Raw genomic sequence first — 144179 nt, 5'->3', positions numbered from 1 at the left:
GCAGCAGCAACACAAAATCATGAGGCAGACAAAATGAAGAGAATAGGAGATTGCAAAAGAATGATTTGAAAGGTGATTTCAGAAGACATTCTTTTGTTAAAATTAGAGATGTTCCTGTAACCAAATAGAAGAGTCCTCTAAATGAGAATAAAATATACTGCTGGTTGCTCATCCCTGGCATTTTATTAGCATGTAGATACCTGGTACAAATTAGTACTACTATCAGACTATTATCAGATTTTACCAAGTCAGCAAAAGTCATCTTTGCTATCTGTAAAAAATTTTTCCCAAAGAAAAAAGGTTTAAACTTTGCATGGAAAAGAGAAGCTTAAACAAAAAATTATACTAAACCTTCACCCAAATTTTCTTTCGAAACAGCTTGGGTGACCCCGCCTCAGTTCTTTTTACATACTCAGCTGTAAACACAAAAACATAGCTTACATGTTGTAAATGTTATTGCAACTTTTGTGGTCCAAGAATAAAAGTGAGGCAGGATTGTGGTCAGAAATTAAAATTAAAACAGTATTCCATAATTGGAAACCTTGGAAAACCTTGGAATAATTTTCAGACTTAATCTTCTTCAGTAATTTTATGTAAAATTCTCTAAGTAAAAGGAGAAGTTTCTGGTATTTTAGGATGAGCAGATGGTTTGTTGGTTTTTTTTCCAGGAGATTTTATAAACATGTCAAGTAATGACTGCAAGTGATTTTATACAGTAAAAAGCATTAAGATGACTTTTTAAAAGAAATTAAGTTCTCCCTGGCTTCTGGACTTTTTGAGAAGAATGAGATAAACTTTTGACTCTGAATGCCATAAGGTACTTATGGTACGAGTGCTTGAAGCCACAAAAATCTTATCTGCTACCATGGTGGAAACCAGCCTGTGAACATCAGACCTTCAGTGACATACTTAATGATCTATTTTTGACCAGATCTAATGAGAGCACTGTGATAAAAGGGCAGCTCCTGCCAACAAGTCGGCACACGAAGTGGGGCGCAAGTGCTGCCAGCCAGGGGTGTCCCAGAGCAGCCCTGCAGCTCTCCCTCCTGCCTCTGGGCACAGCCACACTGCAGGACCAGGCCTGTCTGCAAGCACGTGGAATTGCTTTGCTGGTTGCCTTGGTGCCTGCCTGAATAACTTCTCAATAAACTTAGAGCAGCAAGTGCCTTCCTTTTATTCTATTAAAAAGCAGACGTAGCTTTAGTTCTATCGATGGAGACCTTCCTCAAAAAGTCAATGTCTGTCCTAGGAGTGAATTAAAACTAGTCACACAGCTATTGTGTTACAGTACATAGAATGCAATGTTTCTTTGTCTAGGAACACCACACTGACAACTGATTTGGAGCAATAGTCCCATATCTGCCTTTTCATGCATCTTGAATTTGGTGGTATTACATTTTGTGTCCATGTAATCAAAGGAAAAATCTCTCTCATTGGCAACAAGAACAATGTATATGAACCTGACTTTAAGGGCTTCCAGCACTAAATTTTGTGTGTAAAAACACCAATAAAAATCTGACTAAACTTTGAGGTTTTAGAAGAAATCTAAAAAGACCGGGTTTTTTCTCCTTGTTTTTCCTCTTTTTTCTTCAATTAACAGACAAGGCAAATCTTCCAACAGACTCTGCAGTGTACATCTCTACAGGTAAACACTACTGGTCATTTCTTTCAAATATGTAATATTCCTGAGATTAAGCCTGGATTAATTTCTTCTTTAGACAGGTGACTTTCTAGTCCGTGACAGAAATCCAAATAGCCTAAAAAATGGTTTTGGTCAAAATTACAGATCAGATGGAAATTCACAAGCAGTCACACAGGATTTCCTTTGGAGAACTGACTGACTGACTGACTGACTGAGAGCCATTTTATTTGTCAGTTATGTTGTTTTCCTCCAGAGGATAATAGACAAGCAAATTAATTAGTGAAAATAAGCTACAAAACCATCAAAACATTCAGGCAAAGCTTCACTCAAACTAACGTGTTCAGTGAAACAGAAACTTGGACTGGCAGCTCTCTGTTTTTACACTATTTGTTGATTCTACTGACAGCTTTAATCATTGCTGAGCTGACATTCTGGTGGTACAAATGAGTAAATAAAATGTCAGTTTTGCTTACGATGACATTGAACATAACTGTTCAACCTTGACAGGTCTATATTTGTAGACAAGATAATAATTTCTTTAGACTTTCCTGCAAGAATAACATGTCTAAAATCTGCGCTGCTACCACATACATGGCCTGTAAACACTAAAAGTCAGCTATTTTTATTTGTGATCTTTTGACAAAAAACTAATGGTGTCTTTTTTTTTTTTTTTTTACCTAGTCAGAAGGGCAGAACAGCCAGCATGCACCCAGCTCCAAATCACAGAGCAAAAGCCCCACCTCACCCCAGCTGATGGGAGTTCCTCTGTCAGCTCCTGTGGGCTCAGTGTTGACTCTTCCAAGGGTTGCACAAAACTCCAAGTTTTTCCGTGAAAAATCTTGTGTCAAAGAGGTTCTTTGTTTAAGGCATAACCTGAGTTGTCTGTCAAATGTGGGCCCCGGTCCAGCAAAGCACTTAAGCACATGTGTAGTGTTGTTGAAACCAACGGGACTACCGCTCACATGCTTAAAGTCACGCGTGTGTTTAAGTGCTTTGCCGGCCTGAAGCCTTGCAGAAGTCCTTTATATCATGTTGATTTCAAAGCACATTTCGTTATTACATCACCGTGCTGTTCTTGGCAAGGAATGAATTAATAAATGAGACAAGGAGAGGTCCGGCAGGAGCTGCTGGGGGAGTGGGACACTGCATTCCTTTCAAAACCAGGTTGTGGCAATAAGTTTACAGGAGACATGAATCAGCCACGTAGGCAGATATAAATAACGTGAAGCAGCCGGGCCGGGTGACATACTGCTGCACTTTGTATATTGCAAGAACATACCAATACTGGGTACATTGTGTTTTTAATCTACCCACAGACTTGGCATCCACCCACCCTCCAAGGCCAGCCTTATTCTGGTCAGTGTGAGAATGCACTCAGCCCCTCTCTCTGCACAGGATTTTAACGCTATTTCACAACCTGGGATTGCATGGCTGGAGAACAGCCCTGTTGTAAAGCCACAGTATTGGCATGCAAGTGCTTTATAGATATATTAAAGCCAAATATTCTCCCTTGAGGACAGTGGTAACCGTAGGGTTGGGTGAGACACATGCTCTTAAATCACAAGATGAGCTCCTCCAGAGGGATGCTTGGTTGCATCCTGGACCATGTGGCCATAATTGTGTTGCTGCAGTCAAAGCTGATCTGCTTTCACATGCACAGTCCTGTTCAGATCATACATTTTGGAAAGTCCAGGAACCTCTGCTGTCACCGTGATATTTTCTGAAAAATCCCTAAGCCAGGATTTCTTCTCCTGGCAAGATGAGAAGCCTCAGATTCTTCATGTTTTGCTGCTCTGGAGTGTAGTCTGGAAATTGTTTATCCAAACATGTGAATTGTTTTTAATTAATAACCAATCACCATCAGCTGTGTCAGACTCTGAGGAGTCGGTCATGAGCCTTCATTATCATTCCTGTTATGCCTTCTGATTTATCCTTTCACCTTCTCTTTCTTTAGTATAGTTTTACTATATAATTTATTTTAATATAAGATAATATCATAAAATAATAAATCAGCCTTCTGAGAACATGGAGTCAAATTCTCATCCCTCACCTCGTCCTGGGGACCTCACACCACCACATGCTGCCATAATGTGGCCATGGTACTTCCAGCAGCCACCCTTGTACCCTGTTGCTGGTGGGTTGTCCTGGCAGCCAGAGCCCTGCCTGGGGGTGAGGTGTCAGAGCCCATGCTGCAGAGAGCCCTGTGCCACTGTGTCAGGGCTTTGCCCTCACACTGGCACCTCTCCCAGGCTAGCAAGATGCCATGGAATCTGCAGGCACCATCTGCTCAGATAGGGATGGTGGCAAAAGCCACACTGGGGTCTCCCCTTGTCCTGGTCCTACTTAGGAAGGGAGCAGCTAAGTGGAAAAGAAAGAGTGCTTTGGGGAATAGAGCAGGAAAAAGTGGGCAGGTGTAGAAGGGATGAGGAAGGAGGAAGAAGAGGAGCAAGAGGGTAGTAAGCAACAACTGTATGAAATAAATGTCCTAGAAACAGCTGAAGTTCCCTTTAGGGACCTCTCACTGAGGAACTGCCTATGTGGTGATGAGGATGGGAGCGCAGCTATGCCCAAGTGTGATGGTGAAAGGATGTTTTCCTTGCTGTGAGAAGAGGGTGCTGGGGTGGAAATCTGGGAGTGGAAATTTGGTACCACAAATCGTCTGGCCTTTTGTTATCTAGGAAAGGCATCAATGCCCCTTTCATTTTGCTGGGATTGGGTTAGGTATTGACTTTAATTGACCACATGAATGGGAGGGAACAATGGAAGATATGGAGCTTTCTAAATATTCTTCACACACAATAAAATATCGATAAATAACACAAATCTAGTTCCTCTTCTCTTTGAAAGTTTCTTTTAAGGAAGCCACTGTGCTACAGATACTGACAAGCAGCTGGAAGAAATAACTTCCAGTACTGGGAAGGCCACTGGGAAGAGGGACAAGCTCCCTATCAGAGCCTCAGCTTCATACGCCTTTTGTGTTGAAATCTGCAAAATCTTGTAAGGCAGGACAAGGAATTTATTTATCATTTCATCTGGGAATTCTAGAAGTTTGGAACCATTTTTCTTTTTTTTTTTGCACTCTTTTGATTTATTTGTGTATTGTTACTGGTAGATTATTTAAATGCCACTCATGACCAGAATACAAGCGATCATGTAATTAACTATAAACAAAGTTAAACAAACTACAGTTTTCTAATCTGAAGAGGGGCTTGATTTAGATTTTTTCCTTGAACTAGGACTCAGCATCCCCTTTGATGAAAGTTGGAGGAAAGCTCTCAGCAGCAGCTTAAACATACATTGCCAAAGTCACAACAGAGAAGGAGCAATCACACACTTTCCAGAGGATGTTTTGTATCCAGTTGTTTGAGCAGGATGCAGCACCGCTGTTATCGTGGAGGCTGAATTGATGTTTTTCCTGGGAAACATGATTTGGAGAAGAGCTATAATCATCTTTTCTGATAGATACATTGCACAGGGCTGATACAAAATGAGTACCTAATCCAAAACCCTGTCACCAATGGTAAAGTTTCTGTGCTTTCTCTGGGGTTTGGATCAATTTCTCTGTCTGTAGTTGCTGATATAGGAGGAATGTTATTTTTGCTGTGGTACTTGCATTAAAACGGAGCTATCATTTAATCAAGGTTGTTGCAATATGTTTGCTAACAGACTCAACTTCTCTGAAGGGTTTAAATCTGCTAAACCATCTGGGTAAGTGAAGATAATGCAAAATGTAATTTTAATGTATGTAAATGTAAGGTAATGTGCATGTAAATGCACAAGGTAATTTTAATCAATGTCAGAAGTGAGACACTTTTTACAATCTGCTTCTTATCTGCAATTCTTAAGAATAATGTACCACAGCTTTTACATTTCTTCTTTTAGGACAGTTACTTTCAAATTATTCTCCTTTTAAAAAGGCTTCAGGAGAGAGGCAAGAAGAAGAGCTTGTGATAACACACTGCAGGACATGGGTTATGTTCCCACAGCCTGCCACATTCAGCTTACCTCTGTGTGCCATTCTAGTGTGGCTGTAGCTAGGCTGGAGAAGGAATTACCTCTCCAGCCTGACCCCTGCAGCTCCTTGCTGCCCTCCTGCAGAGGGAAGCTTCAACAGACCGGGGTACACAGCTTTTTCTTAGCTCAGCATATCTCATTTTGAGAAATTTTGAGTTGCAGGTGCCAGTTTTTGTCTGGAGCAGTTTTGGGAACACTGCCCAAGTAGGAGCTTCCTCCTGCAAGCGATGAGGACCTTAGTGGTGTCACTGTGCCTTGCCACCCCCCTGAGGCCCTTGGCCACAGGGGCTGCACAGAGCACTGTCCCTTCTGGAGCTCACTGGCGAGCCACTGCAGCTGTACACAGGGCAAGGACTGCTGCTCAAGCTGAGCCCGTGGTGGTGTCACCAGGCAAAGGCCAAAGATGCTGGCAAAGTGCACCTTTTAAAAATCACTGAGGCATCTAGCCTCTGCCACCAGAGAAAAGTTAGGTGTGAAAAATTCTCTTGAGATCCTTGCAGGGGTTCTAAAGCTCTGCATGAGCTGAGCCAAGTGGCTCTGTTCAAGAAAGGCACCTGGATAGTAAGGTTAGAGGAAGGAAGTGTTAATTCAGGTAGGGGGTGCCAGTGCATGGACAGGCTATGGGTAAAACCCACAGCACCTCCCAGAAAGAATAGGTTGCTGTACAGCAGTAGAAATCAGGGAGGGCAGAGGTCTTTTGTGAGGGGCAGGGAGGGAAAACCCTTCAGCCTGTGAAATGCAGCAGGGAAGGAAGCAAGGGAGCACCTGGTCGCTATTTACCATTTTCCTGCGCTCTTCTGCCCTCTGCTCCACTTGGCTGTGAGCGGTGATGGTGTTAATCAGTTTTCAAAGATGGCATTTCTTCTGCATGACACTGTTTACTCTGGGTGTGGGAGGAGGTGACCCACTGATTATCCTGATGGACCAAAGGAGCAGAAAGTCAAGTTTCAAGCTATTGCTGTGACTTAAGAAGCATGCAACTCTTTTGCCTCTGGACATAATCAAGTCAACATGTTCAGTATTGGTTTATGCTTTAAAAGCAAAGTAAAAGCAGATGAAGTGTATTTATAAGTTCATCAGCCAATGAATGATGAAATGGAAAAATAAATTAATAGGAAAATGTCAGCCAGGATAGAGGAGGGAATCAGTGTGAAGTTCACATTCAGACCAACAACTTGGAGTTAATTCCAAAGACAAGGATATCTTGATTTACAGTAGAAAAAAACTGACACCTTATCAACTGAATTTAAATGTAAACCATAAAAAAACAGTGTGAAGAAGATCCTCTTGCCAGATCACTTCAGGCTAGGAAGGTTAAGGGGCACTTAGGTTTGGCCACTTGAAAATGTGTGGCTTTGATTTAAAGCTCAAAATCTTAAATAAAAAGGGGAACATAGAGAGCAATGTTAAAACAATGAAGCCTAGTCTCCCTTACACTTCCCAGATCCAGATAAACTTGGGTCGAAGAGCAGTGAAGAGAAAAGTAGAGGAAGAAAAATGCCTCTTTGCTCTGTGCTTTTCTGCTCTGCTAAAATTGCTGGGTTTTGTGCAAGAAAAGATCTGATATTTAAAAGCTATTTTTGGCAACACGAAATACAGGGACAAGCAGAAAGAAACAGCCGCCTTGTTAACTGAAATGTGAGGGCAGGCTAGTAACAGAGGATACCAGCACTGGACCAACCATCTTTTAAAAATTATTTAGGGAGTTGAGAAAAAGACTTTATATTTCATAAAATCTCCTTGCCTGATCAAGTCCAGTATTTAAGAGAAAGAGATATGAGGAAAGCAGCATAATGAAACCCAGCCCAAATAGCCCAGACTAGAACAAAGGAGTTGCTGTTGATTTTGTGTCAAGCTTTGCCACAGTTTGACTGTGTGAGCTGGAGCAAGTCTTTATGTCCATGCTGCCATCAAAGGTGTGATTGCAGCTCATATATTCATGCCCTCGAGCACTCTTTGCATCAGTTTAGCCATCTGTACCAGAGCCATCATACACTTTTACCTCTTTTAAAGGCTGCAGCAAAGACTGACGTAATCCAAGTTTGCAAAAGCTTTTGTGGTCTACTGATGAAAAGCATAGAAATGAAAGATGCTGTAATATTTCTGCTTATTGAACCTATTGGTACAGCCATGTGTCTTGCTGCTGGAAGAATCCTTTAATAAAACAAAATCCATTGCTCATCCACTTTTTTCTGGCTGCAGAACTATTGCTGTGAATTGACGCAGGCTTAAAAATCTAAGCCAGAGCACAGAACTGAGCAATCCTACACATATATATGTTCTTGGCAGTGTCTTGATGCAGATCATGACCACGATCTGTTTAATGAATGTATGTTATTTAATGATCCATCCGGTGTTGATTTAGAAAAGAGCAAATTGGAATATTTGTGCTCAAATGGCAACTAGGAGAAGATGGCTCAAAACGAGCTGTTCCCTTGGTTCTGGTAGATCTCAGAGCTAAGAAGCAGCCCCTTGAAATGGCTTTAAATGAGCCTGAGTGGAGTTTACACATTGATGTTCATAATGCAATTCATGTCTCAGAAAAGTAGTAAGTGAGAACACACGCATAATAGAGGCTCAGTGAACAAAGCTTGTAATGTATAATTTGCAAGGAATATTTCTTTAAAAATGTAAAGCAGGAGTATCACTTATCATTCCCACATGGAATGAGTGGTGAAAAGGTTGTGGAAATAATTTTTATTGTTATCGTATGTTTTTCCTAAATGTTGCTATAGGAGTAAACCCTTTTTGGTATTGCTTAAAGTATTGCTATTGTTTGACATCCAGCATTACACTTGTGTTGGAATAGCTTGCCCTTGTAGCATCCTTCTTTGCCTTTGTTGATTAACTCAGAGATAAATATACCATTGTTTTCATGGTGTATAAAAAATATCCAGTCTCCTGCTGGGTGACTGAATATTCAAAGAATGGCAGGAGTGATCTTAGTGGAATAACACACTTGGACAGTTTCTCCTTGGACCAAGTTTTAATGCTCTCATCTAGTTTCCTTCCATCCCCTTGCCCTAGGATGGTGCACACAGCTCCTGGAGACACTGGCTGACTGTATGAATCTCACTGCTACCCCACTCCTCCTCTGAGGAAGAATTTGCAGCCTGGAGCAGGTCTGTAGGACTTCGAGATGAATAAAACTTCCCACAGTTGGTTTCATTTGACTTGTGTGGTCAAAATGAATCATTTTTGGTCTCCTGTGAAAGGTGATCAAGGAGGTTCTGCTAAAAAATGTGTGAGCCTCTCTCCAAATGTATTTCAAGTTTTAGAAAAACATGGATATGTAGGGGATGAGGTAGTTTTCAATGTTCCATTTTTATGGTTTTCAGGGGAATACTGGAAGTTTAGAATAAGGAATACGTACACTGGTTCTTGCTTGCATTTTTTTGTCAGTACATCTGATTTTCTGACCATATATTGCCACTTCCATGTGAAAGGCACAGCAGGTCAGAGTTTTATTCCATGGAAAACAGCTGCAGTAAGTTAGCAGACATCCTTCACTATGTTGCAGCTGCTGAGAAACAGTTGAGTTCTGATGTCAATGGACACTGGTGCCCCATCCCTGGAGGTGTTGAAGGTCAATGTGGTGGTTTTAAATAGCTTGATTTTTGGTGAGGGGGAGAAACTATGAGTGGGAAAAACCCACTGCAGTCAGGTTGGATGGGGCTCTGAGCAACATGGTTTAGTGAAAGTTGTCCCTATGCCTATGGCAGTGGTGTTGGAACTCGGTGATTTTTAAAGTGCCTTCCAACTCAAACCATTCTATGATTCTATGATATATCACACCTAACCATATTTTTAAGTATATTCACTTCTGTCAAAAGTAATGGAGTCTGGGATCACCTGAGACAGCTCCAATTCACTCTTCTCAAAGTGAAAATTAAAAGGGAAAACAACAGTGCTTTTCATATGCTTAAAGAGATACAATGCACAAATATAAAGAGAAACAGATGTTAAGATATGTAGGTATGTAAAGGACTCAGTGTTTTAGAAGCTCAGTGAGTCCCCAAGGGCTTTCAAGAGACTGGGAATCTCAAGATGCTGACAGGGTCACTGAATGAGGTACACTCTTAGGGCTTGTCCCTGAATCACAGAATGGTTGTGGTTGGAAAGGACTCTGAATGACACCTTGTCCAAGCAGGGCCACATAGAGGAGTGGCCAAAAACTGTGTCCAGGTGTCTTTTGAATATCTTCAAGGATGGGAGACTCCATAATCTCTCTGAATAACCTGTACCAGTGTTCAGTCAACCTCAAAGTGAAAAAGTGTTTCCTAATTTTTGGGAGAAATCTCCTGTGTTTCAATTTGGTCCCATAAGTGGGCACTACTCAAAAGAGCTTGGTTCTGTCTTCCTTATCATCCTCTCTTCAGGTGTTTATACACATTGATAACATTCCTCCTTGGAGCCTTCTCTTCCCTCGGCTGAACAGTCCCATCTCAGAGCCTTTCCCCAGAGAAGAGAAGTTCCCAGCACTTTGTGGCCCTTGGTTGAACTTCTCTTCAGTATGTCCACGTCTGTCTTTTACTGGGAGCCCAGATCTTGACCCAGTGCTTCAGGTGTGACCTCCCTGGTGCTATGGGAACTGCCCCAACCTGCTGGCATCATGCTGGGTGCATTTATTACAACCATGTTCCTTTTGACATAGTTTATCATCTACAGGGTTTGCAGTGTTCTAGTGTTCTCAAAGGCATCCACTTTTCTACTTTGAACTCACGATCATACCTAGAAAAAGAGCATATCCCAGATCCAGTGATAGCTGGACAAACTAGTGCATCACTGCAAGACATCCCTCTTAATCTAGCAAACTTAATCAGGGAAGCGAAAAGGAAGCAGAATTCCTAGAATTTTCTGAGCAAAGCTCAGCCCATGCAAGCAAGATGGGCAATGTCCATTACCTGCAAAATCAAGGCCTTTGATTGTTCAGCATGAGGCCAGAACTTCCACTGGTGGAGCACAGCCAGGACCGCTCCAGCCTGGCAGCTGCCATGGTCTCCTGGACACTGCGGGTTGATGCAATGCCCAGAAAACTTCAATAAATTAGCCCTGCTGAAAAGAGGTGAGGTGATAAATATTTTTGCTGGTTATCTCATAGAAAAGCTGTGCAAGCCAAAGAAGAGAGGGACCTTCTGCATGACCTTGCTAAGGCCTCCTTCCCCCTCTAGTCCTCCTTCTGCCTTCACACTCCTCCATTGCTGAGTACCAGTACAAAATCCTACTTGCCTTGTGTGCCAGTGCCATGCAGAGAGTTACCCTGGAGATTGTCTGTATTTTCTACTCCACAGTATTTCTTCGTAGATCAGGTCTGGTAATACAAAACCCGCAGAATATCAGGAAAGAATTCCCTGGAAACTACCCTGAGAGTGCTGCTGTTCCTCTTTTAGGGGCACGAAGTTGCTTAATTTCAGGGGCAGCACAGAGAAATCCATGTCTCTGCAGGAGTTCACCACTAGCTGGGAATGACATGGTACTCTGGACTATGTGGCTAACATCCCCAGAAAAGGGGTGAAAACCTGCCTGAGCCTGCAATCACATCACACACACTTCACTTAGTACCCTGCGAGGTGCACCACAGACACTTTATCAGATAAGCAACGCCTTGCATTGAAGTGTAGCGATTCAATAAACTTATATCTTCCTTTAAAAGCAACTTGCTTTCAAACAATGGTGCAACATGTCAAAAATACATGTTGTGTAGCTTACATCGAGTTTTAATCTCATTTTCAGTAATTGTTTAAACAGAAATGTTTCATTTTATGTAAACGTTAACATTACGCTACTCTGTATTCTACTTCTGTGTACTAACAAAGGTCACGAATAGAGTAATAAGTGTTTGAGGTTTGCAGGACTGCTTTGATGTAAATTCTATTTGCCACTGGTATTCTTCATTTACCACATATATCCCCAGAGAACAGCTTGCCTGCATAGCTCATAAATTTGTTATAAATCATAATGCTTCTATTACATCATTTCCAACCTATCCGAGCTAAATACAGAATGTGATTTTTTTTTTCTCCCTATGTGAAATTTCCAGTTTGGTGGCATATCTGCTGCATAATAAATTCCAGACAGTCATTCTTTCATGGTATATCTAATGTCTGCATTTTGGACTCAATCTAGTTGATTATTGAAATCTGTGGGAGTTTGCCAGAAGTTACAACAGGACTAGAATTGTGTCCTCTTTGTATCTAACTTGCCTTTGTTGGAGCAGCATGCTGGTTTGGAACCAGTTTCTAATGAGAATATATCTGGAGCTGCAAACACCAAATGTCCTAATTGTCTGCTGAAATGCTGGGTTTGGTGCCAGCAGTAAGTGCTGGGTTTCTAATTCAATGCTGTTTGTTTTCTCTTATGATTTAGTGCCACAAAATTCATCTGTTACCCTTTGCAACAAAAGCAAAAGAGGAAAATGTTGGCTTACAATGAACATTTCTGCAATCTGGCAAAAGAAGGGCAGTGATGCACCATATTTCTGTTTGGTTTCTACTATGCATATTTTCATTCCAAAATAGGGAAGGGGGGAAAAAATGTGATTTTATGTGATAGTATTAGCAATGATATTTATTAAATCTTGTTGAAAGATAAGTCTGTTAGTGTAAGCTCCCATTTGCAAGCATTTTTAATACACATTATTCTCCAGAAGTCTGTACTGTATCGAATTCAGTGGAATTATCCATGTGCATTCAGTTATACAGTTCAATGTCTGCAGTGTTGTGACTTTCTTTGGTAGGAAGCAGAAAGGTGAGATCAAACTCCTGGTTTATAATATTCAGAAATACTCAGACTAAAAATGGCAAATGGTTCAAAGTCATACTAAAAGTGCTCTGCTTTTTATCAGGGACATTGTTAGGTGCTTACATGTGAGTCTACCTGTTTTCTGCTTATCTCTGGTAGCAATATGATGATAAATAAAACTAAAACTGCTGGAATAATGAAACAGTATGCCCTCAGTCTTTTTAGTGCTTAGCACGGTGAGCCAAGCATTTCCCATGGTTTGTTGTTTCCCTGCTCTGGGTCTGGTGGAAAACCCTTGGAGGTAGGCAGCCTTCTGCTGGTGACTGTACTGAAAGCTGTCATCTCCAAGAGCTTCCTTCTCCACCCCAGTCAAGCCACCCTGCAGGGGAGCAGTGTACCTGCAGAGCTGAAGCAAGAGTCAGGAAGACAGACACAGCAATAGCTCAGTTAGGTACATTTTTTGCCATCAATTTCCCACATAGCCCAAGTCCATTTAAAACACAAACCACCGATCAAGAAATGCCTTGAAATTATTTACTGTTTTATGATTGCAGTGTATGGCAACATAATACTTTTAATGGAAACCCAAATAAATGGCATATGCTGCAAAGTGTCTATGAATGGGGTTTATGAGCTTGAATTCTCACGTCACGCACTGGTAGCAATCATGACTTCAGCAAATGCCTTGGGGACATAGAAGAGCATATATAGAGTTTTAATAAAGGTATAAACTGATAATATTTATTTTAAAAGTGTATTATCACACTGGGAGAGCAGGTGGGGGAAATGTCACAAATAATGAAAAGATTTATTGTTGCAAAGTGCTTTACAAGTGTTACAATATGTTAAAATACAGTGGTCTCCAGTAAAGGCGCTGGTTGCAGGGGGCAGTCCCATTAGCTCAGCTCATAGGCCAGACCACAAAGACTCTGTGGGCTGCAGCTCAGGGGCAACATGATGATCATGCTGATGGTTCATGGCAATGCACATCCACCCTTGGGCTGTCTGGTCCAAAGGGCTGACGCAGGAGTTCAGTGGTTTCTGGAGACCAGGATATATGGGGCATGTTTGGGTGCCTCCCTGAGCCCTGCTGGAATAAACTCCTATTAACTGTGACTATCCAGACCTTGACATCCTTTCAAGCATCCTTTGGTGCCAGACTGTAACCAGCCTTTAGTCCTTGGTGGGAGCCTTTTTCTGCACATATGGCCAAGTTAAGACAATGGTATGTGGCTACTTCAGCTAGAAATGTTTTTAAACCAGCTCTGTTGTGACTCAGTGTTCTCATCCTCTTCCCATCCCATAATAGACTCATCTCCATTTTTGTTTCAAAATTTTAATTATATAGTACCAGAAACATGATTTATTTTTCTGATTACTAGTTGAAATGAAATTCCTTTACAGCTGATTAAATATCTTGTGTATAACCTTCCTCTCCTCAAAACTTTAAGATCCCAGATAGCCATGAAACTATTCCCCAACTGATGCCTTTATGATCAAACATTTCTGGTCCATATTTGGTGTGTGTTTAGCAGTTTCAATATGTGTTCAGTCCAGATATACTCAGCAAACAGTTGTTGTATGTGAAATCGCTTTACGAATCACATTAGTGGCGCCATTCCAACTCATAAGAGAGTCAAACCACCACTGTTTCAGTGTCCATCCCTGGTTCCTCCCAGAAGACGATGTCAGGAAGGTGTGTGAGTGCTTAGGCATATCGAGATTAGGATTTGCAAAGTGTCCAGAGCAGATGCCAAGTAGTGAGTCATGAGAGAAAAACCAGAAATCATCTAGGGACCTGAATGCAAACCTACCCCAAGCAGGAGAGTCCCATAACTTTGGTACCACAGCCATCTTTAGACATATCTGTCTAGACCTGTACTTGTCACTAGAGCTGTGCTGAAGTCACAGAACCCACAATCCTGCTGATGTGGATTCAAGTCTCTCCAACGTGATCCATTGCTTCAGATCCCCAGGAGCACACCGGAACAGGCCCAGGGAGAGACAGATATGCTGCAGAGAGTGAGGAGAAAAGGGCAGATTTTTCCCTGCCCTGAAAGATGAAGTGTCACTGAGCTCACCACTCACCCTCAGCAGAGGGCTCATGACAGGGCGTGGGAGCAGTGTTAGAGACTGGCAGTGACTGGAAATTGCAAAATTTAGCCCCTTTGCCTGCAGTGAGGGCTCCTCAGTCACCTGGGGGAGGCATCCAACAGCTTTATCCTAACCCACCACATGTGAGATGCTGCACATTTCCTGAACCAGTGTTTTATGGGAAATGCAAATCAGAGAACATCGACCCTGCTCTGTGCTTCCATCAGTGCCCCATTTCACCTTGCTGCTGCCATGAGCATTCCTGCTGCCCTCGTGCTTTGCTCCAGCAGCGTGGATCCCCCACCAGCTGCTCCTTCCGTGTGCATGAAGAACCAGGTGACCCCACCAACATGTCTCAGCTCCCATCACCTGGATGGCTGCAACAATACACAGCAAGGGTGGAGGGGCTGTGTTTTGGGGAGGGGCAGCAGACAATCCTCTCCTGGGTTTCTTAGCATAGAAGCAGGAAGGAGCCTAGAAAAAATCCTGTATCCAGCACCCTTTCTTACAGCGCTTCCCAATGTCTCTTGCTCCCACCCATGAACAAAGGCTCCCCCACTCACCCTGTGTCTGGTCAGTACTCAGAACCAACTGGTGCAATATGTACCCTGTTCTCTGCAGGGAAGGAAGGAGAAAATCCTGGGTCCAGGGAATTTACAGGCAGGTTAAACTCAGAGACTCACTCTTTATTCTAAAAGCACTTGATTGATGGGTTTCACCCCCAGTATGAAGTCCAACCCCTCCTTTCAAACTGTTCTGTGATGTGACTACTAAGGTACTACAAGACCAGCATTTATAATGAAACTGAATTTTTTATATTTATGCACACTGTCTATTGGGATAAATTAATGAATTTTTTATTGAAGCATTTTTCTAGAACGCTCTCAAAAGGTTTCCCACCTAAAACATGCTGTTCTTATTTCCCCACTAACTTATTTTCAGTGTGTTGCTTTGGTCTTTGCTTTGTGACTTTTGCTTCTCTGAAAAAAAGCTCATAAACCTTGACAAAAAGGCACTTTTGGCTTATAGCTTTATTCAATAAATCTGGTGTATCTGTAGCAAAACTGTTTTAGGAGCACTTGGGAAGATGAGTCCACATGCTGAGTACCAGAACAAAAAAATTCGCTTCCCCAAAGTTCTAGAAAGATGCTTTCTGACACAGAGGAGTCTATTCTGATTTTGGTTACGTTTGTACCACACTTTGTAAACTGTGGCTTTTTGAAGTATGAATGTGATTTCATGTAGTTCAATACTTACAAAGCTTTCAGGAGCGCTTCAGCAAGTCTGTGCAAGCATTTCTGGGAGCTCCCCCAGCTCAGACAAGCACAAACCCTGTGGCTACAAACAAACAAGTCCCCAGCTGCCGTAGCTCCAGGGTAGGAACCAGCCACGGAACAGGAGGGTGAGAGTTAGCAATTAGCTGTAATCCAAGATTAATACAGTTTTATTGCATGTCTCCACAAATCACAGATTGATGTGGAACTAATGGTTTTCTTCAGTGCTGATTTGTGCTGTGCTCAGGGGTACAAAATTAAGAGCAAAAAGATTGTTTCTCAATAATTAGCACTTCAATTGATGTTACTGTAATTTACTAATAAAATTCATGAAGAAGAACTCACTGTATCTATATTTTTTCTCTCTCTCCCATGCTGTTTTAATCCTTTTCCTTAAAATTTCTAAATTTCTTAAAATGTCTCTTTTTTATCTGCTAGAAGCAAATAGAATAACAGCAATAATGAAAACAGTGCATTACAGCACACATCCGAAGTGCTGATGCTGTTTGTATTCTAACCCTTTAGCTTCATGAGGGATAATTCTCTTTGGAGATGCAGGAGAAAGGGAGACTGGGCAGTGTGGAAGGCCACAGGAGAACTCAGGCAAGGAGGCTGGCTTTTTTTCTTCAGTTTTATCCTATACTAAAGCCTCTGAATGAAGGTTTGAGCCAGGTCTCTCAAAGCTGAGGCACAGCATGTCCAGGGAGGATCTCACCAGGTGCTATGCAAGCTGGCTCTCAGCCTTCCCCACTTGCCCACCTGTGGCTTTGGCTGCTCCTGCTGACTAGAGAAACTGATGTGAGGTTTTCATTTGATTGCAATACCTAGTGTAGGTTAGGGCATGTAGGTGCTAAACAGGTGCTCTTGGCCCAGAAACAAGCACCTATTCTGGGAAATGCACCATCAAAAGAGGGATGAAGAAAGACAGGAAACAACCCTTTAAATAAATATTTCTCTTTCCCATGCAATGGCTCTACAGGATGAAACAGAGAAGAGCTCTGTTTTTGGAGTTCCCTGCAGTTAAGTAATCTTTGTCTGGAAATTAATAGAAACATTTGTGTCTCCTGCTGAGGGCTGTAGTGTTATTCACAAGCACTGGAGAAAGCATCTTTCTTCATGGCACTCAGCAGGTTTGCATGACACCAGGCTCAGGGTGGTCTGAAAATGTGGCTGTGAAATTTTTCAGGGTGCCAGTGCTGATGACTGGGGTATATGCTCAGTTTTGTGTGCCCAAGGAGGCTGTCCAGTGGAAACTACCTGAATGTCCAAAGGGATAATCTTTGGAAGTAATTGTAGAACCCAAGATCTTCACTGGGAAAATCCAGGCAAGTGCCTTACTGCATTCAAACACAAGCTTGGATTTTTTCAGTAGGGTTGGTGCCAGCTAAGATAGGCTTCTCTGGACCTGTAGTAAGCTATGGAAAGGCAGCACTTGCAGGTTCAGGATGTCATGTGGAGCCACACAGGAGTCACCCAACAGCCCTGACTGCTCCCAGGAGCTCAGACCTGGCACAGACCCTATGCTCTCCTCCTGGCTCCCTCCTCCTGCTGCTGGTCCCCTTGGATCCTGCCTGATCACACAGGCTCCTGCCTGTCCACACAAGTTTTCCTGTGACTCCTCCTGAACTTTGTCACAGGCCACCATCTCAGCTCCTGTTGGTTTAGCCATTTCCAGCCAGCTTAGATTGAGAGGGTGGAAATGGTTGGGGGAGAGGGGAGAGCAGAGGCTGTCCCTAGCAGCAGCACAGATTTATGCCTGGCTAAAGAGGCTGTTCAACTCCAGTCTCATCTTCCTTCACACATGTTTTCTGCTTTGTATTTGTCCCCTTTGAGTCCTAAAATTTCAGGCATGATTTGCTGCCTTCTTCCTCTGTCTCACACTCTTCCCTTCTTCTCCATCTCCTCGATCTGGCACCACTTACTGGGTGCAGGCAGGGTGACCTGTTTGCTGCACACATCTCAGCCAAGGCCAGCATTGCATATGAATCCATGGCTCTGGACGAGGTATGTGTGAAAACAGACGTGACAGCACCAAACACGGTGGCCAGCATCACTCTGATGTTTCCATTCTGCCACTGGCATAAGGAGCTGAAGGAGAGAGGCAACAATCATTGGCAAAACACTGTAATTCATGCAGGGTGTAATAAAAGATGCCTGGAGTTTAGTGCAAACCTCCATACGCACTCATGCTTTGTCCTGGGAATTTTTGCAGGTGAGGCTTGGGCAGGAGGGCTCCCACTTTGCCTTTGAGCTATTTCCACTGTGAGGAAAGGGTGTAGGGACCAGGCTATGAGGAATACTGAAGGACACAGGGCAGGCTGTTCCATCTGTCCTATGCTACATGGTATGAACATCTTCCATCTGTCCTATGCTACATGGTATGAAGAAGGAGAAAGGAAGTGTCTGGAGATCTAAAACGGATTAAAGGACATCCCTCCTTTTCACCCTCTGCAAAGATTGCTTAGCAGGACAAAGATTTTAAACTTATGGATAATAAATCAATATTTAATAAATATATAGTATAATCATAGGTAGTATATATAAATATATATTTATATCAGTTGAATTGCTGATTGTCTCAGTAAAGTTACAAAATCTCCAGATTAATTGTTTTCAGTACCTTGCAGCAAAAATGCTGATCCTTCTGCCTCCTCCCCAGATAACTCCAATCCTATAAAATTAAGAAAATGCATTTTAGATTTTCCCTGGAAAAATACTGTTGCACTATCCCAAGGTGCAACGCTTTCTCTCTCAAAGAGAAGTAGTGCTTTTTCAACACGCAAACATTAAGAGCCAGGCAGGACATAATGATCCATGGAGATCTGCACTTTTAAACTCAGGAAGCACAAATCAACCCATTTCTTATTAATCTTATCTCAAAAATCTAGCTGATGGGACATAGTCTTAAGTTTATTCTTTTTTTTTTAAAGCTTTTCCCTCCTCCAGGACTGCTGGTGTTCGCTGCTTAGATCAAACTGCCAAAGTCAGCCACCAGGTTATCTGTTAACTACTTCTGGGATTAAGACATTCTTCTCAAATTAGGTTTATAGGCTGCTCCCCTCCCTTTCTGCTCAAGTCCAGACCTCTGGTGTTTAAATTACATACTGTGCTAGGTATCTTATCCCATCAATGCATGAGATCTCTCCTTGCCCTCCTGTTTTCTTTTTATTCTAAAATAGATGGGTGCCATATGAGTAATCTCTAAACACAACTTCTTGCAAAACTGTATCCTTTTAGTGGGGTCTCTAATGCACCTTTCTAATCTTAGCAATAGCATGCCATTAGAAAAGGGCTCTCATCAGTGTACTTGACACTGCTGGAGTAGCTTCAGTGGATTTAAACATCAGGCTTATATACCCAAAGAGCTTGCTTGGCTTTCTGACAGCTGCCTAGCAGGGTGCAGATGGTTTTAGTTTATTCCACATTTACCACCAAATGATTTTGCCATTAAAATTAATAGAAGAAAAATATTTGGAAAGTGATAGCTGGTTGTTAGATATTACTTTTAGTGTTCCTGTTCATATTTTTCTTTTCTTTCCCATATGCGCTTTTTCTTGTGATGTTGTGGGACTGTGAAGTTATGATTCAGCAAAGTGCTGAAGGTGAGAGCGTGGCTGTGCTGGCTCTGGCTGCCCTGACAGCCAGGACCACCTCCTGGGTGCGCCTCTGGGTGGGGGGCTTAGCTTGGTCAGCCCCAGGGCAGCACCCCAGCTCTGGGGTCACCATCACCTTCAGGACAGGAAGGAATGGGTGGTATGGATGGCTTTGGGAGCAGCACAGGCATGGGCTCCAGCAGGGGGGTCAGTGCCATTCCTGTGTTTGCCCCAGACAGCGTTTTGGGATACAGTGCATGAGTGAGGAAACTTTTCAAATGGGTTGTCAAGGCAGGGGGTTACCCTGTGTCTGTGGTTTATTGCTTTTGTGGCCATCCAGCCTGTTGACCCAGACCATCCCAAGGCTGGAGAGAAGGCAAGGCTTTTGATTCGTACAGCATTGATAGCGTCTATTGAAATTAATTCCATGTGGGGAAGTAAGCTCTGTCTCCACATAGGAAGACTCAGTGTGGAGCACACGGTCGAGTTTGAGCCTTGACTCCAAAAAAATGCTCGATGGCAGAACAAATGTTTCATGGGGTTTTGAAGACACCACAACCCATGAGAAAGCTAAGGCTGCATGCATGTGTTTTGTGAACAAAAAAAAAAATCTCAGAAGGCCTTAGACTTTTCACACCCATATCACTGTCACTGTGCAAGTCTGGTTTTTGCAGTCATTCCTCCTTTATCCAGGTGTAATGAGAATATACCTTTGCCTTCTAGCTGGATGTCATTGAAGTCTAATCTCCCTGTTCAGATGGGCCTTTAGAGCACCAGCACCAAGCTCCAGAGAAGTGCTGACAGACATTACTTCTGCCACTCCTGTGCATTTTCCCTCGCCTTCTTTCAGACAAGGAGGTTCTGAAAGTGTTTTGGCCAGAGTTTGATTGGCTGACTTCTTCAGTGGCATCAGGAAGAGTGATTTCCTTGATTTCCCAGAGCTAAACAGATTCACACCACCTGGGAAGCTGACACAAAAGATTTACAGTGAAAAAGGTGCATCATAGTTTTACTATTTTCTGAAGCTGTTTTATTCTTATGAGATCAGGGTCTGGACAACGATAATTCAAAAGGCTTCTTTTATAGTCTTTTTACAGGGCTGCACAGATGGAAGTTTAGACTCCATCCAAAGGCTCAGCTGTGTAATTTTTACTCAAACTCGAACGAGCAGGAGCAGCCAGTTCAGCAGGACCGAGCCTGATGGCACTGTAGGTTGAAATTGACCATTGGCTTTAATGAACTCCTCCCTTTCAGGAAGTGGCTTGTTTTGATAAATTTAATTGTAATATAATCTATAGGTGAGGGAATCTGATCAGGTCTGATGGTGATATCTGCTCCAAATCAAAAAGAGCAGCACTAATGATTTTCCCAAGAAGCTGCTGACTAATCTGATGTGTCCTTGCTGTCTGTGACATAAGTGCACTCACTAATCAGCAAGTCTCACCTGAGATGGCTGTTTTCCACCAAGAATTTAAAATACTCCACGTAGCTCCTTCAAGCACTTTACCCCAGAATTTACTGTGGTCATGCTGCTGCTGCTGCATACCCCACCCACTCTGCTCACTGACTGCTCAGCTGGGGCAGCTCACCTGGCTCAGTCATCCTTTGGGTGAGGCTGCAAACTTTGCATCTCCTCCAATATCTGTTGTGACCATTGACACTGTCCCCCTCACTTTTTAAATGCTATACCACAGGCTGGACAAACCATAAGCAAATACAAAATGATAAGAAAGCATAGTGACAACATGACTCTGTATTTTTGCCTTTTATTTCCATGTTTTAGATGTGTACTTACAATTGTTTGAGGTTTGAACTGACCATATAATATCTCTTTGCAAGTATGTGACAGCATTGTGACAGACAGAGGGACTTCAAAGCACGGGATCACAGAATGGTTTGGGTTGGGAGGACTTTTAAAAGTCATCTCAAGCAACCCCCAAACACATGTAACCTTAGTGCTCTAGGGACATCAAAGAAATGATGGTGGATGGGAATACCTCTAAATCTTAGTTTGAAATTACCTGTGCTGGTTTTGATGGGGATGTAGTTAATTTTCTCTGTAGTAGCTGTATGGGAATAAGTGGTGACTTTGTGCTGAAAACTGCAGAGAATACAAATCTTTTGTTGCTGAGCAGGGCTTGCCCAGCATCAGCACCTTTTCTGCTTCTTGTACTGCTGCATCACAATGTGGGCTAGGGATATACAGGAAGATGGGAGGGGACACAGCTGGGACAGCTGACCACAGCTGACCAAAGTGATATACCTTACCGTATGACATGATGTTCAGTCCATAAAATCTGGAGGAAGAGGGCAAAAGGGAGACACGCATTTGAAGTGATGTAATTTGTCTTTCCAAGTCGCCACTATGCACAAGGGACCCCTGGAGATGCCTGAACACCTGCCCACAGGAAGTGGTGAATGAATTCCTTGTTTTGCTTTGCTTCCAGAGGCAGCTTTTGCTTTACCTATTAAACTCTCTTTATTTCAATCCACAAATTTCTTCACTTTTACTCCTCTGATTGTCCCTCATTTCACTGGGGAAGAGTGAGTTGTGTAGGGCTCAGTTGCCAGCTGGGGTTAAGCTACAACCCTACCCTAGCCTTTGATGAGCCACGTTCAAGGGACAGGGGTAGGAATGCCTGCCTGCTTCAGGCAATGGGCTGTGCTGGCTCAGAGGGGACATGACTGTCTATACTGACCTTGTCCCGCTCCCAGTCTGCCCTTCATTGCTCCTGTGAATCTGGGACACAAAGCCTGAATCTCATTCTGGATTTTATGCACCTACATTGAACATGGGATCAGGACAACTGACTTATCTGCCTTTGGAGACACATCTGGAAGAGGAGTGCAGGGGTTAGAGCAATTGCTCATGAGTAGGAGTGCTCAGCTCAGCAATGTAATTGGAAACTACCCATATTCACTTTTTTTGAGCTAAGTTAACATCACTGTCTCAGCTTCCTGAACAGTCAGTAGGGAGGGATGAGTGATTCATCCCACCCAGCTTAGACCCATATTTTAGGAAGGAAGGAATTGCCCTCTGGCTGATGAAAACCTTAGATGAGACATCTAAGTTTTAAATGACTAAAGCTTGGTGACACAGATCTCTGCCTAAATGCAGAAAACCTGTTAATTTGTCTACTCTTTTGACTTTTAACTGAAGAAAAACATGCTAACTTTTCATCAATATCAAACACTTTATTTTCTTATTTCCTTCTATCCCACTGCTTCCCGGGGTCGGCCCTCCTTAGTTTGTGGGAGTTTGTCTTGATTGCAAACATGGTGTGGCTGCTCTGGTTCAGTCCTTTTCACCTCCACAGACTGTGAGGACACCCACTCGTTCTACTGATGCTCTCAAAGTGTCTTGAACTGCCCTTGTGCACATGGTGGAGCAGGACAGGCTATCCTAAAGGCTTGCATGCTGACATTATTGCAGGGTGCTGCTGCTGAGGGATTCTGTCCCCTTGGGGCAGGGAAGCCTTTGGACTTTGTCAATAGGAAACAGAGAGAGGCACTCAGCTAAAGTGACTGCAGCCATACCTCTCTATGCATCATCTCCCCAGCAGGGTAAAATCACGTCTGTACACTCAAATACCCATGGCAAAACAGAGGGTCTGGTGCAGGTGCTTTGAATTATAGAAATGAGAAGTTCTCAGGTGAAGGTTGGCTTTTCTCTGCTTAGTTTCTACTGGATTGCTTTACTGAAACCCACAACAAGGTGGGTGAAAGGGAAACCTCGTGTAAACCAATTTAACACTTTATGTGCTGCACAGCAGCCTTAGGGAAGGAACAAAAGTGAGGCCAAATTCAAGACCACACCCTGCTAAGACCCTCAGGTGCTTGGAACAGGAAGATCAGCCTCATCTAAAGTGAGGTTCCTACACTACACTCTGTTTCCTGCTATGCCTGTGAGCTTCCAAAGGCACTTCAGAAGAAGCCCTGATCTTACCAGTAAGGGTATTTCAAAGAAACTGTTGAAGAGTGTAATGGAGCTGCTGTGCCACCTGTGGTAGTGTGAGGCAGACAGGGCGTGGTTATTTCTGAATAGTTTATTGATCTGTTGCCTCATTTTTAATTTTCTAGAGTAACTCACGCCTATACTTAAGCAAACAACAGAATGTTAAGTTTACTAAGAGCTGTGTGTTAGCCTCTGAATTTCCATAAAGAGAGCAAGCAGGGTATGTAAATAGCACAGTATCAGCAGCTTTCCATCTCAAACAGCTGATGCAAGCAGGGGCAGTGGTTCCAACCTGCTGAGACTCTTTGGGATGCCCTCTGTTCTGCTCTGCATATGTGCATGTGGCAGTTTTTGAACACTTTTCATATCCAAGCAATTAACCAAACTTCAGAGTCCTGGATGTAGTTTCCATTTAGAAAGACAAATTGAGTTGGGCATTTCTTGTCTTAAGCCTGCTCTGCATGAAGAGTGCCTTGAGTGTCATCTCCTGAGGAGAGCAGGAGCAGAGCCATACACACCCTCTTTGCTGATAAACTCAGCATTCTTTCTTGCCAAGCTTTCTTCTGGCCATGCTCACAGTGCTATTTGCCCCACTCTGTCTCTTTTTTCTCCATTTCTGGTTTTGGCTTGCTGCTTTTCTTTTGCATCTAATTTACTAGATTCACTAGGTTTTGTGTAGGGAGCAGAGGTTGCAATTTTAACTAGTCTTCACTCCCATGAAATAGATCAATTATCCCTAAAACTCATTTCCATAAGCCACTCCAATTTCACCCACCTCCCCATCGCTGCTTTCTTCCTTGCATCTGTCATTTGTCTGCACCCTGAACTGTGCCTAGTTAGCTTCATGATTTGCAGGTTTTTGTGTCACCAGAAAAGCCATTACTGATCCACAACCGGTTACTTTCAGGACTGCACACCCAAAGAGTTTATTTAAGGCCTTGGGATTCCCCATAATGTAGAGTTCAGAGAAGTGCAAAGGTAAATCTGTGCACTACAAGCTGATTTTAGTCAAGCCCTCATGAGCAAAAGGCAATAGTAGAGGGCATCCTTTACAGGTCAAGGCTAATTGCCAAAAAGAATTGAAATAGCCTTGAAGTTGTTAAGGGAAAGGGGATAGACAGAAGATTATAAATGCTTCCCGTGTTCCACAAGAAATGAAATCTTCCTTTCTTAAGCCTGTTTCCTATTGAAATCAAGTGCTATACTATTCAATTGTGTGTATTGGTTAATAAAGATGGGGACTCTATTCATGTAATACACACCCACATATAACCAAAGCAAAGTGTTTGGTGTCAAATTCTGATAGAAGGAAGACAGCTTTCATTCCTAGCACAGACAATTAAGTGCTGATGAAACCATTTCATTCTAAAGATTTTAGCGTAAAACAAGTCTTCCCCCCTCTGCACAATGATGCACGGAAACTTAATGAAAAAAAATGTCCTTATTGGTCTGGAAAACACAAGGTTTCTGACTTTCATTCTGTGTTGTGCAATTGCTGTGTTGTTGTAAATAACACTTTGTTGAGTGTGCCAGGGACAAAAATGATGGAGAATCACCAGTAGCCTTTGAAAAATGTCCTTTTTTTTTAAAGCATTACAAATATATAGATGCAGTTATGGTCCTGCTGTATAGTTACACATACCCAAAACCAAAGAGAGATGCACCTCATGATTGTAAACTGCTTGCAAGAGTGAGAGTGGGGTTTGTGTAATGGCCACCTCCAACACAAATTCTGTATCATTAGTTTTTGGCACACAGAGCTTTGTTTAGGGCAAGATCCCTTGGTCTCTGCAAAGATGTAGGGCAGCTTACTGACCAGTCAGTGGTACCTCTAAGAGCTGTGGGGAGTACAACTGGACAGTGAGGTGGATCTCAAGGGTGTTGCTTGTAACACAGCAGCCATATGTGGGGTCACCAAAAGTCTGGATCACATGGGGAACTCCAGTGGATGATATTCCCCAGGGCTTGAATCTCATTGACCTTACTGTCTGTTGGGACGAAAATAGCAAACCTAAACCATCCCAAAGTGTGCACATTATGAACCTTTGGCAAAAATAATTTTATTAACTGTGCCTTTGATTGACATTAATTTGTCTTGAACCCAAATGTGGCTGCAGTCTAGGAGCAGTAATTTCTTGTGAACACCTCCTGAGCGCATCAGGCCTCATAAAACCCCTATCTTATATTATGATGTAGCTTCAAAGACAATACTCTGCTGTTATGCAGGACCAAAGCAACTCCTTCAGTGCATCTGCTGAGCTGATTTGTTTTCAAATGTTGATTTAAATTTTACTTTTTATTATGTGATATTGCTAAAAGTATGGTTTTATGGCAAATGTGTTCCAGTTCAATAAAAATGTGCTTATTTTTTTTCCTCCTCCCTGAACTAAGAACAAAATGCCTTGAGGGACTATATATGTTTAATAGATTTTCTGAATTAAAACCCCCCCCTTCAATTAAAATAATAATCTTTGGTGGTCCCACATAATATTTTGTAGCTGACATTAAGGTATAATGTAATGTAATCTTGTTTTTTGATGGGACTTCTGTCTTTGTTAAGTTTCCTCTCTGGCTAATTAGTGTTTCTGCCTGCTATTGATTTTTCAGATCCACCCAAATTTCATTTGTTATTTTCTTTCACTGATTATTTTAATAGCATGCCTTAATGTAGCATATGCTTGGATTCCAGCTCCAGTTTTACCCTAGCCATTATTAACAGTGTAGAGCTCCTCCTTTATGTGACAATGCTAACGTTTTTAGCTGTGTTTAATTAGCCCTATCTCAGTAGGGAAGCACTGTTAAAGCTTGTGTCTTATCTGTTAATGTTTCAATTTCCCCTTTTTCTAGTAGATAAAAGGTGATTGTAATCCTGTGTGGCAGGTTTGGGGCACAATCATCTGCAGTCTCATTTTAGAGTCTAAACAGGCAGATTGCTTCCCACTTAAACTGCTACCACAGTAGACTGCTATCTTCAGGGTAATAATAATTACATTCATGTGTCTTCAGAGGATGCTAATTACAGGAGGATGCTTTCTTTCTCTTGAATACAGGAACAAGTGCAGTGCAAGTTTAGTGCAATTAAGGAGGGGAAAAGCATTAAATCATAGGTGGGAAGGAAAGAAGTGAGAAGCACATCCAATAGGCCAAAAGGTTGTTTGAATGGCAAAGGGAACTGGAAGGTGTGAAGAAAAAAGACATGTTAAACCCCATTGTCACGTGGAGGTGGATCAGTCCAGAGCAGCCATGCTCGTCATTCTACCTGGAGGACATGAGGGTGGTTGGAAGAGCAACTCGGCTGGAGCAGGACCTGCATGCCAGGGACATCTGGAGTGTATGCTCAGGATGGCTTCCCTCCTTTTGCACTTGAGAGCGAGGTGGGATGGCAGGAGGGAGGACCAAGGCTTCCCCATCACTAGCATGTCCTAGCATGGCACAAAGCCTGTGGATCCTGGAGCCAGGCAAGAAGAGCACTGACCTCTATTGACTCTGCTTGTTGCAAGGAGTCCAGGCAGCAAGGATCATAGGATCATAGGATCATAGAACAGTTTGGGTTGGAAAGTACCTTTAAAAGTCCAACTTCTTGCAATGAGCAGGAATATCTTCGACTAGATCCAGTTGTTCAGAGCTCAGTCCCATCTGACTTCACTGTTTCCATGTCTATATTGTTCAGACAATGTATTTAACACACAATGGCACACACTCATTTGGCTGAGCAAGTAGATGCAATAAATCAGAATCACAGAATGGTTTAGGTTGAAGAGGACCTGAAAGATTATCTGATTGTAAGCCCCATGCCATGGGCAGGCACACTTTGCACTACACCAAGTTGCTCAAAGCCCCTTCCAACCTGGCCTTGAACACTTCCAGAGATTGAGTATCTGCAGCTTTATTGACCAGAGGACAACTGGTTCAAGAGAGTTTCAACTGGTAGTACTTCTGAAAAGAGGAGGCATAAAGCAACTGGACCTTTATTTGTGCAAAAAACGACATGCTTGTCCTGGATTTGTCCAAGGACAGGGTTAATTTTCCTCAGAAGCCGAGTTCCATACCACACACATCATCACTTTCGGGTGGAGTTAAGAGACTCTCACTTCTGAGGAGGAGGGCATTGCAGGCAGAGTGAAAGCAGGGGCACAGAGGGTCTCGCTGCCACCTTGTTAGTTGTCTCAGGGTGGTGCTGCATCAGGTCAGTGGGGGAGCAATTTGCATGTAAAACACCCTCTCTCTTGCATACTGTTTTCATTAATATTGCTGCTGTTACTGTTTATTTTCTTATCTCACTGCTGTTTCCAGTAAGTTGTTTGTAGGTCATAATCTCTGCCTTTTGTCTCTCTCACTGGAGGGCCCTGAGGGAGGGAGCAGGAGTGTCGTTCCTAAACCATGACAATGCTTAAGTACTTCTGTATATTTAAAAATTAATGTAATCACAAAGATGGAGGGACATCAAGAAAAGAAAAACTGAGAGGCAAAATTCTATGTATGCAGAAGTGCTGGGGTGAAAAGCATCATTCAGGCTTTAGGTGAAGTGTGAGGCATGACAAATCTGACTCCTCTCGTGTCATCGGGAGAACACGTTGTTGCCATTGCTCTGGGCCGTGTTTCTAATAATGACCAGACCAGATGGTTTGGTTTTGAAAAGAGCTATGGACAATTAAATACCTGTGCAAGGCATTGGCAGCACCAGCTTTCAGTACCTCCTCCCCATATTTGCGTGGATGAGATGTGAGTGCAGAGGAAAGCAAAACCAGGAACTTAATACGACACCTGCCACAGGCATCTTGGATAAAGCACTCTTGGCTGCGAGACAGATGCTGGCCTTGATCCTGCAGAAGCCAATGAGTTTTGTTCATACAAACAGTCTCACCGTGGAATAAAGCATGCAGAAGTTTATTGGGAAGTTTATTCCCTGGGAAGGGAAGTGGAAGTGAAGCAAGCTGGAGGAATGACTAAGAAGTAAGGGGGAGTTGAGCACAGAGTAGCAGAAGCTGAGCCACTTGGCTGACCCATCAGGTGAGTGGGTTGCAGCTGGAGCACCACACCAGATAAAATAACAGGAAGAGCCGAGTGATGGCACGCACAGGGAAGATGACCACCAGGGTAACTGAACACTGGAATGATCTTTTAGTACCACTAAGCAGGGTGACAAAGCAGAAGAGGACACATAATGTGATGAATGCAATTACTCACCTCTGACTCAGGACGGAATGGGTGTTGTTTGTGCTTTTTTTGTGATCTTATTTTGGTTATTTTACAAGTAACTGAGGCCAAAGGAAACACGTCATGAAGCCCTTGGGAAGACAGAGGTTGAGAGTGGAGAGTCTGCAAATGAGTGAACACAAAGAACGTGGAAACCTGCACATCTCAGGAAATAATAACTGCACAGCCCCCTTAGGTGAGAGAGGAATGGGTGCCAATAAGAATCAATGGTCATGCACCACAGACAACTTAATCAGATGACGGAGGGCACTGTCCCACTCTGCTCTGCACTTGACACCCTGCGTCCTCTGTGTAGTTTTGGGCACCATTATATAACAAAGACATAAATCTGTTAGAGAGTGTCCAAAGGAGAGCCAGGAGGATGGTGAAGGGCCTTGAGGGGAAGCTGTATGAGGAGCAGCTGAGGCCACTTGGCTTGTTTGGCCTGGAAAAAGGAGACTGAGGGAACACCTCATAGTGGTCTTCAACTTCCTCACGAGGGGAAGCAGAGGGGCAGGTAGTGATTTCTTCACTCTCGTGACCAGGTACAAGACTCCAGAAAAGGTCATGAAGCTGAGTTGGGGAGGTTTAGGTCAGAGATCAGAAAAAGACTTCACCCAGAGAGTGGTCAGGCCAGGAACAGGCTCCCCATGGAAGTGGCCACAACACCAGCCCCACAGAGCTCAACAAGTGTTTGTTTGGGCAACACTCTCAGGCACATGATGCGATTCTTGTGGCTGTTCTGTGCAGGCCCAGGAGCTGGACTTTGATAGTCCTCGTGGGTCCCTCCAACTCCAGATATTCCATGATTCTATGACTTTAAGTCTCACTGTAACAGGCCAAGAGACCATGGAAGAACAAATGAAGCGAAGACAGAAGAATCCTGCCAACTTACCTGTGGGAATCTTGGGGATAGCTTAGTTCCAATATAGTTTCCTGAGCCCTTCATTTGTGTTCCAGACAGGACTAAGACATATCCTTGTGTCTGCTGCTCTGAGTACCTGCTCTTTCTAACCTAATGCCTGCATAATGGAAACTCCATGAACTGTGATGCAACATGCAATCTTCTTAAGGGAAGGCTCATCATCTTGGGGGACCCCCAAGAGGCAGATCTGTGACCAGGCAAAAAAACCCTATCAGCCTGGCCCGTGCTATGGTGTTCCCTGTTTGGTGGTACTTGCTGGTCCCAAGTGTACAGTTTAGCCCTTAGCTCAGCACAGCCAGTGCAGGGCCAGGAAGGGGGGTGTCACCTTTTGGGGAGCCTTGTAAGATGTGCAGTTCTCTCTGTGCCCACCCTCGGGGCCCCTAACAGCAAATTAACTTCTCAGGCACATGCCTGTGGTCCTGGGACAAAAAAAAGACTACTTGCATGCAAAGATTTTACAAATTTGGTCATCGTGACCAAACTTTATTACCCATTTTATGGAACTGTGACAAAGTCTAGGAATCAAGCAACATGGGGATCACAGAGGCTATTATGTTTATTGTGCTGAACAGACTGTGATAAACGATTAAAGAAACATTTTCAACAAGCAAGCGACTTGAAGTACAATCATAGACAGCAACTCTACATGAAGAACGAAGCAAAAAGTTAGAAGACACTCAAAAGGAAAAGTAAACTGTAGTTCAACATCTCGAAGCAATTTTTTTTCCTGCAAACACACCTCTCTTGCAGAAATGGTAGAAGAGTTACATGTCCAGTCATAGTTAGCAGTGACCAATGACAGCAAAGAACAGTCGTATAAAATTTATCTCCCACAAAAATAAACTATATATATAAAAAAATTTTATGATGTTCTCACTGACTCAATGGCCACATGCAATTTTTCCGTCTGAAAAAATGAGGTATAGTAGGCCCTAAGAGGTAGTAATGTGTTTTGATTGTACTACAATATATAGAAATGTAAGATTCAGTTCATCAGAGTGGTAAGTCTCTCAGAGGTTGAAGAGTGACACACAGAGAGCAATTATTTCTGTGTCATCCACTGAATACCGTGGCTTTAAAAAAATGCAACAAGACCCCTCAGACCCCAAAAGGGACTTGCTAAGGCTTGATTTGACGCCCTTTGAAGTCAGCAAAATTCCTATTACTGCCTTCAAGTGACACTGGATTTGGCCTGTTAGAGCTACTTATAGCTAGGATTATTTCTCTTTCCCTTGATATCATCCTGTCTAGTTCTAATATTCCAACCAGCTCTTTCCCAGCGATTCCCCCACCGAACCCCGCGCAGTCTTTCGGGCGGTCCGTGTTCCCGGACACTGCCTCTTGGAGGAAGCCAGTAAGTCATCATCCTTAACTGCACCTGGCTCCACGCTAAAGCCACACCAACAGACGCCTTCCTGAGAAACTACCCCTGGCCCAGTTATTAATACATGGTACAAAGTACTGACTAGGAAAGAGAGGAAGAAGGGAAATAAAACAGAAAGAGAGAAAATGAAATCGGAGGTGGGGGAGAGAGAGAGAAAGAACAACAAAAGTGAGAGAGGGGAGAATAAAAAACCTCTACATAAGAAGCATTTAAAATAAATCTGGCTGAAACATATTACAAAATCACATTTGTGTAAAATACACGAAAATACTTGTCAAGTATTTTCTTACAATCTACTAATTTTTTTTTTAAAAACACATATTTGTGATTGCATTATGCAAAAGCTGAGCTTGTTGCTTCCCACCTACAAAGCTTCAAGTTTCTTTGAAGGTTTTTTTTGTTCATTTTTTTTTATTTTTAATACGAAAGTAATTTAAAATGTGTTCATTTTCCACAAGTTATTTTACAAAAATAATTTTGAATTAGGGATTAGTTGCAGTCCTAACTGTTTCAAACGTCTCAAAACTGATGCTGAAAGTAACAAGTTCATTCCATTTAAAGTCTGGAGGTAGGTCTTTGTCAATCAATTAGTCCATTTCTTTAAACAATTCATTTGAGGTACAAACTTGGACAGTAATATTTAAACTTTACAGCTAAATTTTTTCTGTCATGTAGTGTCCTTGAAGAAAATTATCCTCACAAACCTATCAGCAATTCAATACAAAAATATATTCAAGTTAACAGTACATTACACAGAAGTCTAGCAGAGAATAGAGTAAGTACATAAAATAAAACGAAACAAAACCAAAACCAAAAACCCACACAAAAAAAAAAGAAAAAATCAAACAAACCAAGTGAAAGAAAAACACATAGTCATGCTGAAACACAAAAAAGACATTGCTTCCTTAACTGCAAAAAAGGTTGAAATAGAAATAAGGGGAAAATGCAGATACTCATGATTATCTACCCAGTAAAAATTTCCTGCATTGAATGTGTATAGCAGCATGTATCTATCAGTCTGTTGAGTTATTTGTAAAAATCAGAGGTAGTATTGAATAGTGGGGTAGTATTGCATCTGGTGCTAAAAGTGCTGCTTTGAATGAAAAAATGGAGAAATGCCACTGGCACAGAGGTGCTCAGTGAACCATCCTATGTCAAAATACATTGCTTAACATAATGCACGAGCTTAGCTGAGGTACATGGTGTTCATTCTTACATTGTGACTGATGAGTAATGAGGAAAGATTCAATTCTTTCAAAATACTGGTACAGGGCAAGTGGAATTAGTAGAAACTAAGCAAAGATCTGGATTATTTTTGTTCAGATAAATTTATGATTAATTTCTAGGTACCTTTCTGTATGTTTTAAAATACTTTTATCAAAAAAGACTCATTAATGGCATAAGAGTGGTGTCAGTCATTTTTGTTTCCATAGAAAACTCCTGGCTCTAAGAAAGCCAACTCCTTGGCTCCCTCTTATCCAGATGATAAGGACCGTTCATTTGGTTTACTACTCCTTGTGCTGATATGTTTGTATCTAAAATTATACAACGTATCTTTGTCTTCCCTTTTGCAAAATGAAAGTACCTTTTTCATGTTTTCTTTCTTCTGATTACCAGCTGAATGAAATGAAAGATCAGCTTTCATTTTTTTCCCCAAAATAATAGTAAGTCTTAAAAAAAAAATCAAGTACGAGTCTACAAGAAGGTTACAAAAGAAAAAGAATAGTATCTATCCCCTATCTTTGGTGTTCTAAAACAGGGAGTTCACTAAGTAGGGAGTGGGTTGCTGGAAGTGTCGCAAGGCATAAGTGTTACACACCCAGCCTTTCCTATTTCAATGCCCATTATAATGACTATGTTACAAGTTTCTTGTTTATACGCAGTGCAGTGAATGACATAAACCTGATTTGGAGCTCTTCTTGACCCAGTCACCCTTACTTAGCAGCTCAAACAAACTATTAGTAGGTTAGGAAATTAGAAAACAGTAATTAAAAGTTGCATCGTTAATCTGTGTCCCCTTTGTGTTACAGCAGTTTTTCACTAGACCTGGGACTGTGAAGGGATTACAAAGAAGATGATTAGTCAAATCCTTTTTAAGGTTACGTGATTTTTTTTCCCCCCAGGCAAAAGTGGAAAGACCATGGCAATAGAAAGTAAGTGGTCAAGGCAGTGTCTTCTCCCTTCAAAAGACCCAACTGCTGATGAGGTAGAAATTGCATGGTGTGATCTCCTAGTCTTCTTCTGCAGATTCTTGTGAGGACGTTTCTTCAGTCTCTTCCTAGAAAACACAAATAGGAACGATAAATACCGCGGTGACCACACGTCTTAGGCTGCCAGTTCAGCTGTCCCTCACGCAGCTGACAACTGCCTCTTGAGCTAATAAAATGCCCTTTACAGTTCCTGGGATGTCTCAAGAAGCCACCCTGGGGTGGAAGGGAAGGTAGCCTGCTATCTGATCCCCCCACCTTGCCTTGCCAGGTATTTCTTCTGCTCCAGGAGATGTCAAGAAAAAGCATTCTGTGCCATGCTTTGTCACAGGCCTCTCATGGCCACCAGAAAAGGGAAAGCATTTTGAGCACATATCCAATCCTAAGCAGCTGCTCTGGGAAGCCTTCCCCTCCTCATTGGCCCGAGTGCTGCTTCATGTTTGCCTTCAGCAAGCCTGACCAAATGTGATGTTCTTATTCTGCTTTTTAAACAAACGTTCAGTACCTTTCAGGACATGGGTGGTGAACTGGGGGCAACTAACATTTCTAATAAAAGGGGCTGTCAATGAAAACCTGTTTTTTATTGAACACTGAACATCATTACCTAAGACAGCATGTGAAAAAGATCTAGGAAGAAGAGGAATTCACCCCCTCAGCCAACTGAGACCTTTGAAGAATGACCAGCTTAAAACAGCTTATAACAGTCTTCATACTTTAATAGATTTGATTTTCCACATGGCTTCATTTTGTCTGGGTGGCTAACTGACACAATTTATAACTCTCTTCCTTTCCCAGGCCACTACAGTACACCATTCAGCAAAGCCTGCCTTAAAGCTTGCCTGCCTTATACGACCAAACTTCCATTCATTAGTGTTTGAAACACCTCAGCTGTGAAGGGCTCCTAAATGCTACCATGTGTGACACTGCTGCAGAGGAGCAGCATCAAGGAAAAGCACAGTGCTTTAATCATAGGCCACTGCTTACTGCAATCCCCTTTCAAAAGGTTTCGACCTCCCCCTGCACCTCCCTGCAAGGAAAGGCCAAAAGAAAGCTGTAAATCCAGGGAATAAACATAACTATAAATGAATGGATGACAGCTTAAAAAATATAACCAGAGCAGCATCAAGCCATGAGATTTCACACTGGTTTTGTTTAGTCTGCTTTGGGTTATGTGGGAAAAGTGAAAAGCATGAAGGAAATGCTCCCCCCCTCTTCCTTCATGCCCCCACCCCTGCCAAAGCTTGGGCCTCAGATATTCAGGCCAGTAGGTTTATACCTCTTGACAAGGAAACAGGCCATGACCTTGGGGTACTCTCTTGAGCACCAGGCACTGAGAAAGATGTAGCATGATCAAAGCCATGGACAGAGCACAGAGAGCAAAATCAAGTGTCAGCTGCCCTCTGACCTCCAATTTTCAATTCCTTAATTCCAGATGACACTGATCTATCATACACAAGAACAATTTTTTCCTCACAACAACTACTGTCCACTTGTAGTTCGGTTATATTCAGAGCGCTGCAACAAAAATTATTCTCAACTCATGAAATGATAAAGCAAATTTTACTTTGTCTCTGGCGGCACTGGGGAAACCGAGCTCACACTCCATCGAAACCCATTAATGCACAATGCATTTTTCCTGCTTATCTTCTGTGCAGAACAGGACTGTTACAACATTTCAGTCAAGAAGAAAAATGGTATTTTCGGGCACCTACCGGAGGGCTAATTTAGGCTGCATGTGGAGAAACACAGCAAAATATGTCGGTTTGAGCCTCGGTAATTCAGAACTCAGAATGACTGCGGCAAACCCCAGCTTTGCCTCCAAGCCAAGTATTTCAGTTAAAAAATTACTACTGCGGGCTCTGTGCTCTAAACATAATACAGGTAGACGTGTTTGGTATTTGATGATGATCGCATGTGTAATTCCTCACAGCGCTGTGGTCAGCCTCTGACTATCATTTCCTGGAAGACAGCAGTACACGTGTGGGTGCGGAGCGGCAGCTCTCTTTGTTTTATGCTTGGCTTGTCAGGAGAGTACTGAAACCTGATGAAATCATTTTTCCATGAAGGTAGACTTCCGATCACAAAGTAAGAAGGATGGAGGAGAGGCAAAGTATGTGAAAGGACATACTTCAAAGCTCAGCCAGGGTGGCCACAAGAGAGCTCTTTTTAGTTAAAAAGTTGTCCACTCTAGTGATTTTTACTATGAATCTCACAGTATTTTTTTTTCCTAGTAACCCTTGCTGCAGTGACCAAGAAAATAAATGAGAATCTCTTCCTTCATACACTTATATGTGTTTATGTAATGAAGGAAGGTTCTCTCACCTGCACATGTACGTGCAAATATGTGTACCTGTAGTACTGGGAAGGATGAGAAACTAAAAATCAAGCTAACCGCCCCAAATATGTAAATAATAAGTTAATTATTAAAAAAAAAATTGAGACTGGCAGACTTCAAAATCATATCACTGTTGAGAAGTACTTTTTTCATGAAGAAAAGCTTTTCAAAGGAATCAGATTGTTCATTCCTTGTAAAAGCCTACGATACCTCAGTTGCAGATGAGTGGTTTTAAGCCAACCAATCACGTAAACTTCTTGTCAAGACACTGATGGAGACATGACTGCTGATCTGAAGCGCTTACAGTTCAAACAAAGGGATACTACAAATCAGACATATATGCAGGGAGGGACCCAAAGGAAGAAGTGAGTAGAGGTTCTGAAAGACAGAATAGAGAGGTATAATGCAGGAACAGAGAGGGATTTTTTGCGCTTGTGAAAAACTGGTTGCAAATATCAGAAGGTTGTGCAGCCGGGATCCTCAATTCAACCTCTGCCTCTACAGCACCCACCCCCCCTGCACACACGCCTTCCAAAAAATGGAGGGTTGGGCAGGCAGTTTGAAAACTGTGTAACCTTTGGAAGTTGAAAACTGGCTCTGTGCTGAGTCACTTCAGCCAGAGATTCACTGAAGCGCAGGCACTGTCAGGGCACTGGACACCTCAGGGGAAGGATGCTTACCAGTAGTAAGCACCAGGCACTTGCAAGTCCTCACAGACCTGCCAAGGTCGATGGCACAGCCAGGTGTCATAGTCCCTGAGTCAAAAGTTGAAGGAGGAACTGGGGCTGGATTTAAATACTTTGCAAGTCCAGATGTGCTTCCAATAAATTAGAAGAGAAGGGAACAAATTAAGAAGGAAAGCATGGTCATTAGAGGAGACATTAGAAATCCAAGTCAAACACTCAAAGTGTGATAGCAATGCAGAGCATAAATTCAGCAACACCATCATAGGGTGCACTCGGCAAAGAAGCAAAAGTTTCAGGTTACACAGCAGCTTTAATTGAGGGTGTTCCCACTTCTTAGGTGCATGCACTTTAGTTGTGGAGGCAGAATGGTGACCTGTGTTAACTGACCATAAATGTGCATCAACCCAGTTGTGCCTTGAACAGCTACTTCCCAGGTTGTTTTCTGCTGCAGCAAACTGGTGAGAGGTTGGGCCAGCAGACTGCAAAGAGAAACCTGAGAAAGCTTCAGACTAGGCTGGATTTGGCTAACAGGGAAGCCACAGCCATGAAGAGCTCAGGGAGCATAGGACAAATACTTGAAGAACAGGGTGAGTACTCATACCCATAGCTCAGGCTTTACTCCTGCTGCTACGACAATATCCCAGGTGACTTCCCATGCCTCCATGTACACATCCCCATCCCAGTATCCTCAGGTGCTGACTGGCACAGGGACCAGCTGCAGAGGCAGTTTCACTTGGCACACATAGTCATCCATGGATCCCACATATGGGTGTGTTTGCCCTGAGATGCTACAGGACAAAGCATGATGCTGTATGACAAAGGGAGCACACCGAGCCATTTCCACCCTTAGCTGCTGTAACTGCCCTGTCAGCCAGGGAGTGATAGGAGCTGGTGTCTCTCCCAAAACAGAGCTGCAAGGTGGCTTTCTCCAAAGCTCATAAAGGAGCCTTTTCCTGAGGGGCATCACTGGCAAGGGGCTGGCAGATGTGGACTCTAGCCTGGACCCCCATTTCTCACTGAGGCTGGCCTCCCACAGGAGAGAAAGGACAAATACTTTGCAATGACTCACAGCAGGTATCTGCCCTCTGAAGGGCTATTCTGCAGGGGACTGGGATCACTGTTAGCCCTGATTTAACACTGGTGAAGGTAACAAAAAGCAACAGGAGGCAGGACAGCAGATTTCAGTGAGAAGTGCTGTCTGCAACCAGTACGTTTATTTGGGCTAAGCCAACACAGAATTTTGAGGTATGACAGAACCTTAGTGGGATCTGGTTGCCTGAAGACAGCACCTGAGGCTGTTTTAGATGCCCTGGATATCTCATCTGGTAAGATAAGCCAGAAAGGTGTTGGTCTCCTGTGTCATGCCCTACTTCTCTGTGCGGATCCCTGTGATCCCCTGGGACACCCAATGGGCACAGAACAACTGTGTCAAGGTGTGTGGACCAGTGAACCCCCTCCAGAACTATGAAGTTGAATCTCTGCTTTGGAAGTCTCAGCACTGTGAAAAAACAAACTGATGCCAGACTCTTTTCAGTGCTGCCCAGCAACAAGATGAAGAGAAATGACCATAAACTAAACCACAGTAAGTTCCACCACAACATGAGAAAGAACTTCATCACACTGAGGGTGGCAGAGCACTGGAACAGGCTGCCCACGGAGGTGATGGGGTCTCCCTCTCTGGAGACTTTCACACCCCACCTGCAGAGGTTCCTGTGTCGCCTGCTCTAGGTTACCCTCCCTTGGAAGTGGGGTTGGACTGGATGATCTCCAGAGCTCCCTTCCAACGCAAATGATTCTATAATTCTGTGATTCATTGCTAAACCTCTGAGGTAGTACCAGCCAGAATGGAGCCATGCCACAAACAACTGTATTTAAATGTCATCATCTTTTCAGATCCAAGTCACCACGTGATCCCAAGAGACTTCTTTCCCATGACATCCTGTGCAGGTGAAATGTAACTCTACCTGCTGCCCAAGACCTCCATTTGGTGATCCACCTTTGGCTGCTGCAGACCATTTTTGTGAAATTACAAGCAGCCAGTAGCATCCTAGTGGCCTGAAGAACAGACATACTTAGTTTGGTCATTGTATGTCCTCTGTGTTCTTTTTTTGGTGGACCCCCACAAACTGATCAAAACAAAACCTGATGATGAAACAATTGTTGGGGGGAGCATTCCCCCACCTGTAGCAAGGTAACTGCGGCATTTTTGTAAAAATGTTTGTTCTGTTCTAATACCCTGGAGAAAACTTCAAGGTTCAATGTCTTGGCCCCATGAAACTCACTGGCAATTCCTTCTGCTCATGAATTTCTGACCTGCAGATTAAAAAAACTAAAATTCATTTTGAAATGAGCTGCAGGATCACAGTAATGCTACATATGGAGCCTCTGAATTTGCTACAGCTTTTATTTTATAATGAAGTATTAGCTATTGGCACAGATTTTGCTGGCTGCTTTCTAAGCCCAAGAGGGTATGCTTGAATAGATACATCAAAAAGAACTGCTGACAAGAGCAACTTGCAAACTGTGGACCATTGTCTGCTGTTAGCATGTCCGAAATCCCCTGGCATGCAAGCTAGTATTTTCAGAGGAGTCCCTGAAATACAGGGATAGGAATAGATGGATTCTAGAGTAGAGGCCAGGGTCCTGACTCTGCCCAGCTGAGACAGTGCCATCCTGACCGCTCCACAGGCAAAGCACCAAACTGCTTCAGAAATTCTTACAGCACTAACAGACACTCAGAGCAGGTTTTCTCTGTGTGAAGCCTAGGGTGGAATCTACTGCTTCAAGCTCTGCACTCTCTGCAAAGCGCACTAGCGAGCTCAGTGACAGGTGTCGCTCAGCAGAAAGGCAAAGTTTAACTCCAGAAGCTGGATTCAGAATTCAAATTGTTGCAGGTATACTTCACATGTCACAGTGAAAGGCTTTATTAGTGCAGAAGAGATCACCATGACCATATACAGAATAGGCCATACAACCCTTCCAACTGCTGGATTAAAAAATGATTTTAAGGAATTATTTCAGTGCAGGATCTCTGTCTCTAAACACATAAAAGTCAACCAGACCACAAGCAAGCAATCGCTGTGCACTGCAGCTACTAGAATGCTAGAAGGAGCACAAATTCTTTAGCTTGGCACCTAACAGGACAGTCAAAAACTCTGGCTACAGAGCAGTTCTGAGACCCCCTGCCTTCTCCTACCACTGTTTCTGCAATCATTGACTCATGGGACAGCCCTGGGAGCAGTGAGCAGACAGGTTCCCCCCGCCAAGGAAGTACAACTTCCAGTACTTTAATGACATTAAATACAAACAAAGAGACAAACAGAGAGATGGAGCTGATGGGGCAGATTGGGATTGAGATGTAGAGACTGGAAACCAACATTCTTGCTTTAAATGTTTAAGTTTCTATTGACCTAGCCTCTAACAGTCCACTTCGTTATGTAAAGATGTTGGCCTTCAAAAGAGCACAGATTTGGCCATAGCATGATGGCATATTATTTAGATACCAGCAATATTTAGATACCAGCAAGCAGCCTTGCTTAGCTGCTGGTGAGCTTTCCCAATGCCCAAGTGCTTGCTGGTGGGCCTGTGAAGAGCTGCCTAATACTCTTGGGAGCAGTCTAAGGGCTACAAGGTAGCCTCAAGATCAATTTGACTTAGTGATGTCCTCAAAGTTTTCACACTCGGGAAGGCAATGTATAACAGATAGCAAAAGTAAGACTTTTTAATTTTAATAAAATTGCGTACATGTACGCAATAGCACTGGATTGGAAATTCACACATGGACTTGTTTTGAAATCTCCATGCTCTCTGATTTGAAGTAGGTATTCAAGATGGGTTTTCTACCTTCGAGGGAGAAGGCTCTCCCCTAAACTTTTGTGTATGGAAGATGCATCTTTCTTCTGTTGAAATCAGTCCACTTTTATATAAATAACCAATTATTCTGTGAAAGACAGAAAGGGAGTAGAGAAAATAAGCCAAAACCTGACTCCCTCCTGCAGGTCACCAGCCTGCGGTTTTTTAGCTGCATAGTCAGTAAGCAAATTAAGTCTGTCCTCTTCTTTTATGGTTGGAATAGCACTGCTTGACTAGCAAAAAGGCTGCTCATGGGGATTACTGGGTAATACACATCCCCAGCTGTTGGAGGAAGTGAACTAGCTGAGGCAGCTGAGTGAAGTTGCTGGGGCTGTGCTGGGACTCAGCTGGTAGAGGTCAGAGAGAGTTGACCATCCTTACACACACAGAAACCACTGCTACAGATCCCCTTCCACTGCTGGAGGAAGTATCTTAGCAGGCTTGGCCAAGTTTTGGTCCTTAAGCAACAGGTTCAGACAACTGGAGGGGACTAAGACATTGCTTAGGAGGATTCCCACAGGACAAGACAGGAAAGGACATTCCTCTTTAAGTTAGAACAGCTTACTTAAAATATAGATTCAAGTCTCTTCTTCCTGTTAGATAAAGGGGGAATAAAAAACATTTCTCCATCTCCTAGCTTATCTCTCACTAGGACAACAGTTTGATATAATGGAGTGATAATGAATCTCTCTGGTTACTTTGAGAGAAAGGGCTTATCTGACACAGAAGTTTTAAATCCAGGAGGGCTCACACTGAGAACTTCCAGAAACAGGAAATAGTCTGACTGACATTTAGTTAAAACCTAAATGTACCTGCCTTAGGTTCTGCCTCTCAATTTCTCTTACAGATGATCTTGAATGAACCTCAGCTTTAGGTGCCCAACTTTGCCATGGATTTTAAAGCAGCCCTGAAATTAATTCAGCAATGAGGTTCCTGCAAGGCATCAAGTCACTCAGTGCCAAAGCCTGTGTGGCTGAAGCCTTCTGAAACTGAGACTCAGCTGTCTTAAGTTACGTCAGGCCAGATTTCTTAAACGCGTTTTGGCATCTGACTACAGCAAGTGCCTTTTTGACCTAAGCAGGTCAAAACACTTTGAAAAAATCTGTTCCCCATGTGATTAAAAGGAGACTGAAAATCTTCAGCAAAATCTCAGTACTGGTCAGAAGAATTTTACAGGAAACACCATTTAAAATCTGCAAAGCACAGACCTAAAGTGAAAATGGTGCTTGAAGCAATTGTGGGTGCTATGCAACACTGACAGAGATGTATTTTGTCTTGGAGAGCTTCAACCCTACAATATATAAACATTTCTGGTGGGAAGGAAATAAAATATTAAGAAAAAGAAGGCAGCGGTGCTGTTAGAAACATATACAACAGAGCTGGACTGACCCCAACTTTGAGAAGCTGCTCTTACAAACCTCTTGTGAATGCTGTAAATTGGAGGAATTGTAAACTGCTCTGCATTCAGAGCCAAAATCCAGAATGGAGCATAAGGCAAGCAGAGGCTCTAATAATAGTCTCTAATCACTAATATTTGTGTCCATAATTAGATGAAAGAAGATGGATGCCAACCTTAGAAATCCTTAGACTTGCCTAGTTCACTGAAATGCTGTGGGTGACTGTGTTAGCTCTGCTTTCTTGTGGCACTGGAGATGGAAAAGCCCAAAGTATACTGGAGCCCATAGAGGTAAACCTGAGCGAATCTGCCTTCCCCTTGAGCCCTTGAGATACTTGAAATAGCACCAGTTTCTCTGCATATTTTATGCTGAATTGCAGAGGAAGGATTACAGCAACGGTCTCCCAGAATGGAGTAGGGAAACACTACAGAGGCTTTGAAATGGAGGTCAAACCCACATCATTTACCTTTTGGTCCTCCCTCTCCTCCCACCAAATATAAAGCATGAAGAGGAAAATAAAGTAGGGCCTGTTATACTTCTATTCTCTTTTTTTTCTCCCCCTGAAAACGACCACTTGTTACAGACAGGAAGCAACTGCCAAAAGTTGTTCACCTTCAATCCTTTATCACTTAAGAAAACATTGTGGCTCTGACCACGAAGCCACTGGCAAGAGTAGTTTGGGAAGAGCTATCTATCTACTGCGATAAATAATAAAATAAAGCATCTTCCCTTTTGAATCCCAGCTGAGAGATTTTGCCAAGTGATCAAACTTGTCTGAACCTCGGCGCAGCAGCTTTGAAGTAGTAAGAAAGAGATTGAAAACTTGCGGCCAAGAGCCGCACACACCTCATTAGGGTCCAGCCATGCGGGCAGGCCAAGCAGCAGCCGCCGGGCGCAGCCCCACGGACCCTCTGGAAAGGGGCTGTGGGAAGGGGAGATAAAAGAGCCTTTCACAGTGGAAGTGCACTGGTGACATTTTTACGAGCGCCGGCCCCGGGGCTGAGCAGCCCTTGCCATGCAGCGCGGGGCGCGTGGGCTCGGCCACCGCCATCCTTGCTCTCGGCTGTCTCCCCTGGATTTTCTCATCCCTTGTTTTTTTGTTTCTTGTTTCACTGAAGGAGTGAGTTTAACATACAGGGCTCTACTTTGCCCTGGCCGTTCTCAGAAAAGCCCTCCAAAATGAGAAACATGTTTCGTAAAGATAGTGAGCCAGGCTCCCTGAGCTGGTTCAGCACAGTTCACATGAGACTTTCTAGTATAATTCAAAAAATTATTTTTAACAACAAGAACAACTACAACAACACACCAAAACAAACAAAAAAAACCCAACAAAAACCCAAAAACCCCCCAACCAAATCAAAACAAAAACAATAAAGCTTAACAGACTTGTAAAATGCTTTAAAAAATGTCTGAGGATTTTGATCATGGATTTTGCCACACAGACACTGGCAAGGCTGCGTGCTTCCAGCAATGCAGAGTATTTAACTTAGAGAGCTGAGGTTCTGGGTTTAATTTTCAGTTTCAGACTAAACAGCAGGTCTGCAGTGAAAGGCAGGCGACAGCTCCTGAGCACAATGGGGCAATGGAAATGCTTCCCTTGCAAACTTTACTGATTGTGTAACCATGGAGCACCTCTTTGTGCAGACAAAAAAGCAAAATCAGAGAGATTCATGTTGGTTTTAATAAACTTCCCCCATCCCTTCCCTTTTTTACTGCAAGAATTCAGCTGCTCTTTTATTATGTAATGCTGCAGGCTAAAAATATATCCCTAATTTAAGCCACCTTGCCAATAAATCTACAAATACCAGGTAATCCAAAAAGGGTAGTTATAGTTTAATGACAAACTCTTCTTGTCATCTTAATATGTTCAACTCCTAAAGGATTTAGAGTGATGCATTTAAAGGTTTTTTCAACTTCTTGAATATCTCACACTCTGAATCTGGTGGAAAGTGTGAGAAAGTTTGGCCTCCTCAGCACAGAGCAACGACTCAACTTTTCTAGATCCATCTATGCAGCGATCCATAGGACAAAGCTCTGTATTTCCCAAACCAAGATAACCTGATTCAAAGTGACTGAGGGTCTCAAATTTAGTAGATACTGATGATTTCCTTTTGATTATAGAATCTTTCGTGGGAATTTCTTTTCCAATTGAACACACATACATTCTATAATCAAATCAGAGAGGGTATCCTCATTGAAATGTATGTTCAAAACATGTTTATTTTACAGCTGAGACAGATTTACTGCGATTTATACCTCAATGTTAATCTATTCTCCTTTCTAAACATAAAAAAAATACTAACATAAATTATAGTTAATGCCCCACTATATAACACAGTTCTCAGGAGACAACTGAAGCGATGTGTGAGCCCCTTAACTTACTGTAACTGTGTCTTTGCTGTTCTGAATTCCGTTTCCAGAATTTGCTTCAAAATAAGCCTGAGAATCAGGGAAGGGGAGGGGGTGGAAGCCATTCACTACCCTGAATCTGATATCTCCGGGGTCCTAGAGCTCACATGTTCTTTCCTTCCAGACTCAAGTCTGGTTTCAATGGAGCTCTCATTTTTCTTCCCACTAATCCTGCCGTGAGATCAACCATTGGTAACTCTGTGAGAAATTAAATACCAGGATGTGGGAAATCTGAGATCTGAATTCAAGCAGAATGTGGGTGATTCATTTATTTCTCTCCTTCTCTTTTCCCATGGTTGTTGTGTGGCAAATAACTCTTCAAACCTGAGATCAGAGATCGGCCCTGAATAATGTGACTACATTGACAGAGCAGAGGCAAAGCAAGAACTACACCGGCAATATTATATCCCTCTCTAATATAATCATTAGTCATTTCTAAAGAGAGCTTTCAGCCAACATTTTCTGAAAACATTCTGGAATTTCCAGAAATGCTTTGCAGTGGGATCAACAGCAGAACTTCATCACACTGATGCTCACCATCTGCGAGAGCAGACTTCATAAAAAATTTAAAATTTCTTGTATTGGGATCCCAATGAAAAGTGAGACAGTTTGCTATGGTAATGTGACTGCTACAATGCCCAACAGTCAGGCAGTGGTTTTTAAGGGATTTTACTTCCTCAGTGTGAGAAAAGAAAATTAATTTGTTTAGGTCCCGTAAGGATGAACTCAAGATGCTCACAAACACTAGGCTGTGCAAAGATTTAGATCCTTCATGCACTGTTTGACAAAGTGTGGATGTCCAAAAACCACCTACATACTTCTGTAGCCCTCAACATGAAGTGCCTAGGACCATAATTCTCACTGCATGGTCTAACATGAGGCTGTGATACTCCTACACTTCTTATTGTCTGCTGTCACAGCAGTCACATGCCTACAGTACCCAATGAGCAGTCAATGACCATGAGCTCTGAATGGGCCCCCAAACTGCACCCAGCCTGCCACGGACCGTGTTTGTCATCTGGGCTGCTTCCCTCCATCTCAGCATTAAGGAACAGTACAGTGGGAGCATCAATAGAAATGATATAGAATAGAAGCTCTGCTAGGAAAAATGGTTTTAAAGTGTCTATCACAATTGTTTGATTATGAATCCTTTGCCTGAGTTGTCCTCTCTGAACTGCAAGGGAGGAGGCAAGCTCACAGGCTCAGCCTGTCCTCCCAAGCCTTAATGTCTGGCACAGGTGTCACAAGCTGAGGCACTGCCCAGGGAGGCCAGATGTCACCCTGGGGTAGCATGGCAGCACTGATTTCAAGGAACTAAATTCACAAAATACCAGGTTTCCCTGGCATTTATTCAGAAAAAAAAAATACAGTCTTATTGCTTCTTTCCATAACATGTTTGAATATGTTAATAAGGGCTGAGTATACTGCTCGTTTTCCTAGCCAAACTTTATTAGTGCTGATAGGTAAAGACTGTAACTATCTATCTGAGCAAATAATTTAACAGACAAAAACTTATTTTCATTGACCTTTAACTTTGATTCTATTTGTGCTTACCTTATTACACATCCATCACAGCATACTTAATCTTTAAAATAAAATTTGCAGCAGAATTTATATGCTGAATTGGAACAGCAAAGATAGAGCAATTTCCAAGAGCGGTTACATAGGTTTGTTTCCCGTTTTTTTTTTTTGGTGCAACAAATGAGCAAGGATACAACCCTGAAGTATCTGTAGTAATATTTAAGTCAGGGAATAGAGCATCTTTCAGTGGCTTCATCTGGACGTGGATGAGCAACAACAATGCAGACCACTAAAAATGCAGAGCTCTTTATGAGAAGCTCAGGAACCAAGCTCTCACCAAAGAGCACCTTCCTCCTGTGCAGCCCTCTGCTGCTCATCTTTGCTAATTAGCATTTTGATTATTTTCATTACTCTAAGTCCACAGAGTGATCAAGCCGGTAGTTTCAGCTTTCTGAGTATCAGACAGGATATATCTTAAAACAATCCTTATTTTCAGAGAGTAGCCATGTGCTGCTGAGAATCTTGTACGTCTCGCATGTCTTGTATGAAGTAAGATACCCAAGTGTTAGCAGCACTGACTCTTGCTACTCTTGAAAATCTCAGCCAAAATATGTAGCATGTGTACGCAAAAGTAGCACTGTTTAATTTACTCCTGACTGGCACTTTTTTAAACACTGCCTAGCTATGCTCCTCAATGGTGTTTCCCAAGCACACACCACAACTCCTTCTCTTCTGGCTATTATTAGTGAGACTCCAGTCTGTGTCAAATCAGAGCCAGGTTCTGAACCAGATGGAGTACCTTCCTAAACAGCATTTGTGGCCACAGCAGTGGGGTCAAACACACTGCCCACAGATGTTGCCTGACCACCTCAGGCTTCTTCCACAAGCAAGGAGTGGGGAGGGAAGAGGTAGGCAGAGGTTGAAGAGGAGTGTTGCTGGCTTAGGGAAATCTTTTAGCTCACCCCTGCATCCTCTAGCCTTCTACCACCAACTGCAACACCCACTCCCTGGGCTGTGCAAGGAGTGGCTCAACAGCTGTAGTCCCTGAAGTTTTACATCCCTGCTTTTAGGGTCAGGTCTTGCCCAGCACACTGGGAAAAAAGCAGGGACCTGAAAGTATATCTGTGTTGAATAAGCAGATGTGTGACCAGTGCTTCATCCAGAAAGCTGCCTCCTGTCCTAGAGTTTGCCTCAGGGAAATAAATGTTGTGTGTTTGAGCTGCCAGGAATCCATTATTGTTCTTGTTCAGAGATGAAGGCTCCTCTTATGTTGAACTAAGTCACAGCACTCCTGCTCTTTGATTGACTCATAAACTGGCTGACAAGGACATGACATGCTGAAGTGGCACATTGCAGCAGGCAAGACTGAATCCTCGAGATTGTCCTTCACAAGGCAGGAAGAAAAAACTACCTCTAAATCTGATTCCTTTTTTGTCGTATCAGATTATAAATGCGTGCACGTTGACCACTCCCTTATGCAAGAAGGGAGCACCAGCAACTCAGTTTTAGTGGAAGGGGAACCAAGGCACTGTGAGACTTGTCCAAAATGGAACTTACACAGCACAGTTCTCAGCAATAATGGTTTCAAAGGGAGCTGTGCTGTCCTGGCACAGTGGTGACTGGGGCACCTCTGTTCCTTAGGCACTGCATGGGGCACAGTGACAGGCACCCTAGCCTGCCTTGTGGACCACAGGTGCATTAAGCATGGGGATGTAAAACTCAGTCAGCATCTACTGTCAGAATTGCACAGCTGAATTTAACAGATCTGTGGCCTCGATCAAATCAAATCATGCTTCTCCTGCTTGATCACTCAGGCTCTTTGACCTTCAAATCCTGAGCTGCACTGTGTCTCAGGTTTAGGGAGCAGCACTGGGAACACTTCTCTCCTGGTAGCCTGGAGAGCTTGCTAGGATAGGAAATGGGGCTGCTGCTGAGGTATTCCCAATTTTTGAGTCTTTAAAAGTGACTGAATGCCTGAATATATACTCCTGTCTTGAAGACGTTTTAATCCATTGATTTAATCCAATCAATTTGTTTAATTTATTTACAGCCAGATTTCTGGAAGTAGCCATCTCAAAAATGTTCCTCTATCATAGCTATGCAGTAAATGACAATCATAAATATTTAAAACCTTAGCTACCTCAGTCTTATACTGATTCAGGTATTCAGGCATAGCATCACTGACATTATTCAGAGTCTATTCAGAAGTTATGTCATGTAAGTAAGAAAATATTTTCTTTCAAATGTACCTGATCTCCCTTTCTAGCCATGATTCTTAGCTCAAGTTAGTACTTCATCTGTTCATTGAAGCAGTAATTGCAACTCCTATATTTTATCTATTTTCTTCCAGATTCCTTTTCTTATTTTATTTCAAAAAACAGCCTTTTTTTTTAAAGTCATCAGACAAATTATTCAGTGTCTCCCTGTCACAATAAACCCCTTATAAAAGAAAAAGGAAGACTGAATATGTCTTCTTTTTGAAACCACACCAGTTTCCACCATTTTGCCTTGAAAAGAGAAAGAAGATAAGGATATAATGCCCAGTACCCTCCATGAAATTCCATCTACTGCATCCATGAGGAAAGCTAGAGACTCTCCCTATTTCCCATAAGCCACAATACATGCTTGCCCAGCATGTGTTCACATGGTGCCAAGAGCCTACAGTACATCAGAGGATGTTCCAGAGTGGCCTGTGTAACATATAAGATTTATCCCGTGCTAAAGTACAAAATTCCACATGTTATTGGAAATGAAAGTTTTGTCTCTCCAGGATATGACTTTTTGGGAGTTCCCCTGGGAACTTTCTGACAAGAAAAGTTCATGAGACACAAGGTAGCTTGCTGAATGCAGTGGAAAGAGCAATGAAACCCCAGGGTACTAGGTCAACTTCCAGGGCAGAGATTATTCAGTATTTCTACAGCCAAGGCAGAGCTGAATAAGACTGCAGCATTCCTGGGTTCACAGGACACAGGGTGGCCTTGGACAATGGCACTCACTCTCTTGGATGTGCAGGTGCACCTGCTTGGTACCATCCTCTCTGTGACACTGGAAGCTCCTTTTCAACCTGTGCAAGTGGATTTCTGGAGTATTCCTACCACACTTCTGTCTGCCATTTCCCAGAAGGGAAAAGGATGCATTCACATATGGTGGCTGGCGGATATACAGAAGTCCTGAGGCTTGTGTAAGTGCAGTTTTATTGCATGGCACAGAGAACTGATGAGATATGTGCTCCCAGGGCCTACTGGCCAGGGTCTGCCAGCATGTTGGCCACACAACCACCATGGGCCCCAGGCTCACAGTCTGCAACTTTGTGGCTGCACACCAATGTGTGACCCACAGGTGTAGCTCCTGGGCTGCAGAGCCTGTGTGACGGCTCTAGCATTTACTGGGTCCTACACAATAGATGCAACCTGAGCTGTGTACATACATACATACATACATACACACATACACACACACACACACACACATATATATATATATATATATAATTATTCATATGCATAACTTTATTGATACCAACACTGAGAAATGAGTGGGTCAGGAAAAAATGTAGGAAATCCAGACCTTCTTTCCTGTACAAAATAAGACTTCACTTTTTAGTGTTTATTCTTGTTGGATTTGATTTTTTGGGACATTGTTTTAAATACATCTTCTACATTTGGCATTAGGTAGGGAAGTATGCTTCATTTGTTCTTTTGGTGTACATTTTCTGCACACTTTCTTGTATACACTGTTCTATGTATACTTAAGTGTACTCTTCTGACTGATACACTTTTATTCTGATCTACACACTGTCTTTCTGAGTGGTATGCTGTCTTTCAGACTCAGATACAAAGGATTTCCAAGGATTTGAGATTTTGAGACTGATAATAAAATTTTCAAAGGGCTGTTTTATGTTCATTATATGTCTTCTCTGCAGAAATGATAAGAAGTAAACATGTCCTGTTTGCAGAAAATTTTGATCGCTTTCATTGTGTTTTGCTAAAAACATCTACGTCCTTCATATTACTTTAGAGTGTAACTCCCCCATATGGCTGAGTCAACAGCTGCTACAAATTGCTTAAAAATGAGGAAATGAAGAAATTTCTGTGTGGACTGTGTATTTGCACACCTTGGTAAAAATATCACTATGTCATGACTGTAAGATCCGGCTGTACATTCTTTAGAGACAGAGCAGATTTCAAAGAGTCTTGTTTTGAGGTTTAGGCAATATCTACATGAAAGTGCTAAACTGACCAATGTCACGCAGTTATGCTGGCTCTTTTCTTTATTTCCCCAAGGAAGTGTGAGAGTATGCATCACTGATCATCACAAAGATGTGAAGAGACCACTGTATTCAAAGCTTTCTATTAATGACATGGGTGTGTAGATTTCCAGTGGGTTTTACTGCTGCTACTTTCTCTCTGTGTGATGGTAAACCCTCAGAGCTTTGGCAAAGTTTAAAGATATTGCAGAAGTTTACATAAACATCTGTATGGCCCTAAACTGGACAGCTGATACCCATGAAGAGATTTAGAGCATGGCAGTGCCCTGCATGATGCTTAGAATCTGGGAAATGGTGATAGAAACAGAGCTGTTATTTGCAAAATGAAAATTTTATCTGGTCCTACTGCTTCTGTACTTTTAAAAGTGAAGCAAACCCAAGAGACATACTTGCTATGTCTCTTGTCAGAACAAGAGTAAGAGTTATGTAAACTAACACTCATAGAAATCTTTCAGAATACATGTGAAATTCAAAGCACAGGAGACCACTCAGGGACCAAGTGTGAGCAAGAGTTTCTGCCACTTTTACCAAGGAAGGCTTACCATCAACCAGCAGTTCTTGACTGTAACCTCTCACAGTCCCCACCAATGAAGAAAGTATACATTTCTAACTTAATCCAGACTGCCACATGGTAAAGCCATCTGGGAGGATATTTTGAAGGAAACAGATGGAAAAGGAAGAGATTCCTCTGAATGTAGTATAAGATTTACATTATCCTCCATGAACTTCCATGTAGTCCCTATGTTTATATAATTTATCACTATTTCCTTAGACAGCTCAGATTAGAAAGCCTGCATGAGCTCATGTTCTTGTTGTTAATTCTGAGTCTGAACCTCCCTACTTTAAAGGGAAATTAGGTACTATAAAAAGAAATCAGAGAAAGGCAACCAGACTTGAGTGAAACCCAGCAACATGAAGTTCTAGATCATCCCAGGAATTAGTACAATGTTTTACCTCTCCTTCTTTCAGCCTCGGGAAGACACTGTCCTGGGCATTTGCTCGCAATGATAAATTTTTGTTCTTTGCCATGCACCTATAACAGCAAAACTGCAATGGTGTGGTACTGCAAGCATCAGAGTGGGGCCTGTTAAAACCAGGAAGGGTTGAAGGCAAGTTCAGTGATTTCACTGAACATCCTTTCGTCTACAGATTAAAAGCAGAAATGTTGTCTGTGTAAAGACATGGCATATAAATAATTTAAGGTGTTCTTTCACTAGTCAGTTGTGGTAACTGGAGATATCGAAACAGCCTTCTCTCTCCTTTCATGTATTCTTCTGTGGCTCCTCACTTTCTGCACAAACACTTCCATTACTAATGGGAATATCAAAAGGCTTTCTTTTCTCTGTCTCACTCTCTGTCTCTGCCTACAGAGACGCTGCTGAGGCACCACTGCAGCAGCAGTGGCATCCAGCTGGTTAACACACGCTTCGGCATCCCTACCAGAATCACTGCTTCAGCAAACGGTCAGGAAAATCCATATGGGGAATGCTAGTGCTTCAGTTCAAATGCCTGCATCATTTGGCCATCAATCAAATCTGTCATTACTTTGTTCTGCTACAAAACAACAGAGTCCAGGTCCCCTCTTTGTCCTCCTACACCCCAGCCCAGCTTCAGTCCCAGATCTTTCTTCTTCTCTTGCAGCCAGGCTTGCACATGGTTATTGTGCAAAAAAACCACTCGCAGGAGCCAGTGCCTGGGCAGCTTGGAAACCTGGCAGCGTCACAAGGCCACTGGCAGCAATGGTGTCTGCTAGGCTAGGCTACAGCCATCAGCTCTAGACCCCTTCTTCCTGCTGACCTCAGTGGGATTGAGCTCTGATGCTTACCAGAGGAAAAGGCAACACTAGCAGCTGCCCGGGAGTCTCTGCCTCCTGGATTTGTCTCCTCTCTGCAGCAGGGCTTAGCCTCCCTGTCACTCAGATGCCACCAAAGAGAGAGCTGGCTTTGTGCCCACCAGCAGGTTTACTACCCTGTCATAGTAGGAAGAGCCTGACTGTAGCAATAACATTTGAAGGATATAAGCAAGACATGGAGAGGAAATATCTTCTATTAGAAGAGCTTGGTGTGTTCTGAATTGTGTGGTGTAGTCAGATCATGCATAGTAAAGTTGCTGGGGATTTAGGCTGTTTTTTGCATAAGCTGGCCTAAGAAAAGGCGTTACCTCTCCTTGCAAAACTTAACCTTACTTGAAAGTACTGCTACATTCATCCTGTGTGTCACCTCCACCATTCAGAAACACTATTAGCTGTACTGTGGATTCATCTTTGCTGCAACTGTATTGATTTCTTTTGTAGAAATCTGATTCCTGCACATGCTTTGGAGAGTTACATCATTTTACCCCTTCAACTCATAGCTAGGATGTTTTCTGTTTCATATGCAACAGTTCCTAATTCAGATTGCAGTTGATATTATGACCATGTACACTGTATAATAATGTATTAGAACCATAAGGTGGAAAAATTGAAATATTATTCCTTTCTAAAAGCAGACCTCTTTCCAGAAGAGCAATGGACTCTTTATGCTCCTGACTCAGCCATCATTCATGTACATGGAGGTACAGCAGCACAGCCCATGGACTCTGCTGAGCAGTTATGGACTTGCTCCCACGCCCAGAGATTTTTCTCTGTTGGTGCACATTTAACAAAGTGTTAGAGTTAGATTCTTGGGGTGTTTAACACAGGGCAGGCTGGGAGAAGAAAATGAAGTGGATTTTCCCTGCAGTGTTTGACTGGTTCCATGACACCTTGTGGCTTGCATTTTTTTCAAAGTGTTAAAAAAGAATAATACTACCCAACACAAAAAGTTCCAACATATTAGTCTTTATGACGGATCCAATCTGGTTACCAAGTTCAGCCTATTATATTTTGTGGATTTACAGAATCCTTTACTGTGACAATGTGGAACGATGCAGAGTTGCTAAAAGTGCAAAGGAGAGCATCTTTATTGCAAAACCCAGGCCTTTTAAAGCAGTTAGCTGGTTACCACTTTACACGGTTTTAAGGCACAACAAGCCCAAGCCCACCAACCACCATCCACCACGATGTGGACACGTGGCCATCACACAGCACGTCTCTCACATCTCTCTACCCTTTTTCCAGCTGAGTCACTCTCCCATAGTTCCCTTCCACTTAGCCTAAGTAGCAGGCTTGAGCCATGATTTCACAAAGGCCCTTATTTTGTAAGGCTTTACCTATATGCAACACTAAGAAAAGCAGAGAGATGAGTCTGATGCATATGCCCTTCCTTGCTGTAATGCAGTTCCCACCTATCCACATTCAGGACACACAGAGATATTCATTACGTGCTGGACTTACACCACAGAACTGTGCATGTGTGTCTGCGTTATCACTACAAGGTGATCCATGCAGAAGGAGGACAATTCTGAGCAGGCACTGTCCCCTGCTTCCTCCTCACTTTCCAGGGCCACCACATGACTTGTTCTGGTGGTTGTGCCCAGCAAGCCAACAGCTGTCCCCCAGCTCACAGAATCGATGCATTTCCCTTCTTTCTTTACAGTAAAAGAGGCCAGTTGAAAAATTATTCCATTTTAAGTAGTCTAAATAATTTAAATTAATTTTTCTTACCTGAGCAGGCTTCTTTTGAACCACTTGTTGAGGCTGAAAAGTAAAACAAAGGCACAGTGAGAAACAAAATTAAGTGAAAACACTTAACTGATTTTATGAGTGCTAGGAAAAATATTTTCAGCAATAGAAATAAAACAGGAAAAGCCCACAGTCAGAGATGGAGAGATGAACATACCCAGCTCTCACACCCAGCCTCTCCTATACCTATCAACTTTGCTCTGAAGTAGCTCATGTTACTGTGGATGGAGAGGAGTATGTTAAGTTTGTACAATTAAAACCAAGGTGAAATCTAATTTAGCCTTAACATCTTTCAGCTCTTCCATGGTACTGCTGCCTTAACTTATCAGACCATGAGAGTGACCTGATTTTATAACTAGATTTTGTTGTCTCCACTGCTGCTGCTCTCTTACAACACTCTCAGCTGTGAGTGGAGTGTCCTGCTGTGGGGAAGCCCTCCCTACCCATCACAAGCAGGGTCAAAGCTCAGGCAGAGAGGTGAAGGACACATAACCCCATTCCCGACCCATGGCTTCCCACCTGACCAAAGCCACCCTTGCCAAAACCAAGGAGACTGAGATGGACAGGGGTTCCAGGCCTTGTGAGTTCTGGTTTGAGACTTTCAGCTGCATGAAGCTGATGCTGTGCTGACCCTTGCAAGCCTATTCATGTGATTACAGAGATGCCCATCATCGGCCAGGCTGGGTGTGTCCACCTGCCTATGCAGGACCTTGCGGCACCACCGTAGATTCTCAGCAAGTCTCTCTCCTGGCTGGTCCCTCCCAGGACTGGGAAACAGTCCTCACATGAGACAGGAGACCCAGCAAGGTGCCGGTGTGCTTCATCCCCACCCGGGAGAAGAGGAGTGCCAATTAAGGAACAAATACAGACATGCTTAAAATACACCAGCATTGCCCAGATGACAGGATGACCCTTGCGGGTGCTGGAAGCAGCATGGAACAATAAGACCACAGATAAAGGATGAAATCCTGACACAGAAACAACAAAAAGGCTTTTCTTACTTCAGTGGGACAAAGTTGCTGCCTGCCTCCCTCCCTCCCCCGGACATTCTGTTTTTAAAGTCTATGAATTGCACCCAATGATTTTCTTCTTGCCCTTCCTTCCTGCATTTTCCTAATATCCCAGCCGTGATTTTTGTGCCTTGCTTGGGCAGAAGCCAACATGCCATCCCTCTGCATAACCAAAAGCCTTATTTTCATGACAGTGTAGTAGGAAATAACTGGAATATTTCTGAATAAGCAGTTTAGTGTAACTGGCCTTTCAGAGCAATACTTCAGTGGGCAGGATCAATGAAAATGTAAATTGAATGTAACTGATTAAATTCGGCCGCCCACTACAAGTGTCCCATTTTAACAAGAGATGCTTCGTTTATTTTCAGTCTTTTTCTAACTCAGTGGAATCCTACTGCTGTTATATTTTTGTATATAACACTCTCCAAGTTCTGCTCTCAAATTAAATATGAGAGGGAAAAAAACTATCTGATGACTGGGTCTGTCTTTAAACTTCAGGGTGGACCCTTTCCTTTTCCATTAAATTCCCTTGCAATGGAGAAACTATTATCAAGAAGGCACACATGTTATTGATGCCTTCTCCAGGTGGACTGCAGGCCCTGAACTCATTAATGGACATTTGCTGCTCTTGGACAAAGGAATGATTTGTTTTAAAGGAATCTCTCATAATTACAGAACTCATCGAGTTCTTCTGTAATCGGTCAAATTTTTTTTTCTCTTTATTTTCTTTTTTTTTTGCCTGTTGATTACACCTGTACATGTGTCTACTCCCAAACCACATGAAATCCACAGACATTTTTAGAGGCTGACTGTTTTCTCCAGCTCAGAAATCCCCATATATTTTTGGCTGTGCACTCTATGTTCATGTGACTCTCACTCACTGTAACTCAATGAAATCTTCTGAAAGAGCTGCCAACTCACCATATTTTCCATGAATTAGGTCCTGACACTTCAATGAGAGGAAAGACAATGTCTGAAACAAGGCCAGCTCTGGCTTTCTGCCTAGTATGTGTCACAGTAATTCTACCAGCTGCCCTTCTACACAGCAGTTCATACTTTTCAGACCACCAAAAAGCCCCTTGAATACTTTCAGTGATAGCTGGGGCTTGAGCTGCCAGCATGTTTTCCCAGCCTCTGGCACCCACTGGCTTTGGACTGGACCTTTAAAGTTTTTTTTACATGTGTTTGTTTTGTTTTGCTATTTTTATGAATGGCTTCCACAGGGAACTCTGACTCCAGCACAACCCTATCCAGCCATTCATAAAAAGCAGAGGGAAAATATTGTACTTTGCCCAGTTGGAAACTGTCTCTGATACTGACCAAGGCTTTCAAGAATTTTAGTCATTCAAGACCTTTGCTATCGTAGTGCTTCATGTCGAGAGCTCCTTGGCAGGGCTTGCTCACTGCCGGCTAGGTTTCCCTGGATTTGGGATCTGGAGCTCAGCATGTGTTATGGTTGCTGCCTTAAATGGAAGAAGCTTAGCTATGCAAGGCCAGGAGCAGGGCTCAGTCCCTGAGCCAGTGTCAGTGGCACACACACTGACACGCTGGGAGCCGTGCCCACTCCTGTCACTTTGAGGGCTCCGGCTTGCGGCAGCTCCATCACTGCAAGTGCCAATTCTCAAAGGCATTGCTTTGCATGCTTCAGCCTGGCTGAGCAGCAATGTGGCTGGACATATACATCCTGTCAGGTCCAGTCCTGTGAGGACTAGTGCCTGCTGATTCAGAGCACCCTGACCAGAAGAACTGAGGTGCTCAGGAATAACAGGAAATTTCCCAAGCACCCCTTTATTTAACTGCTGTGGATGTGATGCCTTCGGAACCATTTTGACACACTGTAGATACCAATGCTTCAACTTGCTAAACTTTGTGTTTGCTGCATTAAAAGATCTTTTCAGGGCTTTGAAAGTGACACCTTTGATTTACAAGTGTTGCATCTGCATGTTCAATTATCTGGAAAGAAAGACAATCTGCCTTGGTTATGGAAAAGACTGGAACTATAAGATAGCCATGGACAAGAGGCTTTAAATAGGTGCTCTGGGGCAAAATAAAGTTGTAAGCAAGAAAGGAGAGCTCGGAAATATTATGTACTGTCCCTGCTAGGAGTCTGCAGAGTAAGATGGTAGAACTTCTACCCGGTTAGAGGCTCTCTCACTTATGTTAGCCACCTTAAGAGGAGATTTGTGCAACACAGTGCTTTCACATTTCATTTTTATCCTAAGTTTGAAAAACAGCTACTGCACACTGCATGTACATCAGCTGATGTTCCATACCTCAAAAGCAAACTTCAGGGTTTTTTACATGATATGCAAGTACAAGTCAACTGAGTATCTTTTTAAAATATGTATGAGACAGAAAAATGAAACTACAGTGCTGGAAAAAATCCTATGACAAGGTCATTTAAATGTCTATCAAACAAGAACAAACCTAAAATGCAGCAGCATATTTCTTTTGCCATGCTTAAAATATTGAGTATGTGAGCTAAGGCAGAAGATAATAATTTAAAACTTGCGGATAATATTCCTAACTTTGAAAAGGAAAAATCCCACAAGATGCCTGAAAAGGAGAATGCACAAAATTTTGATGGTTTTATCTTTGCTGTAAGTTTTGAACGTTAAAAGTCCAACCGTTTATCTTCTACACTTCCTCCACTCCTCCTCAGTCACACATCCCTCATTTTGTTTCCTTATTTTCAAATTCTGTTGGTTTGCTTTATGTCAATATCATACATGTATCCTTACAGCTCATACTGGTCAAACAATTTCTTTGCTTTCTACGTGAGAACAAAAGAGCAGCCTCATGTGATAGAGTTCATAGTCATCTTGTACCAGCAGTCTAAAGCTGTAACAAATTCAATTTGTCACACTTATCATTCACAGAAGTACTTCTTACCCTGTGACTTTTCCTAGTGTTAGAAAGCTAAGGAAGGAAAATGGAAAGTTAAGGGTAAATCTTTATCAGCTAGTATGAGCAATGCTGGAACACATTTTTAATGATCAGAAATAAAAGCATTGGTTTGAATGCAAATCATCCCCTGAGTGCTATGCCTGAAGCTCCAAGGGCAAGCTGCACACACACAGCGCTCTGAGATTTTCTGTTCGTGTCTTCCTCTTCAAACCGAGTGTTATGAAGATGTCTCATTGATGCTTCTTGGCAACAGTGACTCTTTGTTTTTTCCAACAGCTTGACACAGATAAGAGATTTGCATGGAGGTAGCTCTGCTGGGGAGACTAAATGGCCATGATGGAAACCAATACCCAGTTAGGATGACATTTATAGTGCTGACAGCTCTCTGTTGTGCAGAGACCATTAAAATAATTTCATAGGTCATCCAAACACTTGTAGTTCTAAATTAAAAGATGAGTAAAACCATATTTGGTCTTTTTGTCTACATACCCTCGAAAAATCAGGAAGTTCATATTATACCAGTTGAAACCAATATAATCCAAAATAAATCATGTCTTACAAACAGTTCCATATGACAGCAGAGTAACTACCATTCTGCCCTACAGCTTTAATTGGTGTGAGTCCAGCCTTTCTCTCCCTCTTCCAGCACAGAATGGTTCAGTGCTGGGACCAGTGGCCCACACAGCCTGCCAGGAAACCCTCACCTTCCAGCAAAAGCCACTTGCAGCTTCCTGATCATCATCAGAAATATCCTGAAATTGCATGGGACGATGTGCCTGCCATTCACTCCTCAGGTCCAGGTATGTTCATGGCTTGCTTCAGGAATTATCTCCCTTTTGAGGCAGTAGCAGAACTGCTTTAGCAGTGAGGGGACTTGGGTTTTGGAAGTACAGGTCATGAATTCTCCTGCCTCCATCACATGTTTGCAGTCAACTGGCAACCGTAGTGTCTGTGAATGCACACTGCTGTGGGCCATTAGAATCTAACAGCAAAACCATCTGGCCCTTAGAGTTCAAAGGAGATTTCACAGTTCTCTGTGCAGTCTCATAAATGAGGCTAATAGTAATCTGTGGAGAATTCTGGCAAAATCTGTGAAACTATTCTTTATTTTCTATCTTACTTGGCACTCCTCTGAGTTTTTAATACAAAGTCAAATAATTGCAAAAATATTTATTAGCTTTAAACTGACCTTCCCTGACTGATGCTGGAAAAGTCTGCAACATGTCAGAAACTGCACCAGTTAGTCGATGATAAAGAGTATTTCTATTCCACTTGTTGAGGAGAGCAGAGAGCATCAAAGTTTTCCAAGTACACAGAGTGACTTCTAATAGTTATTTGACTGGCAAAAAAAAATTTATATTTAAAATGGCAAATTCAAAGCACTGCTTCAAATGACTCTTTTGGTCATCTTAAAATTCAGGCAGTGGCACATATATCCAGTTACATATGTATATATTCAATGGAAGCTAAGAAACTGACTTCATCAGGGTTAGGATTTCATACATTTTGTTTACAGAAAGCTACCTTCAATACAAAGTATCTGTAAGCTGCTTCATTTGGAATGGTTTTGTGTCCTGGGAGGAATAAAACAGTGAAAGAAATGTGTTTAAAAATCCAATTCTGTTTTCTTTTATGCTCATATAAGCCATTATTTCTCAGTAGCTTTGACCCAACCTTACTTCCACCATTACAGTTCTTAACAAGTACAAATTTAATGGTTAGAACAGGAAGGGAAAACCCATAATTTTTATTCATCTGCTAGCTGAATGGTTAGTTCAAGCACAACAATATTCCAGTGATTTTATTAAAGATATAATAAATTCAAAGCTCAAAATTCAAAGCACAGTGGCAGTTAGTTCAGTGTTCTTCATAGATGTTACTAAGCTTTATAATGTTTCAGCCAGTATTATTTACATTTCCATAAAATATTTAGGGCAGTGCAGCTTATGAAAAATCCATTTGATGGGCCTTTTATCTGTGCTTCAATACAATAAGCAAAGTTTAAATTGGTGTTCTCATCTAAAATCAATGCAGCTCATCAGCAGAAGTATCTGCTGTTGCTGACTGCTCTCCTTCAGATACAACAGATACAGTCACTGCTGCTCTGTGGGGTTTTCCTGTTACTTCATTATCATCTGTCACACATTTGATAAGCTTTCCTGATGCATTTTGCTTAAGTTTAGTTTGGCACTCTGTGCATTTTGCTGCTAAAATATTGAGGAGTATTTTCTGTCTCAGAATAATTCTAGCACACAGTTCAGCATTGAGGTTATCCTTGATATACACCTAAGGAAACATGAGCTGTCTCTTTTGTCTGGCAAACGTCATATGTGTCTATTTATACCCCCCTACACAGACAGACTATTGAGAAAGCCAGAGGGGAGGTTTCAGTCATTCTTAGCTATAGCTCAAAGAAAAAATCTTACATTTTAGTAGACAGAAATAAATAATAAGTTATTTGCAAAGAAACCAAGCCCTCATTATTCAGGGATAAACTGATCGGAAACGACTTAGCTTTAAACCTTGCAGACCTGTCCAGACAAATAACTATTGTGCAACTGTTCATCTCCAGACTATCTTGTCTCTTTGGACACAGCAGCTCCTGTGTTCACCATGCGTTTCTCTTGGCCCATGTGGAAATGATTTTTGGTCACTGCCAAACAGGCTAGATTTGAATTGATGATCTAGAGGTGGAAAGCACTGTTTCACATTACAATCTGGTTCCAACTTTGGTTTTAGAGTCTTCTCTCTCTTCTTGCCCAGGCACCTCCCGCCATACGGACCAAAACCCCAGGGCACTTCCCGCTGCAGAGGTCACTCCCACTGGAAGGCTCTGTACGGAGCTGATCGGAGCTGCAGGACTGTCAGCAGTACACTCAACCCTGGACCTGACTGCCAGGAGCTCCCAAATACTCTCGACCTTTGCACTGATCTCCAGTGAAATTACAGAGTAAACAGCAGAGGGAAGTCCCAAACAAGCCAACCTGCTGCAAAATCCACTGCTGTTTGGAAAGTGACCTCTGAACTTCAGTGGTTTTGCTCAAAATGCAACTGTTGACAGGTAACATTTCCCTTTGTGGCCTCTGATGTTCACTCTTCTCAATTTTAAGATCACAAAGACATCCATTCATTCAGTAACGGTGTCCTTGTGCCATTTAGAAACCTGAAATAAGTGCAGCACATTTTCCACAATGTAGGCTTAGAAACAAACAATCAAATTAATTTCCAGGCCCATGAAAGCTTCTGCTAACAACAGGTCCAAGCCTAGAAACAGGAATGGACAAAGAACTGGAGTGGCAGTGATTGAAAACAAAAGGTAAATTGCTCCACTGGGCAGACCTGGAACTACAGCAGTGTCCCAGCAGTATCAGGTGGTAACTGTCCCTGGCTATGCACCTCCACCACGGTGATGATGCAATGGCAATGCCACAGCCTGCACCTGTGCTTCTCCTCAAGAAGGAGAACACTGATGAAAATACAGTATGCACTTCCCCCGGCCCCCGGGCGCCTTCACCACTCTGGAAAGGCAGCGTTTCAAGCTACCTTGAAGGCTCTGAGATTTGACCCAAGCAGTCTGTGACCTCCCTTGGGTATCTCCCAGGACCAGTCTGTGGAATGTCTCTTCAGTTTAGCTGCATTCTACAAGAACTGCTGCCTCCAGGGATTTGTGCTTCTTGCTTTAGTGAGACACATCTCAGCCAGAGCAGGACAGCATCAGAGCGGGCGCTGTGGGAAGGCAGGCGCAGCAGAGTGTGATCAGCCTAGAAAACCTTCAGACTTCACCAACAGGAGAAAGCAACCCAGTCCTATACCCCCTTTCCTCCAGACTGCCTAGAAGGAAGAGTCCTGGGTTGTGTTGCTTCCTTAACCACATCTGTCTTTTAAAATACATTAGAGTGTTGCATGGATTTCACAATGATGCATGTGATGAAATTGTCATGTGGCAGAGGACAAGATGCTGAAGGAAAGCAAGCTCCCAGCTGCACAGCACGGACAACTGTAGGGCAGTGCTGGAGGCTGCCTGTGTTCAGGCACTGTTCAGCTCACTGAGCACAGACACAGCACTGGGTACTGGTAGGAAGAACTATCTGCCCCCTTATCTGCACAAACTGGGGTAAGGATACAAGGGATTTTAGGCAGCCATTTTTGCACAGCCATTTCTAGACCTTCAGAGATATAAAGCATCTTGTACACAAACTTATGTGGTCAGCCCCAGGCACAGCTCTCAGCTCCTGCAGGAGCTTCCCCTTCCCATTCAACCCATTGCCTCCCTGACCTCCCCTTGCCCTCTGACGGCTTGGGCAGGGTTTTCCTCCAAAGAAAAAGCACACAGGGCAAGGAAGGCAAATCGCCTGTGCCTGGCTGATTTTCTGCAGCTGAGGATCTGGCCTGAGGCATTTCTCTTGAACTTCTTTGTCTGAGCAGATTCATTGGTAGCCACATGGCTGGCTGGGGATGTTTTTGTACGTCTGGGATATGCAGATGTCTGATAGCTGTCTGTCTATCAAATAGTTTTGGTAATTATTACTGCCTCCAGGACACTGATGCAGCTACAAGTGTCTGTCAGAGTCCTAGCAGACTGCTGACATTCAGGCATGATTTCATGAAGAAGTCAGTGTCCAAAATAGAAATACATTCTCCATGTACTTGAAATATACCAGGGGCTTGGTGGCGAGTTGCTGCAATTAATCCACTTCCTGGCTTGATATATTTTGGGATCATTCTGGTGTGTGGTATGTTAAATAATGAACTCAATTCATATTCTTATTTTTAAATGGAAATTACATTCATTATGTTACCAAAGGCATGATTCCTAGGTCTGTCTTGCAAAGCAGGAAAAAACCCCACCATTCCATTGCATTTCTGGTGTGATTTTACTCATTAACAGCAACTTCATCACACGCATCATTGTGAAATCCATGCAACATTATAATGTATTTTAAAAGACAGTAGCAAATAGCTTTTTAAAAAATCTAGTCAGAACCCATTTAATAAATGACTGCAAACTCAATATCTATCCTATTGTCAATATCGTATTGTCAGCCTCTCAACAGCAGCAGAAATATAAATAGTGTTTAAGAACATATGATTCCCTCGGTCCGAAAGAGTGAAAAAAGGGGAAGAGAGGGAGGAAGAAAGAGATTCTGCTCTTTATAATCCTAGTAATTTTGGAGCTGTTCTATTTACATCCCTGAACAGACTCTGAATTTAACCCAATATAGGAGAGAAGAATTTTACTGTAATTTTGCAGGACAGACCTTTTTCAGGACTAACTATGGCTAGACCCGACTGTCTAGCCATAGTTATTTAACAGCCTTTTGGAAGCTACATGTGACCTAAAGATCCTATTTGTTGCTTGGCTCTAACAATGTGAACATCAAAGGTATGTGTGTAAGGTATGCACGCAAATCCCCTGCAGATTTTTTCATAATAGTACTGAAACCTGACACCACATCAAGAATGCAGCGCCTGGAGCACCCTACTACAGCCCCACTCCCTTGTAAAGCTTAACGTGGTTTCCTTCTCACAGAGCTCCATCCGCCACTTGGAGAGCAGCCTGCTTTTACATGTTAGGGCTGCTAGGGAGGGCTTGTGAACATTTTAGCAAATGCAGGTCGTTTCAGAGAGTAGGACTGAAGAATATTGATTCTCAGTTCCTGAAAACTCTCCTGTAACTTGTTGCCTCTGTTGCTGAAGTGACAAAACCTAATTTTTCATGCTGCAAAAAACATAGCTAAATTCTTTCCTTGGCTAAATTCTGCCCTTCTGCTAAATTCCAGAGACTACTGAAAGAGCTTCCATCTTCCAATTAGTTACATTTTATTGTGCTTTGAACCTTTGTGGTTCGAGACATGCCAAAAATTGTAGTATCTGTGGCTAGGTGGTCCTGGCAGCAGAGGTGAAAGCAAATTGTTGGATGAAAGAAGGAGAAGGACAGCTGGCCTCCAAATGCTGCTGTAGTTGGCACGGAGTCACACCCATTCTGGGAATTAGGTGTGCTGGGTAGATAGGAGCTTGTTTTGCAGCTGAACACAATCCACCGTGGTGAGATCAGGTATTATACCCGATCACTTACCAGCAGCTGCAAGATTATTCCAGCATTGGCAGCGATGTGGCCAAGGATGCTCTGATACTCTAGATTTTACAGTAAGGGCAATGGTGTGGAGCAAGGTCCTTCTGCTGGTGGTCAGCAGGAAAGATGCAAAGGGATGGAATAAAGGAATGAAAAGGGGCAAAGAGAGATGGTAAGAAAGAGTGGGACCAAACACATACCACCTTCTCTGCTTACACACAGATGGGAACAAGGTCTCTGCACTGCCATTTATGTGCAAGGAACTGAGAGGAAAATCAGAAACACGTTGTTCACATTTCTTTTTGTCCATGAAGCTCACTAGATGGCTGTATTGTTGTCATACTTTTGGCTTCTTCCATGCTCTGAAAGCATGTGCATTACTGACATATTTTGAGGGTTTTGTGGTGTTTTTAAGAGAGCAATTGGGAAGTTTGGTTAGAAAGAATCTTCTTAGGTACCAGTGGGTTTTTCAGATTTTAGGATCAGATGCATTTTTGTAGGCTTTATGGTAGTGCTTCATCTTCTCAGATCACAAAACAGGTCAACAGAAATGCAAAGGCCCTGGGACTGTACTGCCCTGGAGAGGAGAGGATTCTACCCCAGCTGCAAGGCTGATGACAGAAGGATCCACAGGAGGATGTGCTCTTCCTGAAGAGCTCCAGCCATCTCTCAGCACAGCAATCTGTGCAGGAGAGGGTCTGCTTCAGCTTTTTGGCTGGACGCACTGGCAACAGGACAGTCAGGATATTCACTATTTATTATACAAGCACTTAAAAAGGGTGGGAGACAGTGATGGGATAAGGAGTTGCCCATGCCCCTTTGCTTTTCATCACCTCTCAGGAGGGACTGTCTTTGGGGTTAATTTAGATGCATTTACATAATAAACGTGTGGCCTTTTCAGCCACATTTCTTCACTCTAATTTCTGCCTGCCCTTGCTGACCCGTGCCCTTTGCAGTTTGTGGTTATTTTCCTCATGCTGAACTGTGGAATTGTCCTCTATTGCAGTTTTTTCTTTCACAGATAAGCAAATACATAGCTCATGAAAGTGATATAGTCTAGCTCTATTTTACTTCGCAAATACTGGAGGGGTTATTTTTTTAAAAAATTATTCTCTATGGAAAAGACAATGCTTTGCTGACTGTAAACTGGTCTCCAAGTCCAAACCAGATGATTTCATGAGTCTTCCAGATGTATCGTCACAGTTTCAGACAGCTTTCAGACTGACAAGAAAGCCAGAACTCTCATGAGATCTCCACATTGGGATATTATTAATAAATTAATATTAATAAATATTCTGTATCTCAGGAACAGCCTACTCAGTAAGTTCCATGTGCCTCTTAGAAGTATCAGGGTCCTTCCTCTCCTTACTCCTAAGTGTGATGGGCCCAACTCTTGGGCTGGGATTGGTTGAACAGTTCCTCACAGAGAGACCTCTAACCATAGTTATAAAGGCTCAACCCTAACTATGACTTAATGATAGTTACCATGATGACAAACCTTTCACACCCATGCTCATCCCATGACATGATGATGTCTGTGCTTGGACCAACTGATGGACATCAGCTCACATGTCTGAGGAGGAGCAGAATCTACACATCCTTGAAGGTAATGGCACAGTGAAAAGGGCCTTCAGAAAAAATAATGCAGGATAATTTTGCACTGTTGAGAATTTTGGTAGGGAAGATCCAGCCTAGGGAGCTTTAGATTAACCTACCCTCCCCTAGAAAACAGCCCATTTAAAATTTTGCACCATGACTTGCAGCACTGGCTAGTAATACCTGGGAGTGCTGAGGCACTTTCTGGAGTACCATGTAAAATCATTCTTTCTAAGTGAATCAGAAAAGAGCATCCCAGCACAACAGCTAGGGATCCCTGGGGGTATTTACTTTGCTTCTCAGTTAGCCTATATAATCTGACAGCCCAGAGGACACATACATCCCCACTGACATCCCTGGTGCACAGAGAAAACAGTGCATTGCTTCCATTCTGCAGGAAAATACACACAGGAGAGTTCCAGAGAAATCAAACAGTAAGTTCTGAGCAAGAAAAACTGAAGAAGTTGACACAAAATCCATCAAGACCAGATGCACAAAACTAGAAATCTAAAATTTATTTGAACAATCTTAGAGAAGCGGACTGAGCTCAAATGCATTGGGCTGGTACCTTGAGTAGCTCCATGCAGAGAGCATAGGGCTGTGGCAGTAGAAGAAAATAAATCAAGGAGGTTCTACAATGTGAGCTACTATCTATATGTATCTTTCAGCTATAAAATTATATATAATAGAGGAATATGCTGCAATGCATGTTCAGAATCAATTTTAAATCAGTTATCAGTCTTTGCTTTAGGTAGGTGCTGCTTTTGAACACACTTGAGGAAATAACATTACGTACATAAGATTGTTTTAAATGGATTTCACTCAAATGAGATACAAATGACAGGGAATGAAGTGCAGACTAGCAAACCTAATAGACTGTCTCCTTTATATGAAATCAGAAACCAAACTGAGTTTTGACTGACAATAACAGATTGTCCTATTTTCAAAGAAAAATCTAGCTAGCAGAAACACAGGCATATTTGTTCCTGATCTCATGTTAGCTTCAGTAAATGTCTCACTTGCTGGACATACTGAAGTATTAGTTAATTTAACACCCAACTATTTTTTACTTCTTTAATAATACTAATGCTATGAATGATTACATATTATTTGTTTATACCCTTAAAAGCAATTGAATTTAAACATTTTCTTCTATTTCTGTTCTGCTGCTGCTTCTTCTGTAAAAGAGGATTTCTGCATCTTAACCACACAGTGCCTACAGCATTAGGAAAAAAACCCCGCAATGAATACACAAAATCCAAGCCTTCTTTTGCTTTTTGCTTTTTCCTTTATTTAGTTCACTATGCTCTCATTGTTTTATTTTAATGGCTGGAGCTTGATACCAATCATTTTCCTCAGTCAGTTCATAATATCAATTCCCCTGTAGGTCAGAAACAATACCTCAGGAAATACCACCTGCTATTCAGGGATACTGCAGGAAATTTGCATTTTCACTTTGTAAAGTGTTATTATTTTGGACTGACAACCTAACATTTATTTCATTATCCCAAAGTCTTTGGATCCCTAAAAGCAAGAGAGAGAACGGGTGTCCTGGCTGGCCTCCCACTAGCTTTGCACGGTCATTAACAATCAGAGTGAGAAGTCAAACAACTCACTGCTGAAAGATGTGTGCCTCACAGCCAGCCCTCCCTGTCACCTCCTCTGGAGTGTGAGAGCCATTCAGCTGTTCCATCAGTCTACTCCTGCTTTGCCAGCCCTCCTTTGTAGTGGGGCTGCTGCCTGAGTGCATCTTTCCCTCCTCTACAAACAGCACTGAAGAATGGGCTGGTAGATGCAGGCAGAGGATTTATTCCTCTGAAGGAACACGGGATGCTTGAGCAACCTTGATGGTTTCTACAGGGAGTTTGATGTCTTCCATCTACCCTTTTATCCACTGGGTGTGAGAATGCAGTATTTTGGGACCATCAGCGGTCCCAGTTAGATCCTTACAAGCCTTTCCACATTTACAACAGCTGTAGCAAGTACCCCCAAAAAAACTTCAGCCTTTCAGCACATTTTCTCCCAGACAGGCATTCTGAGGTGACCACCTCAAAATACAAACCCCAGCAATTCCATTCCCTTAGCATACTCAGCATAGCCATGAGGCTGGGCATGCAGGAGGGGACCTGTTAGAGGGAAGCTGCAATCCTACATTTTCTGATGCACTTCTACACAATATGGAGTACATTCAGCTTTAGCAGCCTTCCTCCCACCACATCAAACTTACGTTTGGCTGTTTTGTTTTCTCTTCCCAAGCTTACACTGGTGGGGAAGAGCCATGCCCAGCAGAGCATAGCAGCAACTGCTTTGAGGAGCCACAGCTGGGGTAGTGAACGGTGAGGCTGCACTTTATATCCCCTCATGCACCTGTCAGGAAGCATGTGCTGCTTGAAATCTCAGTGCCAGAGGCTTATTCACAACTGCCCATCACTTCTCCCAGGGTGATTGCCCCACCATGCAGAAACACACCTAATGGTGAGCAAGAGACAACCACAGAAATATCCCTAAAAATGGCTTTATTTTTGGAGGTCTGTCCAAATCCTGCTCCACGGTTCAGGAGGAAGCGTGACTGCGGGAAATTTCTTGCACAGTTTGCTTCTTCTCAGCTGACCAAGTGTATCCCAGAGAATTCACTTCTAGGAGAAATGCCTTGAAGCAATTTTTTGTATGATGAGTGTTTCACGACATATCTCTATTTCAAGCAGCAGCACTGGCGACTGCTGAGGGAGGGCAGCAAGTATTACTGGCTGGGTGAAACTTTCTTTTTGGCTGGTTGCACAGGAGGACACAGATGAGGCACAGAGGAGGTAGGAGGGCACTCACCACCAGCTTGCCTGCATCAGCCGCCCCGCCCAGCCCTGCTTACGCTGGGGAGCTGCACTGCCATGGCCAAGCCATCCTGCTGCTGGGCAGCTTGGTGTTACACAGTGCCAGAGTACCCCAGGCTCCTCTGCCACGGTGCTGGGGCAAGACTGAAAGCTGCTGCTACACCAGCAGGTCCAAGCTGCCAATGAGGCACTGGCACAAGCAGCTCCAAAGTTTTCCAGACTTGTATGAAATTGGTTTGCTCCTCTTGCCCAAGAAGAAGGAAATATAAAGAGGCATAAAGTCTCTATTTCCTTTTCCAGATATGGGGACTATCACAAAGCAGTTGAGAAGTGCCCCCTCCCAGGGAGTCCTGCCCACGAATTTGGATTCAGCAGCCAGTGTCAATGGTGAGCTCTCGCTGGCAGGAGTGAGCTGTGAGCTGGCACTGACTCAGAGGTTGTTTGTACAAGGGCTGTCTCTTAAAACTCCGTACTGATAAAACTTATGACTGTGTTGAGAGATGCTTATAAAACACAGAGTCACCTCTTATTCAATTAAGGAAGCTGTCACTGAACTTTCAAGGAGGCCTGAGTGGGTTACTCCCCTCGGTGCTGGGCTGAACCCAGAAATATCAATCTGTGTGACACTTTGGATGACCTGGGCTGCCAGTCAGAAAGTTCAAAAGGTGAGGAACACCTCCCAACAGGAATGAACAGTGACGCACATTTGAAAACAACCCTTGTGAATACAATTAGCTATTTGGTACCCTCTCCTGCCTGGAAGCTTTTGTGCTACTAAAAAGCTGCCTAGAAGACTTGGAAGAAATGACTGCAAACTAGCTGACTAGTTTGCAGGGCTTATTTAAAAATCAGGGGAAGAGAAATCCCAATGTTTAATATTTAAACAGAAAAATGTTTAATTTTAAAACATTTATGTTCCTTTTATGATTGCAAAATCAATATTAATACAGAATGTAGACCATTTTATAGCCTCCACATAGGACTCCACTGTTGCTCTCTTCCCAAGAAGTCTGGTTTTTAGGCAGATGAGAACTACCAGTGGGAGGTTCAGAAATGCTGGTCCTAATATATAACACCAGAGCAAGACCTTCTGCCCTTCCTCAGACAAACTGGCTAACGACTTCAGTGAGAGTTCTGCCTCAGTAAAAATACCAGGTTTTGGCCAATTACCTTCAAATGGATAGAACCGTTTATTTGTGGTTTGAGGTGCTTCCTCCTGTCTGAACTTTCCATTTTCCACACTGAGCCTAAGAGGTACAAAGGAGGTTTCCCACGATCCCCCAGGCTGAATGTTGTTGGGGATACCAAATTATTCTCTTGAATTTTTTGACTTGAGTTTGTGCTTGCAACCCCTGCATTCACTGAGCAAAATCAGCAGGTAGAGAGGGGATGTCTTGACAATGAGCTGAAATATAATCTAATGCTAGCCTCCAAAGACAAAAAAGATTTCTCTAACATTCTTTAGCATTTATTCTCTCTGCAAACTATATACACTAAGACATGCAGTGTTTCTAAAAGCCTCTTACAACCCATAGATGAAAACCAGGACAGTGCAGAAAAGCAGGACTAGAAACAATAGGCAATGCTTCTGCCATTTTTTTCCACGAGTTCACTGCAGAAAACCCTCCAAAAAGCAGGCACTAAATATTCATGAGCAAACCTCCCAGCCATCCGCCAGGTCCTGCTAATGTCACACGGCTGCTGCCCTCTCCATTCATCCACTCACATGTTTGAATTTCATTGATTCATTCACCTGGGAGAAGGCCCTGCAGTTCCTCCTCAAGCCCATTTCCTTTCTAGAGAGCACCCCAGTGCTGAGGTCTGCAAAGCAGTCCCCCAGCTCCACTCCTTGGTGTCCCCCCACTGTGGTCCTGGGGAGCAGGGCACGGAGAGGAAGTGGGTCTGACATGTATTTTGCTGATGTTTTAAAGCATATGGTCTGAATGCTCTGAATGCCATGGAAGATTACTGTCACATGTCCTAACCCATTGCCTATCTGTTGACACAGTATCACCTTTCATAAATTGCTGGTACCATTTTCCCACCAGCTCTGCTCCAAACATAGGAATTATAGGCAGAACACAAATCCAAACAACCCTTATGTGCTTAATAAAAAAAATAACAATCAGCCCCTGAAACAATTCCCCTTTAAAGGAATTTTCCTTATTTTAGATCAAACACTTCCTTGGGGTCCATGCTAATTTCTACTTTCCAGCGTCATAAATAACTAACACAAAGGAAAAAAAAAAAAAAAAACAGAACATCTAAAATCAGCCAGATTTATATTTTTAAATTCTAACACATATGCTCATGTCATGTTTTGGATACTGGCACAATTTCTGAAAGAATGCAAACAAAGCAACACATGCTTGAATGCACCCCAACCCCTAATGCATACTTAGCATAGCTCCAGGTCACTGGAGCCAGACCAATTTACACCAGTGCCACATTTGGCCTGCAAGGTTCACATGAGTGTGGTATCTCCATGCTGCCCTCCATCTCAAACTTGTGAACAGGTCAGTGCTCTGTATCTCAGTACACCACTGAACAATCTGGATTTGGTTCAGGTCTTGGGCAGTTCAATCCAGCTCAAATGCAGCACATGCACCTCTGTCTCCTCCCCTTGCTCCACACACACTTCCCACAGACACTTCTTTTCACTGAAGGAGAGATAACGTCAGCTTTTCATAGGAAAACTGATTATTGATATATTAGCCCAGCATGGACTATACAGTGTCACATTTCGGTTTTTTCCATGAAGAAAGTATCATCTTAAGTGACCAAGTAGTTTCAGCTCAAAATTTAATTTTCACCTGAAACCCTATTTTCTGATGAGAATATTTCAACAGAAATATTCCTTGTCAGAAGCTAACAAAGTTTCATACTCTGCTGTAACACCTCTCTGTGCTTCCATTCCTGAAACCTGTATCTTTCTCAATCCCTACACATTTTGGCTTTCAAAATGGCCCGCAGGTCCATGGATGGACACTTCACTGACTTGGACCCCCGACAGTCCTGCTTTTATCCTCTCATCACCTAAGCAAAGAGGAGGTTACTTCATATTAAGCCATCAGATTTGTTTGTTCACAAATATTGCTGTGTTCCAGGGTTTAGACCATGTCACCACTGCAGCCCCCAAATGCCCTACAGCTAGAGTGGTCTGTGGGGGTATCATCCTACCTCTGGGTCATTTATTTACATCAAATTATTCAAAGTAGCTACAGAAACTAAAGGAGAAAGGAGAGAATGTGTTAATGAACATCTATTAGGAGAAGGCTTGCATCCTTTTCTGGTGTGGACTACTATATATATACAGGACACTAGATTTGTGAATCTATTATCTAAAAATGTATTGTACATGTATTTTTTTTTAAATAAGGAGATGCCTACATGTTACTTGCAGAGTGTAACTTGTGGTTTAAGCCATCAGAAATTGAGTACCACACTGACATTCCCTCACACACCCTAATCCCAGTGGAATGGGGAGGAGAATCAGAAATAAGGTAAACCCCATGGGTTGAGACAGTAAGAGAATAATAACAATAACAATAATTTTATAATAATAATTCTGATGAAAAGGGGGACAACAAAGATAAATAAACCACCACTAAACAGACAAGTGATGCACAATGCAATTTCTCAGCACGCACTCACCAGTGCCCAGCCAGTCCCCCAGCAGTGATCAGCCCTGCTTGTCCAAATTCCCCCCACCCTACATTCTGAACAAGACATTCTGTGGTATGGAAAATCCCTCTGACCAGTTCAGGTCAGCTGTCCTGGCCATGCTCCCTCTGGATTCTTGTGCACCTCCTCACTGGCAGAGCGTGGGAAGCTGAAAAGTCCTTGACTTAAGGTAGGCACTACTCAGAAACTACTAGAACACTAGTGTGTTATCAACATTATCCTCATACCAAGTTGAAAAAGACAGCACTAGTACCAGTACCAGCTACTAGGAAGAAAATTAACTGCATTCCAGATGAAACCAGGCCAGTGACAATCCCTATACTGTCACTGCCAACTGTAAAAGAGAATCCCTTTGCTGAGGAGGTGGGGAATTATGCCATATTTTCACATGTGGATAGCTAGTTAAATTGTACACAGAATCTTTTTACTGTTTCCTTACTTTTGTTATATATAAAAACCAGTAAAGAATATGATTGCCTATAGAATGTCTGCTTGTGTTTTAGTGAAAGAAATGTAAAATATGCCCCAAATCTTATTATTTTATTCTAACAAAACCATAGGCAAAACAACTTCCTTCAAAATTTAGGGGAAAGAGAATGTTCTTGGATCTCAGCTGAGAACTCGCTCACTACGCTTCAATCTAGAGAGAATTTTATGGCTGAGTTATTACTAATGAACAAAGCTTATAATAGAAACATTGACAGGACTTCTACCGAAAGGATACCAGCCGGGGTAATAAATTCAGCTAACATCTAATAGAAACTCTGATCTCATCATATGCCAACTAACATTATGCTCAGAATAAAATTAAACCAGTGTGGACTGCCTGCTGTCAGTTCTCGAAGACTGCCATCCTCAAATTCCTCCCACACAATGGCAGGATTTATAAACTGATGCATCATCTTCAAATCAACAGAAATTACCAATGCTAGACCAGACTGCCTCTTCATTTGACTAGATTACACTCCTTTAAACCTAGAATATCCCTGCTGGCTACACAAGACCTCAGCCTCTTTACTGAAGTTATGACTACAGCTACCTTTGGCTCAGTAGCTGTTGAAAAGATTAAACAAAATTAGCAGTTCCTGTAAAACAAAATACTTGGATATTAACCAGAGTTAAAAATCAAGCCTTAGTTTGCTTCCTGGCTGTCGGACATGCTACACTGAACATCCTTTCTAAATTCCACAGGTAATAAACTTGCACTAAATGAGGCCGATCTCAGCACAAGTCTGTACTGATGCCAGCCCCAGCAATCTCTTTCATCTGTGCTGATTGCAAACACTGAGGCTGCAAGGCATAGGGGTTCATGAAAAGACACTGCTTTATAGATTCAACGATAACTTGATAAAGCTGATAATGCAACTATTGCTTGCCAGGAGCTCACAAACTTAAGCAGATTTTTGCAGTAGTGGCAGAGTAATACCAGAAATGAGCAGGAAAAACAAGGCTAGTACAACTCACAGGATGTGAACGTCTGTTTCCTAGATGAGTAAATAAAACAAGTCTTTCTCAAAAGGATGTGCCTGTAACCCGGGCTTGATATGGTAGCAGTGCATTCAAGACAATTACAGTAGAATTCAGGTAGGGGCCAACTGTGAGCAAATATGGCAACAAAAAACCTCATGCTACAGGATAATTAGATATGGAGAAGCTTAATCATCTGTTCCTGATGAGACAGTGTCCAAGGTGGGAAGTGAGCAGTGGAGAGGGAAAGTGAGAGCCAGCTTTGAATCTGAGGACACTCATCCTTTTCCCGCAAGACAGCACTGCTACCAGCTGGGAATGTGAGAGCTGCCACACTCAGCGCTCTGCCACCAGCATGCCTTGTGGAACGTCCTCCCACCACTTTGGACAAAAGTGGCCAGGCCCCCTCCAATCAGCTATTTACACTGACTGAACTAATCCGGCTGATTTTGCTTGGAGCAGATTAGGAAGCGCTCACAGACAGCACCTGGCTGCAGCTGGGAAAGGTCAGCAACCTCTGGCTGGGAGCAGCCGAGGGCAGTGACCTCTTCCACCAGCACAGCTGGAGCTCAATGGGGACATCTTCCTACAGCTTAACTACATGGGGTCCTCCACCAGCAACAGCCAGCTAGCATGATTCGGCCTCTTGCCACCACCAACCCCATCTTCACTGTACCCAGACAATCAGCTCTTGCCAGTGGGCACCTCTGGAAAGGAAGAAGCTTTGCTTTCAGGTAATTTTTGCTGCTACAGCAATGTGAACAGTCTTCATGGTACTGCCAGGTGCCTCTGGCCAAATAAGGAATGCCTGATTCTTAATACTACATTGGTGAAAGGAGTTTTTTATTTTTATTGATTTTGGTAATAATAGTAACACTAAACCGAATAAAACACTGAACTGAGGCAGCATGCATGTCGTAGTGATTAATAAATCCCCAAACCCACCCAAAAGACACCAGTAAGACCAGAAAGTACCATTGCCATTACCTACTCTGACCTTTCCCACAGTATCAGTCACAGAGATTTTCCCAGCAATTCTTGCACCAACATCATAATTTCAGGTTGAAATACTGCATATCTTTTAGAAAAACATCCAACTGTGATTTAAAGACTGCAAGTCTTGAAGAATTCACCACATCCCCATAGGAAGCTGTTCCCATGATCAATTGTCTTCATTCTTCATGTATACCTCATGTGAACATGGGAACTGGAAACACAAAGAGCCAAATTTTGGTCCTCTGGCAGAAGATGAAGAATGAACCTCTTGTCAGTTTTATGAGGTTATTACAACTCTGCACAAGAAGCTATACTACCTTTCTGGAAGATCCTGTGCAGAAGTTAACACAAGAACATTTTTCCTTGCTTTGTGAGAACTTTTCAGACTGTTTCCTTCTAAGCATTGAAATGGACTTGACAAGTTGCATGATTTTTGTGTAAGGTACATCTGCAACAGTCACCATGATATTAACAACACCATGGCTCTTTTCTGGCCACCACACTGGCTTGCCTGCCAAGCAGCTGGAGCTGAAAAGACAGCTCCTGAAGTTAAGAGACTACAAAGACATCGAAGAGCTTTCCAGGTCCACCTCTGGTTCCTGCAGAATAACTCAGACAGAGGACATGCAGCTGACACGGAACCAGAGTGAATTTGCCTTGCAACGTGACAACTGTCAGGCTAAGGATCAGAGAAGTGGAAGTTGCTTGATGTAGCAACTGCTATTTCAAAGACTGAGGAAGAAAAGTTTAGTAGAAGTCCTTTAAAAATAAAGCATAAAGGGTTCATGAAAAAAACCCAGCAATTCAATTAATTGACTGGAATATCTCATTCCATTGGTTTGAACTGAGATGGGAAATTTCTTGAAATGGACCTTTAATCTTAGGAATTTTTGATTCAACAATTAAGTATTTCTGGAAGAAAAAACTCCAGAAACTTCAAACCAGCTCCAGTAAACTCTTAACCAAGCTGAAACCCACACCAGTGCACCTCAAACTTTGCTATAGTTGTAATCATGGCTCTATGCGTAACACCTTCAGGAGAGAACACCTTCAGGAGATCAACTCTTCACCTTCAGTTGGTACTGCTCATGAACTACACCTCTGCAACAAGAGGAAAGGGAGAGGTGTTGCTGTGAACTCATGGCAATGGTGGGACAGGGTAGCTCATGGCACAGCTGTGCAGCAGCTGTGGGCAGGAAGAAGAAACGAGCAGTAAGGGACACCTTTTTGGGGGCAAGTAAGTGTGCAAGTCTTTTGTTTTCTTAACTTGGAAGGAAGTCCAAAACAAGCACTTATGTATGCTGTCATCTGTTCCTCCCTTGAAGAAGACCTCAACCCTTTAGCGTCACTGAGATCTAAGGAGACAATTGCCATTGTGCTCTTCCTATAACACCAGGTTTTCCTCAGTGTAAATCTCACCTCCCACACAGAGTACATATTCTCCTTCAAGTTTTTTTTTTATCTGGAGGAATCAGATCACTCAAGAGTTTTTCTATGGAGAAGATCTTCAGCAGACCTTTATCTGCTAGTTCACCCATCCAGCAGAGACAAAGGCCATCACCTTTTTTCAGTGAGCTCAAAGAGGCCAACTGGCCCAAGCAGGGACAGCCTTCCCCCTCCTCATGTCAGAATTTCATATATTTGATAGAAAGGAAGCATTTTACTTGAGTCACCAGAGTTTTCAAAGACCTATTCTTACCCTTTCTTGGTTCAAATACATAGAAAATAGATCTGCAGAAAATGTGAGCTTGTTGTTGAAAACTGACCTCTGGAGTGACCCCTGCATGACTTTAGTGAACACTAGAAGGACTTCACCTTCAATCACTGTTAATTGTGACCTCACAACTGCATTCTCCTGCATCAGTTTATCTGCAGGCCTATTTCTTAAAGTTCAACGCTATAAAACCCCGAGATTATTAGACACAATCAAGAAGTAGACTTCAAAGCCCTTTAGACTGTCACACGGAATTAACATACCGAATCACAATTAAACCATGATTGGCATTTTATAGCACTAGTTCTTTGAGGACAGCAAAGCTAATTTTTACCAATAGACTTTGAGAAAAAAAGACTCCATTATTTAAAGGTAGCTCTAATTGCTATACCATTCAAGTTATTCTCAGGAGGTATGAAACATGCAATTTTGAACATAACGTTACTTTCACATAATTTCATTATCCCTATGGTATTTTTGGCAATGAGTGTTTTGGAAGGTGAATTTAAAAAGAGAACAAATACAAAATAAAGTTGTCAGTGCACGACTGGAATTATGACTATGCATCCTTTAATCATGCGTCCCACTCAAACCATGCAATTCTGAGTTCCCATGGCCCGCAGCTGAATCTCCCACCGTGGGCATTAAACGCTGTAATATGTTTAATTAATTCACTAAAATGCACAAGGGTCCTTGGACACCACAGTGACTGGTGCCAAGTAAGTGTTCATAGTTATAGCAACTGTTAATAAAACATTGCGCACTTCAGGTTTGGAAGTTGATATGGAAGAGCTGAGGGGCTCTGGGGCCTTGAGGCCATTCGTATCTTCTGTCTCCTTACAGATGGGGAGACTGAATTTTTGTCAAGCCAATGCCTTGAGTCCCGACTCTCTCTAGCTGCCAAACTTCCACAAGCACACGCTAACAGGTGTGGTGCCCTTGGAAACACAGCACTTGGAAGACAGTGAAACACACCCAACAGGTCCTGGCCGTGGCATGAGCAGGGCGGGTGTCCCACCAGGTATCCAGGCTACCCAGCCTGGTTAGCTTACACAGCACCACAGTCATCCTCAGCCTGTTTGTCCCTTCATCTGCCAAAGATGCAACCCCGTACTCTCGTTCGCCTTCATTCTACCTTCAGAGCTGTCAGCTGCATCTATGGGGGCTTTCCATTCCAGTGACTGTCAGCTCAGCAGCCTTTCTTGTTGCCCAAGCAGATCAGAAAAGACCTGCCTTCCCTGATAGTTTTGCAAGGAGATGGAAACATAGATAACCAGACGGACTGAGGGCAGAACAAAGGAAGATTTAGAGAAATTTCCTCACGAGTACAACTAGGCCAAATTACAGCAAATATCTTATTTTCCTTCAACCTAAGTAATCCCCTCAGGCGCTTAAGGTTAAGGCTCTTATCTGAAAAACACAGGAGGGTCTCCAGGGTACCAAAAAGAGGAGTTACTGACTGCAATGCCTTCACATGTAGCCTGTTGACCTAAGTCTAAGAAGCTCTCTCATGTTGTACACTCACAGTACATTCAACTTTTCCCTGCCAACATTTAGCAAACACAGTGCTGCTCAGCAGGATACAAGTGTGAGAAGTTATATGCAGCACATGAAAGAAAATTTGGTAATTTCCCTTCCGTTTAATTCCTCCCTCTTTTAGGGAAGAGGATTCCAGCAAAAAATATTTTTTCTGTTTATGTTCACTCAATTCATTATCAGCTTTAAATACACATGATTTAACAAGTGGTAAATGTGAAAACCACTTGGTTTAAAACTGACAACTGGAAATGTAGCATTTTTCAAACTCAGAAATTTAAAATGAAAGCATTTTTTAAAGAAAATTCTTGCAATTTTTATTTCCTCAAGAGGAGCTCACCCAAACCCAAGTGTGATACTTCATCAGAAGATATGTGAGACATTTCAGTGAAAGGAGTGGTGGTAGAAAGAGCAGTGTATTGTTTAGATTTTAATGGGTCCCATCACCCCACAAGGAAGAACAGAAACAGCTTCAAAACAAAGATGCAGTTCTGCTTTATTTTTGGTTGCTGAGCTTTTGTTTTGTAAGCTGTTGTATCACTTCTGTGTACGTTGCTCTTTACAACATATCAATTTCTAGGACAGCACAGCACATTTCTGAAGTGACAACCTGCATATATGTCATCTAAAATACTACAAAATCACCATTACAAATGGACTTGAAAAGCAAAGGCAACTTTGGCTTTTCTTTCAATACAAAAGTGAGCCCTTCTACAACTTGTTTTCCCTCCCCTCATTTGAACACTGCTCATTCATGGATGGAAGTGAAACCCATTGATGGGAACGAAACCCACAGGAGTGAAGATGGGATTTAGGATCTATGGATGTCTCTGCTCTGATGGTGTATAAGACCCTCGGAGAAAACACCAAGCTGCTAAAGCTGGCTGTTTGTACGGGTTTATTGCACCTCCTGGGGCCAAGCACAGGCAGTGAGCTAGCCCACTGTCTTCTGAGGTAAAGAGATCTGGGAAGATCTGCCACTAAAAATGGTCCCAGAGACAAAAAAAGAATGCATGTTCATAAAAGCAAGGAAATGATAAGGAAAAAAATGAAAGGAAAATGGAGAAGAGAGTGAAACAGAGAGAGAATGGAGGGAGAAAGAACCACATTGCCCTACAAGAGCAGCTTTGTGATCCCTCCAGTAATGTTACTCTGTTTTGTTTATCATGAAAAGATCCCATTAATGCTTCAGCCCCATCAAACAGCGGACCAAGTTCATGAATGGCACCTATCAGAGCCCAGGGTAAATCCAATGATTAGAGGGAATTTGCCAAAGGGCCTTTGTAGCTGAGAAAAATGCCTACTCCAGAGAGGAATGCAGAAAATTCCTGGGAGGACAAGCCCTCCTTTGTTGGCAGTCCAGCGGTATTCTGGAGCAAATAAAGGCACACAAAAAATGGGATCTTAGATGCAATGAGCATTTGAAGAAACGTTCAAAGACCTCCTTGAAACATTCACACCTCCCCCCTTTTCCCAACTGTACCAATTCTGTTTAGGATGACCAAATGGGCTGTACTCGAAACACTACTACTTTAGGGTTACATAATAGAAAAGTCTCTGGGCAGCAACAGCTTCACTTAGTTAGTTTTTTCTACCCCTTTTCCCAGTTGAAGCTTTTGTTGACACAAGCTTTTAGGGTCCAAATTCCCAGCCAGTGCAAATTGCTACAGATCCACTGCAATAAAAGGATCTCTGCCAGGCTTACAGAAGTACAGAATCTGACCTCAGATTTAGGCTGTAAAATAGAATAAATGCACCCAAACAGCAGAATGGGCCTACAGTCAGTGGGGAAGGTACACTGAGGCCTCCTCTCTGATTCATCTCATCTTGTGGGATGTCCCATGTCTGTGCCAAACAAATATGAATCACCTATAAGCTATGCAGGGCAGCTAAGAATGTGCTGTGGAACCAAAGATTTGCTTGGATAGACTCATTTTAAGAGTATAAACACATCCTGGCAGAAATTAAATCCACAAGATCAGACAAGACAAGCATCCACTTAGCAAATGAAAGGGATATGACATGTGGGTGTTGATTCATTTCAGACTCACCCGGTGGATGCCTTTTACTTCTCTTAAGTTAATAACTTCATAAGAAACACATTTAAACCAGCAAAATTATACAGTGATCCAAAGAACTCCCCCAAATATCAGCAAAATTATATTAAACCTGCAAATTGTTACATAACATTTGTCTGTATTTGCTCACCATGACCTTTTCAACTACATTAGAGCAACAAAGTTTTTGTATTAAAATAGCCCCAAACCATACTAGATGTACAGAGACAACATTCTGTCTGCCACTGGCAAGGTTCTAATCTCACTTACATCAGTGTAAATCCAGCATATTTCCAAAAATTTTACTGAACACCAGCGAAAGTGAGATCACAATTTGGCCCTATGCCTCCTTCAGCCTGTTTTCCTCCAGAGAAAACAAAACCATTTTTTGTTATTTCTTTGGTGTGAGAAATCAGATACAAATTTTATGGCTGATTTAAAAGACCTTATCTGCTTCTGAAATCTTGAATTGCAAAAACTGCATGTAATCCTCACACAAACACATTCAACAAACACAATTTCCTCCCTCCTTACTTCCTATGCTCTGAACAATCTTAATGCCTTTTTTCCCCACAATGTGCCTTAAACACAACATGCTTCCTCATAAAGACTGTTAATTGCTTTTATTTTACGTCCTGCATTAAATAATTTGCTGTGATGATGGAGGAGGGAAGGAATATTCATGCAGATGAAAGTGGGCCCTATAGGTGGGCACATGCTGCATTTGTTTGTGCGTGCGCATCCGAAATCTAACAAAAGTATTGTTTGCAACTTTGGAGGCTGATACTCTAACATTTTCAAAAATGAGAGCAAATTGTTTCCAAAGGTGTTTCCTCTATTGCTCTGCAAATGCTGTTCATTTTCCTCTTTGTTTTAAATGACCTTTTGCTGGTCCAAGGGGGTTTATATACATATGGCAGTGCAGTGGCATTGAAGGGATAAAGACCTAGGTGTACAAACCAAGCCAGGCTGTGCACAGCACCAGCACATTCTGCAGTCATGTAAAAAAAAGCCAGTCATGTTAGAAGAGCTCTTCTCATTTGTTTTTTACTGATTGAAAGCAACCAAAGCTTTTTGCTAACCCTAGATTCTGCTCTCTCCTGAATATCCCCCCAAGGGAGCTGGTTAGGGAGCTCCAGCTTACCTCAGCATCAGTGGGAACACTGCCTCTGTAACTGACTGCAAACCTGGGACAGTATCTCCTTATCCTTAGGAAAAGGGAGTGCTGGAGTCACTCACCCTCATTCATTCTTCAATGGGATTCCTCTGAGAGTAGGACACCACACTGCTGTCATGGGTGAGCTACTCTGAGAATGGGTGCTTGAGAACAAAAATGGCTTAAAAGCAGACAGCCTGGAAGGGTTGTTCCACCCACCCCAGCCCAGACACAGCCGTAATGAAGACACTGAGTGAAACAACAGATCTGAAGGTGTATCATTCCTCTACCAAAGGTATACAACACCTACAGTGAAAATTAAATGCAATGGGAAGTGCAGCTATTCAGCACCTTCCAAGGTTAGACAGTTGGCTATAGAGAAAAAAGAAACAGATTGAGAGATAATCTCCCCAGCATAGTCCTCTAATTGCCACCAGCTGCGCAAATCCTAGGAGCATCTTCTGCAAAAAAACTGGTCATTGGAGAAGTATGCAAAGCCTGCAGAGCACAGGCGCACACGTGTGAGCACTAACCTCCTCCTGCAACCTTGATTTATTGAGCCTCTGCCTAGCAGATGGCTGACATTTTCAAGTAGCCTCCTAAAACTACAGATCTGTTTGTCTGTTTATTTGATTGTTTGTCTTCCACCAAACGGACTGTAACAACTTCAGTTATACTCCATTAAAGTCCAGGCTAGCAGGGTAAATGACTGTCACTAGAAACCTGACTTGTCACGCTGCCATGGAACAGTATGAAGCCCTGGGCTCTTCCTCTGAAGCCAGGGTGACATCATCTCACACATGTTCCTTTTACTAGCTGATGATTCGAGCTCCCTTCAAAAAAGTCCACGAACGAGGACATAGAGATCTGCTCATTGTACTGCATGGTCAGGGTCCCTCCCTCCTGGACAAGCTCCTTCTCTACCACAGACTTCCTCTGTGTCTTTGGGAAGATGCACACACACAGGGCATTTAAAGATATGCTAGAAACCTACAGGCACAGACAGATGTTTATAGTGGTATGTCAGTCCAAAAAACCTGTGTTAAAACCTGTGCAGACACCTTGACTAGTCAGATGCCCCGGCTCAGCCAGAAGCACAAGCTCTGGCTCAAGAGGTGACAGAAGCTCAGGCAGGAACAATGTGAAACCACCCTGCATGAGGTGGCTGATGGGTGAATCATGGCAAAATGGGTGAATCATGGCAAACACAGACAATAACATGCCAGTGATTTTTGCTACACAGTTGGGCTGTTTAAAGAGGGGATTTGGTTCAGAAGATTCTGAACTCTCCTTTCAATCAAAGGTGGAGCAATGTACCACTGCAAACAACTATTAAGTCCTAAGCCATTAAATCCTGTAGTGAAAAAAGAGTTGAATCAAGGAAAAACTGACCAGCCTAGATTCAGAAGCTGGTACAGGTGAAAACATAAGTGGATAGAAGTGGAGGCATTTTTGCACCCCGTGAATTCTGGGATTGATTCAGTTTCTTTGATAGAAGAAACTAACTCCTAACTCCTCCTTAAGGAGTTAGGTTCTGCTCTGTCCATGCTTCTCCTCCAGTCTTTTGGCAAAGCAACCAGAGCCCACAAGAAGTTACATAGATAGGATGTTTGTCCAACAAACAAAAAGCAAAAACATTTACAGAGCGGAGTGGAATGGGAAAGATGTTGCTGCCTCTTTCTGACTATGGCTCAGCATTGCCTCCTGGTTTAGACTTAGAATTGAAAAGGAATTATTCCAATTAAAACAGTGGTGTTGAATTGGTGTGAGACCATGGAGAGGACTATGGTTTATCAGAGGTGTTTCATAGTAGGGTTCTTCAAAGCCTCAAAGACAGTGGTACCACTCCTAAAATGCACTGGGAACCTCTGAAACCCTTACTATAAACATCAGAATTTTCTTCCTCTTCTGTCCCAAGGAAACAGGGAGAGGGCAGAGGGGAAGGAGGACGAGATGAAGAAGTAACTCATCCTATAATACTCTTGCAGAGCTGAACTTGACATTGGCTTGGCTTCATAGCTGTGGCTGGTGTTCGCACCCAGATTCATCTGCTCAGCCCAGCGTGGGAGGCAGGAGGAAGCAGTCACCGTCAGGGTCAGACAGAGGATGTGGTGATTGACCCTCTGAGCTGCTCCGGAGTTCATCAGGATATGAATGTCTGTGCAGGAGTAGGCACTGCTTCCAAAATGAAATCTGGACAGTGTTAATTTATCATGTCTAAGCCTGAGGCCTGAAATAACAGTTACCAGCATTTGTGTTTTTGTATACACTTTGAAAGTTCTGTGTAGCTGAAACTGGCTGGCTTTTTTCAAGAATCAAGGCACTTCTGACCTTCCTTTCAAATATCCTTCGTAAACATAGGGAGATATATAGGCACACATTTACTGGCTTTTTGTAGGGGGAAAAAATGTGAACTTAACATAAAGTGAACTGGTAAAGAGAGGGCAGGGGTAGCTCTGAACACAAAAGGTCTTGCTCTATTTCTTAAAATTCTCCGGAAAGTTCAGCCATAATTTCACCCCTCATTCATATAGGACCTTGTCTCACCTTCAGCAGGAAACAGGGACTGAGTTAGGAGAGCTTGAATATAATAGACATTTGTGGCAGTGTACACTGCTGCCATCAATATAAATCTGTAATAAACACACTCAGGGAGGAAAAGGAACTTCCATACACTGTGGCCTGCACATTTTTGGATGCAAACGCAGATTTATGGTGCACGGGAAGCAATCACCCTTCAAGCCAATGTGGGCCTTGCGAGTGTGTGGGACTGTGCAGAGTGGTGCTCCTCAGCTGAGCTGCACTTCCACAGCTGCATTTGTAACCACCTCCTGCTGGAAAGAGGAGCTGGGCCAAAATAAGGCTAAGGAGATGGTCTTGTTATGCTGGATTTTCACAAAAATGTGGCTTTCAAAATGAAAGCCAGAATTTTTAAGCTGTACTGGAACTGATTTATTACATGGTCTTCAAACCACCACCCTGCACTTCCATGCACGTTAAATGACATCTTCTGCTGCTTTCATTCCTACGCGGTATGTGAATGGGACACACGTGCAACCCAGGGCTAAGGGGCTATCCCATATGAGGAAAGGTAGAAAAGTCAGGTCCACAAGTCATCATGATTCCCATACAACTTTGTTCACCTCTCCAGCAAACTTCTAACTGCTGATAAAAACTAGAGCTTCATCTAGAAGGCAGCTATATCAAGTGACTGGATTAATTCTGAACCATGGTATATTAGGAGTGTTTTTGCACAAGGGAGCCTACAAATGAGAGCAGTTTTGAGCAAACTAAAAAACAGCTCAGTGTCACTATTAATTAATGAAAAACAATTTTTCCAAGTCAGCCTAATAGAAGGCTTCCTACATGCAACCAGTAACTGATTAAGTGAGTGACTCAAACAGTAAAACCACAGTTAGGCCTATTTTCTTCATCCTGGAAGGCCAAGTTCAATATTTTTCCTATGAGACATGCCTTACTATAAAAAGAATGTGATGTTTGAATGTGAATATCTCTGCTCTCAGTGCTGGCACACGAAGCCTTTCCTACCCCTCCTGCCACATTTTAAGAGTGCAGGATGAATCACAATCATGTGGTTCACCTCCCTGCCAAATTCTTTTCTTCTGCTACCACTGTGAGTTCCTCCCAGACTGCTGCCAGCAGTGGCTGTCCTCTAGCCAAGACCTTGGAGGCGAGTGTCAGTGGGAGAGACGGGACTCCCTCCCTCCCTCCCTCCCTCCGTCTCTCTCTTCCTCCTCCTGTGAGGACACAAGCAAGAGCAGCTAGAGTTAGAGAACCTGTAGTCACAGGATTAGCTAAATAAATAGATGGTGGAGTAAGTCAAGAAGGGGAAAAGGAGCAAGGAAGAGGCTGAAATGAAGGGAGTGAGGGAAATGGAGATGTGTGAAGCTGGCTGTACAGTGCTCTGTGAGGTGGCCAAGCAGCACATCCTCTCACCCACTCAGAGATACACTCTTCATCTGTCCATGCTGCAGCCATCAGTACAGCACTGCTTCAAACCAAGCAGCACTGTAAGGCTGCCTAACTCTACTGTGAGCTGTTTTTCTGTACCATCAGGACCCAGTCTACAGTGAGTGGGAAGAAAGGTATTATCTGAGACGAGTCTGATGAACGTGAGCGCATAGGTCACATCATTTCACTCTGCCAGAGGAGAGAAAAGAGGCTATCTTGTAATGCCATTATGTGTGCCAAGCTCATGCTTGCAGCTGAGACGAGAATAAATACACTTCACTTGGGAAGGAGAGAGGGCATGCTGCAAGTGAAGTGCATGAGCTTCTGGATGCTTCAACAAGCAGCAGACACGAACAGAAACTTGCAGATCCAAAGACAGGAGTTTTTCCTTCATTTCCAAAAGCTGTTAACCCTATCACTGAGAGTTGAGGGTATCTTCCAAGAACAGCAAGCCCCCTCAGCAAGGTGCAAGAGCATCTCTCACAGCTTCACCTGAGCTGGCCAGCCACCAGCTGAAAAACTTGTGCCTTTAAGAAAGGTTTTTACCTCAGCTGCAGAGATGAATGAGAAGTTCTGTGCCCTTCTCTAGGGTTTTTGCTACTGGCATTGATTCTATGCAGAATGCATCCAGGAACTGCAGTGAGGATTGACAATACAATCCTGAAATAGGGTTTTAAGCAAAGAAAAAAAGGTAGCACACAAAGTCATCACCAGCTGAATGTATCCACTAGGTGCTATTGAGTAACTACAGCAAAAAGAATACAGTGAATAGTCCTGGAAAAAAAAAAAAAAGAAAATCTATGTACTCCTTAATGCAGAGCTTTGGGATGAAAGAACCCTGCCTTTCAGTGCCTTTCAAATAATGTCCTGGTATTATCTACCAGTGCAAAAATCAATGCACATCTTAGAGAAAATATTTCCTGTTCATATGAAGAATGACAGTGACAGCCTGGAACACCAGGCATTTGAGCAAAACTGGAGATTCAGGACCGTAAAAGGTTTATGGCACAACTGAAAGCATCTCCGCTGGGCCTTACAGATTACCAGCTTGCTCCTAAATGTTTGGAAAATGATTGGAAGATGAATGTTCGCCCACAGGAAAAGATTTGCTAATTTTGGATGCTTTTACTTGCTTTAAGGTATAGCTTTTTTTTTTCCCCAAATTATTCTGCCCTGATTTTTACATACAAGAACTGTCTCAATCGCTTTGATGGCACTACACTGATGTACACAGAGCTGAAACCTTGAACTTTTACAGCCTACCTTGTGCCATAAAGAATATAAGATTTAAAACCTGTACAGTAAATCTAGGCTTATATTATTCTCCCAGGTTTGTTCATTGTCCATAAAAGCAAGGAAGGAAAAGCACAGCAAAGGATATTAAACTCTGGAATCTCAGCACTCTAGTGTTTTCTTTTGTGTATGCAGCGTTCCCACACCCAGATACCCTTGGCTTGGGGACATCCCATAAGTGAATGTCCACCTTCCCCAGTCATTCCAGCTATGCTAACAATCCCATTTTTTCTAAGCTTGTTCCCATACCGTAATCTTTTAAATTAAATTTAATACCCAAATCACAGACCCATATCTTAAACTTTCCCTGACAAACGCTTCTCAGGTATGTTTTTACTACCAGCAGACTGCCTCTGGGTCAGTTCAAAACAGGAACTGCAGGCACACAGTCAAGTTACTGCCCACATGTTGGCCCACTGATAGCAACTTAAGTGATGCCATTTGCCTTCCATCTGCAGCAAGCCAACCGCACACATGTGGCTGGCTACTGCAGGTCAGCCAACAGGCAAAACCAGCCCCAGCTTCCACTCCTTTGCTGAGTTTTCTCCATGAAATAACACACAGAAATGATCACAGCTCCAAATGGCTTTGCAGGGAAAAGATACTGAATAAGAACATGTGAAACGCCTGGGGTCAACTCTTGCTCTTTTTCTGTAACATGAGCAGCCCATTGACTGGATTTTCCATTTTCAAAGTATTCCTTAGTACAGAGCCGAGGCAGAAACCGCTGGCTCAGCACATAAGGAAAAGGACAATCTTTGACAAAACGTGCGGCTGGTTTCTGAAATGCCTTCACAATAGTCTCCCAGCTAAGGGATAAAACTTTTCAAAATGCATTGTTTTTCCTGCAAACAATAGGAAAATACAGTATATGTTTTATAATAAAACATAAACACATTTACAGGTAACAGAAACAGCAAAGTTTATTCCAGGCAGGGAATGTAGCATGGGGTTATGCCACCAATTCACTTTCTGATGCCTAATTTCCTATATGGAACAACAGCATTTTCCTTTATATAATGTCCAAAGGATTTACACATCAGAAATATGGTATATGCAGAAGATACTCCATTTTTCACTTTTGTAAGAAGTACTTCCTCAATGAATGGTCCAGAGGACCAAGAACAAAAATATCAGTGAATTCAAAAGAAAAGGAAACTATTCAAAATATGGGTCAGTTCATTTTAAATAAATGATTAGTAACTTTCCCTAACTACATTACTTTATCCTATTCTAGAGTTTTCACAAAGCTGAAAAAAACCCCACTGTTACCTCTGTCTTAATAGAAGTAAGCAGTATTTGTAGGTACCAATACATTCTGGAAATAAAAGTGTCCAACCACAACTAGATCGTATTATTTAGGTTAAAAATATTCCCTTCTATCATTCTTAATAGCCAGTTGCTTGAAAACATAATAGACTGTTCTGAGACTGTGAACTAAAGCTTGTCAGTGGTTCTACAGGGTTAGCACAGGGTACAGCACCTTGACTCCCATGGTGATCACATAATTCGGTAGTTCAGAATGAGTAGTGGAAAAAAACCTGAAAGATTACTTTTCAGTGAGACACCCAGGGCAGAATTCAGTTCCAGCATCAGTAAATCCCACTACCAATGGGGAATGCTAGGACAAGCTTGTTTCTATCAGCAAGTGTATCCTGTCAAATCAACCCGTCCCAAAATCATGACTACCTTGACAAAAAGTCTTTGTGGTAGAAGTTGTATTCATCTCGCCAGCTCACATTCAGCATCCCAAAAGTCATTTCTTGGCTACATCTCTGGAGGATGTTTTCAATTACTTGGCTTCTTGCTTCTCTACCCCCTCTATTTCTCCCAGCTATTATTCCGTCCCTGTAAAACGATTTCTGTTGAGGCTGTAACTCGGCATGAGACACATAAGCGTATATGCCATTTGCACATGCAAGTCAATGACTCAGAGTCGCTCATGACAGGCTGTTTATAAGATGGTTTATCATTTCCTGGTCAGAAGAGACATCTAGTTTTCTACTGTACCAAAGCTCAATTAAACCATCTAATCAACTTGATCTGTTCAGATTAAGTTCATTCATCTCCACCTACATTTGAGTAGCAAGCACCTCAGGGTTTTCCTTCTGATGTTTTTTGTTTGTTTGTTTTGCTGTGTAGGAGTTTTTTTGTCTAACAAAATAGCCATTCAAGTGTAGTGAAACATGTCACTTTTGCTTTGGGCATTAAATAAATTTAATGCCTTTGCTTCAACTGAAGTGGAAGGGAAGGTCTGGGAATCTGCTCCAAAATTATCCAATGAACCTATTTGTTAGCACACACAGCTGATGTGATGGGGTTGCTTTGTGCTTTGTTTTGTTGCTGGATCCACTACAAATAGAAGCCATTGGCAGCTCAGTCAGCAACATATGAGAAGGGGCTTCCTCTCCTGCCGTAGTGTTCCTGGCTGTTTGAGCATGAATAGGAAAGGTGGATTAATGCCAATTGGCAAAACAGATAGAAATAGCAGTGCATGATTCTAATATAAGCAGCAAAAAGACCAAGCACAAAACATTTCTCTCTCTCTCCCATTGACTAAGGTTCCTTTTGGCAAACAGCAGCAGGCTTTTGCATGCTTATTTCCCTCTGGTCAGTAGCCATGCAAGGTAATACTGTACAGCCTCTGGCACTTTTAATTTACTAGGGTAATAAATAGAGGGCTAAAGGACTGATCAGCTGCTAGTGAGCTCGCAGACAGTCCCCACCTCAATTTTCAAAAAAAAAATTCCATGTAAGAGGCATGACTGGAGGACTATTCAGACCAACTTACATGCACTGCAGAAATGCACGAGGAAGGGTGTGTACCTACAGGGAAAGGAAATGTGTCAACAGTAGTGACACAGTAATCCCTGCACGTTTATGGAAGGCAGGTTCACTAGGATTCACATCCTTTCTTCATCAGCAGATCTTCATTAGCAACTGCATGGAACTTGTACCGAGCAGGGCAGAGGGGGGAGGATATTATTTTAACAGTTTTCTTTCTCTCTCTCTTCCATTCTCGTTTTTGGTGTCCTGCAGAATATTGGTAGCTAAAAAGTAATGCAGACCAAGGCTGAATTTTTAACCACTTTGCAAGAAATACTTGCAGGGTTGTTTTTTTTTAAATAAACTTTTCTTAAGATTATGATTGTTATTACTCTTATGACCGTGACTATGACTGTTACTGTTTGCTTTGAAGGATTCTCTGCCCACCCCAACATTTACACTGGGACCAAGCAAAGCAAGATGGCTAATTCAGGGACTATATCTCTGCTTTTTCTGGAACAGGCTTCTGCTGATTTTATTTGATTCCACTCACTCTAGTTTTAGAAAAATTAGTCAAGAGCCAATCCCTACCAGAATCCTCATGCCTCTCATGACTTTGTAGACTCTTTTAAATCTCTTCCAGGCTCAAGAGTCTCAGCTTACCCAGTCATTCCTCACAGGGCAGCCACTCACATGGCAGTCTCCTTGGTCACCCTTTGGGCTGCCTTCTGTTCTACCACTCGCTTTCTAGTATGAGCAGACTGGAATCACATGCCTTATTTCTAACAAGAAGCAAAATATCTTACACACTCCAACTTACCTTCAACTTGCACGCAATGATTTGTAGGGGAGCTCAACACACAGGGAGTCTAACCAAAGGAAATGGTACCCTACAGCATAAGAAGTGCTAACACCTTAATAAAGGTTTCTCTGAAAGACAAGACGAATTCAAATACACATCTCTACTACTACTTTGTTGCAGTGGAAACAACTCCAAAGAAGGCCTCACTACACATATAGAAATCTTATGCTTTTTGCTTGGCTTTGTGGGCAGGTGGGGAAGAACAGTCAGGGTGGACTGACAGAGGGGAGAGTGGTGTGGTTTTTTCATAACTTGAGTTATTTGTAAGTGTGTGTGTTTTCCTGTGGGAAGTCCCTAGCTCTATCTCTAGTGATCTAAAATCAGTGTCAAAGGTTTGTGAATGGGTTACAGAATCAGCAATGGCACCTCCCATTGTGAGCTGTCTACATTTTTTTATAACCACTAGCATACTTTTGGTCAACCACTGTAAAATAAACAGTCCTTCCCAAATGTTTTTGTTTTCTTTGACAGCACAGCAATAATTCACATGGAATGCTGCAGAATATAAAAGGACTTTAAAGCTGTTGTAAAGCTGCATTTCTCATTTATGCTTGAGTGGTTTCCCAGGAAAAAAGATGCCAGAGCTACGAAAGTATATGAAATTATAAGATGTATCATGTGTGCATGTACATTATATAGATGTGTACATGTGTGGGCTCAAATGGGAGGCACTATTGTAAATAATTCTCATTTTGTGGGGAAGATCCAATCATTGTCCCGTGCCTTTGAAAAATGCCTCAATGCAACAGTCAGAGTAACTTCCACAACTACCAAAATTGGATTAAGATGACCAAAGTGAGTGTCCTTCAACATGAACTCTTAGGACCTCATGCTTACTGTGCCCCTTGAATAGAAAAACACTCTCCTAACTGGTCATTCCATCTGACCTGAAGAAACATTTCACAGATGCATCATTATATGCACATACAACTGGGAATTATACTCCAGGCTAGAGCAGAAAGCTGTGAAAATGACACCAGTATCTGTTATAGCGCACTCCCAAGGAGTGAGTCTGCGTGACCACAGATGTTTGTGTTCACCTAGTATCACCCTATTTATCTCTCTCATCTTTCTGAAAACTCTTGTCTCCAGCCTGTATATATAACAGAGACCCTAAACTGTGCTGTAGGAGGAGCAGAAATAAGCTGTATGTTAAGTTTGCCCTTGAAGGCTCAGAGGTTATCGGTTTGGCCATCACACCTGCATTCCTGACAAACAGCTGGAGACCCAGAGAGGCCCGGCCCAGCTGAGTGCTTCTCCAGCAGAGAGCAGTGATACACTGTCAGTGAGCTCAGTGCTGGAAGGCAGGGCAGCTTCCAAGCTGGGGAAAAGGCAAAGCTCAAAGCTGGCAAGCTTGCCAATGTGAATGTCAGAGGAGCTGGACTAGGAGAAAAAGATGACAGTGTGGGGTCATCTGAAGAGAAAATCATTAAGAACACCTACAAAGGCAGTGCCTGAGCCAGCAGCCCCCACTTCAGGAGGAATACTCACGTGAGATCAGAGATGCAATCGTTGCAGCATTTTGCCCTGTAAGCCCAGTGCAAGGGAGCATTTGCACCACAAAGTCCATCCACCTTCAAATGAGCGTCAAATACTCTGACAACCATTGTTAAATGGATATACCTTTTCAAGTGACACCAAGGCTGCCAAGAGAAGAGCGCCACTTAACAATCTGTGTTTGAAATGCATGGTGAATGTGACCAACTCAAATTATGAGCAAGGCAGGATTTGCAGGCAGGAAAAGACTTTTTATTAGACCTGCCAATACTGACTTAAAAAACCCAACAAGTTTGTCTCACTCTTTGTCCTGTATAAAGCTGCTTCATGTATTACAAAGATAGGCTTACACATATACACAGGCACATCCCCAATCACTGGCACTTCTCCATTTACACCTCGTGTATTTTATCATTTTGTATAATCTCTGTATAGCCACCGTTGGTAATAAAGTTAAAATGCAAACCCCTCTTAGGCAATAAAAGGTCCTGAATGTTAAATTATAGATTTCATTGCTGTGGTCTAAGCAACAGGTAGATATGGCCTTACATACTGACCCCAAAGGAACTGATCTGTACCCTTAGAAGGTGGCTTTCCCAGATAGAAAGGTTTTCCTCTAACTACCACATGCTAGTAAAAGAAATGGTTGGCTTTTCATATAAAGATGCCAAAATATTTAGTAAAGTGAAAATTTATGGAGTTACCATTTCTGTTCTTCCTATGATGAAAACTAAAGCACACAAAGTAGACTTTCTGGACTGAGGACTTGAAGCTGGCAGCAGCCTTTGCACTGTACACTGATGCTTCCCAACCTGCTTCAGACCAGTGCCACTGCTTTTTTGCCTATCATAGGATCTTGGCTTTCCACCATTGCCACCTCAACATCCCTGAGCACTTTACTTTCACTTCTGTCCTGCCAACACCAACCTGCTCCCTCCTCCCCGTGGTGCCTCATTTCTCCCCCACCCTCCTGTGAGAACAGCATTGGTGAGGATGCTCATACTCAGTGCTCCCCACAGTGCCCTGACTAGTGAGAGCTGCCTCCTTCGGTTACAGAAGCTAGTTTAAATCATAACTCATCTCTTCCGGCCTTGTGTCCACACAAAGATGTGCAGAGGCAGACTGCTGGGTCTGCTAAGACACAAGCCTGCTCTTAAAAGTGAAAAAATCCCCCAGAGCATCCAATGTATCACACAAACTGTATTTTCTGAAAAGCATTGTTAGCTCAGCCTTAATATCTGAGCTATAACAGAATTTACAGTATGGGTGAGACTGGAAGGGACCACAGTGGTCATCTGATCCAGCCTCCCTGCTCAAGCAGAGCACACTGCACAGGACTGCCTCCAGACAGCTCTTGAATATCTCCAGCAAGGGCAGTCTGTTCCACTGCTCAGCCACCTGCACAGTGAAGAAGCTCTTTCTCATGTTCAGCTGGAACTTCTGTGCATCAGTTTCTGCCTGCTGTCTCTTGTTCTATGTTGCTCAGAACCACTGAGAAGAGCCTGGCTCCATCCTCTTGGCTCCCTCCCTTCAGATACAGATATTGATGAGGTCCCCTCTCAGCTTTCTCTTCCCACGGCTCAACAGGCCCAGCTCCCTTATCCTACCCTCCTAAGACAGACGCTTCAGTCCCTTTATCATTTTTGTAGCCCTCTGCTGAGACCTGCTCCAGGAGAAGAGCCAGTCCTCCAAAATTCACCTTACTCTGTGTGTGCCATTTGGGAAATATACCACACCAATCCTTCTTCCTCCACTTTATCCTTCACTTAGGAAGGTGGACTGAGTTCTTGGTCCCAGAACCATTCCTTGAAGGTAGAACATGTTGTGGCTATTGAGAGCATTGCTTTGTTTCTAACAGGCTTTGAACAAGCACAGTCACAGACACAGTATCTCATCACTGTCCTGGGGTCACTATCCTGAATGAAAACTCTAGCTTAACTTTTGATGGTTTCTTTCAGATTTCCTCAACATTATGAAAAAGATTTGTTTCCTTACTCATCCTGAAAGCACAAAATGTCACCACAAGGGCTTGAGACTTACAAGGATGTGCCAGTATGAGCTGTATTGGTACTGATGAGCAGGGAGATACAGAAGTACCAATTAAACCCAAATTTTTTCCAGAGCAGATAATCATCTGCTTGAAAGCTTTTTTCCTGCTATGTGCACAGAGGAGTGTTGTGTTTGTATTACACCTTCCAGGTACTTGTGAAGCCTCCTAAAGCTCTCTTGTTGAGAGGATAAAAGAAAGCCCTACAGAGGTTGTCCCTGAAATAATATCAGCTCTCTTTGTAATAATAATAATAACAACAAATGAGCAGGGAGGTTGGACCAGATGACCCACTGTGGTCCCTTCCAACCTGACCCATTCTGTGATTCTGTGATAATAAGCCACACTCCATGCGACACATTCATCCTGGCAATCTGATCTCCTGCTGCTCTGAGAGTTTCACTTTGAAGAGTTCCTACCCCAGGGCCACATTTTTGGGCAGCAGCAGCTTGGAATCCAACCCCAGGGCTATGCTTTTGGGCAGTAGCAGTGAGGAAATGGTGCTTATCACACCTCCACCCGGCTCCTCAGCCAGCGAAGAATGCAGGCTGCTGGGCCGGCTGAAAGGCTTGGGAAAGTGCAGCCCTGCTGTTTCATGTCAACATTCCTCCCCCTCTGCCTTTCCCAAGGTCTCGGCAGAAAATCCTTTTTTGTTCTTATCAGTTCAAACAAGAACAATGAATTCCTCAAGCCCGAAAGAATGTGACAAGGTGCCAACAAAGCCAACCAGGAAGGTGATGTATGGTCTATAGGCTGCAACTCCAATAAATCACTTCACAAACATGGTGCAAGGAGGGAATTCAAACAGTTTAGAGCCTCTATTTCTAGTTCTCCCTTTCAGATATTCACCTGCCAAGAATCCTGGATATTAGTAGTACATGTAATGCTAAAATGCCTCACGCTCTTTGCTTTTACTACCAGGAATAACTGATTGAGCATCTGATCAAATCAAAATTACAGTGGTGTGTCTACACAGCCTTGCTGAAGGCAGTTGCAGTTTCCATTATAAACCCCTATATGCGAGTTTACAATTGCCTCACTGAACACAACCTGGTGCACACAGGTGTCAGCCAGGGAGTAAATTTATTTTTAAACTACATTCCGAAATAATTGTTTGGCTCTCTTAAGATCATACTAATGTATTGTAAAAAAACCCTGAAGTTACTGTATCTGGTTCCTTTTTAGTATGTATCTTCCAATTTTATAAGGAAACACTGATATCCTAGTTAGCTAGTCTGATTGGGAAAATAAATGAGGATTGACCAACAAATTCAGTCATAGAAAGGCAGTTTAAGGAGGTGCATATTCAGGGTGTGCAAGGATTCAGATGTCTCTGCTCCTTGCTTGAACAACATGCCTTCTGACCAGAATTCACACGATGCCTGACACTGAATAAAGTATTATTGTTTCATATAGATTACACACATGATTGTGAAAACTCACAGCCCAGACAAAATGGCAAGCAAGTGTCTAAGCTGCCCAGTCCACACATGGGCCAGCGACTGTCACAAAATGTGCCCAGCCTTGCTGTGAGTTAGGAGCTCCTTAGTTTGGTTTTGCCTGTGCATTCCTACTGCACAGATGCAGCTCCCAGCCCCACGCAGGCACACTGCATGTGCAGGAGCTGCTCAGCAGTGCAGGCAGCATGCACTGGCTAGTTCACTGGAAGAGCCTGGATGCTACTGCTGGTATGTAGAGCATAGATCTGGTCATAGGGAGCACACTTTCTGGAAGAGACATCCATTATTCTCCATAGAACTTTCTGACATATCACTAAGGTTGTAACATCAAAACAATCATTGAAAAACTAACAGGTGTATAAAATGGTTCACACTGTGGACCCTCTCCTTGACCTGACATGTTCTTCATGGGGTCAGCTCAGTGTGGAAGGAAGGCAGACTGAGTGCAGAGGGGGAATCCATCTGCCAGAGCCCAGGCTCCCCAGTGGCAACAATCGTGCACCACTGTTCTCACCCAAGGCAGAACAAAAGAAAGGCTTACCGCTTGGCAGTGTGAATCTGTCATACCTCCTCAACCCTGTGCCTTACCTGTCTGCCCCAAGTGTAGCACCAACAAAATTGTTCATATTTATATAGTTGAGTGCTGTCTGCCTGCAGCTCCTCAACATGACCGTGATGTGGAGCCTCCTTGATGCATAGAGTGTCTTCATCATAGATGGATTTTTGCTATTTTACATCACCTCAGCTCAGGAGATGCACTGCTTGGCAACCACTCCTGCACTCAAGTACTGCGCCTGCTCCATCACCTACCTCATCTACACCCTGTCCCACCATATAAATACCACTGGGATGCCAGCTGCAGCAGGTACACTATATCTGTGCATCTCTGTCTTGCCCATGTATCTTCAGAAAAGAAAGCACCATTGTATCTCCTGCTATTAGCCTATGGCAACCAGACTTGGCTGGATTTGTTAGGTCTAATTTGGCTGTACTTGCCACCTAGTGAATAAGAAACACAGAAGGACGAAGAAATATACCTGCCTGATGAAGCACGATGTTCTTCAGATGAACTTTTACTACTTGTGCAAGTAACTGAAAATGCACCAGCAAATGGGCTGCAGAGTACTGAGAAGGCTGTGACATCTCTGTAATGAGAAATCTTAGTATGGCTCTGGATTACTATATTTTTCCTAACAAATGGGGAGAGTGGCACTGTGTGTGGCTCCTACCTACTTGCTCACCTCTTAAAACGCCTTTGGCTGAAGCAGGACTTTGTCTTTCACTTTTAACACAAAGAATTGCACAAATCTGAAGAAGCAGGTTTTTTAAACTATGCACACATATGTTCCCCCCACCCCCTAAGAAAAGATCCCTGCCCTAAATTCACATTTTGTACAACATACCAAAGCATTCAAGTAAGTAATTTATATGCTGGGTTGATATGGCTTATTTGGATCTACTGCAGTCCGCTGTGCATGTTGTATGGGTCAGGAAAATGTCCTCTACAGAGATTCTACGGGCCCTGCACTTGGTGAGTTTCTTAAACCCTCAGATGCTGGAGCCAAATGCATATATGAAAACATTAAAATACACCACCATTAAATTATTTCTAAAGGAAAAGTTCAAAATCCTGGAGGTAAATATAAATGCAGCTCCCCTTTTAGGTCTCCTATGATTTTCAACCATTCTCATGAAGACTGGTGAATATGCTTTTTTTGAGAAGAGCTTCTGCACAGAAATTACATACAAAAGGCACCAAGGTACCTTTCAAAATTACATTTATAGGGTTTACACAGGAGAGCTTTTGATGTTTTAAGAGAAATTACAGCTAAAGGGCAAAGAAGAGAATAACCAAGGAACATAGTATGTACATTATCACTATACATTTATATTTTATATTCCTTCAGTGGCTCTATTTGCTCTACAGTCTGCTAGCCCAGCTAAATGGAAATCACAAAAACATAGAGCCCTTTCAAGTAAAATATATAATTTTATAGTGCTCAATTCCCTTTTGTCTTTTAGCTGTAATTCAGACCTTACTTAATTGTTAACCTACACCACATAAAGATAAAAAGAGCCTAAACTCCCCTGAAGTTAGCCCCAGCTTTCTATTAAATCCCTTCTTGTTCTATATCTAGCTTGAAGAACACTGAGGGCATTTTAGCTAACAGACAGGATATTAATCCGTTTCACGTCAACTGCACAACATCTTAACACATATTACAAGCAGAGATGCTCTTTGGCATCCTCTACTCTCAGCTTGGCACAAACCTCCCAGCTCAAGATAGGCTCCAAATGACAAAAAAACAGATGTCATAGGCTGGGATTGAATTGTAATAAGTAACCTCCTCGCATGAACATTACTTCCTGCACCTAACATGAGCATATTCTGCTGCAGCATCTTACTCAAATAAATATTTGCATAGCAAATGAATGCACATTTTTAATATAAACAAAAGATGCAGTACAGGTAATTGCTGCTTTCCCCTTTTGAAATGGCATCAAAAAATGTCAACTGACCACCTACCAAAATTACAACTCCAAAGTAACATTTAACAAAATTTGGTATAGAGTTTATTATGTACTCATTTTGTGGCATCTTTTAAGGGAGAAACTAATTTTCCATGTCACCTAAATAAGCACTTTCATCTGAGGGGAAGGGGGATGAATAGTGGAATCCTGCTTGTTGCCAGTTTGAAATCACTCTGCTCTCAGATGGATTTCCTTCACTGATAACTGACTGTACCAAGCACTTGGAGCTCAGGGACCTCACAGAGCTTCCAAACAGCTGGAGCAGGGCTGCAAAGGTCTCTCAAAATGAAAATGAGTGGCTGGTAATATGATATGCTTGATCCTCTCAGTTACAGTATGCCTTGTTTGGTTGGTTACTAGTATCCTGTCACTAGTAAAATGTCTGCATCGTAGTTCAGATCTCAAATACTATTTTTTCTCCACTACCTCTTTCTTAAAAGCATGAGAATAGGCATTTCTGTTACACTATCAAGGCCAGTATCCTTCTGAAATGGGGGCAAGGTAGGGAAGAGCACACAAGTAAGATGAGCACATAGTGGCATTTCCCATAATAGAACCTCAGTTTTCAAATATTTATGGCTCTGGGACTTCCTGAACCTAAGCTGTGGTCTTGAACAGCCCAAGACAAAAATCCCATTCTTTGAACCTATCCAACTAATCTTTGAATTTCCATAAAAACTTTTAGTTTCTGCAACATAATGTGTTTCAATATGCCTTATATGACACACCATCTTTTTTTGTTTCTTTGGGCCCTAACAGGTACTACTTTCATTAAATGACTCATAGTTCTGCTACCACAAGAATGAATAAACATTTCCCTTTCTCTGTGACACTACTGATTTCTCAGATTCCCTAAATGCATCCTACCAGCAATCATCTTCCCTCCTGGCCAAAGAGCACTGCTCTGTTAGATTCATCACCTGAAATTCACTCTACACCTACAGCTGTTTGGGTTAGTAATAATTCCTGTTTGTCTGAGGTCATGCAATACATGCAAAGTCACCCTGACTTTGCCCTTTACAACTCACGGAGCTGTGATGCTTTTCCAATGATAGTGTGAACTCGGGCATCCTAAAAATCCAGTATGCCCTTTCAGCACACTGCAGAAGGAAGAAGCCTGTTGCTGTCTCAACTTCCTTGTGTCAGTCACATAACTTTGGCCCAAACATGGCACAAACTATATAGCAATGGCTTGAAACCTGGGGCTGACTGATTCCTTTTGTGTCTTTTCTCCTGTGGCTTGCTGATCACAACCCTTTCCTGAGACAGTACAGAGCACAGTGCATTTTGGAAACAGCTGCACTGGAACTGCCACACATCAAGTCTCTGTCCATCCCTGTAAAATACCTGCTCAACTGCAACCTTTCCTTGGCACCCCTGGCTTCCCCAAAAGTTCAATCTGCAAAAGGCAGGGCAGAAGATAAGGCAAAACTGGAGACAGGTGTGCAGGTTTTGTTTTGATCTCTTTATAGGTCTACAGAGATTAACCACAAAAAAAAAAAAAAAAATACCCTGTGACTGTTTCACTGAGTTAGCAGAGTTTTCAAGACTCCTGTTAAGCATGAAGAGTACATAAACTCATGATCTCACAATTAATTTTTGTTTATGGTAACTTTGCTTTTTAAGCAAAGCTAAATTAGTTTTGCATCAACACACCTTTGCCCTGAGCTTGTCTAAATTGCTCGTCACAACATTCCAGTTGTTTTGGGAAACCCAAGATCTGTCAAATGGTAACAGTCTTCCTGCTGTTAAGCTGTCCCCTTCAGCCAAGGAGACAGAAGCCTGAAGGATCTGGTTTCCCTTCTGACAGCTGCAGTAACTGGACCTAAACTAGAATTGGAGTAGAATTTTGTGGTGAAAATGGAATCACTGTCATCACATTGTCTCTGCAAAGAACTCGGGGCAGATTTGGGCACTTGATAGATTTTTATGTCCACTAAACGTCTACTGTTCTCCAAGGAGGTAAAAAATGAGGAAATTAAACCACCACTGAGCTACATGAACATGACATAGGCAGGCAGTGCTGTGTTTGGCAATGTTTGTAAGTCTTGAATTAATCTGATTGTAAACATCTTTTAAAAAATGTGCAACTGCTCCCCCAACTTTATCTGGAACCTCTGTAAAATGATACATAAATTTACCTCTGCATGTGCTCAGTTATACAAATCACTGTTCACAAGATTTCATGATTATGATGCAGAAGTTGATGCAGGAGGAGGACTCTGTAGGTAGCAGGACTGATAGATTTCAATGCTGTTCCTTGTTGTACTTAAGATTTCTATACTCCTCTGAGCAAAACAGTGAACATATTTTTTGCTTACTATATAAAGAGATATTACTGCCTTGTATCTATTCCAGTTTATGTCACAAGCCTTTATAGAAGTGCTCAGACTTTACTGCAGTAGGTAAAGACTATGCTTTCAAATGCTCTATGGCATAAAGGGCCTGGTAGAATACGTTAGAAAACATCTCTAATTCATGCAACTTTCCACTGACATAAACCAGAGAAAAAGGAAAAAAGCCCAACCTTCCAATCAGGCAGGGACAGTAACTGTGCCCCACTGCAGAATATACTCTAAGCAACCCTCTCCTGCCATCCCTTATGCCAGCAGGATTTAGCCTCTGCAAGGAAGTTGCTGGTGCCCTCCCTGTAATCCCTGGAGGAGAGATATCCCAGAGAAATCCCAGAGACATCTCTCCACACCATTTGCCTGGGGACACACACATTGGTTTTGGGGTGGGTTTTTGATTTTTTCTTTCTTTGCTTCTGTGAGAGGTAGAATAAAGTCACAGAATCATTTAGGTTGGAAAAAACCTTTAAGATCATTGAGTCCAACCATAAAAGACAGCAGTGCAGTAGATATTTTCTTGCTATGCCTGTATTTATTACATCACACCTCATGCTATTGGGATGAAACTCAGTGAATCCCAACTTAATTTCTACTGAAATGCTACCTAAAATTCACCATGTCCACAAGTCTTTCAATGTACACTTTATTATTTTTATCTAACACTGAACATTTGGAAATGTTTGAGGATTAATGCAAAAAGCTTTCCACCTACAGAACTTATTTGCAGTGGGCTAAGTAAGGGTTGTTCTCTCTCACAGACACATCTATGTGGGTGCATATATATATATATATATATATATATATATATATATATATATAGGATAATAGAAAAAGACATACAGATACTTTGCTATGGAATGGAAGATGTGCTGTTAAAGGATAAATCATCCAATACTCATGTTCATTAAAAATACTAATATATTCATTCAGAGCTCAGAAAACTTCTCCAGGAGCACACTGCCATATACTGACATATCTAAAGCAGATAAAGAACAGACAAAAAGCACACAGAAACAACTACAGTTTCTCTGCATACAACAGAAATCATAATCTTGATTTGTGTCATGTAAAAAGATATCAAAGTTTAGAGATACAACTCCAATATGGGGGTCCCAGATACTTTATTGCCATCAAAACACATATTCTTTACTGTAGGATATGTTAGAAATACTATTTCAGCTGAAATTTCTTATTTAAATATTAACTATAATATAGAAGCATACTGAACTAAAAATTAAGACCTTAAGAGCAGTGAGTCAGAACAGAAATCTATTTCTAGAGTGGTGCCGACTCAGACAGCAGCTAATAATGGTTGCTGAGGAAAAAACACAAGGCAAATATGGAATGATATTTCCTGCATTTTTAAAGTGGGAGATGGCATTAGGTCCACTGAGTTTAAAAACACTTTCTGTGCAAGGCCTGTAAAAATCCTTTTTCTGTATCTTAATTTTTTCTTTTAATTTGTATAGGAGATTTTTAAGCCAATTTACACATGTGAGATGAGGAACCCTATGATAATAAGCTCAACAATTTAAAGGTGTTGTGTGAAAAAAACCTTCTTTTTGCTTGTTTTACCTAAATAATTTCTGTTGGTCTTCTAGCTGTTAAATTTCAGAAAACAAAAAATAATTATTTTTCATTCATGTTCTATACAGAATTAATTAGATGTACAGGTCTAGGTCCTATTTCTTCTTAGCTTCTCTCCTATTTTCAGTTGAGAAGACCCAGACTGCTTATCTCCCCTTGTGGGGAAATAAATCTGTACCTTTGAACAATCTAACATTCATCTGCACTTCTTCAGATTCATTATTATATGGAGAGTTCAAACCCATTAAAAATCCAAGTGGGCCACTGAGTTATTGATGCCAGAAGTACAGATGACATTTTGTTCTCTTACTCTTTTGTAACTATAATTAATATTTTATTCCTTCTTCTGACCAGTGCCATCACAAAACTGACATTTTGCAAGAACTACTCATCATGACTCCAAGTTCTCTTTCCTGTTGGGCAATAGCTGCCTCAGGGCTCCCCTTTGCAAAGCCAGAGCTGCTTCTCATCCCCTTGAACACAACACAAAGCATTGCCTGCCATTGCATTGCCAGGCCTTTCAGTACCAGGAGTTCCTTCTTCATCTGCTCACCATCTACTTAACTGATTTTTTTACCATCACCAATGCATAACTTTGCATAATTTGTTTCAATATCATTAATTTTGAGCAGCATCGATCCCATCACAAGTCCTGCTGGAAATATAAAGGTATCTCTCCTCCACTGTCAAAATATCCCAGGACAGGACCTTCTCTCTCATTCCCTGACCACTTAATTCCTTTAAGGCACTCCACGAATAGCACTGAAATTAACTGTTTTGGAAAACAAGACACATCACATTGTTGAATCATCCTGAGCCACATACTTACTAGTTTTCTTTCAGAGAATTCCAACAGGTCTGTGACTCTCAATTCCTTTCCAAGAAAAGCTTACTGCTTCTCCTTAAAAATGGCAACCTCTTCATAATCCTTCTAAAGTAATTTTGAGAGTTGGTATACACACACTTGGAACATTTAAGATGTCTGTAAGCAGTCTTCTTGCTGAGTGAAAGTCACTTCACCCTACTTACCCTTCCTTTTCACCTCAGTGTTACGTCGTACCTACTTATGAACTCAGATATGACAATGTAGAAATGAGAGTGAAGTAGAAGAACAAGGATGATTTGGTAGGACATCTTTGCCCAGTATGACTATGACTGTATCAATTTTATATATGGTCTTTTTACCTAAGAGAATCTGAGGTTCCTTTTCCACAGGCCAAATAAAATGCTCCTTGCTCTGGAATTGTGCATTCACATGCAGACAAAATGAAGAGTGACTGAGTATTGCTGGGCTTTAAACACTGGTTGACTGCATTCCATTAAATAAGCCCATGACATCAAATTCAGCTCCTCATGGACACTATTTCTTGGTTCAAGTACACATTTTTGAGGATTTCAGAGAAAAGTCTCCAGAGCCTGTATTTAAGTCTACCCTTCAACAAGTGGAGCAGTGTGGAACAACCTGCGATTCTTCTAGCCATGATCAAATTTTTGTTTCCTGGCAAAATACTATTTCAGAAGCCATTTATCCATCACCTTTAATTAACACCATTAGTTTCATTAAGATATCTATTTTCTAAACAACTGTAGTTTTTGTTAATACTATTAATCACCATTTTAGGTCATTGTTTTTCTGTAATAGTCAAATATTTGTATCGTCGTTCACTTAGCAAAAACTGTGCCAATAACTGCTTTGCAAGAAAATTAATTTAGTGTCTTTGGGCTTTTTGCTGTTACTGAAAGACTATGACCTAATAAATTCTTTGGTTGGAATTCTGCTTCTAGGAGTACCTGTGAGGATTATTTCAGGGGTTCATTTTCTAGTTCTTATATGTTTAATTGTCTAATTTGTAGATGTGATCAGGTACTTCATGTTCTAAGTACCATAAATGGCAAACACAATTATTTCCTGAAGTGAATTTGGAGGCAAAGAAAAAGGAAGGCCATTTTAAAAAATCATACTAGAAATGTGTTTTCAATTGTACATAAAAGCATCCTCACCAGTACGAAAAGAAAACTAGATGTATTATATCCAAAGTGGCCAAGGCTAGGTTCATAATTGTTAGCTATTGGCTATGTTTTATGAAGGTGAAAATGTTATGTGATGACAAATATTACTTTAGGCTTGGCCTTTTCAAAACTGTGGACCAAAAAAAAAAAAAGCCAGGCAAATGCACCTAAGATCTGTTTGCCTATTTGTTCTTCACTGCATGGAGTCTCTTGCATGTAAAACTGTGAATAAATGTGCAGCCTCCGCTTCTTCTAAGTCCATGAGGTTTGAAGACAAAGAGTCTGGGACAAATGCTACTCTGACTTACTCCCTTTAAACTACTGGCAATTTCAACAGCACCATAAGCTCTGGCCTATCATTGTCAGGTCTTTATATTCTGTAGATTAAAAAACAAAAAGCAAAGAGCATGCAAGATAGACAAATATAGTCACATATGTCAGATATATACATTCTGTTACAGTCTTCCTTCTACAGGATATTTGGGCTGCACACAACATAATGCCTTGCACTGACATCAAGACTCCTAAAAAGATGAGGTTTGGTTATGGGAACTGACTAATGACCCTGCCAGTAGCACCTACTACAATTCTGGTAGACCTCAGCATTGCTGCTCTTCAGTTTTCTGATGACTTATTCTAACTTGTAAAAAATCCCAAAACATGAAAACCAACATTGTTTTTGAATAATGAGTGCACCATGATGGAATCCTCAATTAGTATAAAATTTAATACCTTATCAGAGGTATTGCAGCTTGCTGCAGCTAAGTAATCTTATGCAAATCCTTCTCTACCTCTACTCGCATCCTGGCTTCTGCTCATAGAACTTGGCACCTCTGCCAACAGAAGGTCAGAGTAACACTGACCTCTAGATTATTTTAAATCATTAAACTGTGTCTACAAATCTTTTCATGGGAATAAAAATCCACAAAAGACAAAAGGCATTTTGCCTGGTTTTGCCTTGGATAGTAATGATAGGAAATTACAGAATCAACACTTGAACACAGAAGCAAAGCTCTCTTTAATTTCTTTAGCACAAAGTCTCATCTGTGGAATGCTGGAACTGGAAAACTGAAAGTCTGACTCAATGTAAAGCACTTAATTGCAATTAGATGTGAAAATGAGAGGTATCACTACTATACTTCCTGTCCTGGAACTTTAAATGGAACTTATGGCACAAGTGGGTGGAGAGCTTGTATGTGAAAACACAGATACAGTTTTTTCAGAAAAGACCATGAAGAGTAACTTCCTGATCAAATGATGGTAGAAACTCACAGCATACCAGATATGGTCAAGGAATGACAGCATTTTAGCAACTGTTGATTAGTTACAGAGAACTAAACTTGCTCACAATTGTTGCTTATCTGGTATCCATTAGGGTTAAACACATTATAAAGAATCGACCCACCTCTATTGAAAGGGAAGGAAACAAATTAAAACTGGAAAACAGTAACTAGACTCTTAGTCAGTCTTTCTAGCTGGTATTATTAAGTGACAGAAGTATGTTGCACTCTTGAGTACCTAAGATAGGAATGCCATCTAAACACTCCCTGAGTGATACTCATGTGTGGTTTGCTGGGTGATGATGCTTGAACAAGTTCTGAGTTATTTCCTTTACCCCTTAACCAGGGACACTAATAGCAGAAATATTCTGTCTCATTGCTCTTATATAGAGTTCTCCTCCTACACCAACAATTTAGTCAGAGGGCGGGTCAGTGGGCAAAACATGCTCATGACTACTTCCTTTGCTTCAGAAACACTTGCCAAATTGTAATGGCAAAAAATCTGCATTTGCCTTTTGGGCTGAGTGGTCAGAGGCTCTGGAAACAAGCCAATGTGGAGTGGGACAATTCTGTTGACCACACTGAGCTCCTGGTCAGGCTGTGAGCATTGTCTTCAGGATTGCTCAGTACAGCTTCCCACACAAATAATCTTAAACAGTGGATAGCTTCACTCAATCTCCATTCAAATGCACAAGCAGAAACACAAGAATTGTGTGAGTTTTACTCATAAACTGTAAGGCTTCCTCTAGAATTTTGCCTTTTTTATGCCTCTCAAATTGTAATTTAATCCATCCCTCCTTTGAGCTTCTCTTCCTCATTCTGTTTCCTTAGTGTCACAAAAAAAGGTTGCACTGGAGAAGACTCCTCACCTCACCCAGACCCCTGACTGCAGGAAAGCCCAATGATTTTCTAATACATTTTTGTATAATGCAATCTCTTGCATTATAATGTATTATAATCTCTTTTGTATAATGTAATCTCTTGCTTTTTCTTATCCCCTCTGGCTTTGCTCCACTTTTCCTTTCTTTGATGTTGTACAGTAGATTACAGTCTCTTTCCATTTTTCCTTAGTGTCTGTTTCCTCTTTCCTTTTCATCCACCTGTTTTTTTCTCTTTTTCTTTCTGTAATGCCTTTTCTATGCTACCCCTGCATTTTGTCTTCTCACCCTTCTCACATTTAATCTTTCCCACTCAATCCTGTTTTACCATCCCATCTTCTTACCCAGGGGCTCAGTCTCCTAATCAAAGACACAGAGGAAACAGCCTCTGGAACCCCAAGTATTACACTGATTACTTCTACACACTTTCCTCTGGTTTTGAACTGTCTAAAGAGCACAACTCTTTCTTTGTCTATCCTTCCAGTCTCTCTTTCTCTGGAAGCACATTCCTCTTTCTTTTTGTGCATGCTTAGTTCCACTGTCCATGGACTTTTCAGACCAGTCCATAATCATTGTCAGATTCTCTTTCTTACTTTACTTCTCAGTCAGATTTTTTCCCAGTTTCTGGGAAGAAACACAGGTCTGAAGAAGAAACATAACAAAGAAACTACACGATGGGAAAAGCTCTTAAAACTAAGAAGGTAAAGGAATCAGGGACAGGTCTCATGCAAACAGGAGGCTTTAGCAGGAAAGAAAAGCATGCTTTCCTGGGGGGTGGGGGGGAAGTCTCACTGCTGAGTCTCACTGCTGAACTAGCTGAGGCAGATAGAAATTCACTAACAAACAGAAAGTGACTCTATGATCAGAAGACAACAGAAGCACTAGAAAGGACACAGTAGACTTCTCACATTCTCTTTCCCCATATATCTAAGGAGAAACTGAAGCAGGGAAATATGGTAGACATTCATTACTTTACTTAGGTCTCCAAAAGCTAGGGCATCTTTATGTTTACAAACTCTAATATGTCCATTTTCTTTCATAAAGCACCTGATGAAAATGTCACCCTGCTATAGGATTGACCCTCTGGGGCACCACGAACCTGAGAAAGAGAAAGAGTAAGGGGGATCCGTGGTTGCAGGAGCCATCTGGTTCCACATCTGTGAAAAGCCCCAGCTGTAACACCAGGAGAGCCTCAGGCAGAGCTGTAGATGCCTTCCTCCACTGAGAACCTGTGGGACTGCACCAGTGGCAGCATCAACACAGCAACCCAGCACGCTTCTAGGGGAGCAACTGACAGGTAGCAAAAGGCAAAAAAGCTTTCCAGATACTGTTCTGCATATTGATTCTCAAGCCCCTGGTGAAAAAAACCCCCAACTTTAATTACAAAAATCCTTGCACCATGAACTCCATTGCTGTTAAAAAAATACCAATAGCAGCAAAAGGAAAAAACCCTGCAAAGGTAGTGAAACAAATAAATCATTGTGTCTTTGCTACTGTAATATACATTATACTCTAAAAGAATGTATTTTTCTATTTTTTGTTGTTCTGGTACAAAAAAATACTAAAGAAACAAATTAAACTCTATAGCTGCATCAATTTCTGCTACAATCCATCATTAATGACTTTACAGTGAAAGTGAATTTTCAGGCCTGCTTATTTAGCATGTGCAAAAGTCCTCTCTGAGAAAGAAAATTGCAAAGATCACTGAAAAAGAAGTACTGAAAAGCAACTACACATCCATTGGGGGGTTTCTGCATTAATTTTATGACTCACTACTACAAGTGCATCTATTTCCGTTGTTATACTCATCTAGAAAATATTTTAAAGACATACACAATTCTGTTACTACTATGTGAAGGAGGTGATTATAATTGCAACAGGCTAAGATAGCTTGGCAGTACTTCTGTCTGACCTACAAATGCCATTTAAAAACAGACAAAAAAACCACTTGGAAGTCTGCCTGAAGGGAAATGGTTTTCTTGTGAAAGACCTTGTCAAACATATTAAAATCAAAGTTTGGGACTTTAGCTGAACAAACAGCTTTTACTGCTCAGCTCTGCCAACTGCATTCTAGTACGCAGGAGACATTCCGTAGTAATAGCAAACTCGACAATTCTACATCAGCACCTCATGACTATTCACAAATCTCCACTGACCACCGCAGACGTCAGTGTTAATAAAGGTCAAAATTACCATCTATCTACATAATCTTCTGTAAGAACCGTGCTGTAAAGGATCAACCAATCTAATAGTTTGATGTATTTGCAAAAATCTGATTAGCCACACTAAAGTCATAGAAAACACTTCCACAGATTTTAAATACTTGATTCGAGCCTGAGAGATGAAGGTACAACAGGTTCTTTATCAAATATTTTAGTCTGATATTAAATTATTTCCATTCCTTTCAAGAGTACATTAGCTGACTTATTAAATCGACTAGTTACTCATTTCAAATTACTTCCTCAGTTTGTGGTACTAGGAAATGACTCTTTAACGAGTATTCTTAAAAGTTTATCATTGCTCATTCACTTGGTAAGATAAGTTCATGCCTTTTAAAGCAGCATATCAACTTGCAACTTTTAAAATAAAAGTGAGGCAGCAATTAGTACTATAAGTATGCAAACAAGTAAAAGACAGTATTGTTCAATTTTTATTATCTACCTAACCTTAACTCTTCTCACTAACCCTGCCAAACATTTACTTTTCATATTTGTTTTGTAAAGTGCTACACTATCATTATTTTCCTGAAAGAGATTAGTTGCTGCAAAGCTTCCTTTTCCTAAGCACTTCAAGAAAACCAGTGCATATATCAGTGAACTAAATGGAAAATTCACAGGGAGCTGAATGGCACATGTAGGACATGCCACATTGAATGTAGCCCAAGCTGGTATGCAGGGAGAGTGGGACTGTCTGCAAAATCATTAAATATTGCCCTTAGTGCATTCAATACATTTAATGCACTTTGTACATAACGTTCTGTTTTATTTATTTCATAATTTAAGGATTTATTTCACATAATTTTCTATTCAGAAGAACAACATCTCCGTGACTATGGACCCAGAAATAATAATTGATGAAAGCTTTTTGGTTGCATGAGATTTCAGGAGCAAGATGGACTCCTTTTTTGGTTAGAAATAAGAAATCAAGTATCTTTGCTATCACTAGGTACAAAACAATGATGCCTTTCTCACAACCAGCAGGTTGAACCTAACCCACAGAAACTCAGTCTCCAGACCTGAGCACACTTCCCACACAGCTGGGCACCAACAGAGAAAACATAATCCATCAGATGAAATGGAGTCAGAAGCTTGGCCACCTCTCTTTAAATGATATCCCTGTGTGAATTTCAGATTCAAAGATAAGCTATTTGAGGATGAAGTAAAAATCACAATTCAAATAACAGAAAGAAAAGTATCACCATTAAAAGAGAAAAAGAACCAAGTGATTTAATTGGGGAGGTTAATATTTTCTCCCTCCTGATGTCTGTCAGAGCTGTAATGAAAAGTAACTTAGAGAAAAAAAATGGTTTTAGTATTAGCGGTCACTATTCCAGTCTCTACAAGAAAGGTCATAAAAGTTCTGATTGTCAGGAAAGGGACATCAGGAGGAGACAAAGTCAACTGACCTTGACTGTTGTAAATGTTCACATATTTTTTCAGCTTTGGCAAATAATGTATTGTCACATTTTAAGTTTTTTATTGGGGATCTTTTTCCAAATATAAGCTGAATTTTCAGTTTTTTGGTCTTAAAAACATTAAATTGGAAAGTTTTAACTGCAATATTATTTTCTATATTATTTAGTACTTTCTATTCATATACAACTAAATAAAATTAATTTTAATGCATAATTTAATATTTTCTATTTCTGTAATATTAATATTTTCTATTATCAATATTAAAAAGTGCTTGCCTTGGAACTTCTTTGTTTTGAATGTCTAAGTGTGTCTGTATGTATAAAAGTTGCTCAAATACAGGCACTTCAAAAAATCTCTCAAGCTACATACTGGTCAATCTGTTCTTTCTCAGATGGCATCCAATTCACACAAAGGGCATCTCTTTCTGACTTCTCATTCACCATTTCATTCTGACCAAATCAGATCTGATTCTTACCCAACTCCTCACCCTAGCCACTCATAACCTCCCAACTTCTTCAAATAAAGACATTATTCAGGTGTTACAAAAAGACTGAGGGCCCTTAAGTATTTTTGCAAGTTACATAAATATACTATAGGGCATTCTCAGCCATGGCTGTTTTACATATGTAACATGTGAAGAATATTTAACGGAATGAAAAATGAAAACTAAAAAACATTCCCATCAGTCTCTGCAGGTCCTCCTCCCTAAGGCTAACGGAATAAAATACTCATTGAAGAAAGAAAATCAGATAAGGAGAGACTAAAAAAAAAAATCAAACCCAGAACATGAGACCCATCTCAATTTTTTTAACGCTTAGACCTCCTAGCGAATGTGTTTGTCTCCAATCCTAGCTCCACAAGCTTCAGGAAATTCAGTTTCTATTTTAGCAGAGATATTCTGGTGCTCGAAATCAAATAGAAGCTACTTACTTGGAGGCTGTGAGTTAAGTACTCCCAGCTGTGGGAAGCCCCGATGCGCAGCCAGGGCTGCAGTGCAGGTGGGGGTATGGAAGATTCCATCCTGCTGCCCCCCATTGCTGCCGTTTGCATTAAGATGTTTCACATTGTTGCTGGTGTAATCATTCCAGGTACAGTTACTGTGAAACTCAGACTAAAATAACCACCCACAGGACGACTGAAATATGGCTCAGTGTGTATAGAGGTGGGTGACTTCACAAGAATTGCAGTAGGATTTCAGAACGCTTCTGGACCAGGAATGCGAAAAGTGTGTTTGCATTTATCCACCGACAACTGTGGGTTTTCTAGGTATCTGATAAATGCAACAGGTTTTTTTTTTATCCACTTTGTTCTTTCTAGCACACAAAAACCTCAGCAGACACTAACTGTTGATATTTGTACCTTCCCTCCCAAAGTGGAAGGATTTGCTCTTTTTTCCCAAGGCTCCTTGGAAAGGCAGGGTAAAGCAGGGTATTTACTAGGGTGAATACTTCTAGGAGCACCATTGCCATACATCAGATTTACTTAACTGAAAGAGAGCTGCAAAGAGAGGCCTACAGCAACCTGCATCAGGCTGGAAGACCTGGCCCAGAAGACAAAAGGGAAAACATGACAGGCAACAGGGGGAAGAAAAACAGAACAAGAACCTTACAACTAATCTCCTCATTTCTTTGTGGTATGGCTTTATATTCAGAACATAGAGACAGTTCAAGGGATGGCTGATCACCTCTCATCTTGCCTCATTACTCATTAAGAAATTAATCTCTGCAAACCTATCTCAGTTAGCTGAATGTCACCCAAACAAACTGAAAATACTCCATATCCCTGAAAAGCTGTCAGTATGTCTGGAATAATCTACATTCACCTTAATACAAACTTAATTTTCAAGCACATGAAGAAACTGTATTGGGGAGAAAGCTACCAAAAATGCCTCACTGTTCAAAAGGGAAAAGGTATGATCTTGACAAGAAACTGTAAGGTTTACACAAGAAATATGATTTTAATGTTAGGCACAATACATCCCACTCCCCAGAATGACTGTTCTCATCTCATCTCATCAAAATGAAGAGCAAACCTACACTGGTTGTTTCCTCAGGATGGAGAAATCAAGATTTAGCAACTCCTCCCAGCCACTTCTGCTGCTCAGGAAAAGCCCAAAGCATTTGTTGTTCTTTCTCCAATACCAGTTGTGAGAAGACTTTCTGTGCTCTTGGGAGCAGCAAACAGAAAATTCCTTTAAGAAACCCAGTGCACATGACTCCATTAACAGGCCATGGCTGGGCACAGAGGATGCAATTATTAAAACTCCAGGAAGCAGAGAATCCCTGTCCAAACTTTGAAATGCTAGGGGGAAAAAAAGAGACAAATCCTAGGGGAAGTATTTCAGAGAAACTAAGAAATAGTGGCTGTGGGAAACTATAAGGGAAAGGAAATTTGTAAAGTATTTAGAGTTAGAACAAGTGGCCCACACAGAAATCCCTCCTGTTGCTATCAGAAGAGGGAAACAAGGGTAAGACAAAGATGCCTGAAGAACACAAACACACTTAAATAAAGCAAGACCTACTGAAACTTTATTAATCAACACACCAATAAATATGAATCCTGTCTTGAGGTCTGATACGTGAAGAAGCTGAAGAAAAAGCATGGAGACAGGAAAGGTCCACACAGGATATGCTACCCATTTAATGCAATGTCCACAAAATTGCTATTCCTTTTCAGGTGCATTTCGATAAAAATGTCCAGACACAGGTGGGGGGAGAAGATTGCTCCCACAGGGAGAGGAAGTGGTTGAAGGGTGACAGTACCTGTCTGAAGCAAGCCGAGGCCATGAGTTCTGCAGAGACTCTTGAATCAAGGTTTCCATCTCTGTCAGAAGCCAGGAAGAAGAACAAGGACTATGGGGATATGAACATAAAACCATAGCTCCAGAAACTACTTGGTTGTTATGGACTCACTCCTGCATCTCCTGTCTTGTTTAAACTAACAGCTCCGCTGTATTGGGGAGGAATTAAAAATCTGTCTGCTTGGTGGGAACATAAGGGGGACAGTCCTCAACACTGAGAAGCACTCTGCTCTTTCAAGTGGGGTTTATGAGTCCCACTAAGCAGCAGACCTGGAAGAACAGCTGTAAATCCAAAAGTGAAGTTGGATGTAGGAAACATCGTCAAGCATAAAATTGCTAATAGAGTTCCTTCATCATGTCCCTTCATTCCAACTGTGAATGCAATGAAGTTCAAGAGAAATGCTTGCTGCTGATAATCTGAGGAAGCTTTTGCAAGAAACTCACCTATACATGGATCACACACACAACGAAGTCCTTGAAGAATCAAGGATTCTTTTTTTGAAGGATTGTTTTTTTGAAACAACACACAAGTCAAGAGGTAACTTTGTTCTGAGAAACACAGCAGCTTTAAATAGCAACTTGACTGTGCATTTCTAAAGAGATGAAAAATAATTTCTTGCAGATTCATGTGTTTTTATAGCCTTTAAACAATACTATAGTCTCATGGGAAATCCTAACAATGGTTGAGCTTGAATCACCTCTGTCGGTACTGCACATCATCTGCTTGGGGATTTTTACCCAACCCTCTCATTCTTTATTAATAGGCTCATTTGTCTGAAAACCTGTTTCTTAAGAGTTTGTCTGTTCATTCTGCACCTGAAGTCATAACCCTTTGCTTGCAATCTCACAATTGGTTGCTGTGGAAATCATTATGTCACAGAAAATAAGGATTAGTAAAACTGCAAGTAGGGAATAAACAAGTTGAACAGATGAACTGTTAAAAAAGTTTTACTACAAGTATGCGCAGAAATAAAAAAAAAAGGGAAAACAAAAACTTTTTTCCAGACCTGATCTATGACATATGTTCACACAGTGCTGTCACAAGACTAGGGACAGGAGAATTCTCCTTCATGACTTTTGGTCCAGGGGCAACATTTGGAAAATCTACTGCCTAGAAATATATTTGCTACATTTTGATAAGATACAGAACACAGGACCTTAATTTAAAACTACTGTGAACCTTATACTTCTCTCTCTTTTTAGAAAGAGAACAAAACAACTATTCTGCGGCTAATCTATGGATGGATAATGTTTTCTCCTGGAAAACAATGCAGTTGGCCAAGTAGTAAAAATAAGATCCTTGATGGACTTCGGACCAAATTAAAACCAACTCCTTGTGGTGCCTACCTGCTCCAACTTCCGTAAGAGCAACTGGTGCCCACACATTTTTGCCATGAAACACCCTAATGCCCAGACTGGTGAGCTCTCTCTCCTTGGCAGGTCACATGGGTGCAGTCAGTCGCAGGATATGGCCCAGGCGGCCAGCTGCAAGGTCAACATGGAAGTACAGGCATAAGCTTTGAGATGAAACTTTTGCCTGATAGGGCCTGAGGAAGGACCTTTGCCATCAGAACAGTGACCACTGCAGCCTCCCTGTCCCCTCCCTGCCATGTGCCCTGCCTTACCGCTCACAAAACAAGCCCAGGGTGCTTGGATAGATTTTTGTCCCTGGTTCTGCTCTTCTATGCAACACATCAGAAACACAGATGAAATTGCCCTTCACCTTTGTTTAAGATAAAGAGCAGTGGATTCTCAGCACAAGGGGTAAAAATCCATTTAATAATGAGGAGAAATCTCTTCCTCTCAGAAGAAAACAGCACACACAGTACTGGGATGCCACCTGGCTCTCACCAGGATTTTCCAGAATTAAAGTTCATAGTTCCCCTTTCACTTAGCACTGACTGAGATGGACAGCTAAAGCAAAGCTGGGGCAACTACTCCTTCCAGGATTGGTCTACCACAAAAGAAAACCTGTAAGTAGTCAAAGCTCAAATGCTTGCCATTTCACTACTGGTGGCATTTTCAGTCATTAAAATATATGAGATACAATAGGCTCAAATACATGGACAGCTATAGCACAAAAGCATCTACATTTTGTTATGAAAGGTGCCTGGTGCTTATCTCCCTCAACCTTCTACTCAAAGCTAGGCTGACTTCTAAATCAGAAGTTAGATCAGGTTGGCCTCAGCTTTCTTTAAGGAGGGAGATTCCTCAGCCTCTCGACAGAGTATGTCCCCTGCTTACCCCCTGCTATGGTGGATTTCCTTTCCTCACTCCATGGGAATTCCCCTGGCCCCCTTGACTCTTGTTCTCTCACACCATGACACAACTAGGGAATGCCATGGACTCAGGAGACCATGCAAGCAAGGGAATACCAAGTTCTGTTTCTGTTGAGAATTTGGCTTGTGCACAAGTTACACCCTTCATTCACTTGCATCCTCAAAAGCCTCCACTCCCCATGGCCTGACTGGCAGGGAATTCTGATATCTTCTGAATAAAGGTGAGAAAACTGCATATAGGTACAACACGTAACTTGTTCCATTTTTCCACATGTCTAACAAATAATTATTTGTCAAGGTTTGGCAAGCACAATATATCGATGTTCTATTTATACTGCTGATCACTAATTTTAAGAGGTTACAAACCCTCTGCATATAGAGTTGGTAAGGCAATCCTTTGGTAAAAAAGTAAAACTTGCAGTAACATTAAGCCCTGGAAAAGAGGTGCTAAAATGTTCTTTAAGAACATCTTGCATTTTCTTATTGAAATAAGTATTTCAGCCACACAAGTAACAACCACAAATCTGAAAAAAGGAGACACCTTGCATTTGGTAGCTATTCAGTGTTCATGAAAGCTTTGCAACCTCCTTAATGGAAGACAGCTTTTCCTTTCATTAAATACATATCTGTAAAAACAACTCAAAAGACATCAAACACCAGAAAAAGTACACTGAAATAACATTAAAGATCTAATATAAATCCACAAAAGCCAGGAAATTCAGAGATAAAGAAAGACTTTCAGACAAGGGAAAATCTTCCAATGTATTAAACTGGAGCATAAATTCACTTCCTCTGTGCTTGCCATCAAGTCATTCCAGACACAGGGGGTAAGTTCCTCCCAGGGCTAACTCAAGTGCCTTCAGCAGTACTACTCCAAAAATCAGTTTGGCCCTACAGAACTGTCTTATTACTTTCTCTACTTCTGATAATTACCATTAGTTCGAGTTTAAACAGCAACTTCCTGTCTTACAGCTCATTTTCCCATCGTTCAGAGACTGTATTTGTGAGATTGCAATACTTTCCATGATTACAGACTATGAGGTCAGCTGTGGGGTTATGACTTCACTGACAGACTGGCTAAAGGAGAACCACTGTGCAAAGGAGAAAATCCACACTCAAACACAAATATATCTGAGATTAGCAAAGACAACACTGCACCTCAGTGGGCATGGACATTTCCATCTGCACAAATAATATTCTCTACTTTTCACTCAAGCCAAGTATGAAAATGTCCCTTAAAATTTCTGTTTTATTCATAAGTCGTTCATGGTGCTGATGTGTTGCCACCCAAATTCAATCCTGATGTCAGCAGCAGTTTAAATCACAAGCTGTGGGTACAACTCTTTGCACCCTCTGAAGTGCAAAATCAGACATACAGCTAAAGACAGGATATGAAGGGAATGAAGTGATTTTGAACTGCCTTCAAACTTCCCATGATTCTGCCCTCCCCCTCAAGCTGACATGGCTTTTGTCTCTGGGGTCTGGCTATTCTGTCTCCAATAAAGCAAGATAACCATAATGAACTAGTTACTGGGAGATCCCCAGGTATCTGGCTGAGAAACAGAATCCAAAAAGAGGAATGTTAGCCTCCTAAACTGTATCTAACCCAGGTACTAAGAGAGCTACCCTGAGCCTTGAGATACAGAGCATAACTGCTGTAAATAAAAGAGCTTTACACATTACCTTTGCTTCTGAAAGAAGAAAAATTATTTTTCCTTTCAGTTTCCTAGACTGCAAGTGGCAGAGGGGCTATGACAGGCATGCAAAGTAAGAAATGGGTAACTTAGAAACTCGCTTGTCCGGGGCTGAAAACTCTGAGACCAGCACCTCAGACACAACTGAGCAGACAGCTGGTGAGATCAAATTCAATCTAAGAATCCAAAAGTGACAATTCCACACTACTCTAGGTCTTGTAGAGACTTGGGCTCTTTGTTCCTTCTTTTTGCCTGTCTGCTACTCTTTACTGTTTGATTTTCTTAAAGGTTACCTACAATATCTCATATTTCTCATATTCTCAGAGTTAGTCTTGGATTAGACATTTATTTTGTTAGATACCTTCCAAATAAACCATCACACTTTTCTTTTTAATTAAATAAACACCTTTTCCAATTTTTCAACAGCCTGATCAAGTTTGAATTACTGAAAATGAGAACTTTTTCAAAGTTTCTATCCATGACATTTATGAAGAGGGAAGGCAAGCTATGGATTCAAATGTTTGCCCAGAGAGGACAAACACAGAATGGATACAGCTATGTTCATCCGTGCTTCTATACTTGTACAAAGTGTCTGGAATGTTCACAGAAGTGAGAAAAAAGGACAGAATTCCTCCAATTTTTTTGTTTTTTGTTTTTTTTTGTTTAAGGTCACTAAAAGCTTTTTGGAAAACTAACACAAAAAAATGTGAAAGCTAAATAAATCACTAGAGCTCTGATTCTCATTTATTTTACACTCAAGATAATGGTTTCAGGGATGTGAAGAAAGGTGTACAGAGCTTTGCAATGCACAAAACTTGTTCTGGGACATTACTTAATTCTTATTTGAAATTTTAGCCATGCAAAGAAAACCACAGTGATTTATAATTATGCAAAAATATCATGACGACTCTAACTTCTCCCGTAAATAGCCTTTTTTGTGATTTGGCACAATGGAATGAACAACCTCTTTCTTGGAAAGCAGTTGCATCTGGTTTGCCTGCAAAGGTTCCAAGACCTACTTCCTGAAATGAGCAGTGAAAGACAAAGTACATTTCTGCTTGGAGCAAAATTATTACAAAGAATATAATTTTGAAACATTTCTGTGCTCATGTGTGAACTTCAACTACAGCATAATTTCTCTTTGTTGTTCTCTGCGCAGTGGATATTGTCTTTAGCTAAAGGATTTGTGCTAGTTTAAACAAAGTACAACGTGCAAAACCTTCTCCCTCAAGATATGGTGCAGATTAAAGGGCAAATTCTTTCCCTTACTCAAAACCACAATAGGTGTTTTTTTGTTATCATAACTAAGAAAGGGTTTCCAATTTACATATCAACATTTACAAGCCTTTGGAGAGAGAAATCCTGACTTCAACCAAGTAAGCTGGAGCCTTGCTATTGGATTCACTTCAGTGGAGGCACTACTTTACACAGGCTCACCTTAAAAGGAATTTGTTTCAGTGACTAATATGCCCTCAGTATGTATCTACCTATGACCACAGCTCAATGAAAGTTATGCATGCAGAAAAAGCAAGGTAATCCAGACATTTTCAAAACCACATCTTATATATCTTTAAAAAATTCGATGAAGGTTACAGTACAGATCTGTCCATATTTAACTTTTCAAATAGTTCACAGAAATTATTAAAGAAGAAATTATCCTTTTAAGAAGTATTACTGTTCATGTGGCATACAATTTGCTTTATAATTTAAAAAGCAAAAATAAAAATCTTCTGTGTGTATCTCTGTACAAGTCCAGTCCACCTGTTACTCATGCCGTGACTGCTCAAAACTTAGCTGGCATTAATAATAAATTTATTGTATTCACAGATTTAGTCAAATACTGCTTGTTATGTAAGTCACCATAAGGTTTCTGTTGAACATGTACAAATGGTCTGCCTCAAATTACCTGAGTTTTGTACAAGCAGGGCTACTCACAGAATTTATAGAGCTTGTAACCAAGCAGCAGACACAGTCATGTACCACATTAGTGGCAGAGGGAGAAAGGCTGAAATCCAGGCAAGTGATTTCATTAGGAGTTTGGCCCTTGACCTCAACAAACCTAAAATTTTATCACACATCTCCTGGCTACATATTCCATCTACTAGACCAGGGGCATCATGTCTCACTGGCAGACTATTTGTCAGTCTACCTACCTCAATGAGACTTATGTGTAAAGCTTAATGAAGCAATTGCTTGAATAGTCATTCTTAACTTGAATGGGAAGCTTGCAGAAGTACCTTGAAAACTTCATACGCCTCTGACACCTCCAAATAGTTTACGAATGTTAATGAACATTAATGAATGCAACAATGCATGCCATGACAGAGGGCACCCTGTCTCCTCTACAAATTCAATACTTTGATCCAAGTACTGCATACACTTCATCAATTGTGTGAGATGTAATTTTCAAAACCCAAATAAACAGTTGTATGTGGAAGGAGGGTCCCCAAGCAGATTTCTCAAGACGTTTAGCATCATTAACAGGAAACAAAGCAGGAGACGCAGCCAGAGCCTGAATGGGTTCTCTGTGAATACTACGGAAACCCCAACAATATGTTAACACAATGCAATTTTGATAAGATCGTAACAGTGAAGCTCACATATGTGTTCCTATTGCATCTTGTAAAAGGCTCCAATTGTTATTAGGATAACTGATAACAGTCAAAATGGATTTGGGTAATATATTAGGTAAAGTCATGAATTCTGCTCCATACAGAAATTAGCAGTCTGACCGTTTTGAAGCTCTCAGCAGTTATTCAGAACAGACAGGATGTAAAAACCCTAAATTGTGCCAATTCACTCATCATCTTTGAGTCTCCAAAATGGAGACTGCCACCATTGGCAAGTGACTTTTAATCAAAGCAAACCAACCTCTGTGGAGCAAGCGCCATTCCCACTGGCACCAACACAGATATACAATCAGATTTAACTTATCAGTACTATTATTTAAATCATCATAAATAGCACCGAAGCCTGACCCTGCAGCTCCCCAGTTCAACACTTGTCAGGATTGACAGAGTAGAATAAAACAAACTTAAAATAGAGAGTTTATTTTAAAGAATTGAAAAGAAAAAGCAGAATAAAGACATACATTCTTCATTGCTAAGTCTCCTAAAACTGCCATGGAAATAGCACTCATAAAAATATATAACTGCCAAAAAAACCCCTGAAACTCTACAATACCTACAGTGATAACAGGGAATACAATTTAAACTGGCAAGAGAAGGAATTAATATCACATGCAAATACATTGCAGCAAGCTGTTGCCAGTTTAAATTCTAACATCAGAGCTGTAAAACACACAAATAACATCTTATGTATGTGGAGATTTCACTAGAGTGGGATTGATCCATCTATTCTCTGCAGCTATCTCTGGAAGTTCTTCAGTTGCCTAGTATTTTCTTACTAACCTTCAAGGCCTCTCTGTTTAATTAGGTGAACATGTGCAAAATTGATAATCTAAGGCAGCTAGCCTTGCATCCCCACTAAAACTCCACTCCATTTCAAGTTTCAGCCAACAGCCATCCAAAATCTAGTTCTATCCCTGGAAGCCTTCAGAGCTATGAATTACCAGGACAGAGCATAGCACTGTTCACAGTGCTCAGGTCCAGCCTGGCCATCAGCATCTCTGAGCAAGACCATTCACAGGGGGTCTATCTATTAGCAAATGTGATGATTTAAATCCACATCTCCCACATACTTGCCCTAATCACAAGCTCCTGTGTTCTCCTGGATGAGAAGTGTTCTCCAACCCTTCTCTTGAAGCTGAAATGCCATGCAGAAGCTACACAATTTTTGAGTACTAATTAGGGCCAGTTTTCAACATTTAGGATGGAAAAGACTTCTATCCTCGAGTCCAACCATTAATCCTGCACTGCCAAGTCCACCACTAAACTATGTCCCTAAGAACCACATCTATATGTTTTTTAAATATCTCTGGAGATACTACAAAGACTTTTTTAATATTTTAGGAGCCTGTCCTGGAAGGGAATGAATGATAGAACCTATAACAGGCTGTAGCTTGGGTGTAATGGATTCCCTGCAATGTTATGCCATGAAAGAAAAAGGATGAAACCCAGAGATGCCTGCATTTGAGAGATAAATCCACATTCCCCTCCCATCAGCACGGGGTGACTGGCGGCTGCCCTTGAGCAGAAGCAAGATTTCCTTCCTGAAATAAAATCACTGCAACATCAAAACAACCAAGAAGCAGCCTCCTTGTTTCACTGTTTTGCAAAGAAGGAAATCATATCCCACGAACAGCCTAGAGTAACAGCAAGGCGAATTAGCATCTTCTGTGGAACCAGAACCATTCTGAACAGAGAGAACACAGAAATGCAAAACAAACAGCGTTGCCTGCATTATCAGCCTTCACTCCACAAGTACATGCATCTCAACATATGGCCTTTTCATACAGACTGTCATCCTCCCAGGCCTCCATGTTTCCTATTTTCCACCAAAACTGAAAATATCTGGATTCTCTTGGACCTGAAAAGATTTCTTCCTCTTCTAGCAGAAGTGTCACTACTGCATCTTTAAATCATCAAACTACATATGCCAATCTGACTATTTAAGCAATTCAGTTTGTGAAGCCACAATTTTCAAATGTCAGGGTCTTGTCCCTCTACTTTTATTTTGGTTTTCCTTTGCAGTCTGATGAGTATCTCACTTAGGGACTTGTAAGTGCTATAGTAAACTATGCTACATTTATATTTTAAATGAGAACTAGCACAAAAGAAATTCAAAAACAGAAAAGAAAAAAAGAAAATATTTTTCCTCACTAAGTGTTGTGTCCTACAGAATCAGAAGACAATTCCTGGTGAGGATATTTTGCAGCTATTTAATGGAGGAAGCCCACCTTCTTGTTGAAAATCTAGCCTCATACCTAAAATGTTACACTGAACTGTAATTTGAAGTGAGGCTTAGAGTCCGGATTAAGGAAGCGGAAATAACAATACTTGCACTTAAAAGCATATAATGACTTTCATTCACCTGAAAATAATCTCCAAATATAAATTTTCACAGTACCAGTCTCCCCCAAACTCTTCCAGAAGAGGATCAATTCTGCATTCTTTTGGCATCCAAATTGCCTGCTTGGATCTGTACAGAATGCAGAGCTAAAAGTATTACCTGCCTTTAATTATTATGGTAACTCTTAACTGACAGGAGTAAACTCACCCACACAGGGGCTGAGTGCCATTTTTAAGATGGCCTTTTCTTGCAGAGAAAAAATTTGATATCTTCCTGTAGGGCTATTGCATTATGGGGGCTTGCAGTATAAAACAGACTTAAATTAAATTAAATTGTGTTGAAGGAGAGGCACAATTAGTCAGAAATTTTAAGAAAACCTAGGAGTCTTGACTCTGAATCTTCTCTTCTGGGTCACACATTAAAAAGTGGATTTTCATTCCTTCTGCAGCACTAGCTTTCAAGAGGACAAGGAATGAAAATAGATGAGGTGACTCATCTATTTCTAGATGAGGTGACTTGGAATGGCTCTGTCCCACAGCTATGACTCAGACTGGCTAATCCTCAGAAGGAGAGTAACCATATTCCAAATATTCAAGGAACCAGACACCTCATTTTTGTGACTATGTCTGTCATTTAATCAATCAGTATTGGACTTCCAAGTAATCAAGGTACAAAGATGAAAAAATATCATCATTATGCATCAAATATCCTTCAGGCTTGTATGTGGGATTGGTTCAAAACCCTTCGGTCCAGAATCTCTTCATTCTATCCTGTGTATGGAATCACATAATCACAGCATCATTTCAGTTGGAAAAGAATTCAAAGATCATCAAGTTCAACCATTAACCCAGCACTGCCAAGCCCACCACTAGACCATGGCCCTAAGGTCCACATCCACATGTCTTTCAAATATCTGTAGGGATGATATATACACTTTTAAAAAATCTTACTCCTACTCCTCACTGCCCACCAGCTAGACATATACCAGAGATACTGAAATTGCCACGCCTGAATTTATAGAAACAGGTAAAAAAACATCTGTTAGTTTCAAATACAGGATAGAAAAGTGAAATGTTTCCTTTCCTGCCTCATCCAACGTACGCTCAAGCAAGCTTTACTGGAGGAGGATGGCCTTGAGCTGAAGGCACAGGGCAGGCTGCCAGGAAATCCGAGTTCTATTCCTGGCTCTCCTACAGATTTCCTTGGGCAAGGCAATTAACCTTGTGGAGTACACTTTCAATGGAGGTGAGGCCCAGCTTCTCTTTCTGCATTCATAACATTTTCAATGGTGAAAATGGAAATGCAGGAGCAAGAATGAGTGCCTGTACTTTTCTTTACCTGGTTTTCTGTCAGGGGTTTGGATGCATGGTCGCTGATACCTGTGCTAATAAAAAACCCTAAGAATTCAAACATTGCAGGCATAAAAATGCCTCCTGATCTTGCCACAAACAACCTCAGTGCTCAGTTTGCTCATATGTAAAACGGGCAGCGGGGCTTCTAAAGCCAAAGTACACAGCCAAACGGAAAACTGACTTTAAAGCTCTTGAACACCTGTTATCTGAGATCATAAAAAGGGAATTGCTAAGAATTTCAGTTTGCCTTTCCCTAGAGATGCTCTAATTTTACCTGGTGCATTTTTTTACCTGATAAAAGTTCCTCTTTGGACCTCAAACAGAACAAAAGATTTTCCCTAAAATAGACTGAAATGTCAGATGAAATCAAAATTCTTTTTTAGCTGAGATGGTAACTTGTAATGTACCTTAAAAGAAGTCGAAGTGAATTAGAGAATGAGCAAAATATCAGTTTGCTAATATAAATGCATTTTAGAAAACAAATATGGCTAAATTTTCTGTTGTGGTCTCTCTCAAATAAATGCTACCACATCCATTTTTATCCAACAAAGAACAGGACTCTGAAATTCCAAGGAAGAACACTATTTGCTTAGACAAATGTCAAAAGAAATGAAGACACATACCTCTCTGAACACTGGGGAGACAGAATGTATTTTTAGGGATTTTTTTAATGCATTTGGTACAAGCATGTAAGATGATTTTATTCCTTTCCTAAAATGTTGAATTGAAAAGTAAAAAAAGCAAACAACCAAAAATTGGCAAAAGAGCATCATCTGTTATTCAGAGAAGAAAAGTTTAACAATCACTGCTTTTTTTCAAAATGTTCATGTTTTGAGAGATGATTTTTTTACAGATCATCTGAACTGGAAACTAAGTGTACAGGTATAAAGATTTTAAGGCTTTTCATTCATGTCCTCAATCCACTTCCTAGGTTTAGGAATTTTAAAGGAGAGGTCAATAGTTCTTTTTTCATAATTATAAAAGCCCCTTCAGGCTCTTTAGACCACTGAAACAATGAACACTCTCAGGTGAAAGAAGGTATTTTATATTACCAAGTTATAAAATAGTACCTATGACCTCCAGAAGGAAGCAAAGGTTGTTTGGAGATTAAAGTAACCGCAGCTTATGTAAATTTTCACTATGTGCTTCACATGAAGCAGTAACACCACAGATATAGCAGTCAAAAGTTGTAAAGACTCAAAACAACAGAAATTATGTTATTCTTCCAAGAACAAGAAACAGAATTTTTATCTGTGCTATCTTCTGTAATTACATAAATAGTAACCTTTTCATTCATCATCCAAGATACAAAATATAAATTTAATCTCAGCCATGTCTTGCTCCAAATTGACCGCTAGTACTTAATTTAAACAAACGCACGTTCTCTTAGCAGCAGAATCTCTAGCCTAGCTTAGAGATACACTGCTAAGCACCACATCAGACAGGGGAAAGTCTCACACTAACCTTTTGCTATCTAATAGCCAATTATATGTCTTATTTTATTGTCTAGGTTGTCTTCCACAGCAACAAAAGATTAATATCTCCAGCTGAGAATTCATCACTGCTATAACAAAGCCTTCTTTGGAGCAGGATGGACTATGATCTCAGAACATTCTTCTCTCTCTCTATCACCCAGTGAATAAGACTGCATGAATTTAAGCATCTCTTAGACCATGACTTCATATGAGACAATAAAGACTGCCTGGGTAAGAAGTAAGAAAAACAAGTCAAATGACTTCACATCACAGAGTATGTCACTATCAGGCAGAAACTTGACTTAGAAACTTGACTTAGGTGAGGAAAGGCTCGGTGTTCACATATTCACAGGATGTTTTGAGTTGAAAGGAACCCATAGGGATCATCAGGCCCAAGTCTTAAGTGAATGTCTGTATGGGCATGGAAGCCACAACCTCGGTGTTAATAACATCATGCTCTGACCAAAAAGGGGCAAGAAACAGCCTCAAAACATTGATAGGTCCTCTGAGGCAATGGGATTTTCTTGGTATGTATTTCTGCAAAATTAAGAACCTCATTTTCAAAATCTTAATGAGCATGAGGAGTCCTTGTCCTGACACAGGAACTGCTGGCATAGAAACATCTCACCAATTCCATGTTCAAGGTTTTGTACCTCAGCTATGTCAAAATTGAACTGGAAATAATCTGAAGAAAAAGTCATTATAAAAAAGCATTTTTGTAATATTTTTTAAAATGTGGTCTGGCGCTGCTTAAACTGGCATGCCATATAAAATGAAATGCTGTCCTCATTAAAAAAGTACTATAATCACCAATCATATAACCATCAAATGGTTTGGGTTGGAAGGGACCTGGAAGATCACCTAGTTCCAACACCTTGCCATGGTTTAAGACACCTTCCACTAGACCAGGTTGCTCAAAGCCCCATGACCTTAGCCTTGAGCACTCCAAGGGGTGGGACATTCACAATTTCTCTGAACAACTGTTCCAGCGTCTCACCACCCTCACAGCAAGCAATTCCCTCTTAACATCTAACTGAAACCACTCTCTTCCAATTTAAAGTCATTTCTCCTTGTCCTATCACTACAGGTCCTTGTAAAAAGTCTATCTCCATTTCTCTTGTAGCCCTCTCTGGTTACTGGGATGCTGCTCTATGGTCTGTCTGAAGCCTTCTCCAGGCTGAACAGCCAGCCCCTACCCTCTCAGCTTGTCTAGATGATCATGACTAGGATCAGATTAAAAATATGCTTAAGGAAATTAATTTCTTATTATCTCTTATCTCCTACCAAAATGAAATGTGCTCTCTATACTGTCTAGAAGAAACCAAAATTGCTGGAAGTTTTCTGAACAAGTCACAGTTCTTACTTAGGCTTAGGTGATGAGACGCACAAGCAGATGCTTCATGCGCATCCTGCATGTCCCTGCTCAGAAGGTCACCAACTATCTTCTGCTGGGACAATCATGCAAATTCTAGAATTGCATCTATCCATCTTTTAAAACACCTATATGGCATGGAATCAGCCATCTCTTCTCCCCACCAAAGTCCTGCTCAAGGCTGTAAAAAGCTCTGGACTGTTTCCCTGGAACAACTCTGCCACGCTATGCAGAGAGTCTGTGGTTCAAGTCAAAAAATTTCGCAATGCAAAAAAGTTCTACCTAAAGACTCAACAGAAACAATAGAAATAAAAAAGAAATACCCTTTTCAGCATCAACTTCAAAACTGGATTTCAGATTTCTCCATTAAACTGATGCCTGAGAGCACTAGAAGACTATGAAATTTCCAGGGCTTTCCAATGCAGTTCTTTGGAACAAGCAGCAAAACAATTGATTACTTAGTCCTCTGCTCTACTCATAAACCTTCAGTCCCTTCCTTTCAGTCAAATTATAGGCATACACAAATGAAATAAATAAAATAAAAAACCTTTGATAGATCTTTACAATAGGCTATGTGAAATCATGAGCAAAACAGTCTCTGAGTTCATGAGCAGCAGCATCAGGCCTCAATAGCAAACACGTGGCCCTGATGAAGTTAATGACAAACCTTTCACTGACTCCTGTGAATGTGAATTTGACTTTATGCCTGTGCTACATAAAATAATTCTGCTAATAAAAAACAGGTTGCTTCATAGGCTTTTTTTAAGCATCAAAGGCTATGTCTACAATATGGACCACAGGATGATGTTGAGAACCTGAAGACCAAACCACACACCTTTCAAGAGGTTTTTATTTCACTCTAGCCTAGTCCTGTGGCTTGAATGTCTCACAGACTGCACTTCTACAGCACATCTTCCAATCTGGTTTCATTTGAAAGGAGTCCAACCAATGATCTCTGGGACGGCTACACAACACATACAGTAAGTGGGGAAAATGAGGAGATGCATTCCCAAAGCACACTCCTGATTTGACCTGACACACCAATGCAGATGCATCCAAGGAGCTTAGAATAAGTCTGTGCAATAAACCCTTTAAAATTAAGGAGTACTGAGGCCCCATGAAGAGAGTTAATAGGTAATAGACTCACAGCCTCCAATGTGTTCACACAGGTGCAGCAACCTACAGTGGAGGTAGGTTTTACAGCAGTAAGCACTGTGTTTCTGATTTCAAATATGTTCATTTCCCACCTGCTTTACCTTGTTATCTTCAGACTTTCATTCAATTAGCCCTCCACATTTAGAAAGCTTTTCTGTGTAGCTGAATATTTATTTTCAGAAGATTTTGTTTAATCTTTACCGTCTATTCTATTGACAAGGGTCTTCTTTCTTTCCCTTGACAGCTTTGCAAAGTACACATTATTGTATTAAAAAGATCATCTGATGTCTCATATGCTTGTGATAAACAGGGCTTCTTGCCCTCTTCACTTGGGCTCTCCCTCCCCCTCTCAGTTTTATACTAGTCAAATAAGATTTACTTCTCTTCTAAAAAATAATATATAAATAAATACACTGTGAATCACAAACATTAAATACTTAATTTGAACCAGCAGAAAGACCAGCTACTGGAATTCTACAGTGGTCTGTTAGCTCGTATGTCTCTGCATGTGCATATTGAAGGAAACAGCAGAAATAATACTTTACAATTTGATGAACAACATATGACACAGAACCTCTAGACTCCCAAAAAAAAAAGGTTATAAACTTATGAAAATGTAGAATTCTGCCCTCTTCAAGAAAGAAACCCTACATGCTCCTTACTTGCACAGATACTAAACCATCATCAGTAAGACCTGACATATAAATAAATTGGATTAGGGAAGAATATCATCATTAAGGATTAAACTGAAACATGGGTGATAAAAAAGGACATTTTCTGACTACATGTTGGGAGGTCTAAACAAAAAGGATGCTTTTAGGCAGACTCCTCCCCTGATTTCAACTACAAGCTAGAAGGAGCCCCTGAACTTAAAGTTAAACTGGAAAGAGAAAAAAAAGAGAAAGAGGAAAATTCTTCAGAGTATGAGAATCAAACATGCCATTATCTCAACACAAGCTGCAGATTTGGAGAATTATCTCTAAAAATTACAAGAAGCAATCCTATCATAGGAATAACAAAGTAAAAAGACTACGCTTTCAACAGGCACAACAGCAAAGTAATACCAAGTTGCAAAATATGCATTAATTTAAAAAAAATGAGTGAAACTGTCAAAAGTATCGGTCTCATAATAAAGTAATGCATACAACCCATTTCAGTAATTTCCATTTCTTAAAATCAGATTCTTGACTTGACAAATAGCCCATTCCATACTGAATGTTCCATTGATACTGACTATTCTTTCTTCCCCATAAAAATACAAACAAAGTAGGGAAACATTCTAGTCTACAAACTGCCAGAAGTGCTGTATTAGCCCTTTTCACTGAAAATTCACCTTAATTTCTGACCATGAGTACTTGGAAGAGAAAACCTTTTTAACATGCCAGGCTGCTGCGTTTTCCCCTTTCCCCAAACTCTTCAACCATCCCTATTCACCTGTCACACATTCCTAACTCAGAGAGGATGGCTTGACTGTTATAAATTAATTACTCTCATAAACCAAGTATTTTTGCTGTTTCCCAGGGATTGCACCCAAGGTGAGGATCAAGCAAGCAACACTCAGTGTCCAGATATTCAAGGTTCAAGCCAGACGGGAGGAAGCAGACAGAAACCAATCCATGTTTTACTGCATCTGGCATTTGCCTTCCCCAAGCTGCTAATGAGAAGATCACCAGCATAGACACGTTTCAAAAAGCCACTTTTTTAATGTCAGTAAGCTTCCTCCTGTACCTGAAAAGTGCCTGACTTAAAAATTTCAGGTATAAACCACTCATCTAGTATGCAGTGGTCTGTTTTCTCCAAAGAAATATCCTGTGGAACATTCACTGGAAAATGCAATAGAACTAGTTCTTAAAGAGACTGCTAAAGCCAGCTTTCCTGCGTTTAGTGGCTAATACTCTGGGGAACCTCAGCTGTAGTTTTCAGTACCTTCTTGTGCAGTTTGAGCTTTTGCAAGCATATACTTTTACAACTCTTTTAACAGCTATGCAAAAGAACCGAACAAAATGGAGTGGGAAATGACAGGACTGACAAGAGGAAAGAGAATGTGGAGTGAAATAAGGGTTTGAAATTGAGATGGTGGAGGTGGATTTGAAACAGAAGTTTAAAGAAAAATGTTGAGCAGGGAAAGGGAACTGGAAAAGGGAAATCAGAAACGCTAACTTGTAAAGAAGCACACAGCCACACCTTTTTATCATCTCATATTCAATCCCATATTCCCAGTGACACCCCATATGAAAGCCCACACACAAAAACGTGCAGATGAGAAGTGCACCAGGCTCATTAGCTGTAAACATCAGTGAGAATACATTTCAAGTACCTAAGAATGAAATACTTCCATTGCTGAAGAATAAAAACACACTTCTGATAGACACTTCTAAAGACTAAATGGGGTCAGGAAACACAGAAACTTTTAATGAAATATATTACCAGTCACTACAAATATATGAGGCATGAAAATGACTGTGAGTGGAAAAACTAAGTTCTAAGTACAAGTGTCCTGCCGTTCATCTGTGCTCTGGATTTAAGGAAAATATGCATGTTTCCAGGCAATGTAGAACAAAAGCATTTTGGTTTTCAAACTTTATCTCGTTGCACCCTACATCTGAGTCTTATCACCCCTCTGATGTCCCATAGTGCCCCTTTATAACCTTTGTTACTCAATTACTGAACAAGTTATCTCATTGTTACTCTCTTTTGAAGGAAGAGTTGAGCCTCTTTTCATGCTGATAAGATAGGCATAAATATTCACTCGAAGCAAACATTCAATTGTAAAGTGTCTTAAGCAAACTACCAGAGTCTAAAGGTAGGAAGCAGTGATCAGCTTCTTTGCTCTCTTAACCCTTTAGTCAATCCACCAGAACAGAGTCACAGAAGATAGATGCTTTTCTTACAAATGAAATTACTGTTCTCTAAAGGAATGGACTTTATAACATGCTTTATAACACAGCAAATAAATCTGGAAATGAAATACCTACCCATTTTCTGGGCCGGCCTCTAGGTCGCTTTTCACCAGTGGCTTCTGCTTTCTGTAAAAGAAACACAACATATTTTATACCTCAGCATTACTTAACAGCCTCAGTAACTAGGAACTCCTTTCCTGTAACATTAGCTACCATCATACCTCTTGGGTGGCACCAGGCCCCCCAGCTAAGCTGTGTGTATTCTGGCAGAACGCGCGACTATGCTGCTTTTTCTGGCATTTCCTAGGCAGTGCCTCACCTGCACCCAAGGGTGTCCCCAGCCCCGACCCACGCTGGGTCAGGGGCATGGAGGAGAGTGCCCACACAGCCCCAGCTGCTCAGGGCCCTCTGCAGAGCCAGGGCTGCCCTGGCCAGCCATCCGACATGCAGGCTGACGGTGGGGACATAGCGCAACTGGGAAACCTGAGAATCTCCAAGAACATCAAATCTAGTCTTTCACATGCCACCAAAAAGTACTTGAAGATACCACATTAAAGTTTGATCAAAGCAGTTTACAGCAGCTACAATTCATTTTTTAGTCTCATAGCTGTCACTTCTAGGGTCTCTTCCACTTTGCTTCCTTAAACCTGGAAAGGGAAGGTGTGTTTTGGGCCATGAAAGGTTTACTTATAGTCTAAAGTTGTGCTGTTACCTGGAAAACTTCATGTGAAAAGTAGAGAAATAGTTCCCCAATAAGAACACAGACATGGTCATGGTGATACTCTGTCCTAATTAATTTCATGCGTGAACGTAATATTTTTGCAAACCCAGCAGTTGCTCAGGGAGCTCAGCTTAAAGGAAATATAGGTCTTTTTATAGGCTCTTCCACTAATTCCACTGTGTGACACTGTGAATACTACTACTAATAACAGTACTTATGTAGTACACTAAAAAACTTAAAGTGAAAATTCCAGGTTATTCTCTCTAACTAGGCTATGCTCATCCATACACTTCACCAGGTATTTAATCCTGCTCCACTCAGGATTTTGCCACCACCTGTAGTCAGGGCAGGATTTGCCAGATACAAGGTCCCCAAAGAAAAAGACTTCTAGTACACATGAATTGTGTTCCTTTGCTTTTTTTCCCCCCGGGTAACTGTGTGTATTTGATTTGCCCTTAGAAATCAACTGTGCCATTAAATAAATCACTTGCTGGTCAATCACTGTAACATATACTGTAACCCAATGCTGTGTAAATCGGATCTCTCTAAAAGAGAACCTGAGCTGAGGAACTAGTGGAGGAATCTTTACAAAAAAAGCTGCCCTGTGAGTTAAATGCAATTACTTTGAAATAAATACCTCACAATAAGAAAGCTGTGAAAAATAAAATTCACACTCCTGAAGGGCAAAATTATCACTCAGACTTGTTAAAAGAGTAAACTTGAGCTTTAATAGTTTTTACCGGTGTTACATGTAAGGTGAAACCCTCTTAAGAGAATACTTGTTAAAGTGCATTTACTATATCCTGTAGCTGTCTATTTCAGAGTTTTGTCTCCTTAAACGTTCAATTTCTTTATACCTTGTAACCTGAAGGATGCAAAAAGCCAGATATGGTTTAGTGTTGATAAGCTGTAGCTCCCTGCTTCTATGTTTACTTAATGAAACACAGGGCATAAATCTTAACAAGAAATATCAGTTATAATTGGTCTTAACAAATCAACACTTGACATGTTATCAGAGCACTAAGGCTATTTATTTTCTTGTGTGTTTTACTGCATCTGAAGAAAAGATCCTTTTTCAAAACCCTATTAAAAAAATAATTAACTTTTTGAATGCAAAACGACTCTGGTCTAATAATTTAAGTCCATACAAACCTGACACAAATTTTAGCTACAAATTATAATGAACATGAGAGATTTCTTTGAATAACTGATCTTTGCTTCCTGCCATAAACTGTCCCACAGGGTGGCTGCTTCCCATGCAGCTCAGCAGTGCTGAGCTCTACCACCACCAAAGGTCCATGTCAGAAGTGGCCAGTGTTCCTGCTGGCTAGTTTGGGTAATGGTTTGTCAAGTGCTTGGGGACCTTGCAGATTGAAAGGCACTATATTCCTGCAGTATATGACTTCCACCTCACGTTAGAAGAAAAACATTTCCATAGCTCTTATCAAAACCAAATCTTTCCCAGAGGTGAGCTGAGCAAACAGCCAGGCATGCAAAAGGTGATGTTTTGGTACAGAGAGATTCTGTAAGTAAACAGCAGGGTTTTCACAGATTAAACTGCAGAAAATGAATGACAAGAACCTCCAAAGTGGAAGTTTTAATCTCCTTTTCAAGAGAAGATAAAAGACAAAACACTTTGAGAACAAACGAAAGGAGCAGTAGCAGCACAGTGATAATGATAAATACACGAAGTTCAGGAAAATATTCCACCTCTTTTTGCAGCCTGCATTTTGCTAAAATTTTAGCAAATTGCTGTACTTTCTCCAACAGCTTAAGACTTTCTTTTAACTGAAGCATTGAAGAAATGTTGCACTGTGTCTAAGACAGGTAATACATCGGTTCTCCATGAAAGCACTAATACATTGCCTTTCCTCTTGAACAGGTTTTTGCACCATCAGAAACACTCCAGTCTGTTGGGTCTTGGCTTTAATTGAAGTGTTGCCTCTGAAGTTAGGGGAAAATCCTGACAGAGCTCCAGGCCACCCAGAGGTGGTGTTTGGTCAGGGGGTTTTCAACATTTGGTGACACTCTGCTATGAGGCATGACCTTGCTTTTTACAGCTAAAACATGAAATCACCAAAGCTTAAACAAGGGTCAGGTATGTTATCAAACACAAAGTGTATTTCATTAAAAATACAAAATTTCTTATAAACAATAATATGAACACACCATTTTTGCAATGTCATGTTTGAGGAAAAGAACTAAACTTACTCATTTAAAAGCATGATCTATATGGAAAGTGTTTTTTATTTATAACATGTGAGAAAGATAATTCAGTCACTGCTACCTGGAAGTGAGCTAACAGTCCCCAGGAAATTTGCAATCTGCTCAAGCCCTGTACCATAGGGCCATCAAACCCTGCTTCCAAACAGCTTCTCTCAGCAACTCTAGGACTTGACTGGCCGTGATCTCTGCCTCCTTATTGCAAAATTGTGCTGTACCCCACCAGAAACCAAGGCTGTACTACTGAAAGCAATTAACAAGACAAGACAAATATAAATAATTGAATGGCTATAAAGTGCTCTTTGGGCATCTATGTATTGTCAAGGAAGACCTTAAATGCAACAGAATCCAAATCTGAAGAATTCTATCTACTTTGCAAAATGATCTGCTGGAGATCTCAAATAAAATGTGTCAGAGCTGTAAGTCAGGTAAAATAAGTGGTAGTTCTCAGGAGGAAGATCACTGTTGTCAAACAGAGTCAAAAGACCTAGCCCAGAAATGCGTCCCTCTCAGAAAAACCACATAGTTGCTTAGTCAAAAAATACTCCTAAAAAAACCTTAGGCATTGACTAAGTACAAAAACATCACACTTTCCAGGTCCTGTTTTATCCATTTTAATGCTAAACAAAAATCAGTCTTCTGCTTTTCCCATCTTGGTCACAACATTTGATTTTGAAGTCTCTTATTTTTTCAATGCAATAACTGTGCTACAACCACTTAATAAATTTGATCTTGTTTTCCCTTTAAGCTTGTAATGACTGGTGTTGATGAAAATGAATGAAGCATGGCGAAGCCAACTAGATTTTCATGACCCAATTCAGGGCAGAGTCCTGATCACATGCATTTTTCTGGTTTGTTTTTTTTTTTCTTTTACCTTTGGACTGTTTAACCCAGGAGCATGCCTTTCTACATACCAACCTGGCATGTAAGGTAGAGACAACAGCAAGTGTAGTCACACACAGGATCCCAAGCTCTACTTTTCAGAGGATGATGCATCAAGCTCTGTAGGCATTTTCAGTGAACCTCACTACACCAATAACTACAACATATTTTTGCTGAAGGAAAATTTTACTAAAGAATTTTTACCATTGTATATTCCCGTGACATCCCTTGATAATTCCTTTAATGACAATCATATAGTAGTTACTACTCTTTTTTCTAATGTCACAAACGTGTTTCCTGCTCCCAAACAGGAAAGTATTTATGCCTACATGGTATTTTTGTCAAGCCAAACTATAGGAACTATTAAAAAAAAAAAAAAAAAAGGAAATGTGATGGGCTGGGAACAGAGCTCACCAAACAAATAAAATCAACCACAAAACACCCAGGAAATTAAAAGGAAGATTCCCCACTATGATCTTCCTGAAAAAACAGTTGTGCTTCAGGGAGGAAAAAACCCAAAACCAAATTCACATTTTGCTATTTTTCTAAAAAAATATTTTAAATGAATGACAGAATAACTTGTTTAAAGATGCAGACTGCATAATAACAACCTAATTGTGGGGACTCAAGTGCAAGATGATCAGGAGTTTTTTGTCTCTACCTTTTCTTATCTGTCTGGTAACACATTGTGTTCCTCCTGTTTGTGAAAATTAAACAATGGAGAAATAGTTTGGTCTTCCATAAAACACAATTTATTTCTTGTGTCTAGTTTATAAAAACTAAGGCATGTGTGATATGCAAGGCTTCAAGAAAAAAATAAAGCATATTACCCAAAATTAGAGTAATTGCCACATTATTAGCTGTTCAGTTAGTTTTGCAACATTTTGTATGCATTGTCAAGTTTCACATTGCTAATTTCCTAACAAGCACAGTTTGTTTTCAGATGCCCCAAGGCCAGTTTACTGAGACCAAACACAAGCTCTTAAAGCTAAAAAAAAAAAAAAAAACCAAAAATTTTAAAAATCCTGTGAACCAAAAAATTTTAAATATACAACACAACCACAATTCCAGGGAAAATTGTCCATCAAGTGATTTAAGGGTATTTCCTTTTTGAAGTATAACAAAACAAAGCCCCAGTTCTGGAGTATTTTTAACTCACTGCCAGTTTGTGCAATACATTTTTAATTGTGATGTGTAATGCTTTGCAAGAGAACACCCAATCAATTAATCATGAGTGCCTTCTCATGGCTGCTCGGTGGGTTCTCCTGGTCGCCGTTTATCTAACACGTTGTGAACACTCTGGAGCATTTCAATGAGCTCCCTTTGAAACACACAGGGCACGCACTATTCTTCAGGAATTCCAGCCCATTCCAGCTGGGTGTATAGTGCCCAGGTTCACATGTGGAGGGGCTTAAGCTAAGATACCCAGGGCTCTCTCTGGGAGTTGAGACAGGCTGGAGCAAGTCTTAATGAATGCATGTATGCATATGTATGTGTAAATATGTGCACCACAAAACTGAACGTATAGTTCACTCCTTTTAGAGTTGAAACCCTCACCACCAAATGAAGCTTTCTTACAGTGCCAAAACATTCCCATCCACATAAGAGTTAGAAAAAATACTGGAAATAATATTACATTAAAAGATACTTTGAGATACCTGGTGAAAAGCTGAACTATTTTAGAGAGGGCTAATTATCAATTTGGAAAAAGGGCTAAAATATTTATTTGAAATGTGATACTAGTCTTGTTCTGCTAGTGAGGCCTTATAAGTGTTTTATGTTTTAGAGGATTTATCAAACACTTACATATTTATCTATAAACCTAGAAACAAGTAAGACTTGTAATTACATACCCCTCAAAGGGTTTTTTTCTATTCAAAAAAAAGACACGTGGTCTTTGGTCAATTTTTTACATTAGCAACACCCAAAAGCTTTAATTAGAACAGCAACTTGAAGCATTCTGAAAATCAAAATGCAACAATTAAATTACTCAGTTGGTAAATTAGACTGGGAAAGCTTAACTTTGTACCAGAATCATCTGGAAAACTCTTGATTTGATAAACCTACACGTATATGAATGTTTTAAAATTATTTTCCATTTATACTCATTTCCAAATCACTTATGTAAATGAAATATTGGCAATACTCCTTTCAGAGGCATCTTTTAAAAACATTTCTACAAATTACTTAAAATTATCTTACTACAAATGTTTTCCTAGGAAAGCCAACACTCCTAGGAGTAATATTTAAAATACTAAAGCTCACATTTGGATTTGCTAGACTAATAAAAAACTTCTCCCTCTCTTTTGAAGAGTGACATATAAATTATTTTAACATGAATCTGAGGAATGCTTTTACTGTATAAAGAAAAAAAAAATCAACATTTTAAGCACATTACCTTGCAGAATGGCTTTGAAAGATTTTTAATACTAAACCTGCAAAGCATTTTTTACTAATTCATGGATTTCTTGACAGAACATGCTGCTTTTTTTCCAGCCCATAAAGTGAAAAAAAAAATAAAACCAACTAATTTTTGAATTTAAAGACAGTTTGGAAAAGTACCTCAAACAAATGTTGAAAACACTTTAAACAAAGCAGACATGAAACCATAGTCACCTTTTAATGATTTAATATTTATCAGTAGTTGCTATAGTAATTTATAACACTGAAAACTATCAAACTTAATATGGTCAGTACCATAGGCATACTGAAAAATGAACCATAATTAGATGAGGACACAAATACCTTCCACACGTTTTGTCACGCACCTCCTTAAAAGATACTGATACACTTTAGCACTGCAGTTCACTTCCAGATTTTGTAAGCTTTAGTGATTTAGTACCTCTAAACTAGTGCTAACTGCTCTACAACCAGCAACTTAAACAAATCTCCCATATTTGTTTTCAAGCCCATACACAACAATTTGCCTTCACTAAAATATTTCCTACAGAAGGGTATGCAGGATTTACCTTGACAACACAGCTTTTCAATGGGGTGCTTTCCCCAATTCAAATAAAATTCAGTCAAATTTTCATGTTGTATTTGTGATGTAAAGTCCATGCACTAAATGCAGTGACTTCAGGGAGCTTCTCCTGTGGCTGAAGGCAATCAGAAGCACCAGAATTAAGTCTGATCCCATCACCAAGCAGAAACAATGGTTCAGAAGACTAAAAGCACTTCCAGTAAAAGTCTCTTTGAAACTGATTACTAAGCAAGATATAACAGGCTTTTACTGTAACTGGAAGTTTACTTTACCATCACATTTTAAAGCTGTAAATTTCAATATATGCACTTATTTCCATCAACACATAATTAGATTTACTCCTAATTAACTTATGTTTGACAAAGCACTTAGCTTTAATATACAGATTTGGTCTGTAGTAGTAACAACTGTTAAATGGGCAAGAAATTAATCTCCTCTTACAAAAATCTAAAAGAAGAAAATAATATCCTTAACATTGACTTCCTTACTAGATACAGAACATCTCATGGTTTCTTATGAAATACATTGTTATTTCACTAATCTGTAGAGTACTAAAAAAGATGCCCTTATAGGTTCTGCACTTAGGGTCTTGATGTTAATTCTAATTTTAAAAATGTGAAATTCATGCTTTATGTAGCTTCCATTATTAAAAGAGTTCCAATCCCACACTTCACAGCCTAAATTACTGGATTTTTTGCTACCAGCTGATAAAAAAAACAGCATTAGCAATTTTTTCTCTTTAATAATCTCACCTTCTGAGCTGCTTTAGAGGGACTCTTGTTTTTGCTTCCTTTGGGTCTTCCTCTTGGTCTTTTAGGAGATGGTTCACCAGTTGGTTCCTAAATACAGGAAAACAAGCTTTTGTGGCAAGAGGCTACAACTAACCCAGATGTTCTAAAGGATAAACTAAACTGAGAAGTTGCTTGAAACATAGGAATTAACAGTGCCATTAAATAACATAATATAAATAATGCAACATAAAAAATTTAGCAACTCCAGGTAGAGGAAAAAATATATTTTGCACAATAAATGAGTTTAACTTCTCTTGCAATTGCATAGAAAACTTGGGAAAGTGTGAATATTCTAACACGTAAGTTATAGCAGGAAACACATTTTTTAAAGATGGCTATGATTTCCCTCATATAAGAGCAGTTATTTAAAAAATAACACAGTTACCCATCTAATTTCAATTGCATTGCATTACAGCAAGATGCAATTATTACATGTAGTTTCTAGCACAAGTTTTTTGGGGAAAAAAAAGTTAACTACCAGAATATTGTAAAGTAAGATGAGACTACTTCTCTCTCAAGGGGGCAAATTTTTTTTGTTGTTCTGCAGTCGGCATTATATTCACACCTATTCTAAAGAAAATTGATTCGTGTTAACATGCAAATTAAAACATTTCTTCAAATAGAACACTTGTAAGCCAAAAAAACTCCACCAAAGAAAAATCTGAAACAAAACCCCAATTCTAAAATGAGTCAACACTGATTATTTTAGCTATTTTCTTAACTAGTTCCTTTGCCTGCCAGTAAATAACCAGTCCTTAAAAATGCATATGAATTACTAAGAATTCAGATTCCAAATATTTATTCAGTGAATCATAAACACTATAAAACTCTTCTAGTCTTGAATATTATACATTTCATTCATATTACAGGATGCAGTAGAACTAATTAAGTGCAGTTTGTTAACTTAAACCAGTTTAAAGCCCTTCAGCTTTCATAATTCCCGGGTATGTTAAGGGGAGGCTGGCGAGGGGACTCCCCAAGTGCTGCAGCTCAGTGGCGAGCCCCGCAGGCACTGCACATCTGGGCTGAGCACGTTGAAGAAGACGCGTTTTTCTTTCACTTCCACACGCTCAAATGCTACAGGAGAAAAAAAAATAGGGAAAAAAAATAGAATATAGAAAAAGAAAATAGAAAATAGAAAAAGAAGGAAAAAGAAAATGAAGAAGAGAAAAAAAGTAAAAGAAGCCCGGGCACAAGCCAGCAGGGTCGGTGGGCGCTGGCTGCCGGGGCTGGTCGAGGGCAATCAGGGGGTGAAGCAGATGGGGTACAGAGCCCGCCGTGACCGGAGCGATGAGTGAGTGTCACCAGGGGCAGAGCGAGGTAACGGGGGGCTCTGCTTTTATGGCTTCCCAAAAAAAGTACTTTCTGTGAAATTTACAGGACCATATCGGGGCGGGGGAGGGGAAGGAAGCAAAGCAGCCGGGTTTCCCCCGGCTCGGGGCTCTGCTGCTCAGCTCTCTCCATGTTTCGAGCCCCTCGAAGGCTCTCGTGGCAGTGGGGCTGATGCCAAATGAATGGGAAGTAAACACGTTTAAAGCCCGCGGACGCTCGCTTTAAAATGAGCTCCACGGACAGCCCTGCTTCTCAATCGTGACTTCCGAGGGAGGCAGGGAAAAGGCTGCGGGCGGCTCCGCGCTGCCCCCGCCGAGCTGCGGGATTAATTGGTTGCATCCGCAGGCAAAATCCTCCTTCGGCGGCGCCGGCGGAGGGGCTGCAGAGCGCGGGGGCTCCCCCCGGGCCCCTCGCCCGGCGGTAGGGGCTGAGCGCGGCTGGGCAGCTCCAGGCGATGCGACAATGGCACTTCGGGAAAGGAAGGGAAGGGGGGTGGGGGTGGGAATACCACACGGATCTAGCAACCTTAGCGCGAATTCAGATCTTGCAAGTCAAAAAGGGGCGCCCCTTTCGGGGCCCAGGTGGAGGCTGTGGGTGTGGGTGGAAAGGAGCACAGGGCTACGCTCCCCGCGTCCAGATACGGCAGCGTTCCCATCGCTTCGACCTGCCTCGGGAAAGCGCCGGAGCAAAGGCAAAAGGTGTTGCAAATACAGGGCAAGCCCCCTCCGGCTACCTCCCCCACCTCCATCGGCAACGGGGGCACCTCTCTCCATACGATGAGGGGGGCGAGGGGAGGAGGTGGGGAAGGGGGGGAATCCGGGGGTGGTGGGGGGAGGAAAAAGGCGAAATAAAAAAAAACCTATGCGACTTTCTAGTCACCCTCCTCTCCCCCAGCCCCAGCATCTAGGGGCAGTTCAGGGGCTGGGCTGGTCAAGATCGGAGGCGGCAGCAGCGCCCGGTGGGACCCGACACATGCACGCACACACACACACACACGCGCACACAGATTGAGATATAGCGAGGGCTCAGAGAGGAGGGAGACAGGAGAGCCCCGTTCCCTGCTCCTCGCTTTCGCAATTTCAAAATCAGCTCGAAATGACCCAGCGAGCGCTGGTTGGTCGGAGCCGCGCTGCTCCATGTTCCCCATTTACATTGAAAAGCCCCAGCTCGCTCCCTGCACAATAGTGAAAGTCCCGAGGCGGCTCCGCGGTTCAGCCACGGGCAGGCAGCGCCCCGTCGCTCCGGGCTCCGGGGTTCCCCCGCCGGGGCGCCCGACGGAGCCCCTCGCTAAGCCTCTGCACCACCTCGCCGGGAAGCAGCGCACAACAAAGCCCCCCCCGCCCCGTCGCCAGGACTCCTTGCAGCACAATACGTACATGTACATGCCTATAACACTATAGATCTGCGGCTCTACGTATCTATACGATACTGACTTGTGGTTGTTTCCTGGGTCTGCCTCGTCCTCTCTTCTGAGGCTCTGCGGTTGCAGGTTGCTCCTGGGCAGCAGTGGAAGGCTGACCGGGTCCCTCACCTTGTGCACTCATCGTGACTTCTGCTGCTCAGCCTGAAACCAGTCTCTCCAAAGCACCTTGAAGGGGGGGAATCAAAACGAGCTCTTGCTGCTTTTGCTGCTCGCTGCCACCACCACACCGGACGTCCTGGTGCTGCCAAAAAGGAGAAGAGAAGGGGAGGAGGAGGAGGAGGAGGTGATGGTGGTAGTGGTGTTGGTGGTGGTGGAAGAGGAGGGGGAATGAATCTCTCTTACAATTTAGGAATGGTTAGTAACATGAAGCAATTCAAAAGAGGAGAGGTTTAAAAAAAAAAAAAAAAGGAAAGGAAAGGCAGAGTAAATTGCAGCCCTGGAAGTGCAAGGAGAGAGGGAAATAGTCCGAGGGTAGTCGGCAGCAAACCAAGAAGAGGAAAAAAAGTCCTACAAATTGAAAGCAAGTGGTGGCTATCGCGCTTAGATCGGATCAGGACAAATTAAGATAAGACACACTGAAAATGGACTGAGAACACTGCACAATCTTGCCAGAAGCATGCACCCTGGGAAGACGGGGATTTCGGCAGCAGCGGGAGCAGCGCGCAAAAGGAGCGATCATTTAAAAATAATAATAATAAAACTATTTGGGAGATTGGGAGGGAAAAAAAAGGGGGGGGCGGTCCTGGGTTCGTGTCTGTGATGCGAGCTCCTGGGACTGGAAATATTATTATGCGAGTCCTGCCCACGGACTAAACTAGGATGAGGGTTAAAGGAGAGAAAAAAACCCCCAAAACCAACAACAAAAACGAAGGAAAAGAAAAGAAAAGCCACCTTTACCCGTGGGTGGAAAAACCAGGAGGGGGCTGTAGGGGAAAAAAAAAAAAAAGAGAGAGAGAGAGAGAGGAGGAGGCAGAGCGAAAACGCGGCGATGGGGGGCTGGCGGTCGGCCAGATAAAACACGAGCAGCACGGCAGCCGGGGCAGCGGCGGCGGAGCGCGCCGCCGCCTCACGTGTCCTGCACCGGCCCGGCCGCGCCGCCACACGGCTTTAAAGGGCCAGGCCGGGCCCGCCGCTCGCCGCCCCGCACGCGCCCGCGGCCACCGCGCGGGGCTGCGCGGCCGCTGCACGTGCGCGCCCCGCCGAACAAAGGCGGCCGGGCCGGGGCCGCCCCGGGACGCGCCCGCCGCGCCCCGGCCGCGGGGCTCCGGCCGCGGGGCTCCCTGACCGGCCGTGCGGGCGCTGCCATCGCCGCGCGGCTGGGCGCCTCGCAAGACGCCGGCCGCCGCGGTAAGATGTGGGCGGTATAACCCGACAGCGGGTCGGAGCTGTCCTGCAGCGAGGGTGACGGCACGGGGAATGACCTTGCGGAGAGCCCTGCCCCGACATTGTTCTTCCTACGAGCATGGCGGGGCTGCGCCTCTTCCCAGAGCCCGTAGGCAGGATGTCCAGCACAGCCCTCTCCCGCCGCCGGTGTTCGGTCCGCTCCCGTGCAAGCCGCGGTTAGGCGCCCCTCTACTGTGGCCACAAGGAGATGGCCACAAGGGCCAGGCAGCACCCCCCCGTCTGTTTGTCCCCCCAAAAAATGTTCACACCTGGGCTTCATGTGCGACTTGGGCATTTCCTCCAGCCCCACTCCTCCCACAAGGTCTTGCACTTTGGCTGACAGCCACCCCGTAGTAACTGTCTGGTGACATCCTTTTTCCTCTACTCGGGGTTGGACAAGCGCAGGAGAGCGCTCAGAAGGAAAAGTTGCATTATCGTATATAATACTGAAGAGGGCAGAGATACTGCTGCAACGCTCCTTGTGCAAGCTATCGAAATACAGCCAGTTTTCTTGACACCTTATAAATTCTGATGTCTACTGATAAATAAGGAAACAGGCAGAAAGTTACTACAATCAAACATACAGTCATTGACCAGCAAGGACTGTGCTGAGGAGACAGCTGAGTTATTTTCTATGGAATAGAAAAAGTACACTGCAGACAGATGGGCTAAAGAAAGAGTAATTCTAGAACACTTCTTAAGGCTGAAAATATTGCCAAAGTGTTCTTAATCCAATCGCAAGAATACCAAAGCCTGCTTCACTCCCATCCCCAAAAGCAACCAGCTATGGAAGATAGACACAGTCCACCTGTTCAATCTAACAGCTATCAGAAAAGCCTTGTAGTCCTACTGCATTTTGTAAAATACTCAGTTCTTATCACACCATGAAGAAATCCATAGAGCGCTACATCTATTCTATACATCAAAAGAATAAGCTGCTGTATGTGATCAGGATTCCAAGTGGAGCTTGTGAAGTCTTTAGTTTAAAGTGCAGCAGCACATAACTTTTATAACATCCATTAATCTCTTTAAAGCATATTCATGTGTCCATTTCTCTGGAAGAAAGTGTTACATGCAACTGGTAAAAACCTGTTACTCCAAAACATCCATCTCTACAGAATCATCCTATATGGGCTATTAATTGTACCACTAGTCTTCCCTTGAGCAGTTCTAGTAAAAATGCTATAGTTCAAAGACTTTTTACATACAGCCGTAAGCAAATAATTTTCACGTGAGATCAGTATTCCTAAGCTCACTGTTTGAAAGATGTTCTGGACAAGAAAAGCCTTGATGCTTGCACTGTGCCCAGCACAACAGAGTTTGGGTCTTTCTACAGTCTGACTACAGATTCACCATCATAAGAATCAGTATCCAAGATGTAAACAACTATGGATCTTTCATTCATTTGAAACTATCCTGATTCCCTCCTTAACCAAAGGTGCTAGACAATAAATCAGTTCCTTGATACTGATATTCCTTATGGCAACTCTGTGGATACAGAGCTGTCTAGACTCATTAAAAAACTTCTTATGTCATTTATATACAGAATACCTTAAGCCAGGTAAGCATCATGACATCCAGAACCCAGAAAGCCTGACTTCCTCTAGTGGATGATGGAAGCTGAGGAGCCAGAAACAGCTCTTCTTTTTTTTCCAGATTCCTTCCCAAAAGAGATGTGGTAGCTGTTCCTTCCACTGTTCTAATCCATTCTCTGACAGTACAGCTGTATTTGCACAATATTCAGTGCAAACACCAGTGAATACAACTTTATAATTAATCAAAGGGACTACTACAAAGTCACTGGAGTAGACATGACCTACTTTTCACCAGCTTTGGTCTAGGATTTAAGCTTTGGTCTATTAACAGAAGTATTAATTATCAGTGGTTGTATTTTTTTTGTTTTCTGGAACCATTCAGATAAAATAATACAGGAAATTTATAGACCTAAAATCTGGCCTGATTTCTAGTCTCCATGAGTCTTAAACTCAGGGTATTTCCAAAGAAATCAGAGGAACTTCCTAGAAAATTAAGAAGAAGACAATGAAAAATAATGTGCAGATTTTGCTACCAAATCCAGAACACTTATAAAGAGGCTATTTGTTATTCTGTAATAAGTGTGATGGCTTGTAGAGGTTTAACTGGCCTCTCTTCCCAGAGGAGATTTTTAAAATTGTGCATTCTAATAGCAGCAGTAAAATTTTGCATCAGAACAAAGAACCAAGGTTGCAGGAAAGTATCTTTTAGAAAGACAAAATTACAGGTTAAATAGGCTTTGGAGATTATAAATAGCAGCAATAAATAGCTTCCCTTGCTCCATTCTTCATCTATTTCCTTTCTCAAAAGCCCAAGGATGCAGACGAAACTATGCTGTATGGTCACAGTATGGGAGATGTCACCTATAGATAGCAACCTAACATTACCCATAGGTAAGTACAACTGACTCCACCAGTCTCAGTGAGCTCAGATGTCTCAGCTGGTAGTGCTTTTACACAAGGAGAGAACTCTTTATTTTTTTACAAGTTGCTACTGAAGGTCTGTGATGCCAACTGTGTGAGAGGACTTGTGTCCCCAACTTTATAATGCCCACTCACTGTGTACCTGGGAGGGCAGAGTCAGGACACCCCTCTGTCCTTCTCTAGCAGGTCCTGTTTTCTCCACCCTAGTTTTCATGGAGTGCAAACTACTCAAAAGAGGCAGTGATAGTAAGTTTAAGGCCTTAGCTCAGGGGAAGCAGCATTTTTTTAACTCTGAAAGAGATTTCTTGCCAGGAATGGGAGAGCAGATGATAAAATTCAGAAGATTTTTTTTGAATGTTTCCTCCATATTTCAAGAAGCTTACAGCTCTGCACTGCCTCAGAGAACTCCTTAGAGGAACTACCAGGGCTCCAGGCTGACATGCCTGAAGGGTTGTATTTTGAATGGGTATTTCACTTCTGTGGCCAACCAGAGAGGCCAAAGATATTTATGTAGTTAAAGGCTGCAGTGGGTACACAGGGATCTGGGAATCCTGATACGCTGCTGCTAGAGAACCAGTCGGTGCAGAAGTACATCTTGCAAACATTGTCTGCATTTGTGGGAAAAGTTAATTTGTGATTTTCCCTGGTTCTTTTAGAATGTGCTGCCTGTGGGGATACAAGAAAGAGGAGAAAAGCAGACACACGAACCTTGCGTGCACCTATGAGATGGGCCAGGGCGTATCACCATTCCTCCACTCTTTTCATCCAGCTGGTGGGACCAACAGTGGCTGTTACTTCATAATCAGCAACCTGGAGATGACTCTGAGAATGTTTTAGGGAAGCATGACTGTGACTGACAAAAAAGACCCGGAAAAGAATATTAAGGCTCACTCTCAGGCTTTGCCTGCACTGGGGAATTTCTTCCCTCTTCCAAATTCCCACCATTGCCGATATGAATGCAGCTGCACAATTGTTAGAGATGATGGGAGGCATAATATATGAGTTTTCATCTAGTCAGCCATTTGCAGTACTGTGTCAATTAACCCTCCTCAGAGCAGGGTTAACTGATACAGTGCTGAAAACGGCTGCTGAAACTGAAAGCTGTCTATACTAAGGTTCCCATTGTTGCTAACTCTAGTGCAGCTGCAGTGGAATCAGTCCACATGGGATTATTTGGTAACAATTCTCCAACCTAGAAACTGCTTGAAAATGCAACACAGCCACCTAATGGGCCAAAACATGCTTCCACTGCACCTCAAAAGCTATGCACCCACGCTGTCACCATTCATAATGGGATTTCTTTCAGTCCATAAGGTACTTTTTGCATTTCAGTATTAAGTACTCAGTACTTCATCTCAGCAAACTGGTGTTCCTCTCACCCCCATAGAAATGCCTCTGCTCATTAGTTCTTACTAGCTCTGGACCTGAAGATGTGTTTTGGAAGGGCCAGTTTTCTGTTAGTGTCTTTTCATTGATTCATACACTCAGTAATTCAAAATTTGTGCTTTCAAATTTCACGTGTGGAAACTTTGTAATTTGTTTTTTATTTTAATTTCTTTATGCAGATCCAGTTCTTTAATTTATGGCTGGAGTTATGGTTCACTAGAAATTTTGCTTTTTTCCCCGCTTAACAAGTAAAGCCTTATTTGTGCAGAGCAGCACCATGAAGACTCAAACTGATTTCTGAGGGAGTAAAGTTC

General features: G+C 41.7%; 1 protein-coding gene across 1 annotated transcript; it reads right to left on the bottom strand.

The window, feature by feature from the left end:
• Positions 1 to 33048: 33048 nt before the first annotated feature.
• On the bottom strand, positions 33049 to 138761 carry HMGA2 (high mobility group AT-hook 2; the record flags this gene model as incomplete). The annotated part of the gene is made up of 5 exons (XM_084205883.1): positions 33049 to 33096; positions 53076 to 53108; positions 128361 to 128411; positions 135847 to 135933; positions 138651 to 138761. 5 exons carry the CDS (start codon positions 138759 to 138761, stop codon positions 33049 to 33051), a joined length of 330 nt encoding a protein of 109 aa, XP_084062009.1.
• Positions 138762 to 144179: the final 5418 nt, after the last annotated feature.

The sequence above is a fragment of the Fringilla coelebs genome (genome assembly GCF_963513975.1).
Source record: "Fringilla coelebs genome assembly, chromosome: 5".
NCBI lineage: Eukaryota > Metazoa > Chordata > Aves > Passeriformes > Fringillidae > Fringilla > Fringilla coelebs.
The sequence above is the reverse complement of the archived record's forward strand: the minus strand, read 5'-3'. Positions and strand labels throughout refer to the sequence as shown.